At 42.7% G+C, this 121896-nt stretch overlaps 4 protein-coding genes across 5 annotated transcripts in view; 2 read left to right on the top strand and 2 right to left on the bottom strand.

Moving 5' to 3' along the window:
• The first annotated feature begins 4500 nt into the window (after positions 1–4500).
• Spc25 (SPC25 component of NDC80 kinetochore complex) lies at positions 4501–18456 on the top strand. Of its 2 annotated transcripts, none has more exons than XM_052182627.1 (7): positions 4501–4589; positions 5469–5621; positions 5726–5791; positions 9696–9842; positions 12203–12307; positions 15632–15730; positions 17814–18456. In XM_052182627.1, exons 2-7 carry the CDS (start codon positions 5483–5485, stop codon positions 17936–17938), a joined length of 681 nt encoding a protein of 226 aa, XP_052038587.1. In that variant the 5' UTR covers positions 4501–4589; positions 5469–5482; the 3' UTR covers positions 17939–18456. The 2 variants fall into 2 exon arrangements, with proteins under 2 accessions (XP_052038587.1, XP_052038586.1); XM_052182626.1 differs by having other exon boundaries at positions 4501–4629.
• A 3308-nt stretch (positions 18457–21764) lies between these two features.
• Nostrin (nitric oxide synthase trafficking) lies at positions 21765–84042 on the bottom strand. The gene is made up of 16 exons (XM_052182624.1): positions 83925–84042; positions 74190–74275; positions 62940–63023; positions 59981–60043; positions 59696–59777; positions 56586–56648; positions 54422–54520; positions 49483–49608; positions 41265–41363; positions 41048–41173; positions 33546–33654; positions 32116–32204; positions 30006–30131; positions 28654–28768; positions 27137–27226; positions 21765–23180 (listed from the first exon to the last, which is right to left on the bottom strand). The coding sequence occupies exons 1-16, from the start codon at positions 83949–83951 to the stop codon at positions 23044–23046; spliced, it is 1521 nt and encodes a 506-aa protein (XP_052038584.1). The 5' UTR covers positions 83952–84042; the 3' UTR covers positions 21765–23043.
• Positions 84043–101298: 17256 nt separating this feature from the next.
• Positions 101299–102139, top strand: LOC127684185 (transcription initiation factor TFIID subunit 12). Its single transcript, XM_052181153.1, has one exon. It carries the CDS (start codon positions 101448–101450, stop codon positions 101931–101933), a length of 486 nt encoding a protein of 161 aa, XP_052037113.1. The 5' UTR covers positions 101299–101447; the 3' UTR covers positions 101934–102139.
• An 8985-nt stretch (positions 102140–111124) lies between these two features.
• The window catches only part of Cers6 (ceramide synthase 6), a 248154-nt gene continuing 237382 nt past the window's right edge, over positions 111125–121896 (bottom strand). Inside the window, exons 9-10 of the mRNA XM_052182623.1 lie at positions 119991–120147; positions 111125–116673 (exon numbers count right to left, since the gene is read on the bottom strand). Of these exons, the coding sequence (XP_052038583.1) occupies positions 116521–116673; positions 119991–120147 (310 nt within the window). The 3' untranslated portion in view covers positions 111125–116520. The remainder of the gene's footprint in view (positions 116674–119990; positions 120148–121896) is intronic.

Genomic DNA, 121896 nt, shown 5'->3' with positions numbered 1-121896 from the left:
CAGAGTCTGTGTCTCAGAAGGCTTCAGTTCTGCAGATTATAGGATAATTAACTGAAGCAAAAAGGATCTCAGTGTCCTTTTCCCTTTAATACAATCTGCTAAATCTTATTATTCCATTATTGTTTGTTAAGTCTTTCTATGTCTTGGTTCAGTGCACTTTCTCATCGTGCTGGAACATTCTTTCTAAGGCATCATATTCCTTTGCTAAGATATGAGACTATCAGACTGGATGGCTAAAATGGTATTCATTTATTTTCTCTTAATCACAGGAAGTAGAAGTCTATGATGAGGGTGTCAACGTAGTTCTAGTTTCCTCTGTGACCCCTCGTTGGCCTATGGATGTCTGCTGCCTTCTCCGTGTGTCTTTACCTGGTGTCCCCTCTGAACCTGTTCCCATCATAGGCTTGTTCCTCCTTTCCTTTTCCATCTTTGTGTTTCTCTTATTTTCTTCCTACCTTTCTTCTCCCTTCTGTCTCACTTCCTTTCCGCACTAATTGTGGTTTAATTATCTGTCTGTCGCTGTTATTGTTATTTGAGACAGAGTCTCATGTGATCCAGGTTGGCCTTCGATCTCCAATTCTGGGATTGCAGGTATACCACCACATGTAGCGTTTTCTGGGTCTTCAAATTATCTTTATACTTTCTAGCCAAGGAGCAAAGGCATCTTTAAGACAGCCATGACAAAAAGGAATTGTCCAATACTGTATTTAGCAATTAGATAGCTCAGCAGCAACGAACACTAGCTGCCAGGCCTGGCAACCTGGATTCAAGCTCAGGAAACCATGTGGCAGAAGGGGAGGCATGATTCTCTCACTGTGACGTGCTTACCATCTACATATATACAAATGCAAAACTCTCCTACACAAAGCCAAGAGCATACAAAAATCTTCAGCTGAGGACCATTCCCTTGAGCAGCAGTCCATTCTCTTCTTGCTGTAGGATGCTTCTCTGTTTGACTTCTCTCTGCTTCCAACCACCAGAGTTCTGCTATGCCAGAAAAGCATTTGTGTGTGGGGGGGAAAACAATCTTTCTTAGTATGTTATTTGGGTCCTATCTTGGCCAAATCTTTTCAGTTACTAGGCAACCCTTCATCTGCAATTTATTTAGAGGTCACTGAGTTTCCCAAGATCACATGCAAAATGTTTGTCACCGTGCATTTCTTTGAAGGTCACTGCGTTAGAAGATTATCAATGGAAACCCTGACCCAAGCAAATTAAGTACAACGTGAAGTTCACTGGCGTCCCTAGTACTGTCCATGTGCTATCCCAGGATCCCTGCTTTCCCCGTTTCCTTGGAGATGGCTTCAGTACTCCTTTCTCCCAGCATGGCTGGCTGGTGGTAATGATCTCCTTACTCTTAATGACTGTGTGGGTGTGTTTTCTTCGCTAATGTAGCCATTTTCAAAACCCTGTACTGTTGCCCTGTTTAGGTGTTAGTCCTAGTAATTGATTACTTTCAGTTCTTTCCAGAATGTTCTCATTCTGTTTTATTTAGGCTTTCCCTGGGTTTTTAGTAACTCCTGCTTGTTTTAGAATACAACATGGAGGCCACAGGTCGGAATTCTTTCAGGATGTTTTGCCATAGCAAATATTTAAAAAAAACACAAGGTATAGATAGTCTTATTATAAAATGAGCTATTAGTTTCTGAGTTACAGCGCCTGCTACAGTTCAACACCACTTAGGCAGGTTCAGCTTTGGCTAGTACTGCTCATACCTTAGCAGCAAACAAAAACAGACCTCCTATGTCTTCATGACCGTGATCCTTCTAACAAACTTATCTGCCTTTTCTAAAATAAATCATAGTTGAGAACTCTCCGGTGTCACCTTTCACTATAAGTGGATTTATTTCAGACCCCAGCGTTTAAGCTCTAGTGAGTTTTAGGAAATAATTACTTTACCTCCATTCTGGCTCACGTCCCAGGAGCACTGGCACTCCGTAATGACACTACTATAAATTATCTTACCAGGGCTTTCAGGGACCCCTTCCATTAGTCTCATCATGAACTTGTCCCTGGAAATGAGCATGACCTACACATCCATATAAGCTGGTGCTTGGATCATAGGTTTCTCACTAGGAGAGTTGCCCATGGACTTGTGCTAGGCACTTTTTTCTTGGTGGAGCTAAGGTGGTATGTGGCTGAATTCACGTGACAGACAGCTGAGGGAACACTTACTGTGTGTCGCACAGTAGTTTGTCTCCAAGTTCAGTTTGCATCTTGGAGGCCATGCTAAAATGAAGAACCCAGGAACTTGTTTCCAGAGTCTTAGATTTAGTTGGAATCTAGCAAGGACTTCAAGATTACAGGTCTACTGAACTCTAAGACTGTAGGACTGTGAAAGGCAGCCTGGTTTCTGGTTGAGCTAAGGCTAGAAACCCTGGTGATCCTAAAGGGACGGAAGGTGTTTCTGCTCCTTTCCTGGATACCAGGATCCTGGCAAGAGGCCGCAGCCCTCCATAGATTTGTGGCCATCAGTCATATGAGTCAAAGCCCCAAGCCCCTCCACAGGAAGAGGATACAACCTGTGGTCATGTAGCCTCAAGGCAGTTCTCCTTTTTAATGAGGTACCTAAAGACCTGGAGGACTTAGCCAATAAACTCTCCTTCCCAGACACTCCTCCCTGCAAATGTATTTAACCTCAGGCCCACCCTGGGAGGGGGGGGGGGGTACGGTTTTACTCATCCACTTTCCACCATGACAATGAATGTCTTAAAACCATGGACTGTTTCTTTTCAACCGGATCCATCAAGGGAAGCAATGGAAAAGGCTTTTACCTAAAGAGTCACCATCTAATCACTAGTAGAAGGCCTCTCTGCTCTCTCAGCTAGGATCATGATCAAGCCAAGCGCAAGCCATCCGCTGACAAGCCAAGGAATCATCCCCGCAGGACCAGCCGGAGCACCCCCATTTCCTCTCTTGGTCCCAGGCTAGATCCAGCCCTCAGGGTGTAAGACCCCCAAAAACCGAGGGTGCCCTAGCACCCCACACCTCAGAAGGCGATACCCAAATCACTCTCGAGAAACGGTCTCGATGCAATAGCATGAGGATTTCTTTATTCCAGAATTCTGGGTTCCACAGCCATACACCTCGCAGGGATAGAGGACTGAGGACCACGAGTGCCAAATTGTGACAGCTTTTATAAGTTTAAGTCCTCAAATCACAAACCAATCATTTCTTAGCATGGAGAGCCCGCAAAATGCGAGCCAATTGATTTGTACCACTCCATAGTTTTTAGGCCAATCAGTTTAAATTATCGGAGCCCACGCTCAGTGGACCAATTAGTTTCCTATTTTCTTGAATGTCTATAGCTGCATGAACTCTTCCTGCATAGGGATAATGGCCTAAGCAATTTACAGAAGCAAGATAAGCTTAGCCCATTTCCAGTTACCTTATGGGGCCAGGATCAGGTGATATTCAAGGCCTTTCTGCTAGCTCTAAACAAAGGGCAGGCTCTGGAATGTGACCTTTTACCTAGTTTCTAACAACGCGAGATAGCATTTTAAACTTCTGACTTCTTGGGGTCATTAGAGTTAGGCTGTATTATTTTCTATCCTTTCAAGGGCCCCCACTCCATTCTCATCTCTTCTGAGACATCCAGCACCTTCTGGGTGTCCAAGAACCTGAGAATCAGACAGCCCCTGCTTCCTTACAGATCTCTTTAGAGGGCATATTCTCAATTCTCTTTCTTTCTCAGTTTTACAAAGAAGGATGTGGGCAGCAAGTCTGTTTCATCTGTGAAGTTTTCTTCTAACAAATCCTAGCTTAAAATCTTTACTATGTTTTAAAATTTTGTGTTTTTTTAAAATTATGTGTTTAATAATTTGGTGTCTCCTATCTGTCTATCTTCAGGGAGCATGGGTTGCTTTGGTAGTGTTCTGATCCCATTCAGTTTGAAGTTTTGCAAGATCCAGGAGCAGGTTTTTGCCAGTAGGTCTTAAAAATCATCATCGGAGGGACTGGCGACATGGCTCAAGGTTGCAGGACACCTGCTCCTCCAGCAGAGGAGAGGAGTGTGATTGCCAATGGCTTACAACTGTTCCAGGGGACCGATGTCCCTTTCTGTAAACACATATAAACATAAAAAAATTAAATGAGTAAAATACTCACGATAAAGCAATGTTAGAAAAGCTTGGGAAATTCAAACAGTAAGTTTGGTTAAATAGTTTGGTAACTTTCAGGATGTTTCTGCCGAGTCAATCATAACTGGAGTCTGTTCAGGAGGATTTTCTGTCATTTCCAAAATAAAATGGGTGTAAGAAAGAGGGGTGTAAACGTCACATAAGAATGCAGTTAAATTTCAGTTTTTACATTTTTCTTCATTCTGCAGCAAGCCCTTCTTGCTACTTCACTGCAAACCGAGTCCCAATCGGCTCAGCAAAGAACTACGAATCCCAGAATGCCCCGCTTCATAGTTGTCCGCGAGAATTCCGCATGCGGATATCAACCAATCCTTGCATGGAGAATCTGCTCTGCCAGCCAATCAGAAGGCGGAGTTGAAGGGCGGGTAGCAGGCGGTGGCGAGTTTGAAATTGAAAGACAGCGCGGCGGAGGAGCGCCTGAGGAGAGACGGGCTGGTTCTTTCTGGACAGGTCCTGTGAGGCGGAGACGGCGGCGTTCTAGGCCGCCCAGGTCGGGAGCCTTTTGAAGGGTTGTGGGGCTTCGCCGGTCGCTCGCGCGCTGTAAGGGAAGCCTGGGCCTGCCGGCTTGTGTCCGCGGAGCCTGGAATGCGGGTGTCCGCTGTTAGCCGCGGGGTTCGGGTTCCGGCGCTGGTCGGTCCCGCCCACCCTCCCCTCTTCCGCCCTGCTGAGGGAGGAGCGGGCCGAGCAGGCGGTCTGGGGTCCAGTGCACAAAGCCTGCAAGTCTGTCTGTGCCCCCAAATTCTTAGAGTCTCGGCCTCCCTGCTTCTCCTTTGGAGAAGCCGACTGACACCTGGGTCCTGTTAAAACTTGATTTAAAAGCTCCACGCAACCTGTTTTGATCCTATTCTTTCCACCTCCCGTCTTCATGCCTTCAGAACAGATTGATGCACATTCGCCACAGTTAATCCCAAATTATCTTGAATTATCTATCCTGTTGCTAACTACCAGACCGCTAATGGGTTATATTTTATCTTATTTTATGTTTTATTAGGTTCTGGCCCTAGGTTGACCAGTCTATCTTTGAACTCAGATACCTTCGCCTCTGCCTCCCTAGTGCTGGAATTAAAGGTGTTTAATCCACACCCTGTTGTTTCTATTTAGGAAAGGACTCTTGTATGTCAAGCTGCTCATGACTTTGGCCGAGGATGACCTTTACTTCAGATTCTCCTGCCCCCAGCTTCCAAATGTTGGGAATTAAAATCTGCCGTGATGCTAGCCAAGTTGCTCAGTTATTAACCATTCTGTAGCAAAGGCAACCTGTGGACATAAACTCGAAAGTATGACTTTTTGGTGTCAATAACAATTAAAATATTGTGTTCTGTTTTGCAGCGTCTTAAAACACAATGGGTGAAGACGAACTGGCACTCTTAGATAAAAGCATAAATGAATTTTGGGATAAGTTCAGAAACAGACTCGATGATAATCGTAGTCAAGTGGTGGGACTTAAAGATGCCTTCAAGGACTCCATTAGAGCGCTTTCAGGTACTGCCCGCCCTTAACTCTGCACTTGTGGATTTTGCTGGTCTTATTTATTTTCTACTGTTATTTCAGCAAGATTCAAACATCTCTTGTAATTTGTCTTTCAGAAAAGTTGTCTTTGAAATTAAAGGAAGAAGAAAGGATGGCTGCGACAATTCTGGAATATAAAAATCGTATGTGAAAAACTGTAGATTAGCTTCTAGATTGAATGTCTTTATTGTAAAATCTTAAGTAAGACAGTGTAGTAAGTGTTCATACATTCACACACATGTATAGACAGTCATCAAAATTCTGTTCCTGGGTCTGGAGAGATAGCTCAGTGCTTTAAGAGCACTGGCTGTTCTTCCAGAGGACCCAGGTTCAATTCTCAGCACCACATGGCAGTTCACAACGGTCTGTAACTCCTGTTCCAGGGGATCTGACACCCTCACACAGAGAGATACATGCAGTCAAAACACCAATGTACATAAAATAAAAATAAATTAGGTTTTTTGTTTTTGTTTGTTTTTGTTTTTGTTTTTGATTTGGTTTTTTCGAGACAGGGTTTCTCTGTGTAGCTCTGGCTGTCCTGGAACTCACTCTGTAGACCAGGCTGGCCTCGAACTCAGAAATCCACCTGCCTCTACCTCCCAGAGTGCTGGGATTACAGGTGCCACCACCGCCCGGCATAAATTAGTTTTAAAAAATTCTGTTTCTGTCACCAGCGTAAAGAAATGTTGAATATCTTTGCACTGTCTAGAACTATGAATATTGTTTTTAGTATTATTTTTGAACGCTATGTGAATGGCATCATTTTATATGTATCCTCTTTTTATTTAAGTAGTATATGTGTATGCCTATGTGTAAAGGGCAGCCTTTAATAAAAAAAGTTTGTTTTCACAATGGAAATTTCAGCCGAGGAACACGGAGTTCCTCAGGACTTTTGGGTCTGGTTAATAATCTAACAATCATATTTTACCACCATTCTTTCCCAGTCATTTCTATGGATGTCCAGATACTTAAGTCTGGATCTGTATCTTTTATTGAATTCTCACACTTAAGCTGTAAACCTGGAGCCAATGGGTTGAATTTACATAGAGACATTTGGTTTAGGGGAGCCATGTTTTAAACACTGTTAAACTGGAATGCCCTTGCAAAACACTTAGCATGCATGTATACATATGCACACGCATGCACACACACATATCACCATGATTGAACAGAAATAACAATTTACCCAAGTTCAGTGAGTATTTGATTGATCTTGCCCTAGATTAAGGAAACTGCATAAGGTCGAATTTGATAATTTCGTGGAGGTGGAAACAGGAACACAATAGTTAAAATATATTATATTACTACTCGTAGTAATGGAATGTGTGCCATATGGAAACAGACTCTGAGTTTGCCGAATATTTGGTAACTAGTTCCCTACTCTAAGCTGCTTGCACAATTTTGACTCAGGCCTCACAACGATAAGACGTCTAAGTTCTTGTAGTATTTTCTTTCTTTAATGAGAAGTCTTGCTTTGTTGGCTTGGATGGCTGAGGTAGGGCATCAGTTTCTCTTTTGCCCAGGCTGGCCTGGGGCTTGTGGTCCTTCTCAGTCCTGTCGCCTCCACTTCCTGAGATCTAGGAGTACAGGCACTACCACACTTTTCCTACCCTTGTTCACAAAAGAGTAAGACTTCTGTAACAGCATCTCAGTCTTGAATACATTTATGTGACTATGAGGTTAACGAGCATTTGCATCAAATGTGAATTATGTACGTTCAGTTTTGTAGCCTTTCTCTTTGTTTTGTTTTTTACTCAGATCTTCCAGCCTAATGGTTAATTTTGCAGCTCTAAATGCTGCTTTTCAAATTTTATAAGATTTCATTTTGTGTGTTAAGTATTTAGTAAGTATTTAGAATCCTAGCAGTGCTTAAGGAATAACCTCCCCCTGATGCTGTGTTCACATTCACTTGTCACTAACTCCCTAAGTGCACCACCAGTTGCTCCTGAGTTGTGCACCAGTTCTTCAGTGGTCAGGTGGACGAGGGGCAAGCGTAGCCGCTGGAAGTGCTCTGCTGCAGGGTAGCTCTTGTTGGGAAGTACTGACACCTTGTAGTATTTAGAAGAAAAATGAGTCCCCAGAATCCAACTCAGCTGTGTGTTTCAGGCAAATTGTAGTTTTCCCCTACAGAGCCTGCTTTCACACATGATATTTTGTATCTGTCATTCTAAAAATATAGGCCAATCTGTACATCTAGTTTAAGAAATAGTAGCAGAGCTATCCCAGGGGCACTTAGACTTGGAAGGCTGTGACAGGAACAACTCCTGAAGATCCTTGATGCAAGATAAGACATTTTTTACTGTTATTGGAGGTGTGATTTGATGGCATGGTAGTGTTTGGTGAGCATATGTGAGGGCCTGAGTTTACTCCTGCTGCCATAAAACACTCAGGAAGACCCAGCACTAAATATGTAATATTTTCCCAGTACCTATCATATCATACATTTTCCAATATTTTACTATCTTACATTCTACCATATTTGCTTGTAGTAGATTTTTTTTTAAATATGTTTAAAGATTTTACTTTGTTTTATATATTTATTTGTTGCATAGATCTACATGTAATATATATTAAGTGCTCTTTGTAGGTCAGAAGAGGGCATTGGATCCCCTGGAAATAGTTACAAATGGTTGTTTGCCTTTGGATAGGTGCTGAGTTTAAGAGCATCAGGTGCTCTTAATCCCTAAACTATATTTGTAAGTCCCTGCATTTTATTTATTCATTCATTCATTCATTCATTCATTCATTTATTTTTTAATTTCTTCAGGAGTTTTGTATAGGTGTGGTTTGGTCACATTCTTTCCCCACCTAGCTCTTCTCAGATCCACACTTCCTTCCCAGCCCCACTCACTTAAAACTGTCTTTAAAGCCTTCAAGACTTATGTGCTGCCGGAACATCCTTAAGTCTGTGGTCTTCCACTGGACTGTGGTCACCTTACGAGGGGCTAAGTTAACTTTTTATTTTGACTTCGGAGCTCATATACACAGGCTGTCTTAGACTTTCTCTGTAACTGTCTCTGTAGCAGAGGATGACCTTGTCTTCCTGTCCCTGCCTGTTGAATGTGGGGGCTACAAGTGTGCACCATCAGACCCAACTTATGGGGCACTAGGGCAAATCCAGGGCTTTCCACATGGTAGGCAAGAGCTCTACCACCTGAGTGACATCGCCAGTTCCATATATTAGTATTTTATTAAGCTTTATGATAACACTTTAAAAAGAGAGCCCTATTTTATTTTATTTGAGTGTGTGTGTGTGAGAGACCATGGTATATGTGAGAGGTTAAAAGATAATTTACAGGAATTGCTTCCTTTTTTACCCTGGGCGATTGAACTTAAATCATCAGGCGTGGCAGCAAGCACTTTTACCTACGGAGTCATCTCATTGGTCCTGTCACCATATTTTTGAATAAAATTAGCTTATATGGCTGTCAGTGAGTGGAGACATGGTGATGTCTGTGTTTCAGTTTCAGAATTATGCTAACTTTGTAAGATTTGACAATCTCATCACCATTTTCTTCTGTCTTTAATACATTCCAGAAAAGCTTACAACACATTAGAATTAGCTTTCTTCACGCACTGTGAAAAGCTGTCTTGTAGATTTGGGCTGTCTTCTGTGGGGGACTTGACTGAAGTACTTACTTGGAACGGCAGGAGTCATAATCTTCCAATTTTCTTTCTTTTCTTTTTTTTTCCAAGACAGGGTTTCTCTGTATAGCCCTGGCTGTCCTGGAACTCACTCTTCTTCCGATTTTCTGTTTGTTAATTTGGTTTTTTAATTTTAAAAGCTTTTTTTTTTTTTTAAAGACAACTAATGAAGCAGATTCTCTTTTAACATTTATGATTTTTGAGCCATTAGAATATGTTTATTAATCATAGAGGTCAAACAATTGTGAGTTTTAGGCCATTTTGGGTTTCCATAGGTTCTGTCTTCAAAACAAAACATAAAAGCAGTTTTATTAGTTTCTGGGGAGTTGGCAATTTTGTCCTTTTCTTAATTACATGTCGTATAATAGGGCATGTGCATTTAATGCTGTGTGTTTCTTACAGAGCTCTGTAAGCAGAATAAGCTTATTCAAGAAAAGAAAGATAATGTGTTAAAGATGATTGCTGAAATAAAAGGCAAAGAGCAAGAGTTGGAAGTGCTGACGGCAAATATCCAGGAGCTTAAGGAAGAGTATGCTAGGAAGAAGGAAAGTAAGTTCCTGACTCTTCACAGTTGGGATGGCATTTCAGAGGCATGCTGGTTCCTAGTGCACCTCTGGCCAGCTCTGCTCTTGGGAGTCGACTACACTCTAGGGCATGGAGACCAGCATCTCTAGGTATCACTAAGTCACCCAGGTGGGCTTACTTTTCTTTTTGTGGTTATTGTTTTGCAGAAAACGTTTTGTCCGATTTCAATTACAGTCATTAGTACTCTGGTTGTAACTAAAATTGGACAAAGCCTTTTAGTAGTCTCATGTAGCCTGGTGTGGTCTCAAGCTTATAACTAAGGATGCCTTTAAACTGGTCCTCCTGCTCTACCGTTGGGCACTGGGATTGTGGGCATGCATCACCATGTCGTATCTGTGTTGAAGAATCCTTTAAGGACTTAAAAACATTTGTTGACCATGACATGTGTGCCAGGCAGTGAATGCTCAGACTTAACTGGTAAAAGTACAGAGACTACATCCCTGCATTGCTCACCCCTAAAAGGGCCATCTGTCTCTCTCTCTCTCTCTCTCTCTCTCTCTCTCTCTCTCTCTCTCTCTCTCTCTCTCTCACACACACACACACACACACACACACACACACACTCACTCCTGCCAAGGTCCAGGATAGGAGTAATGGATGTAGGATGTAGAGAAGTAGGAATGCAGAGGAGTGCTGTGAAGCAGTTTCTTTGGGACATGACATGGCCTGTGTGCTCGTGAACTCTCAGCAGCTGTGCTTACCTAAGTAAGTTTGAGCCTCAGCATATGATAGGAAGAAGGGCCTGTGAGACCTCACTCCTCCAAGACTATTGGTAGAGGGATTTTAATCCAGCAGCGTTGCTACTCTGGCAAGGGATCACATCCAAAGACCCATTCCTGTGTGATCCCGCTGGAATGCAGACATAGTACACACCTTTAGTCCCTCTGGTTTATAGTCATGCCTTTGGTACAAACGGTGACAGTAAAGTTAGCTTATAGAAGGAAACAGCCATGTTTGAAAGTGAAGTCTAATGGAGGGGCAAAGTGAGGAGTCAGAGAAAGGATGCACCCAGCTCTCAGGAGAACAGACAGGAAAGAGAGGACTTAAGAGAACTCCCCCAGAGAGTCAGAAAGCAGGTAGTTTCACCAGGAGAGTTAAATCAGCAGTCAGTGCAGTGTGTGGTTGAGGCATTTCAATGAGGAGTCTGTAGTGGAGTTGAATTTGTGAGTTCATCAGTTCATTGCAGGCCAGCAGAGGCAGTTGAAGCCAGAAAATCAGGACAGATTGCCAGAGATTTTGAGACCAAGCTGAGCTGAGAGAAGCCAGTTTGAATCAGTCAGCTTGGAGAGGTGTTTTGAGCTAGAACAGCTGGGTTGAACCACCTAGCCCAAGCCAGAACTAGAAAGGGTGAGTTTCTTCATCAGTAAACCTCCAAGATGACAATTACATCTGGTGAATAAAAGATACTATTGACATTGTGGGGGGGTGGGGATGAATTTTACTATCTTCAGTGGTGTAGCTGCCGATAATAAGTTGCCTAGGCCCCAATAAACTTCCACGCTTGCTCCTACAGGAAACTTGGTAGGTTAAATTCAGAGTACACACAGAAGACATGGACGTGGGGGAGGGAGGGCACCTGTTGGGAAGAAGCAGAGGTTCAGCAGGAGAAACATGGGCTGAGACAGGGCAATGGAGGTAAAAAGAACGAAAGTGAGGATGAATGTGTGAGTGTGTGTGTGTGTGTGTGTGTGTGTGTGTGTGTGTTTGTTTGTGTAAAACGGATAAAAGACAATCTCTGGTTTAGAAAAACCCTTTCTGTAAAAACTTTGTTTCTTATAAAAATGTTCATACTCAAATGAATGCTTTATTTAGAAGGTAGACTTGAAAACAGCAGTTTGGTTAATGCTTTCTCTTATACAGTTAGTATCCAAGACCAAATTGTGAACGTATGCTTCTCATCTTATTAGTTAGGGTTGTTAGTTTTAAACCAGCATTTGTTAGCAGTTGTAAACCAGCATGAAATAAGGCTGATTGGTCTCTCATGGTAGCACTGATGTCTAGAGGAGGAAAGCATTCTTCCCATGAAGCAATGAGTGTATATATATGTCTAGCCAGCAAACAACAACAATAATTATATAAAGGAACTCTATTTCTAGCCTAGTTGTATGAATTTCTGCCCTGATTATCTGTATATTAAACATTTTTCTTTTTCATCTTGAACAGGATCCCCTTTTATTATTTGTTAAAGTTAGGAGCTGAATAAATATAAACAGATTGATATGCCTGGAATAATTTTTTAGTAGTTTTCAAGTTTCCTAAAATTAATTGAATAAGCTTTAAAGTGAGGATTATCCAAAATATTCAACACTGTTTTTAAATTGTAGCCATTTCCACTGCTAACAAAGCTAATGAAGAGAGAATGAAACAGCTGCAGAAATCAGCGGATTTGTATAGAGATCGCCTTGGACTAGAAATTAGAAAGATTCACGGTATGTTTATTGCTCTATCTGTTTATGTAGAAGATTAGAAAGGGGGTACCTAGAGAAGAGAAGACGCTAAGAGGTATTTTCAACTAAACTATCACATTAAGTTTTTAGAAAACAGGCCAGTGTCCCATCTTTTTAATCATCTAAATACAAGTATTACTGCTTTATCCAGTGTCTAATGAAAGTTTTGTCAACAAAATAAGACAAACAAACAAACATGTGATGCTTACTGTTCTTGGTTTTCAGTAGCGTTTGTATCATCCCCAGTTGCCTTCAGAGTAGCGATTTGTGAATGTTGGTATAATTACTAATTAATGTAGTATAACTTATTCCATCTTTTATCAATTGGATTGTATCTGTTTTCCTACTTTAAAAATACTGTATATAATTTCTCACTTGGGAGGATCCTTTCTCAGGGGGGTATTGCTAGGTTTAAAAGCACATGAATGTTTTTAAGGCTATTATCTATGTATATGCTGATTGGTTAGAAGGGATAGTGTTTTGGGGCTTCCCAAGGTCACGCTCAGGCTCTGTGAGTCACTGAGGAGACTCAGTGTTTGTGCTGGTCTTCCTTAATTCATAGGGAATATATTTTAAGGCATTCAGTGGATGCCTAAACCCGTTAATAAGGAATAGTATGTGCATTTTCCCTGCATGTGCATACTTACCATAGGTAAGTTTTTATATTTTATCTATTGTATTTTTAAACTCATTTATTGTGTGTTTGTGTGAGTGCATGTGTGCCTTGCACTCTTGTGGAGGGGAAAGAGGAGCTTGGGAGGATTGGTTCTTCCATCATGTGGGTTCTGGGGATTCAGTTCAGGTCATCAGGCTGAGTAGCAATCACCCTTACCTGCTGAGCCGTATCTTCATTGGCTGTGTTCGGTTGATATTGTGTGTTTATGATGGTGGGAAGGGTACAAGGTATGTGTGGAACTAAGTAGCATCCTTTATCACAAGCTGCTGAGTGTAAAGTGTTTCCTGATTAGTGAGCACTGCTTAAGCACATCAGTTGAGCAGAAGAGTGGGTGATCAGTAGAGAGTATCACAGCTGACGCAGACAGAAGGGAGACAGGGTGGTGTCTCTGCAGAACTGGTAGATCGCTTGGTGCCTGGGAAGCACCCGCACACTTTGATGGGGAAACTTAGGGTTCTTTGGAGAGCCAGTTATGCTGGATGGTGTTTTGCTGGGCAAAACATGGAGTGTGGGCACAGGTGAAAGACTAAGGCAGACTCGTGAAGGAGGACTTTCTGCTAAAGCAAACACGTGAAAGGACATGTGATAAAGGATTCTTTGCTAATGACACGCATGTTTTGATCCATCTTACAGTTAGTAGTTGAGTTGCATTTGTTGGGACTCGGCAGATGGGGGGAGCTGGGCAGACTGGGGCTGATTGGCTATACATAGGGAGGCAAGGCACGTGGAAGACACGTGTTGTTGGGAGGGACAGAGGGAGGCAATGGCTAGCTGGGCACCGAGCTGTGCAGAGCTTGTGTCTCCCGTCATCGCTGGTCATCGCTGATTTTCACTTCCCTGAGAGAGGCACAGCTGAGAACGTCTCCTGGTCCCTTCTGCTGACTCGAGCCAAGGCTGAGGCCTGGCTGTCTGCTAGGTCTTGTCACCTCAGCACTGTTGCTAATCTGACTACTGAACTGGATTGCTGATGGTGCTGCATGAGGTGTTTGTGAGTGGATTAAGCTGCCGCTGCTGACCTGTGAGCTAAACTGCCAATTTCCAGACAGCACAGACGGGAGTTGCTCCAAAGAACCTTTCTAAACAGATTTCACGTCCCCCATATCCTTTCTTGTCCACTACCTCTGGTGGGTGGTGGGCTATAGGAAGGTTAACGGTGGTACATGCCTTTAATCCCAGCACTCGGGACGCAGAGGCAGGCAGATTTTTGAGTTCAAGGCCAGCTTGGTCTACAGAGATTCCAGGACAGCCAGGGCTATACAGAGAAACCCTGTCTTAAAAAAAAACAAATAAAATAAAATAAATAAGTAAATAGAAAAAAATTAAAGTTACAGCACATAGGTACTCTTTGCCAACTGATAAATGAGAGGCGTGTTCTCTGCTCTTTTGCATACTGAGTGGAACAGAACATCCCCAAGGAAACCCTTGATTAGTATAATAACGAGTATACTACCAAAGCTGCTTGTGTGTGCACCCTTCCCAGTACTATTATCAGTCTGAAGTCCGGTATACCGACCTGTACTTCACTTTGAACTTTGATGCTAGCTAAGTCTTTCCTAAGTTTCTGACATTTCCTTTTACAATGATAAGAATTTTAAATATGATTGCTTAATTTTTTTATGCTATAAAAGAAACTAAAATGTGTATGAACTTGTGCTTTGTGGCAGCCAACTTGAATTCCTATCAGGTATTTATTTATTTGGGAGCATTTCATTGTTTGTTTTTTAATTTGGAAAATAAATTAACTAGAAGAATATAAAATAAATTAACAATATGGGTTTATTGTAGTAAAATACATATAATGTAAAACTAAGTTGCTTTAACCATTTTAAAGTGTATAATTTGTGATATTAATTATATCTACAATGTTGTGTGACTATCACCAACCACTGTAGATTTCTATATTTTATTACTCCAAACAAATTTTGTAATAACTCTCAATTTTCATGTTTTTTTTTCTTATCTCCCAGTAACCTTGAATTTATTTTTTTCTTTCTGTGAATGTATCTTTCCTGTTCTAGCTATTTTATATTTCGGAATCGTATAATATTTGTTCTTTTGCATCTTCACATATTTCCAAGGTTTGTCCATACTGTAGTTCTGTATGAGAGGTTCATTCCTTTTTATGTCTGGGCAATATTTATGTATTTGTGTATATGTACAATGTGTATGTAGACAATGTTGTATTCAACTGTTCATCCATGGAGGGGAGTATGTGGCACTCTATTGTTTTCACTGCATGCAGTGACCTGGTTAAATCTCTGCTTTTGTGTTTTTCATTTGGAGTTTTTAAGCCTTTCAAGCCTTAGTGGGTATTTAATTTACTAATATTTTCTTTTATTTTGTGAGTTGTCTTCATTTTCTTGGTACTATCATTTGAAGGAGGAAAAAGAGTTTAATGTCATTGATTTCCAAGTCATCTGTTTTTCCTTTATTGTCTGCTTTTAATAGTCTCACTTAAACTAACTTGTAAGTTCTGTGTTTGACCTTACAAACTGGTTAAAGTACAGAGCACATACTTATCAAAGATGGGCTGTGTGTGTGTGTGTGTGTGCACATGTGTGAAAGTATCTCCACTGAGCCTTGACTTCTGAGTATTCTCATATTAAATGGCTTTTAATCTCTCTCTTCAGGTGATAAGTTGCAGTTTATATTTACTAGTATTGACCCCAAGAATCCTGACAGCCCATATATGTTTTCCCTGAGCATAAATGAAGCTAAGGAATATGAAGGTAAGTATCCTGTCTCTTGTGTCTAAGATCAGTAGTCTCAACTGTCATTTGACTCATAAGGAAAATTGTGTTTGCACAGCTCTTTCCTTTTCAGTGTGTCTTCTTGAGGTAACAACCTCTAAAGGATGTGAGTGTAGTTTTGCCGAATAGATGTATTTGGAGCCCTACTCTCTCCCAGATGACACAGCATCATGAGGGCTAAAAACTCTGACACCAGAATTCTTTGTATTGCATGTGCAAATTTGATTACCCTTACAGAACTGTGAATGGTAATGTGAGTAGTTCATTGTTACTTTATGTAAAATAATCAACATGTAGTAATTTACTTTCTCCCAATTTTTTAAGCATTTCCTCCTGAAAAGTGCCACACATGCACAATGCAGGTTAGTTACTGACTGCAGCAGGTCAGAGAGCCTTTAATTTATAGGGAATGTATGTGATTGCTAGCAATGTGAACACTAAGCAAATGCAAGTATGTTTGTACTTTTTAAATCCTTCTACTCCTTTATATAAGTAAACTTTAATTTTTTGGCGTTCATAAAAATGATTCTCAAGTCACTACCCCTGTGGTTCCATTTTAAAGCATTTATAACATATATGCTATTTATATAGCATATAGATGCTCAGGATGCTGGCTGGCCCTCTAAGGGCCTGATAATTCACTGTCTTCCTATAGGATTCAGATTTTGAGGCTCTCTATCTACAAAATATTTGAGAATTTTCTCTTTAATAATTTGTGTTTCAATTAAATGAATACTAGATGTTAAAAAGCAAAGCCCTAAAACCTCTATTTTTTTAGTTTTCTCTAAATTGTAATTATTGGTACATTGTCTGTTTGTGATCGTTAATGTTAATTATCACCTTGACAAAAATCGAGAGTCACCCACATGCTGTGAGGAATTATCTTGACTGTGTTAATCGAGGTAGGAAGATCTTAAATTAACAGTGTATGGTGATGTTCCCTGGCTGTGTAAGTAGAGAGAGGGAGCTGAGTAGGAGCATGCGCTCATTGCTCTCTCTTTCCTGATCATGGGTGAAAGGTGACCAGCTGCTTAGTGCTCCTGCTGCCTTGACTTTCCCTCCAGGGTGTGTTGACCTTTGAACTACAAGCCAGAATAAGTCTCAGAGTATCATAGCAACAGAAAAGAAAACTTAAAGACACTCACAGTGTTTGATAGTTTATTAAAATAAAACTCACAGAATAAAATTTGATCCAAGTACTCTGCTATTTCTTTGTTGTGGTCATGTCTAAGCAATCTCTAAAGTCAGAAAGCTGATATAGTCAAGTTCCTCCTCCTGAATAGTGGAGATGATTGACAGTAGAAAGAGCTGGATCATTCTTTTGGCAACAACTCCCACTAAAGATTTGTTCTGTTGTACCAGCATGTGCAACTGACACAAGGACTGTAACTTGCGACCCTTGTCTCTTTGTGAGACATGGTACTGTGATTACCACTCTTGGAACAGTGACCACATTTTCCACAGACTTCCGTTGCACTTGTAAAATCTTGGATATTTCATCCCAAAGTCATAAGTTACTAAGAATTTGCATTGAGGCCAAGTATGGTGGTTCTTGCTTTCGATCCCAGAACTTAAGTGGTAGAAGCAGATGGATCTCTGAGTTTAAAGCTAGTCTGGTCTGTTGCAGGCCAGCCAGACCTACATAGTGAGACCATGTCTCAAAAAGAGTTGTCATTGAAAATTAAGCCTTTTCTCATATTGTGGCAAGAAATTAGACATCAACCCAAAGCTTTGCACAGAAAATGACTAATAGTTAAAAAAAAATGTACATAAGAAAGATGATAGAAATAACACATGTCACTCAGCTCTTGGTCCTTTGGATACCACATTTACATTTAAATCAGGATTGTAATACTTGCAATTTGAATATTTAGGAATTAAGCAAAGGAAAAGACTAAAAGATAAGTGTAAAATTCAAATGTATTAGTGTGTGTGTATGCTCAGAGCATTTCAGTAAAGTATAATTGCCATTCAGACCAGCTGAGAACCTAAGTGGAAACACTTCTACACACACACACACATACACATCCCCCCATTTAAATCATCTTTGTTTTTCTTCTAGTGTCCGACTGTTCGCCTCATCTTGAGTGCCTAGCAGAATTTCAAGAGAAAGTCAGGAAGACCAACAATTTTTCAGCCTTTCTCGCCAATGTTCGGAAAGCTTTTATAGCTAAGGTTCATAATTGATATAGGTCTGGTTTTTGTTATTGTATATATCCAAAAGGAATTCTCCTCTCTTGACCCTGTCATTTTTCTCTATTTCTGTGTGGTATTAAACTAGAATACATCATCAAACCATGCCTCTTTGATATAACATTTGTGAGCTGAAAACAGGTAAGCAGCAGCATAGTTAGAAAAACTTTGCCCTCTCCCAGTGTGCCTAAACATGGGACCTAAATTATAGAGGTGTCTAGCTCTATACCCACAAAGAAAGATAGAAGTTGGCCACTTACTATTTCAGACATGGCACCAGAGGAATTGACAAGCCTTGGTTCATTCATTTATTCCTGTAAATATATTCTTCATAATTCCCCATCTGTGGAAGTCAAAGGCAAATCTGCTGTCTGCCTTACATAAAATCCTACTGTTCTCTGCTGAAGATGCTGTGTAAACCTGACTAGGCCACTGTTTGGAGTTCTCTTCTGTTGGGGTTCTCCTGTACAGTGTGTACTGCCTGTGATAATAAACTTGCTTGGTTTCCTTCAGTCTTTATAACTGCCTCTTCAGTATGACTTTATGAGGGTTGAGGAGAAATAGTTTACTCTCTCACAGGGAGGAGCTGAGTCTTGCATGGCCGCTATGGAAGGGAAGGCATGGCACAGTTCCTGGCCCTGGAGCAGAATCAGCAGGGTATGGGCCTCCCTGAGTGTTGACAGTTGCTAGGCTTGAGGCTTGTTTATATAATAATGTACACAATTCACTTTATATTCCTCCTTCTGGAAATACTCTCCTTGCCAAGATTATGGGGAATGTCCTCTCGGTCAATGTTAATGGCCCCCATGATAAAATCAGCAACAAGACAGCCGGGAGTCCAGGAGGTGAGGTGTACCTTATGCCCCCAGCAAAATGGTAAATGTGGTGATTTTCAGTACAACCCTTAAGGCTGTGGGAAAGAACTCTAAAAACATGAGTTCAAAAATATATAAACAGGATTTCTTAACTATATAAATACAAGGATGCAATATGAATTATATGAGGGATTAGTGGACCTAAAAGAGCAAAGGCAGCTGCATTAATGTGCCAGCTTGTCAGAAAGAAAGGCAGGCAGACTCCTGAGTTCAAGGTCAGCCTGGGGCAGAGCAAGTTTAGGCATGGGGTGGTGGGAATGGTGATTTTGGATTGGGATCCCATCCAGCTAGCTTACTATATGAGCTATCTTGATGAGCTGTCTGGAGAGCCCACAGAACAGAACACAGAGGTGTCCACTTGTACACCATGATTGACTTCATGTCATTCTTTCGCCACTCCCAAACACCCCTTCCTCAGGTCTAACCCCTTTCCAAGCCAAGGCTGGTCTTTGACAGGCAGGTATTTCTGTAAATATTTTTTATTAAAACCCTAGGGGAAAATTGATAAGGTAAAACATGTCCTTTATAAAGTAAAACAAGAGTTGATGAGCTGATTCTTTGGGTAGGCGTGCCTGCCGCCATGCCTGAAGGCCCAGGTTTAATCTCTGTCACCCGCCCCGCTTGCTAGGAAGGACTGACTCCTAAATTTTCCATCCTCGCCAGGGCATGTGTGCCCGCGTGTGCACACAACTTACATTTTTAAGTGAAATGTAAATCCTTAAAACTAATTATGCTTTATAAGTTAAACACAGTGTACTGGCTAGTTTTGTGTGTCAACTTGACCCAGGCTGGAGTTATCACAGAGAAAGGAGCTTCAGTTGGGGAAGTGCCTCCATGAGATCCAGCTATGGGGCATGTTCTCAATTAGTGATCAAGTGGGGAGGCCCCTTGTGGGTGGTGCCATCCCTGGGCTGGTGCTCTTGGGTTCTATAAGAGAGCAGGCTGAGCAAGCCAGGGGAAGCAAGCCATAAGGAACATCCCTCCATGGCCTCTGCATCAGCTCCTGCTTCCTGACCTGCTTGAGTTCCAGTCCTGACTTCCTTTGGTGATGAACTGCAACGTGGAAGTGTAAGCTGAATAAACCCTTTCCTCCCCAGCTTGCTTCTTGGTCATGATGTTTGTGCAGGAATAGAAACCCTGACTAAGACACACAGTAAGTCCCTGAAACTGAAAGTCCCAGAAAAAGGGAGACTGAGAAACCCTTGCTATTTAAAAGCTGCTGTTTCTGAGCATAAAATGTGGTCAGTGAACAGTTGGCTTGGTCTCTGTTGCTTAGTGGTACAAAAAACTTCTGACATATGAAATATGTACATATATTTCACTGCTTATGTAATTAACAGCCTAGTTAATAGTTTAAGAGCATTAATGTTAAAAATGTGTATTCTATACAGCAGACTTCCATGTATTTTTAATTTTCACCTAATGTTCTCTTAATTTCATCCTAAATCTGAGAGGTCCACCCAGTCTGTCTGACTGGAAATTCTTGCCCTGCTAAAAAAACATGTTAAAACTGGTCTACTATAGCAAACTATGCTTGTATTTTATTTTACAGCTATAGTATTTCAATGGAGCAGGTAGAACCGGACTCCAACAAATGCCCCTTACGGTATTTCTTTGAAACTTAAACACCCTTTATCCGACAGATTCCAGAGTTTATATTCTATGAACCATGACATGGTTCTCAGATCTAGTTTAAAATGAGAAGCTGTGACTTTGAAGCTGGGCTCCCATCCTTCCTTGTTATGCATTGATGGGGGAAGCAGAGCCCAGAGGTATGGGGCCTGACAGGGGAGGGACCGTGGGAGAAGGACCTGAACTGGGTCCTCAGGGTCCCAGGACACTCCGCCCTTCCTCAGGTTGTCAGGAGGATGAGTTTTTAAAAAGCCAGAAGAAAGGGAGTATACAAAGGAAGGAAAAGACACTTTAAAGACCTACAAATCCCAGGTGCCAGTGCGTTTTTTAGCAACATTCCCAAACAAGAAAACCATTTGCGTTCTCAGAAAGCACTACTGATTTAAAAAGAAAGGTTCTTTTCTGAAAATTTTATCCCAAACCACCATTCTCATTACTTCCTATGTACAAAATAGTCTGAACCACAGTCAGTTGCTACATTTTTTTTTTTAATCCAAAGCTCAGTAGAGTGAAGTAGGATACGAAAGGATTATAATTCAAACTGCTTGTCACCCATCAGCCAACTTTCTTCACGTTAAAAGCTGTCACAAATGCTCCATTGAGGATTAAAACTTGAGGCAGTTTCTTCTCTTTATGGTATACTCCCTAAAGGAGGGCTAAGTATAGCCACTTGACAGGAAGGTGCAGGCAAGATCTTTTGAGTTCAAGGCCAACCTGGTCTACAAGGAGAGTTCCAGGATAGTAAGGACTACATGGAAAGAGCCTGTGTCCAAAAACAAAACAAAACAAAAAATAGTTCTAGCTAAATACAAGGGCATGAGGAAGGACTGACTGCAGGAAATGGATATGAAACGACATTAAGCTAATTGTTTCCAGGTTCTAACTCCGTTGTGGTTTTTGGTTTGTGTGGTATCCGGATAATAAGACATATTTGAGAGTGAACTGTAGAACTTAATGTGAAGCCTCCTGGATTCCATTCTGAAAGGCTATTCTAACTGTTGAGTGTATAAATTGTGTGTCTGTTTAAGTTTTGTGTGATGTTTTCATTTACTTGAAAGGGTTTTGAATAATAAAGTTTTTTTTTTTAAAAAAACAAGTGACAAAGAAGAATTTTGGCCTGCTCTCCTGGGTTTTAAGTTAATGTTTCATAGAACAAATTTTACTTAGATTCCTTGAGGCTTACTATCTGTAAGCAAATACTACTGTGTTAGTTATGTGCTAGATCATAGTGTAATAAAACTAACAATGTTTCCTAATTTGAGATTTTCCATTTTAAAAAATTGTGAAGTAAATAAAAAAGGAGGGCACAGAAAAACAATGTGAGGATTTTATTGAATGCAGATGGCTCTGAGGCCGTTCTGTTTGGCAGAGACCTGAAGTTGCACACGCACTGCCATCATCAGCACCATTTCTGTCAGTCCCCTGAGTGTGCTCTCCATTTTCTGCAAACTGCTACCGTACATCCATCATGCCCTGCCGCCCTGTGGGGAGTTTGCTTTCATTCTCAAGCTTCTCTTATGAAAGGGCACTTGAGGAAGCTGCTTGAATGCCCCATTTTGGCCTGTAATCCAAGACTTTGTGAGGCCGAGGCAGAAGTAGGTAGATCTCTACAGGTTCAAGGACTGCCTAGTTTGCATAGTGAGTTCCAGATAAGCCAAGGTTATATAGTGAGATCCTGTCTCAAAACACACACTCACACACACACACACACCAACAAAAGGTCCATTTTGATGGGGAATATTGGGCTCTGCTTCCTTACTCAAACTAGGTTCTTACTGGCATTAACGTTCCTTTCGGTAGGAAGCTGCTTAGGGTTTTCCTTCTGCAGCGACCCAGTTTTTCAGTTGACAAAAGAATTTTCCATACAGGAAAGGAGGCACAAATTTCACACACCACCATCTCCTCACCCTTCCTGTTTGTTTCCCCTCAGTTCTGAAGCCATCTCTGGGTTGCATTTGACCTTACTAGAGCTATTGGTGGTGGGCGGGGCCTAATGAGAAGTCACTGCCTCAAAAGGTCAAGGGCTCTGGTTGAAACCTCACTCTGCCCTGAGATCTTCTGCTGAGGTTCTAGGCTGGACGTCTTGTATCACAGCCCCTCTTTAATGCAGTGGGCTCTAACTTTGGGGCCTGGCTCCTCATCCTTTGTTCTGCTTTCTACCTTGTGAATCCTGTTTGCCTGTCGCTGTTAACTTTGACTTTGGTCTGTGTTTCTTATTTCCCAGGCTTTGCTTGACCGCTTAGAGGCCTGCTGCATTTATGCCACCCAAAGCTAGAGATAAAAAGGCACCTACATTTTACTTTCTTGTGTGCTTACATATTATGATATGACTTCAGGCAATCTGGATGACCATCTCTTTGTCACGGGTAGACCAATCTAGTCTAGGAACCCATAAACTTTGTCTCATTCAATTCAACTGACTTTTATTTAACTGTTTGAAGTTAATGACCCCATGTATGGAGCACTGTGAAATGCAGGTAGGTCTCTACCACCCACTACATAAGAAAAATTTTCAGAGGATAACTTTTTTTTTTTTTTTGCATCCCATTGTTGACAGATTGTGCAAGGCCCTTCTGAGTGTCCACTGTTGTTTTATGCCTGTGTCGCTGTGTTTCCGGCCCTTGGAGGTAGTTCCTCCACATAGGCAGCAGGAAAATGGCCCTTCTTCCCGTTTAAAGAGCCGAACCACCATCCTTCTTCTTTCTTCTCATGTATGGTCACGATGTCTCCTGTGGGGATGCACACCGAGTCAGACAGATGGCTCTGTGTAACTAGCACGCACGCCGAGTAAGAGTTTTTAAAGAGCAGTCTGTATCTGGGGAACTGCTTGGTAACATCACGTTCTGTACTTGATTCAGGTGAAGCAAAGTTTATTGAGCGCTTTGCGTGAAACAGTCACAGTACAGAGAATGCTAAAAAGGGTGAAATAATGAACTGCTGTATTATGCTAAGAGTGTGCATAAAAACAGAACCGATGTAGCCTTGCACAGCTGGCTCACTCTACAACAGATAGGTTGTCAGCAAACTCTTGTCCCTATCTTGAGGGTGGCCATGATAGTTTAGAACAGTTCATTAGAAGCGAGTCTTTACTAAGAGTTTTTCTTAAAAACTTGGTATCTCCCGGTGTCACATATGCATCCAGTCTGAACTTTTTTGGCCGTTTCACATAGAAATCCTGCCTCTATTCATTAATTTAGATAACTTTAATCAATTTGGTGATCATTTTAAGGAAATAATTAAAGCTGAATTCCTACTATAGTTTTTACCTAATTTTCTAATGCCTTTAAAAAAAAATGATTATGCCCTTGTGGCCCTGGGAGAGCTGGGCCTCGATCCATCAGAGTGGGAGAGGGTGAGCTGTCCCTCAGTGGCTGCAGCACTGGGGAGAGCCGGCCCTCACCTCTCCTGAGCAGCACAGTAGAGCTGACCCTGGCAGCAGCCAGGCCCAAGTCTGTGAGCACAGGAAAGCTGGCCCCACAACTTGTCTGCTGTGTGGTGGTGCATGAGGGAGAGATGACCCACTGCCTCCCTGCCCCTCACTGGCTGGAACACTCAGGAGAGTGGGCTTTGCACCTCACCTGGGCAGGTTTGCTGTGGGTGAGCAGGCCTCGAGGGCATGAGAACAGGAGAGCTGGCTTTGTCCCTGGCTGGCTGCAGCATTGGGTGTGTGAGCTAGCCTAGTCTGGGTAGTGCTGGAGAGCTCCCCCTGGTGGTCTGACTCAGCTACCACTCAGACCCAGATCCAGGGCTTTGAGTTGGTCTACCACGGCATCTACTCCATCTTTTGGTCTTGCAGATCCAAAGCTGCAGCATCTCCATGACACAGGACAACTATAGGATGTCTGAGAAGAATCCCAGTGAGGATCCAGTATTGATTGTGTAGAAGCCAGAGGCCTCACTAGATCAATGACTCATTGCAATGGACATTTGCAAGTAAACAAGTGTGGACAAAAGGGTACCCTGTGGTGCACTGTGACACACTGCAGCTTCCACAATTAGATTTTTTTTCTTTTGGTGGGGAGGTTGCAAGGGTGGAGGGAGGGTACAGAGGGACAGGATGAGGGGGTCATGATGTGAAATTCACAAAGAATCGCTAGAGAGACAGAGACAGATTTCTATGATCTTAGTAATGGAAAGCTTGATGGGTGACCCAGCAAGCCTTCTTTGGCTAAGCCTCAGGCTTGACAAAATTCTTTTTCTCTGGCTGCATTACTGTTTGTAGCTGTGTCCCCTTAAGGACTGTGTGTTGAAGGCTTAGATGGCAGAGGGTGGCGCCGGTAAGAAATGATTGTATTACAAGGATGCTGACGTCATTGATGCATTCCCGTGGAATGGCCTATTCAAAGACCCGTTTGCAGGAAGTCATTGCAAGGCTTGCTCTTGAAGGGCACCACTTGCCCCTAACCCCTGCCCCGCCCACCCCAGGCTTGCTGGCTACCAAGGATTGGACAGCTTTTCTCCATTGCTACAGCCTTCAGCTATAAAGTGTTCTGTCTCTCCACAGACTTGAAAGACAACTGAACAAACCTTAGGAACCAGGAGCCAAAATAACCATTTCTTCTCATAAGCTGTTTTGCTCAGGTAGTTTGTCTCACAGCATCCAAAAGCAGGACTAACAAGCTGCCTCCCATACATCCAAGTAGAAATGCTCGCTTCAGGATCCAGCGTCTGCCTGTCTGCCTCACCACAGTCCTGGCCAGCCTTTGCTTGCTCTTTCAGCTCAGCTTTGTTCTGAGGGCACAGGTAATGGTGGCTGTCCTCTGGTCTCAGCCATGGCTTCCTGTTTCTTCTCATGTGAGCTCAATCTGATTTTGTTCTCTCTCTCTCTCTCTCTCTCTCTCTCTCTCTCTCTCTCTCTCTCTTACTCTCGACAGTAGATTGTTTGATGAAATTTAAACAAATTCAGACAAATGGTTTGAAATTATATTGTCGGCCTTCTCCTAGCCTCTCATGCCATGTTTCCTTGGAAAGAACTACTTAGAATATAAAGCATAAGTGGTCTTTACAACCTACAGACAAACGAGCAAGATAACTGTTCAGTGAGGTAACTGTTTAATGTAAACCCTGAAAACTTGTACTCAGGACACCTAAGTCCCTGAGTAGTCTCTGAGAAATATATTTTTCACTCATAGAAAAGGAAAAGTGATAGCCCGGAGAACTCAAACTAGCCTTTGATAATTAGGCAGTCCCCTTGGAACAAGGGCAAGCTCGCTGGATTCTTGGTGCCTCATTATTCCCAGCTATCAAACAGGAATAAACAATATCTGCCTTCGAGTGCTCTGCAGATAGTCATTGAATGACAGGCTCCCCACACTGCCTGGCACACAGAAACAAGGAATGAGGCCAGGAGCGCGGTAGCGTTCACTTTTCATCCTAGTTCCTTGGAGGCAGAGGCAGGTGGATGTCTAAATTAAAGACTGGCCTGGTCTACAAAAAGTTCCAACACGGCCAGGTCTACACAGAGAAACCCTGCCTTGAGAAAGAATAAAAAATGTCCTGGTCACGGGTGATAAGCTTTCTCTAATAGCGCAATTCTTTTTTAATGGGAACATTTGTAGGTCTCTGAGCCTTAGCTTGTACATGGAACCAAAGATAGATGAAGAAAATGGAGGCTGGATGTTGCTACTTCGTTTCCAACCCAGTTCCCGGGTAAAAGAAAGCTTAACTCAATCAGTTAACAAAACAAGCTAAAAGCCTAGATTGGGCGACCTCCCACTACACTACTCTATTCCATCTATATTATCCCATATAACTTGCAGTGTCTCCAGGCCACCAGCTTCTCGCCCTCCGATGCCTCTCTCTGTTTCTGGTAGCTCCTTCCCCTCCTGTTTATTCCCATTGCTCCTCCCCAGGACTCTCAGCTCCTCCCACTTCCTCCTGCCCAATCATTGGCTCAAGCCTTTATTTGAAAAGTTAAGGTGGGGAGAGGGTTCACAAGGCAACTCCTCATCTGCAGCTCCTCTGAGGAGTGGAATTAGCATCAAAATACAAGCCCAGGGATATCCACAATAGCTGGATACTTGTACTTATTCAAGAATATTAGTTTATATATAACATATAACCCACCAGAAAACATTTCCCTGGGAACTATGTCTGACACAGAGGGATCTATCTGATCCTTTAGAGTGACTCTCAGTGCTTTTCTGAGATATTGGGGATAAACATCAATCTGGGCATCAATGGACTCAGATTCTAGAACTTTCTGTCATACTAAGGAAGTCATCACTTCACTTTTCTGCAAATCTACCATCCAAAAAACAAAAATATAGACCTATATCTCCAACAAATTCCCACTACTGGCATTCTACCCCAGTATAGCACTGTGGTTATAAGTTCTGGGTTCTAAGTTCAAACCCTGCTCTGTCCCTGCTCGTGATTTTAGTCAAAGTACATAACTTTTCTGTGTGTCAGCTATAAAACAGGAATAAATAATGTCCATCTCAGGGATCTGTGACTAATAGAATGATATGCTTACAACAGTGCCTGCCACATAGAAACATGAAATGACCATTAGCTGTCATTAGGTGAGCCTTAAGTTTGTACTCCTTATTTATCTCTGTGCTCTAAGAGTGACTGGAAACCTCAGCCAGCAACAACTTCATGCTGTCCTGATAAGACAGGAGTTTATTCACAGGAGGGATCTCAACATGAAAAAGAAATTAAAGTATTGGAGAACACATCTTACCTTTTTCCAAATTTAACTCATCATCTTGCCTGGCTTGGAAAGTATATAAGGCTTTGCAAAGATGGTGGCTGGCTTGGGACACACTACAGCCTAGAGTTTGGGGATAAATTACAGTTACCATGTTGATTTAGTAGGCAAAAATGAATGCAATCAGGATTTGTTGTTTAACAGTATGATGCACAGTTTAAATTTTCTCAAGATTTTTAAAATTTTACCATAATATCTATTTATTGGTTCAATGAATATCTATAATATACCCAACATGTATATAAATTATGCATATTATATAACCCAAACCCAGATTGTAACACAGAAAATAAAATTCTGGAGGAAAACTTCCCCTTGTACTGATTACAACTATGGTAATTTGAAACACTTTGCTTTCCATGGGAACAGAGTCTGTATCGTTACGTAACGTATCTAGTAGCTGCATTTTTCTTTTTAAAACACACCAGACTTGCTATTCAGGTAAAGCTAGGGAATATTCAGAGTGTATGCTTATCAGTATCCCTTGTTGCTTAGGGACCTGTTTCTCAGAAAATTCACCAGTGTTTTTTGAATAGATTATGTGGACCTCAGTGTCTTGGGTTTTACTACAACTCTTTCTAGCTCATTTCTAATTAAAACAAACCAAAACCGGGAGATATGAAATAAAGGTATATAGTTGAGGGACAATGACCTGTGTGTATATATGTGTGTATGTATGTACATTGTGGATTTGGTCTAATGCTGCATGTGTTATGTTAATTTGGCCCCCAAAATTGCATAAGAAACTGCAAGTCCACAGGGAAGACACTGAGGATCCTGCCCCTGGTTGGTTTTGATTGGTAAATAAAGTTACCCGCAGCCAGTGACTGGATAGGGAGGCAGAGGTGGGACTTGGGATGCCTAGGCAAGGGACTGAGGACAGGGGAGGAGGAAGGAGATAGCTGTCATGCCAGGAAAGGAGTAGAGGCCATGCCTGAGAGGTGCCACACAGAGAACATAGCTGTCGTGTAGGTGCTGGGGAGTTCAGCCCAAAAGGGCTGCAGGTCTGGGTCCAGGGCAGTCCTGATGGGATATATGTTTAGTAAGTAACAGTTGAAGAATATTAGAGGGGAGAGTGTTAGCCACGTGGAGATTTGGAAGTGGCCCAGCTGTTGAGCTGTTAAAGGTATATTAAAATATAAGGCTGAATGTGTGTGTGTCTTTCAATGGGGCGGGTAGTGGGACACTTTGAGTAGTTATTTGTGTTTAGCAGTGTGTGTGTGTGTGTGTGTGTGTGTGTGTGTGTGCATTTATAACTTCTCAAGCTATAAAATGATTTACCCAGCCTGCATTCTTTGCAATTCCTTCCTACCTTTATTTTTCTACATTTGGAAACAACAATGCAGATGCTAACAAACTCATTACTCCCAATCAAGAGGTAAAATTCTTTTTGATAAATGTAGATAAATGTAGCTTGGAAATTATATTTAAATGTAGAGATGTGATTATCCATAGGACACAGCCCGTATTTATCCCGGGCACTGGGTTACCTGACGGTGAAGAGCTTGGGTTGCTCTGCCCTCCCGCAGGTGTTTGGCACTCAGCTGTCTCTAATCTCTTCGTCAAAGAAGGCCGGGATATTTTCACATAAGTATGAGAGTGCTCCTGCTCAAATAGGTTTTTATAAAAAGAAATTAATTTTAAACAACTGTGTTATAAATATTCACAAGACATTGTTTTCTGTACACCATTTCCTTGGGGTTTATGTGTGCATTTTTTAATAGGGATGGCGCATAAATAATCAAAACATTTCTAAGACCTTCTGTGTTTAAGTTTTCTTGTTCCAAAGGCAAAATATTTTCAGAATGAGATGATTATTGTGTTGCATAGCCCATGTTTCCTATTTGGACCTATATGCCTGAGCCTAATAGAGACATTCGTAGCAATAGTTTTAGAAGTCCAAGTTTAATGGGCTCCTGTGATGGTTTGTAAATGCTCAGCCCAGGGAGTGACACTATTAGAAGGTGTGGCCCTCAGTGTGTCACTGTGGGCATGGGCTTTAAGACCCTCATCCTAGCTGCCTGGAAAAGGATATTCTGTTAGTAGCCTTCAGATGAAGATGTAGAACTCTCAGCTCCTCCTGCACCATGCCTGCCTGGATCCTGCCATGTTCTGACTGAACTTCTGAACCTGTAAGCCAGCCCCAAATAAATGTTGTCCTTAGAAGAGTTGCCTTGGTCATGGTATCTGTTCACAGCAGTAAAACCCTAACTAAGACAGGCCCCAATAAAATAATTGAGACCATTTTAGAGCTTATGACTCTCTTCAGAAAGAATATTGTCCCTTCATCACTGGATGCTTGCTTAAAGTCTCTCTTTCTGAACAGTTGTGAAACTAGCTACAAGCAATAAACGCCTACAGGCAATTTCCAGAGTGTAGCACTGCACAGATCCCTGTGTTTGTGGTGGGGTTTAAAATGTAGTCCTATTACTCACATTACATACTATGTTAGACTGTGCATATAGGGGTGCATTTCCACTGTGCTAAGATGAACCTGATGCGTAAGATCTTACAGTTTGTGTCTAAAAGAATACTCACATTTCAAGTTAGTTGACATTTCTACAGCAGCTTACTGTAAAGCTGAAGTTAAGGTATGGAGAGAGAGAGAGAAGAAATCTTAAGGCATTTTTTTTCCAGTTGAGTGATTTAGTCTCATTCCAAAAGATGTGTTCTGTTATGTTTAGCTTTTGTTGATCTCAAAAGGAATAAAAGCAAATTTATCTTAATAGCCACAGTAAGAACCTGGGGCTTAAACATGGCACTCATTTCTGCCTTGATGTTCTTTTAAGCCCTTCCGCTTCCCAAGCGCATTCCAACGCATCCCAACTGATCGCAATGTTACCTTTTCTCTCCACTTGAAAATGCAGTTGCTACAGGGATGGCAGGGCTTTGGCCTTTGTTCCAGGTCTGCCAACACTGACGACAGTTTGTAGGAGTTCGCTTGCAAAAGGTCTAGTTTCAAATTGTTCTGCGGACACATCATAGGGCCACGTGAGGACATTTAAGAGGCACAGCTGGGTGAACAGAGGCACCTCAGTCTATCTTTAAAGGGGAGGAGTTCTAGAAACGTACACTCAGCTCACACACACAGATACACAGGAGAAACACTGAACGGATAAGACCCTCAACGCATTGTAGAGGGAAAGTCGGGCTTTGTCTTACTTAGTCTTTGCTCTTGTAATTATGACAAAGAAAACTAGTTTGATAAGCTTGTGATGATTAACAACTTCAGACAATGTTCTCCCTCCAAGGAACAAGAAAGAAAATAAGTATTGACTGCAGAAGTTTCTCTCAGAGCCAGGAGGCAGTGTTTTAAAGAATCGAGTATATAAGCAATATTCACCAAGATGCATGGGTATTGTGCTTGCTTTCATTTAAAGAGGCACACCTTATATGACCCAGAAGAATTTAGTAACATTGCTCCTCACAACTGGAACAGATATTCATGTAGAGTCCCAGGGTATTCGAGAATAAAAACAAGGAGCGATGCTAAGTTCCTAGCCTCTTCCAGTTCTGGCTTTGACCTTGAACTTAATTCTTTTTGCCTATGTTCAATCAAATTATAGAATAAAGAAAGGAAGGGTGTAATTTAGTACCCCCTTCTTTCTATCCCTCTTTTCTCTTTCTCTGGCATAGTGTTCGTAACCCTCATGACTCAACTATAAAGTTAAATTCTGCATCAAGGGCCCCTAATCCTCAGCATAGTTCGCTACACCTTGGGGAAGGTTTACCTAAAATGAAAGCCAAACTCCCCAGCTCTGGGGCATTTGAAAGCACCAGAGAATGCACCTGGCTCTCTCTGGAACAGCATTCTTCCCAGCCTGTGCACATAGCTAGCATCAACTCTGAATGCATCTTTGCCTACAAATATGGCGCTTCAGGTCCAGGATCCAGTGCAACATGAAAGAATTGAAATGAAGCCAAGCTTCCCCTCCAAGAACTCTTCCCCGGACACTACAAAATCCATCAATACCACAGGTGTCCCTCTCCTCGGAGGCACACCTTGTCGAAGTTACCATGGCATTTGGCGTCCACCAGATGAAAACTTTGTGGATGCTCATAAACATCATATGTTCATAAATTAACATTTATGACTCAGGTTAGGTTTTTGAGCAAATGATGATAATACATTGTTGATTCTGACAATGACAAGCAAGCTCCACTCGCAGACAACCAAAGAAACTGGTTGGCTTTGGGTGGCTTTATTTTGGTAAATGCCATTTGTATTGAATTAGTTCATCGAACAGTTTGTGCCATCACAGAAAATGTCCCACAGTGCGTTTTGTGATTTCCTGTAAATTACCCCTACACATCATGGAAGACCTAAGACATGCTCAGAATCTTACACTAGCTTACATTGGGCAAAATCACATGTTTCATAATAGACTGAGGATGTTCCCTTGAAATTTACTGGACATTATACTGAACATGGAAAACAAAGTGGTTCTGTGGGTAAACATTCCCACCACCATAAATGGCAAATAGCCAAGCCGAATGAGATGCTGGTCACCTTTTGAGTTCCTTCTCTGAGCGCTGCTGTAGCATTTTCTGTTCAATGTATTTATCATTAGCTCTATGATTAAGTATCAATACTGCCATTTTGCACATAAGAACACTAACATCTCAGGTTTCTGTGACCAGCAAAGATAAATTATAAGAGCAGCTTCTGTGAATGGCTACCCGGTGATTTCGATCACTTGCCGGGATCAAAGTGCCCATGATTTCACTAAAGAATGCATCTATTTTGGAGCATTCTATTCAGAACAAAGTAAACAGGTCTAGGTGGTAGGAGTTGTCCACACCCCTCAAACGGCCAGAGGAGGAGCTGGCAGTCCCAGCTCTCCCACTCAACGGTTCTGAGTCAGGAGGAAGGAGCGGCAAACGGGATAAGTGAAAACCAAATCTCCTAAAAATAACTGTGTCATCACAAAACGCACCCTGCAAATATTTACCTCATCCATTAGGATCTCCATGTCTTTCTGGCTCTTGGCATCAGAAAAGGAGGAGCTACTGGCAAGTGCGTTAAGCTTCTGTTCCAGGCCTGGAAATGAAAGTGCATTCTAGGTGACCTTTCACCCAGACCCAGGTCAGAGCAGGGGACAGTCACCTTCAAGGAGAGCCTGAAGGCTAGCAGTGATACCCGTAGGGCTTCCTTAATGGCCGGGGGATCTTCTCTATGTAGAAGTCACAGGGTTCTTACTCAATGGATAAGATAAGAAAACATACAGTTCATTTATAGCTACCCTCAGCTGATGAAATTCGAGAACTGTTGGTGCTTATAGGATCTGGCTGGATTTTCCTAGATAAGATTTTGAGTTTCCTTTGGCCTGATTCAATGTTCTTTACATTGACATGATTGTACTAGCTTCTTCCTCGTTCTCTTTGCCTCTTCCATCTGAGTCCCATCAACATGAAATCCTGGGGTCCAGGCTCAGAAGCTGGATGCTGGATTACAAATGTGTGGTTGTTTTGTGGTCTGTCCTGCTTTGGAATCACTTCACATGCTAGTACCTCAATCCCCAGTATGCACCTTAACGTGAGTAACTGTCATGCCATTTCAAAACTTAGTAGAAAGTCAGAATTGAAAGCCCCAAACCATGTTACGATCACACAAATTGCCTCACATCATGCCAGTGACTTTGACAAACAATAAAATCGTACCTTTCTGAAGCACACCAATGAACTACTCATAGAGTTCTCACAAATGGACAAAAGCATCCTTTTACACTTTTTTGTTTTCTTGATTTTGATTTTTTTGAAATACTGGATTTTTTGGGGTATTACTGGAGCCCAGGCTGGCCTTCTGGTCACTGTGTAGCCCAGCCTGCATTCCAGGGCATGGCAGAGCCCACACATGACTCTTTAAGGTTTATTTTATTTTGATTTTTATTAATGGTGTGTGTGTGTGTGTGTGTGTGTGTGTGGTGTGTAAGACATGGGGACATATCAACCACAGAGCATATGTGGAGGTCACAGGATGCCCTGGTAGAGTGCCCCCGGTCCCCATCCACCACTTCAACTTTACATGTGTTCCAGGGATCATGTTATCTGGTTTTCAGGGCAAGTGCCCTTACTCACTGAGCCAGCCCACCAGCCCACACATGACTTTAATTTATATTTATTTCTTTTATTGAACACAACTTATATTTAATATGCAGTTCTCTGGAGAATCCCTGCCATATTCCACAAAAGCACACAAACCCCAACTCTAAGTAAAGCTCCTGAGTGTGACTTAATGCTCTCCCTTATCCAGCATCTAAGGACATTATCATAAGCCAGACATGCTACAAGTGAGACAGGAGGATGATCACACGTGTGCGGCCAGCCTGATCTGCTCACACTGTGTGGCCAGCTCCGGTTCTGTGGTATGAAAATCGCCCACCTTCTTTGTCTCTTGAGGCCTTTTCGATGTCTCTTTGCAGTCTCGACAATTTGGGTTTTATTAAAGACTTCCGTCGCTCTTTGTCCATTGGGTTCTTTGGATCTTCTTCCTTTAGAAGGAAAAAAAAAAGACATTTAATAACTTAAGGTGTACTGGCCTGTTTTGTGTGTGAACTTGGCACAAGCTGGAGTTATCACAGAGAAAGGAGCCTCTCTCAAGGAAACGCCTCCATGAGATCCAGCTGTAAGGCATTTATTTTCTCAATTAGTCATCAAAGTGTGAGGGCCCCTTGTGGGTGGTGCTGTCCCTGGGCTGGTAGTCCTGGGTTCTATAAGAGAGCAAGCCAGTAAGTAACATCCCTCCATGGCCTCTGCATCAGCTCCTGCCTCCAAGTTTCTGCCCTGTGTGAGTTCCTGTCTTGACTTCTTTTGTTGGTGAACTGCAATGTGGAAGTATAAGCTTGAATAAACCCTTTCCTCCCCAACTTGCTTCTTGGTCATGGTGTTTTGCACAGGAAACCCTGGCTAAGACATAAGGTAGAAGCGAGAGCCGCTGCTCCGAGTTGTTCTGAGACTCTCAGTCATTATCTTTGGCAGTTTTTAACTTTACCAGATCAGGCAGGATTGAAAAACGAAGGTAGACTTTGGCTCACACACATCATTCTCCCTGTTTTAGGCCTGATTGATAAGGAGACATCTCATTCACAATTTGTCAGAGCATGGGCGAGCATTTTATTTAGTAAAACAAATTATTCTTGGAGGAAAAGATTTTCTATAGTGATTTCAGGTTCTTCATAAATAAACTATTTGTAGGATGCTTCATGTTTCAGGACATAATTGATATTGATTCAAGCCCAAGGCTTTTACTCATCCACTGTAGGACCCTGTGCGAGCCTCAGGTTGGGGTTGCCTTGGGAGTGGAACAAATGTGCACTGAATGCCTTGATGGCTTGGCATCTACTACTAGAGCTCAACCTAATGCACAGCCCCAGCCTGTGCTCTACCCAATTAGCTCCCGAGGCGCAACATTAGGAGGACCAGCAATTCAAGGCCGCATGTGTGCAGCAATGGCACAGGCACCAAGACTGTAGACTTTATTCGGACTTCTCGGTCCAGTGAAGGGAGGACAAAAGTGCAAAGAAAGGAGGATGGGGCTTTGTGGGGGAGCAATAAGTAAAATTTGCTTGAGCAAAAAACTTGTGGAAGAACATATAGCCTGAGTGGATTAGAGTAGAAGTTAGGACTAAAGTTGCCAAGTTTATGCGGTTTTGTTTTGCTTTTTTTTTTTTTTTTTTTTTAATTTTGAGACTAGATCTCACTGTTTTGTTCAGTCTGTTGGGCTTGAACTTACAGCAATCCTCCTGCCTCAGCCTCTCAAGTGCTGGTAGTATAAACATAAGCCACAATACCTGGTGGCATATGAGTTCTCATTTGAATTTCTTCAGGGTTGGATGAAAAGTGAAAAAATCAAGCTGGTGGGTCAGAAGGAGGCTGAACCCATAGGGGCATGGAGGAACTGTTCAGAGAGTGGAAAAGCTAGAACCATGGGTACTGGGAGAGAGCCTGGCTTTTAGATAAGCCACAATGAAGAGGGGGTCACACAGGGTGCAAAGCGAGAATGCCACCCCCATACAAATATAACAGAGGGATTCGAGGGTTTTCTTTCTAGGGCATCCAGCATGTTTCCCTGTATCTATATTATATGCATGTCTTACTCTTTTTTTTTTAAATTTGTTGTTGTTTTTTGTTTTGTTTTGTTTTGTTTGAGACAGGGTTTCTCTGTGTAGCCCTGGCTGTCCTGGAACTCTCTCTGTAGATCAAGCTGGTCTCGAACTCAGAAATCCGCCTGCCTCTGCCTCCCAGAGTGCTGGGATTACAGGCGTGTGCCACCACACTCGGCTGCACGTTTTACTCTTAAGAGGTTGGCTTTGCTTTCCTTGTCCTACCTGTGACGTGGAGAGACATAAGAAGACCCAGGCCTAAACTGGCAGGTATTCCGTCCCTGAACACAAAAACAGTACCTTGACCCCAGATTCTCCACCACTCCTTCTCAGGGCTGCGGGGAGTAGAGGCTTCAGTGGGGTTCACACTGTTAGGTGAGAACAGACTAAACCAAGGACCCCCAATTCTCAGGCAGGAATTCAATCCTGGTGTGGCTCCTGCACTGGGTCTGTTGGGGACATCTAGTACTTAACTAGGCCTTGCCACTAATGCCACCTCCAAGCATTTCAATAGAATCCGAGTTAAATGTCCCAGAATAACCTTATTGTACCAATAACCATTAGGTGACAGTGGTGTTTTATAACTTCATTACATTTATTTATTTGCACCTGTTTGTGGAGGTCACAGGACACCGTGCAGGAGTTGGTTCTGCCCTTCTACCATGTGGCTCTTTGGAATGAAGATTATAGGCACTGCAGCAAGTGCCCTCACCATCTGAGCTGCCTTGCCAGGCCGCTAAGAACATTTTAATTATAATCGGTAAGAAATAGCAGGTGTGCTTCACTGTCCATCTGTCCATCTGTCCATCTGAGGCTCTTTAACAATGTTGGAAGAAGGGAATGAAATTGTTCATTTTCATCCCTATCTTTTCTACTTCCAGCCGATCAACTCCAGGACAGGGAATGTCTCTCATTCTGTCCTCCTTTTCCAAAAGTTGACTAGGAAACAGTCCTGAGAGAGGCACATAAAACTATAGTCCTTTGAACATGGACTTTACAGAATTTATGAATAGCTCCACACAGCTCACTGGTCCTCTCAGCTTACTCCCCTATCTCGCTTGCTCCTGTCTGAGTAAACATCACAGCACTCAATGAAAACCAGCCCAATACTTACTGCCCATGACTGAGAATTGAGGCTCTGGAATACTTAGCCTAAGGATATCGTGACAAGTCTACTCAGTCATTTGAGGCAGATTTAGCTATACAGTTGAATTCTAGTGCACTGAAGTTTCTTAAAAATCATAAATTCCCATGAGCATGTCAATTAAAGATGAACCATCCTAACTTCCTACATTGCAATAGAACCCTGGTTGAATTTCCCAGAATACTGTTATTTTACCAGCAAGTTGGGCGGTAGGGTCATTATTTTCATTACCCTTTTCAAGAAAACAGCACACACGATCCTTGCACCCCTGCTAGAAGGGAAAGAGGGTATTGTCCCCTTGACTTCCTGTTATTCCCTTTCTGCTTTGAGCACACATTGTTGCTAGTAGCACCCTTCACCTTTGCCAAGGTAGGAAAATGATGACAATTCAAATAACAAAGCAAAACTTGTGGGCTGGAGAGATGGCTCAGTGGTTAAGAGCACTGACTGCTCTTCCGAAGGTCCTGAGTTCAAATCCCAGCAACCACATGGTGGCTCACAACCATCTATAAGAGGATCTGATGTCCTCTTCTGGCCTGCAGATGTACATGCATTAAATAAATCGATCATGCATTAAATAATTAAAAAAAAAAGACAACTGGCTGCTTGTGTGGCTGGTGGAAGGGGTGAGAGGTGTCTTGTCTGGATTTAGAGTGAGTCCCCATCTCCTCCCCTCCCCCTCTATTTTCTGTACCAGTTCTTGCCTCCAGGTCAGTCAGCTGTCTGATTAATGCGGTAAGAGCATGGATAGACTGGCTGTGCTGATTAGAGATGGGGAAGATGGGGAAGAGAGCTTGGAAGTCTGAGTGAGTTTCAGTGGACAGCACAGGCAGCCTTTTTACAGCTTGTCCAATCATCAGCTCCTAGATAGAAACCGTGGAGCAAAATGTATCGTGCCCCACTACCATGTGCCCGGCCCTGTGCAAAGTCATGCCGCCAACCACTGAAGGGGCGGGGGGTGGGGTGGGGGGGTGGGGTGTAGGTTCCTGGGCCTGGAGTTCAAGCTCCTTGCTAGGCTGAGGTATGAAGGTCTCTTGAGTCCCGTAGCTTGAGAGGGGAGGGAGGGAGGGAGGGAGGGAGGGAGGGAGGGAGGGAGGGAGGCAGGGAGGCAGGGAAGAAGGGAGGGAGGGAGATTTGGTTTTGCTTTTTTGTGGTTGTTATTTTGTTTCGTTTTTTGATCAGCTAGCTCCTGGAACATCATAATTAAAATGACAAGCGCCTAGAGGCAAAGAATTTCTCTGAGTGTATGTGTAGCTCACATCTGTCATGCACACACCCAGGAGGCTGAGGCCAAGTAACAGACTCAAGATGGCTGGGCTCCGATTAGGGAAAGTGACCAGTTTCCAGCAATAAAGATCATCCTGTAGCAGGATTCCCCAAATGCCTGAAGAGTAGAGCTCAGGCTATTTTAAAGGGTTGGGATCTTTAAAAAATACTAAAGTCTCCCCCACCCAGGACTTAACATGTCTGTGCACCTTGTCCTCTGAGTAAGGGAGGGTTATATTTATTGCTTTCTAACAAACAGACCATGCTGAGCGGTCACTTCTGGGACTGGTTTACAGAGCTCTGTGCTTCAGCTGTCTGGCTTGTGGTCTCTTCGGTCACTCATCCACACGGGTTGCAAGGCAAGAAATGGACAGACTCATATCACAGAATTTAAATGTGCCTGTGTGTGTGTGTGTGTGTGTCTGTGTGTGTGTGTATCTGTGTGTGTGTGCCTATGTGTCAGTGTGTGTCTGGGTCTGTGTGCCTTTGCCTGTGTGTGCTCGAGTGCTTGTGCACATATAAGTGTTCAGATACAGAAAGTGGAGGCAGAAAGGAAACCATGGGAGGGCTGGAAGAAGGGGGAGAGTGGGAGAACAAGGGTGTGAGACCGAGAAAGGCAGCTTGGTTTCTGGTTGAGCACAGGCTTAAAATCCCAGTGACCCCTGCAAGGACGGTAGGCATTTTGCTATGCTCCCAGACACCAGGCTCCTGACAAGCAGCTGCAGCCCTCCATAGATTTGTGGCTATCAGTCATGTAAGGGCAATGCCCCAAGCCCCTCCACAGGTAGAGGATATGACCATAGGTCATGAAGCCTCAAGACAGATCTCCATGTTAATGAGGTACCTAAAGGCCTAGAGGCTTAGATAATAAACTCCCCTTCCCAGACACTCCTCCCTGCAAAAGGTATTTAACCTCAGGCCTTCCCTGAGAAAGTGGGGTATGGTTTTATTCATCTGCCCCCTCCATGACAATAAATGTCTTAAAACCATGGACTGTCTCTTTTCATTGGGATCTGCCCTGGGGAGCCATGGAGCAGGCTTTGGCCTAAAGAGTTGGCCTTCTAATCTCCCGCAGGGGGCCTCTCCGTGCTCCCAGCCACAGCCTCCACCAAGCCAAGCCACCAGCTCAACAAGCCAAGGGCTCTCCTCCCCTGGGGACCCAGCTGGAGCTCTCCCCTCTTTTCTCCTTCATCCAGGGCTCCCGGTGGCACCTGGGTGCTCAAGAACCTGAGAACCAGATGGCCCCGGCCTCCCTGCAGGCCCAGGGACCTGAGCAAGTTCCCGGGACCTCAGGCTTCGCTCCCCCACGCCTGGAACACTGTCCCCTGGCTTCCCATATCCCAACACCCAGCGCCAGCATAGGGTTAGCACAGTCAACTTCCCGTGTCCTGCCTCCCCGAGGGGCCCAAGCCCTGTGGCAGAGTGGACACGGGACACCCATTAGCCCTACATAAGGGGTTGTGTGTGACGTAAGCAGAAGGGAGACTATTTCAGGAAACGTGGGGGAATAGCAAGAGTAGGGAGGAAGAAGAAGGAAAGGCCATGGGGGAGAGGACAAATAAGAGAAAAATATAATGGCATATATATTGTGGTGCTATAATGAAATTACTTTATATGGAAAGAAATGACATTTCCTATTTTCAGCTCTTAGGGACCTGGACAGCCCTGCCAAGCCATCCAGTGAACTAGGAAATTAAGCCTTTCCTTGTAGAGCTTTGAAACATCTGAAGTCCTTTACCCTTGCCAAGTGAGGGATTAAGAGGCCCTGACCCATGTAAAATGTGAGACAGTAAATGTCTAAGCTAGTAAAATTGGAGTCAATTTACCATTTGTGCAGAAAAACAATACAATGGCCACTTATAGATCACTGAACACTCAATTTTACAAAAGCCTGTGTGATTTAAATATCACTCAAAGTTCATGAGGTGGTGGCACAGATCTTTAATTTCAGCACTTGGGAGGCAGAGGCAGGCAGATCTCTGAGTTCAAGGCCAGCCTTATCGTCAGATCAGGTTCTAAGACAGCCAGGTCTACACAGAGAAACCCTGTCTAGAAAAACAAACCAAAACAAAAAAAGAAACACTCCTCCCCCCCCACCCCCAACAAGCAGAACCACTGAGAAGGTGGGCTTTCAGGACATTAGACACAAGTGTGTCCCTCATGAATGGACTAATGTCATTGCCCTGGGAATGAGGTCTTAATTCAACCTTGCTCTCTCGCCCATGTGATGTCATTTTTCTGTCCTGGAATGCATCAAGGAAGACCCTGGACAGACTCAACCAGGACTTCCCAGCCCTGAACCATAAATCAGCTTCTAATCTCTGTCAGTTACAGTCCGCTGTATTCTGTTCCGTCAGCATGTGACACTGACTAAAGCAAAGACCCAGCAAGAGTCTAAAACGTGGCCAGCCTTTCTTCCCTCGAAGGGAATACCACTGCAGTTGTAACCCACAGATAATTCTTTATGATTATTTATACCACTATGGACAAAAATAACATCTTTATTTACAAAAATATAGTGTATTCCACCCAGGCAGTGATAGCACATGTCTGCAACCCCAGCCTTCGGGAGGTGGAAGCAGTAAGATTAAATATTCATAAGAGCAAGATACATAGATAAAGTGTAGAGCAGAGACTGAAGAAAAGGCCATCCAGAGACTGTCCCACCTGGGCATTCATCTCATATACAGTCACCAAACCCAGACACTATCATGGATGCCAAGAAATGCTTGTTGAAAGGAGCCTGATATGGCTGTCTCCTGAGAGGCCCTGACAGAGCCTTAAAAACACAGAGGCAGATGCTCATAGCCAACCATTGTACTGAGTGCAGGGTCCCCAATGGAGGAGTTAGAGAAAGGACAGAAGGGGCTGAAGGGGTTTGCAACCTCATAGAAAGAACAACAATATCAACCAACCAGAACCCCCAGAGCTCCCAGGGACTAAGCTATCAACCAAGGGGTACACCTGGTTCTAGCTGCATGTCAGGCATCAAGGGGAGGAGAGGTCCTTGGTCTTATGAAGGCTGGATATTTGCCCATTGTAGGGGAATCAAGGGTGGGGAGATGAGAGGGGGTAGGTGGAGGAACACCCTCATAGAAGTAGGGGAGGGAGGAATGGGATGGGGGCTACCTGGGAGGAGGGGAAAAATGGGGAAGGGGATAACATTTGAAATGTATTTACATTTAAAAAGTATATCCAACAAAAAAAGTGAAAAAAAAAAAAGAATTCAAAGGCCATCTGGGGTGGGAGTCTGGGGTGGGGGCCTGGGGACAGAGAGAAGACACTCTTTTCTTTATCATTGTTCTTAGCCTGACTTCTCAATACATGGCCAAGAAGTGAGGGTAAAGGCACTTCCTGCCCCTCCATACTTACAAAGTAGTCAGCCAGTAGAAGCTCCGACTTGTTTTCTACAGACAGGATTGCAGTCTCTTCCATTAGAGCCTGGATATCTTTTTCAACATCAACCTTGCTGATGGCACAGTGGATCTGGGTGTGGCACTGGAACACCGAGAAAGGCAGAGTGGCCTCAGAACTGATTCCCACCAACCTTACTGCTCACGCTAGAAACAGAACGGTCTCCACTACTCACTGTGGTCAGTGTTTGTCCAAAGAGAGAAATGTGTTGGCTGTATTGGTTTAAGTTATTGCATAGAAGTTGAATTCTTTCCTTCTCCAGCTCCAGCAAGCTCTGAAGAGAATAAACATGAGGGGACAATCAAGCATTTCTTATGCAAAGCTTGTCAGTCCTCCCACACAACCCACCTCGAGATAGCTTGAGCAAACTGTCCGGATTTGCCTTGGTATATTCAAACTGCAGTGCAGAGGGGGTTGGGGGGATGGGCAGGGGTATGGCTTACTATCCTAATGCCCCCGTTTAACTCACAGGTTTTCCTGTGATTCTTTACCCTCACACAGCATGAAGGCAGATGCCACAAGCTATTAGCTGTTCCAATATTTTTTTTTTTAAAAAGGGAGATGAAGAGAAAAGAAGGCATCAGACGCAGCTTTGATGTTTGAGAGGAGACTAAAGTAAAGCCCAGGAAGTGTTGGGCATCAGTGAGCTTAGCTCAACGCCCCCAGCTGAGCTGTTTGCACAGGTTTCCTGAGAGCAGAACATCCTGCGGCTTAGCTTGATTCCCTAACCACCAAGCCATCTCTCCGGCCTTCATAGCCTTTTATTTTATGTCTATAAGCTTTTATTGCTTGAAAGTTTCATACATGCCTGCAACATGCGTTGATCAAATGTGTCTGTTTCCCTCCCCTCCCATCTCTTCCCTCGTCTCCCTTCCACTTTTTCCTCCCAACTTCACATGCTCTGTTTTTAAACTGTAAGAGCCTCGGTGCAGGACAGTCTACTGAACATGAGTAGTCTCTCAGTCACTGCATCCCTGGAGAAAACTGACTCTCCCTCAAGCAGACGACATCAGCTGTCGTTGATAGTTCTTTCATTGGAATGGCACTTCGTGAGCCCTGCCCCATCCACGCTAGAATTTTGGCTGGCTTGATCTTGTGTCGCTCTTAGTACAGAGCCATCCCTGTTGTGAGTTTACATGTGCAGCAGTGCTGTCTTTCTTAGCCCGCTATTTGAATGCACACACTCATTCCCTCTGGCACTTGGAGATATCCTGGTCCCTTTCCCACAATGGTCCCTGAGCGCGTGCCATAGATGTCCCATGTCGGGCTGTACATTCCTCGATCTCATTCTCTGCACTGCGACCAGATTTGAGTTTCTGTTGTAGCTATCCTCTACAAAAGTAAGCTTCTCTGATGAGTAGTAAGAGATGAACTAATCGAGAGGGTGTAAAGACAAGAACTTCCGGGGCAAGTTGTGCTGTGCCCATTTAGTGAATATTAGGGTTTCTCTTAGGGCCTAGCCAGCTATGGAGTTTTGGCCTTGCTGACACTACCAAAAATGATAGTTCTGTCCAGCAGAGCAGGCTTTAACTTCAGTTAGAAACATTTGTTTACTCCCGTAACACCCATACCATTACTACGGCCAGTGGTCACATCAATTGTCAGGCTAATCTTTACTGTCATTTATAGCTCTCATTGCTGTATAAGATTGCTGGCTTATTTTCTCCCCTAGAACCTTTTTTTTAAAAATATTTATTTATTAATTATATGTAAGTACAATGTAACTGTAGCTGTCTTCAGACACACCAGAAGAGGGCGTCAGATCTCATTATGGATGGTTGTGAGTCACCATGTGGTTGCTGGGATTTGAACTCAGGACCTTCGGAAGAGCAGTTGGTGCTCTTAACTGCTGAGCCATCTCTCCAGCCGCCCTAGTACCTTTATGTAGAACATTACAGCACTATGAAAGATAACTAGTAGGGAATATTCTCTGATCTTTAAAAAAAAAACATTTATTTATGTTATTTTATGTGTTTGAGTGTTTTGCCTATACCTATGTGTTCATGCCCTATGTATACCTGATGCCTTAGGAATGCTTTAACGACTGAACCGTCTCTCCAGTCCCCATTTTCCAGTCTCCAAGGGACAATTTGATAAGAGTAGAATTTCTAGTTCTAATCACTTCTTAATGCGAGATCTGGAGCATCAGAGTCTATTGCTTAAAGGTAAGAAAACGGCCTCCAGATTTTATGTAGGATAACAAAAATTACAACGACTGGAGTATAACTTTTAGCTAGCAAGGGTGGATAAGGAAGTGAGGAGCACACAGTTGTTAGGTTTGTTAAGTTTACCCGGCAGCTTCGCTGGCTACCAGCCTTCTAGAGCAACGTTATCAGATTCTAGAGTAAGTTACCGGACTCTCGCCACTCATTTGCTGATTTATGGCTTTGGAATGGATAGAGAAGTTCAAAACTGAGGCCAGGTGAAACCCTTGGGGGAGATTTTTAGGCCGTGCTGGGACAGCGCAGGCTGCAGTAGTGATGCTCAGAGGACTATGCTCTGACAGAGACGGCAGGTGTCTAAGACAGTCTCCACAGCATGTGCTGTCTGGATAAGGTCAAGGCTCTGGGAAAATTGATGGGTACCATTATCACAAAGAAGAAGAATGGCTGGGCATCGAGGCTGTTGGTAAGCAGGTGGGACAGCAGAAATTCACAAGGTCACTGCTAACCTGACCCGCTCTCGTGTCCTCCTATATCCATGTGCTGGATTTAACTTGTTGCACATATCCTTCTGTGTTTGCAATCTGAACTTATGTGCGTAAGCATGCTAAGGTTCACATAATATACACAGCGTCCCTTTAAAGACACAGTTCACTGTTCTGAAGTGCATGCACACCACCGTGACACCCTTGCCGGTACAATGTCCACCGCACTTTTCATCTTGTAAAATGGACACTCTCCACCCATGAAGTAATAACTGCCTATCCCTCCTCCTTCTAGCCTTATCGGGTACCACTCAACTTTCTCACTCTCTGACCTTGACCAAGGTAGGTCTCAAGCAGGAAGAATCATCAAATGTATCCATAAAGTACATCCATGTCATAGACACGTCTTTAAGGCTGAACGATACTCCAGTGGATGATACGCTATAATCTGCTTACTGACGTAAGGTCATTTTGTTGTTTCTTTAAATGGCAGCAATCAAGGGATCAACGGTAACGACAAACATCTGTGCCAACACAAAGACATTTAGATTTTTATTTTTGTGCCCGCACCCTGACGTTTTGATGGGGAGCCTGCAGTCACACCTTCACAGCCTCCTGGTTAGATGGCTACAGCATTTTTGGGAAGTTAAGTGCCTCTGGGATAGTCAGTATTTCCTGAGACTTTCTCTAAAATCACAAGCATCAGCCAATAGAATGTCCTTTTGTCTACCAGATAAAGAATTAAAAGGCAAAATTAATAGCCTGTCAAATGTATTGATTCCTCTAAGGCAGAATTAAAATGCTGCATAACAAACACAGGTCACTGGTTTGTATCACCTCAAACAAGAAAAAAAGACCTTACCCTATTTTCTAAAAAATGAAGAAGTCAGCTATTTCATCTTAGCAAATGGAAGTGAAGGATGTGTGGGTCAGGAGTAAAAGTCAGGCTTAGAACACAGTGCACTCTGGGCAGCAGTTGCTTCTTTACATCGATAAGCACAGAACCACACTCATCAATCTCAGATTAGAATAACTGGTGTCTCTTCGTACAGATGAGAATGTTTAACAGCTTTAATTACATTTCAGGGAAATCATTAAAATGATTTGTGTTTGCTCATGAAAAGAGGCAGAAATAAATTCCACCGTGCAAAGGGGAAAATCCATATCTCATTTAATGAGTTATTGCTTTCTAGTGTAGTGTTTAAAAATAGTTGATAGAGACAAGACATTCTGGAGGGCCTCCAGCTGTTTGACAGCACAGGCGAGGGACGTATGGTCAGAGAGTTACCAAGGGATGGCAGATTTGGAGCCTGTCTGGGCTCAGAAAATTCATGCTCCTTATTCTTTCTCTCAGTTTCTGCTGCTCTAGCTTCAGGGTACTAAGCGAGGATCTCGGAGAGATTGCATTTTCATTTGAATTGCTTTCAAAACAGAAGATGTATTCTAGTATTTCCATAGCAGGGATTTCAAACTTCAGCATGTCTAGAGTTACCCGGACCCTTCCGAAAATCATGCAGGAGTTCTGAGACACTGTGTCTGGGGTGAATTTTCACAAGTACCCTAACGTTATGAGGCAGTGTCTTGAGCCACGTTCTAAAAAAAAAAAAAAGTATTCATTGTTCTTTCACTCCGAGATAACCAGCACAGAGCTGGCACATTCCAGTGCAGCAGTGCATGTCTTCACGAATTTCACATTCCTCGCTTGGAATTATAATTATAAATATACAAAAGACATAGCGGACACAGAAGCATGTGAGTCAGTGAGTTGTGGGGTAGACCAAGACACAGAAGGCAAGCTATTACCAAGTGAGAACATCACTGAGGGTCCATGTAGAACAAGGGGGACACTCCAGGGTCATCCTTTAGGTGGCTGGTGCTCAGGAAGATGCACAGAAGACACTTCAGAGGGAGTTAGGGTGCCGGGAGCTGTGACCCCACAGGGAGAGGAGGCCTCAGTGGCCCATAACACAGTGGGGGTTGGGCCACAAGTTAGAGAATCCTATCCTTCCGATTATGCCTTTTGGGATATTTAGCTCGTAAGTTCCAATTCTAATAAAACAACGAAAAAACTGAAGTTGAAAGGAACTCTTTTGGAGTGTAAATGAATGTGTATCTTGCTACCATAACATGACTTTGGGAGGAAAGAAGATAATTTCCACAATGTTGCAATTTAAAAAAAATACTGAAAGAGACTAGAGGGAGGGAGGAGGATTCCTTTGTTTTTCCGAAAGAGGGTCTCATCTTGCTAAATGATTCTGGCTGGCCTGGAATTTGCTGTATAGACCAAACTGGCTTTAAACTTGAGGCGATCATCCTGCTCTGCCTCTGCATTCAGAGTGCTAGGATTATGGGTATGGGAGGCTCTTAATGGCAGAAAAGGAAACAAATAAAGGATCTAGAGAGCTCATAAAACCCGGTGTTACAGTGTCCGCAATACCTAACCCGGCTGAAAACCAGTCTGAAGCCAGTTGTGACAAGATAGATCTGCTGCTGTCATCCACGGCTGTGACCTAGGTACAGGCTAAGGAAGATGGAGATGATAAGCGTACACATTTTTTCCTTGTAGCCCTTGAAGGGTGCCCAGACATCTGTCACCAGCCATCCATGGAAGCTAGCCTTGTGGGACGTCATAGCTCCACTGGGTGTTCTGGGAGCTGAGGAAGGCCAGTCCAGACTTCCAACGACAGAGATAGCATTCACATCCTTCATCATCTGTATCTGGGATCCTCTCAGCACAAAGAAGGGCGGGGCCAGGATCCTATATTCAGTGATGTAATAATCCAGGCAGTACAACACACTTACAACCTCAGCGTGTGAGAGGCTAATGCAGGAGGATTGCCATGATTGAAAGCCATCCTAGGCTACAGACTGAGACTGTGTCTCAAAAACAACCAAAGAAAACAAACCAAAAAGCTGATTGAGAGAGGGCTTCTTCTTGTGTCCCTGTTTTCTCTTTTCTTTGATAGGAGTTCCTATCTCGTCTCTAACTCCCCATCTGTCCCTCCCAGAAAGTGACTGAGCTTAAGAGACTACAGAGCCCTTCAGCCCTTCTTGGTTATGAGCTTCCCTCTCCCCATTCTTCCTGGTGTAGGTGTTGGTATTCTGTCTAAGCTCCACCCCACACTTACCTGGCAACAGTCAGGTAGGCCCCGCCCCATAGACCTGGCCCACTATAAAAGGGTCTATTTGCCCCTCCTCTCTCTCTCTCTCTCTCATAGCTCTTGCTTCTTGGCACTCTCATCTCTCTGCCCCTCTGGGGCTCTCCCCCCCCCTCTCCACGTGGTCATGGCCGGCCTCCACTTCTCTATTCTCTCTCTCTCTGCCTCTCTAACTCCCCTTCTCTGCCCTGAATAAACTCTATTCTATACATGCCTGTGTGCGTGTGGTCCCTCAGGGGGAAGAGGTGCTTGGGCAGGGGCCTGCCGCAGTGCCACACTCCCTTAACCCCCATTCTCTCTTTTTAAGCCCCCTTCATTGGTGCACTGGCCCTTCAGTAGGAGCCTGCTGAGTCTCAAACAATGTCGGACAAGTACCTTTGACTCTCCAGCCTCCCCTTTCTCAGCTATCAACTGGGAGTAAAATGATTACTTTCCTCATAAGGTTGTGAAATAGTATAATGAACGTGAATATACTTAGTTCAGTGCCTGATCCCACGGAACACCATGCATTTGATACAGGTTAGTCCCTAGGGTACTTGTTTGCTTTTGTTTGGTTAAGTTTTGTTTTGTTTCTTTGTTTTGTTTTGTTTTTTGAGACAGGGTTTCTCTGTGTAGTACTGGGTATTCTGGAACTCACCCTGTAGACCAGGTTGGCTTCAAATTTAGAGCTCCACCTACCTCTGCTTCCTGAGTATTGGGATCATTTTTCTCATATGGTAACTGTTTTAAACATTTTTTTTAATGTTTTAACTTAGAATACATAGATAAAATGAAACAAAAAATATTCATGTTTTTACCAACCAGAGTTGATAATTGTTTCCTATAGTTATGCTGGTTTTTTTGTCTGTTTGTTTGTCTTGTTAGCTTGATATTAGCTAGGGTCATCTAGGAAGAAGGAATCTTAATTAAGAAAACGCTTTCATTAAATTGGCCTAGAGGCAAGTCTGCAGGGGATTTTCTTAATTAATGATACAAATGGGAAGGCCCAACCCACTGTAGCTTGTTTCACTCTTGGGAATATAGTCTTGGGCTGTGTAAGAAAGGGCCCTAGAAAGGAAACCAGTAAGCGACATTCTTGTATGGTCTCTGCTTGAGTTCCTGCTTCCAGGTTCCTGCTTTGGCTTCCTCCGGTGATGGACTGTAACCCACAAGCCAAATAAACCCTTTCCTCCTTAAGTTGCCTTTGCCCATAGTGTTTTATTATAGCAGTAGGAACCTAACTAGGACAATGATCATGCTTGTGCTGATTTGAAAAGAGACACAGCAAAGCTCTTCATATGCATTTGAAGTAGTGGTTAACCCTGGGAAGTGGGTATCTTGCTTTATCAGGAGCCATTCAGAGGCCGAGTGGCTCCATATTTCAGTCCTGTGGTGTTTCATTTCCCTGGTTCAACACAGGTCTGGACACTAGGTATATAGTTACAAACACATGACACCTCAATATAGGCTAGGTATGAGTTGAAATTTTCTTGCATAGATGTATAAATGATTTTTTTGTAATACCATTGTTTTGAGGTTAATTCATATTTAAATATAGGTTGGGTTAATTTAAATTGGCCTACTTCATAAATCAGAGCGCATTGTAAGAGTATTCTACTGAAGATTGTTTACTATCTAATTATGAGCTATCCTGTAATGAACATTCTGTGCCTTACTCTTTAAGTACATGCTAAACCTTTCTTCAATATATATGTGTACAAGGGAACTTCTGTATTAAAGGCAAGAACACATTTCTGGTTTCCCAGATACTATTAACTTATTCTCATTAGAAGGGTTCAAGAATTCTTATTTTTAACATCCTTATTAATATCTAGATATTATCACTTCCTAATTTTGACACATGATTATCTTTTCATGTAGTGATTTTGATTTTCCATTTTGACTTGTACATTCATGACTTTTGTCTGTCTTTGTCAATTTGGCACAGTTCATTCTTTAAAAAAAATATTTTATTTCATTTTATTTTATGTGTATCCACACCTGTGCAGTAACTGCAGAGGCCAGAAGAGAGTGACAGAGTTACTGGACCTGGAACTGCAGATGGTCGTCAACTGACATGTGGTTGCTGGGAATTGAACCCCAGTCTTCTGGAAGAGGAGTCAGGGCTCTTAACCACAGAGCCATCTCTCCAGCTGCCAGAATTCATTCTTTGTGGGTCTGTATTCCTAACATCATGTCTAAGATTTTGAGTTTAGTACCCTACTCATTGTTGGATACTCGTTATCCAACAAAATGCCCAGTACAGAACACTCTATCACTGTACGAGTCAGTGATAGATTCCTTTCCGAATCACTAATACCTAAGCTTTAATTTATATTCTTCTTCTTCGATAGAAGTTTTGTTGAGCTCACTCTCCACTGAGATTTAGGAACAGAAAGTCCTGCTAATGATATACATGAGCTTTCATTGGTGACTATGTTCAGGGAGAAATGGAAACAATGTGAGGGAAAATGGTTTGTCTAGTGCCATGGTACCAGTGCATGTCATAGCCAAGGAAGAAAGCAGGTCTCTTGAATGAAGATCCGACCTTCACGGTCCAGGTCACACAGAACCCGTTGGAAGAAGAGGAATATGAACGCCTAACTTACCTTGTAGCAGTGTTCCAGGGTGCTTTCCCACTTCAGCCTGGTAGAATAGCCTGCGATGTTTTTCTGGTAGTAACTTTCATCTTCTTTTGTCAATTTTTCAGTTGATTTTTTCAGCTTGTTGAAGAGCTAAAGTAAAATACCAATGTCACATAGTTATTGCCACATTTACAGAAGTGCACTTGCCATTCCATGCTTTTGATCATATGTGGCTCAGGGACAAGTGTCTCACTTTAGCTCTTTATAAATAATAGTTACTTTATAGACGACAAAACCTGGGTCTTCTTTTTTTTTTTTCCCACAATGAACCTGGGTCTTCTTTGCTGTTGCATTTTTGTCTTTGTTTTAAGAAACTATTCCAGACACTCATGGCCCTCAATACACCTTCAGCTTGACATTTGAGGAAATTGCGTTGTCAAACATGAAGTGTTTTGCCTACATCTCTCACACCAAGAAGGCCAAGTGACTGAATTTGACAATTTACAGTGCAGGTCTGGGATCTTCAACTCAAAGTACAATCCATTGGCCCAGCCAGAAGTCTTATTCAATAAGCATTTAGGTTTCTCCATTCCTGTCCTTGTTGCCTCAAATAATTCTTAAAACCTATTTCTATAATAGGTTACCAAACTGTCTCCCATCTTAATGCTAGAGGTTGAGCTTTGGAGCGAGGCATGATGGATCAGAGATCTCATTTCAGCTTCAGGATGAGTTAGATCACCTTTATAAGGTACAGGATCGTTTTACATGATGGGGATGATGGCTCCCACTTCACTGAGTTCCTGGGAGGATTCAGTAAGGTAACACAGGTGAGATACGCGGTGCACCATCTACCTGGCACCTACTGCAACACTAAGCTTAATATCCATGCCCATGTTAGCTTCACGTTACGGCAGTCAGACACATGGTTTCCTTCCATTTCACTCTCCAGGGATCTGTCTCTCACAAAGAGTTCCAGCCAATGACATTTGCCATTCTGGTTGCAATGTCTCTGGGAAATCAAGGTTATGCAAACCTCTCTGGACCACCATGGCTCAAATGGCTATTGAAAACGTCCAGACAAGCGATTTCATTTCTGAGAAATGAAGATTTGGACCGCATGAATGATTCTCAACTTTAATATTCTTAGGTATGAACTAGAATGTGTAGAGTAGCAACTTCTAGGGCCCCCAGTAGAGACATTCGATCATTAGCCATCTTTGTGGTGAGTCTGTAGTAGGTCCTCATCTGACTCTCGTGCACATGGTCCTTGAACTGCACTTGAAGGACCCTCCTGATGCCAGCAGTCTGGCAGTTTCAAGGACAGAGATAGAAGATTTTATGAATGACCCTCTTTATGTTTAAGGACATCGTGACGAATGTTACAATAATAGTGAACGTTCATCCAAGGTGCTGAATATTAATACCATTCACTTTACTATTCCAGTCAATGCTCTGCTGTTCTGTGATGTATAACCTATGCGGGGCACATTCAGTTTTGCATTTCAGGTTTAATGAGCCACATCTATCTGTAGAAACATGAGCTTGTGCATTTTAACCCGATAATGAAATAATGCCCTGATATAGGAAAGAATTGATGACTCGGAGGACAGAAAGAAGAACCAGAAGCAATGGAGGAGCGGGAGGCAAGGTCAAGTCAGGAGGGTTTTAACCGGTCATATGAAGAGAGTAGGCCATATTCTGAAGGCACTAGAAAGACTTCAAAGGCTTTTCATGAAAGAATATGCTGCTGAAAGTCACCTGTGTGCAAGGGACAGTAAGAGCCAATGTTCAAGGCAAAGGACCCCATTCATTCATTGCAGCAAGCCAGGCAGTGAGTGTGGCCAGGGTGAATGGTGGACGGGAAAGGCCCATGTTAACAAGCCCACAAAGCATCTGGCTTAAGGGTTAGAGCTGAGCGGATGGGAAAAGAGTTATCTTAGGTAGAAAGATGATTTCTAGAGGTGCCAGGAGGCAGTTTAGTGACAAATATGGCCAGAGATATCAATTTAGGCATTGTCAGCATAGATATGAGAGTTGAAGCCTTGGGGATATATACTTTGAGAACCTATTATTTACTGAGTTCCCGATATTGAATCTCTTTTGCTGGACACTAGAGACACAACAGTGAATTAAACAGAGAGGCCCTGAGGAGAAATCCTCAGGTACAGCAATATATAAGGGCCAGGTGGGGAAAAAAAGATGACATCCGTAAAGGAGCCTAAGATGAAGATGTAGGAGGATCAAGAATGGGCTACTGACAATGTTAAAAGAAGAGAAGAGACTGTCTTCAGGGGGAGCTGAATGATGTACAGTGCTTCTCAGGAGTTTGCGGGGTGCCTGGAGAAATGACCATCGTGGTGGAGATGGGGCACAGATCAATACATCCTAGTGCCAGGAGAGAGGATGACAGAGTTGAATAGACAGGACCACAGGAAGCTGCTTCTGAATCTTCCTGTTCTCCCAAGACAGGGGGTGCGACGAGCACCCCTAAATCTGTATGTCCAATCCTAACTTCTCCACAGCATTGCATTAGGAAATGGGAGTCTTTGCGAAGTGGTCAGGACTCAAGCGGAGCCCTTATGAATGAGACCAGTGACGCGACGAAAGGAAGCCCAGAGCTCTCCTCTCTTTGCCATATGAGGTTATGAATAGATGTCTGCAGTCTTGGCCCTCATCAGAACCTTAGCACACAGGCTCCTGATCTCTAGATTGTAGAACTATAGCCATTCTAACTGTTCAGAAGTTCAGTAAGATATATGTGCTGGACAAGTGTCTGGACAGCTTCCTTAAACTAACTGTGTGATGTTTTTATTTGTGGGCTGGTCAAAGTCTTATGTATGTATGTATATATGTATGTATGTATGTATGTATGTATGTATGTATGTATGTATTTAAAGACTATGAATGAAATGTATGAAATACATTTTGTTAGAGCTGCACAGACTATGGTAACTTCTATGGCAGCTCTAACAAAGTAAGATGGACCTAGGAATTCAGAAGACTGATGGGAAGAACCCCTGTGGCATGGGAGGGGCTGTCTCAGTGAGACGCGACAAAGGGCATAATCAAAAGAGGGTCTGTGAGAGCCATGGCGGCATAGTCTCAGAACACAGAATGAACTAGGTACTACTGCTCCCTTGCTGCTATGCAGATAAAAATGAACAATGGGGAATGAAGCACGACAGTCCTCTGGGAGTGGGTGGGAAGGACTGGAGCAGAGAGAAGGCGGAGGAGGTTTAGCTAGCTTCCGGTGAGAACCAGGATGGCTAAGCAGGAAAACAGGAAGTACTGCTGAGATGCTAGCACAAAAGATGATGACGGGACCCTTCCTGCGTGCAGGAGAAATGGAAGCCAGCTCTGGCGTTCGGCTCTGGGACTTTAAAACAAAAACAAAACCACAGCTGCTAGTTTAAGCAGTTGTGTGTGTGTGTGTCTGTGATGTTAGCACAGGCAGAAGTCATGATTACAGGTCCGCTATAGGAAGGTGGGCGGAGGACACTGCAGAATTTCACCTCGCAGGGAAGCTGCTAATGAAGGAAGAAGAAACGCACAGCTTTTCTGTTGTTGGTATTGCTTGACATTTAGGTAGAATAGCTTCTAATGAGGGCTTAGCATGTACTGATGCTGAGAATTTTTACATAACGTGAATTAGCTACACCCCCTCCCCTATGACTGCTCATTATTTAACTTGTTCTGATCATTTTGAACTGGGAAGACTGACACGTGAAGAAGTAAGAACATTTGAAATCCTGCTAACAATGCATTTAAGTTATTCAACTAACAATTTCTTCAGCTTAGGGGATAGAGACGCTTGCAATGCCAATTTTCTTTTCCCTGTTAAGGATTTCTGAGCACCATGGTGCTGGCTGCTTTCCTTGAGGGAGACTTAAACTTGGAGAAAGTCTGAAGTGTTTTAGTTTCTGACTTGGGGCACACGGAACAAGATTTGGGCTAGACGAGGTACAGCCCAATGTTACTTGTGTTGATTTTTTTTTTTTTCTTTTCTTTTTTTCTCTCAAAGAGCACAGCTGTCAGGTTGACTCTTTTTTAGCCCATGAATCAATGCTGTGGCCCCCACACAGACAGTGATGGAGTCTGACATGGCGGGTGGGGGGTGGGGGGGTGGGGGGTGGGGGGGCAGGGGGGTGGGGGGGCCATCAGGGGCTCTGCAGCAGGAGGGAGCTGCTGTGTGGAGTCTCACAACGGCCTTCACTTCTAGCACCGTGGACCTTGTCACCCATTAGCATGTATCTGGGCTACATGTATTCTTTGGCTTTTTCTAAGTTAACAACAAGTACACTAACGACTTTCAAAGATTTCTGTCAGGAATGTGAGATTGTTTGCCCTAAAAAAGAAACCACAAACAAGAAACATCCATCCCAGTGGATATCCTCTTTAGCTCTTGGGGACAAACACATTATTGTTCAAAGGAAAAAGAAAAATCTAGGTGATGTAGGAAGATATGACGAGAACTTGATGTAAAATGTAATTACTATCTTCAAAGCTCAAATTGCTTTTAAGCAATGTAATGGTAGAAATGTCGATTTATATTTATTGTGATTAAGCTCATAACTCTCCCCAAGGGTGTATTTTGTTTGCATTCTTAATTAATGATTATTATTTCCTAGTTAATATGAACATACCATTTAAATAATTTTATCATTATCTCATCTTGTAAGCATTTTGACTTTTCATTTTATAATGTTCACAACATATTAGTATAATATGCAAAGTATCCCATAAACATATCTATGTATATTTACTTACTTGATATGGAGGTAAGGAGTCTCTGTCAAAACTGTGGATACCACAAGCCTAAGTGGCCATGTCAGTGATATTTTTCAAGAGTTTTATGTGGACCACATATCAACTTTGAAATCCCTTTTCATGGTTATCCTACAGATCCCTACAGAGGGAGGGGCGGCCACTTCTCTGTGCTCCCATGGCTGCCCTGAGAGCCCACCTTCTGCTTCTCCTTCTGTGTCACGGATTCCTTGGAGCTTTCTACAAGGTGAAAAAGTGCTTCGTGCTTCTTGGTACTCAGCATTAACTTTTTCTTAGCCTAGGGACAGAAACACACAAACAGGAAAAGAAGAAAGAGAGAAAGAGAGAAAGAAAGAATGATATTTAGAGAAACGCTCTTTTATTTCAAAATGAGGTTTGTTTGTGAATAAATGTGACTTGTTACTTCTCTGTTTCCATCCTTCACCTCAAAATATGCTCAAAATAGCACAGATGCAAGTATTTTGATAGGGAACCTCTGTGTATTTTGTCATGATATTGGGCACATACGAATGTTTGCCAGCTCACCGTGAGCTCACACTCCCCTGGCCTAGGCCCCCTGAGTGCTGCAGTCACAGGCACACACCACATGCCCAGCCTGAGAGTTCAGAATATAAACTGAAATGATGCAGGAGGGGTGGGGCTGTGTGTGTGTGTGTGTGTGTATGTGTGTGTGTGTGTCCAGGGCTCTGTCCTTGGCAATCAGAGGGAAGCCTACTGCCTCCCTCGGACCGTGAGAAGAAGCTGTATGAAGGAGTTCAAGGACAAGTCTGCTCACAGCCCCTCCTCTGTCTCAGGCAAGTGCCTGCTGACAAACACAGGTGAGCCACAAGTACTTGGTCCTTAGAATCTGAAACTTGGCCTCTGAAGCAGCTCGCACTTCCCCACTGACATGCGCAGCCTCTTCTTGTATTGTGATGAGGGGGAAATGATTGCAGCTCAAGAAGTCTATGCGATTGAATGACTTTGCCATTCTTCATAATACAATAAAATCATTTTATTAAAAAAAAACTTATCCGAAACTGGGGGATAATAGGAGGTAGATTTTGTTCTTTGAAGCAAATAGCTATAGAACCTAGTCTCTAGCTTTTGATCCATTGTATTGGCTTTCCTGTGAGAACTGAGTGTTTATAGATAATTGTTTTTTTTTTCAAGACAAACCTCTTTAAAAAAAAAAAAACCCTCAGAAGATCAAGAGCAAAATTAAAAACAAGTGATTGGATTTTTTTTTTTTTTGACTTTGAGCTATGTTCTCAATGTGACTCTTGTGAGCCTCTTTTTATCAGAACAGCTACCACAGGGTAGGAATTTGCCTTAAATTGTTCTCATCTTAGTCTCTGGAGTCTTCAACTTCAGCATGAGCTTAGAAACAAGCCTGAGGCCAGCTGCTTCTGAGAACATCTCTGGTTATTTGGTACAGGTGGCTGTTTACTTGCAAAGGATCACTTGAGTTATTAACATTTAGGAGATGAGAAAGGAAGCGTTCCACTCTTCGAGTGCAAATCCTCAAGGACGTAACTGGGTTTTCTTAGCAGATTCTGCAGCCTCTCACCATTTCATCTCAAAGCAACTCCTCCTGCACATGGTTATTCTAGAATAATCTTCCATACCTATGGGTCTCATCTGCTGTTTCTGTAGCTTAAGAACCAGTGATAGAATTCTCTAGCTTCACAGATCAAATCACAATCTCTCTAGAAGGACTCATGTGTTGTTTCCTGCGTTTGTTATCTAGCCAATTGAATTTGTAAGGAATTGAAAACTAGCAGCAGATCTTAGCGTAGTGTGTACAGAAGGTAAACTGTGTGTTGTCGTAGAATTAACACATGTATTCCCTTTGACGTCACCACACTCCTTACAGTGACCTCTCCATAGCAAGGTAGAGATCTCTAACAACCTTACACAAATGGGGAACCAAACTGGTGTTTGTTATTTTTCCTAAACTATGGACTTCACAGAGAGACGGCCAATATGCTGGAGCAGAGCAGTGACTCCAGAGTCCAAGAACTTCTAAGACTTCACGGTTTAACCATTAACCAGATTAAAAACTTTGGAAATCACCTTGACAGTGCAAAGTCACCTATGTCCTCAGTTGTGTGATGATGAATACACAAATATACAGCTCTCAGCACTTGAGTGCCATGTAAACATTAGCCTAAATAGTAACCATATTTTGAGTCATCCTCTTCATTGGATGAGTCGAATGACATCTATATAACAACTCAGGTGAGTTGTTTTCTCTTCAACAGGTGTATAGAAAAGCATTAGAACCCATAAATATATTTGCACAAAAGCAGAGTCCCATCCTAAAAATTGACTATATGTAAATGCTATTAGTGGATACTTGCCTTGATTTGCTGATTCCAGTTATTAATTACAAGATTCGCTGTCTTTTCCACTTCATTATCAAGCTATGGAAGAGAAAAACAGACAAAGTGTTTTTTTTTCTTGCTTAGGCTCTGCTATTGATTAAGTATCAATGAATCCCCAAATACATAGGTTGAAACCTATTTCTGCTGCATCATAGCGTTAAGAGGTGGGACTCTGGGAAGTGACTGGACCATGTGAATGGAGCCCTCATACATGGACCAGTGCCTGTGCTTGTTTGAATGAGAATGGCCCCCATAGATTCACATATGTGAATGACTAGTCCCTAAGTGATGGAATGTTTGAGGAGGTTTAGGTGATGTGGCCTTGTTGGAGGAGTGTCACCTGGAGTGAGCTTTAAGGTTTCAAAAGTCCAAGACATCCCCCAACCCCTTAGGATTAGGCTATAGCTCCCAACCTAATCTGCACCATGCCTGCTATTCATGCTTTCTGCCATGAGCATAATGGACTACTCTCTGAAACTGTCAGCAAGCCCCCAATTAAGTGCTTTTTTTTTTATAAGAGTTGCCTTGGTCACGGTGACTCTTCAGAGCAATAGAATGATGACTAAGACAATGAATGCCCTTATAAAAGACACCTCCAGGCCTCCTTCACTCCCCTACCATGCAAATGCATAACATGAAGATGGTCGCCTATGAAGAATAACCAGTTCCTCAGCAGAGACCTAATCTGCTACTGCTTTGATCCTGGGATCCCCAACCTCAAGAACCAAAAGGAATGAGTTTCAGTGATTTCTAAGCCACCAGCACTCTTCAAACTAACTCAGTTACAGCGAGTTACACTGTACTCATAGTGATGGCTTGCTAATTCTGGCACAATCACTCTCATGATTTATCTGAGCTTCAAAACCCTAGAATGGACATATTTGGGCTTGTCTCTATGTCAAGCGTCTCTTGACATGACTTGAAAAGTAGTGGTTTCTAATCTGTAACAATGAGAAAAGGCATATGTAGGAATATGCACCTTGCTGAGCAGGGCCATTCAACATCTATTCATGCTGCAAAACATTCACAGAGTGAGGATCAGAAACTTGATTTCCACCAGTCATTAGATATAGAGCACATGGCGTATTATAACAAACACAGAAAAGAAGTGGTTTTGCACACTATGCCAGTTTTGACTGTGTAGATGTAGCTGAGGTGCAGAGCAAATCTCCTAAGAAAAATAAGGTGATGGAGGAGCATCGTGACATCAGCTGCTTAACATGCTGTGACAAACCATCACAACACTGATTAGCGTGGTATTAAATGGAATTATCATATTGCCATCTGATATGTAATATATTTTGTAATTAATGAAACCTAGGTTTGCTTTGAGTTTTTAAATAGGTTCCTGGCAAAAGCAGATGATTAAACTGCTTTCAAATGATTTTTGTAACTTTCTATTACCTGAGCTCTAGGTAGGACATCCGTTCTGGTGGAACACATGAGTATATAGACAAACGTCAGCTCCACTTTCCAACTCCACTTAATGAGTTTATATGTCAACGACTTCCATTCCTCTTCCACCTGAGTTTTCCTAGCTCCCAAGTTCTTTTGATTTACAAATCTGAATTTGATTTACTCATCTGAAGCCCACTTCTAGTAAACTATCCTTTCCCCTTGCAAGGAGCAACCAGCCGCTAAGACTCAGGTACTTCTTGCTTGCACTTGGCCAAAACCACCCCATCAGAGCTCTGCACCATTCATTAATGGCTATGCACGTTGCCTGGAAGCATTGTCTAAAGTGGCTAACCACTGAGATACACTCAGAGGGCACAAGGTAGCGCACACAGGGAAACCGTCCTGGAAGGAAGACACATGCCCAGAGCAGAGGACGTGCTGTAATGAGGAGCACTGTTCTGGGTGGGCGTGCCTGATGCTTCCCTTTAATGTTACATCTATTAAGGTGCACTATTATCACCTTTAAGTAATCTCACACTGGCAAGAAGAAAAACATCTTTTGAGACAAGTTGTGCTTATGGGACCTGGGTGTAGGTCAGTGACAGAGTTAGAGCTAACAAAATCGTAAAGACCGTTTAAAATACTAAAAAGTGGAAATTAGCTTCTGATTTTATCATCTTGAAGTGATTCTTATTAACATTTTGGGATGGTTCTTCCAGTTTAGATTTTATTACTTATTAGAATTCTTTGATCTCACTTTTACAGTTGATATCATATGTTAAAAAAACCTTGTTTTTAATTATGTATATATGTGTGTATGTATATGTGCACAAGTTAGTATCGGTGCCTATAGAGGCCTCAAGAGGGCACTGGATGCCTGCTGTTGGAATTACAGATGGTTGTGAGCTACCCAATATGGGTGTTGGGATTAAATTTCCTGCTTCTATAAGAGCAGGCCCTGTTTGTAACCACTGAGCCATCTTTCTAAAATCCACTATATATGTATATTGTCTTCACTGTGGAGAATGTTGAACTTGAGGTCAGAAACAAGTTAGGCAAGCCTGCTGTCCCTGAGCCAGGTCCCCATCTCTCCTATAAACCTTTTAATGACTCTATTTTAGTCGATTGCTTAACTGCACCCTGACTTATTTTTTATGATAAAGTAGTTGCTACCTATTTATTATTTTTACTGTATTGCAAACATTGTCTTACAAACATTCTTTTTATTTTTTCTTTTCATTATACATTTCTGAGACCCACTATCACTATAGCCTTTTGTTCTGTGGGCCATAGACAGAAATCTTGCTAATGTGTTTATTTCTTTAGTCCTTTGAGGACGGTCTCAAGCTGGTTTTGAAAATGCTGTGTAATCAGGACTGATCTTAAACTCTCTATTCCCCTGCCCCCATAACCCAAGTGCTAAGATTTACAGTCATGCAGCACAGTTCCCAGCTTTGATTTTAAGAGAGGGTCTCAGTGTGTAGTCTGGGCTGGGTTGAAATTTACTAGCCTAGAATGCACAGAAATTCACCTTCTTCTGCCTCTGTTTGGTTTGTTTGTTCGGAATGTTTTATCACGCAGGGGTTTGAACCTAGGGCTTTGGGCATGTAAAGAAAGTGCATTTGCCACCGAGTTTTACCCAGCTCTAGAAATCTTGCTTTGAACAGAAAAGCAGAGCTCCAACTCACCGATTTTCTCTTCTTCTCTTGCATACTCAGGACGCGGTGTGTTGGCTTTATCGCTTCCAACTCAATTGCTTTGCCAAGTTTTCTGGAAATAGAAAATTGTCTTGGGTTTACATGTACTGTCCAAATTCATTTCTGGGGAGATGAATGAGTGGCAGGTTACCGTGTATCTATTCAGGGCAGGTTTGACGTGGAATATTGGCACCCACCCACTCTAGGTGTGTAACACCTCCCTTTGGGATGGGGGGTATAAGGGGCTGAGGGGGTGGTGTTACTAGAAGCACTCACTGATGGAGGTCTGCTGCAGACTTCATGCTCTCTGAGGCCCAGGTCCAAGCAGTGCTGAGACAGCTAGAGACAAAACAGGGTGGGCTGAAGGTGGGGTCATTCTCTGATGAGCTTGAGCAATCAAGCATTACACACCACAAGCTGCTCCACCCTCACACTCATCCCCTGGCGGGGGTTTCAATGTCTCCAGGAGATTAAATTCAGCCACACAATATTTATTTGTGACACAGACATTCTACTCACTGCTCTCCCTGGCACCCGTGCTGATTCTTTTTTTTTTTTTTTCATTTAGATTTTCATCTTCTATTTTTATGTCTGCAGAAAATCAGGGAAATAAAGTGGCCAAGCAAGGGAACAGGTATGTGTGTGTGTGTGTGTGTGTGTGTGTGTGCGTGCTAACTTTAGAAAACTCTCCCTGAAAATTTCTTCAGGTCCCCTTATAGATGAATAAAGCAAGTCTTTGAGGAAATAAGTGACTTCAGGATTTGAACCCAAGTCCCTGGCACAGGTGCCTACTGCTTTTGAGGTTGCAGCCCAAATCCTGCACCATGCTGACTTTTAGGACAGCCTCAGATCTTTCCTGGTCCTGTGTCTAATAAACACAAAGGTCACTGCCATGTTCTTGGAGGCCTATAGGGAAGCCAGGAAGCCTGATGTTATCTCCTCTGACAGCAGGAGTCAGCTCTAGGGAGTCCATAAGGAGTCCTCGGAAGTCAAGTCAGGACAGACTGCAGGGACAGAGCACTTGCCGATTTGAAGGGGGAGGAAGGGAGGAAGCTGCCTTCCTACCAGGAGTGGAAAGGATCCGAGGTGGGCCTCCAGTAGTCTAAGATGCAGACTTTCTCATTCCGGAGAATAAGAAAACCAGACCGAAGGCCAGGGTTTCTACAATCTAAAGCAGCACCAGAGAGTGCCTACTGTGTGTTTCCAGGGACAGGAAAATGCAGAAAAGACAAAACTAATCTACACTCATATGAAGGGCCTCAGGGATTGTTTGGTGCTGGTTAGGGCAGGGATGCGAAGAGGAAGAAACAAAATGGAGTGTGTTGAAAACGTCTGACTTTGGTGATGGTCAGGTACGTGGTGTACACATCAGTTAGACTGGACTCACCCCTACACTTAAAATAAGTGCTGCTGGGCATCGTGACTCACCCCTGTGAACCCAGCAACTGGGAGGTGGCAGCAGGAGGACCAGATTGTCTCGGGTTACACAAGGAATTTGAGATCAGCTTGGGCTACGCTGACTCTGCCAACAAATAAGTGCTTATTATTTCATGTAAATTAAACCAAATCTAATCGTTTTTATTAAGGATATGGGGGACACTTCACTATAGAGAAGCTCCCAGGTGATTGCCCACATGCTGGATAACCTGGCAGGAAATGCATCCTGCACGTGGGCCTCAGAGAGTCCAGAGCCCGGGTCTGAAAGCAGATATTCCCTCTGCAGGTTTTCTGTGTGATCCTGGAAGACTCACTCAGTTTCTCTGAGCCTCATTTAACTGACCTTGTAAAATATCAATGCATTGAGATAACTGTGAAAGTATCTGATATAGAGAAATAATCAATCAACTTTCATCATAAAATACCACATCAGTGCTGGCTCAGTGGCCATTCTGAACATGTTGGCTCTTTTAATGCTAGGGCTGCAATGGTGGGATTTAGGAGGCAACTGAATTATTAGAACCAAACTCATGGAGTTTCCCCCTCACCTAGTTCTATGCTAAGTGCATTAGTATTGTTTCTTTTAATTCAGTAACTGTAGGGAGTGAATTTTATTTCTGTTTTATTTTATTACATTTATTATTATTTAACTTTCCTTTAGGTAGGGTCTCAAACTATAGCCCAAACTGGCCTGCAATTCCCTATGCAACCTAAGCTGGCCTCAAACTCAGAGCAATTCTCCTGCCTTAGCAAATTTACCTCAGCGACACTGCAGTCAGCTTCCTTTCCATTTTAAAGAGACATTTAGGTAGAAGAAGGCCACTCATTTGGTAAATAGCAGGTCTAGAGTTTAAACTAGGCAGTCTAAGCAGAAGTCTGTCTAAACCCAGGCACAGCACCCAGCTGGTTCCTCTGTAGTCTAGCAAGACATTATTACCCTGATAAATAAAAATGGAGTAAGCACCAGAGCAGTTTCAAAGCAATTTGCTATCACAATGGTGCCCAAGCAGGAGTGGGAATTGTAGTTCCAGAAGCTTCTTTTCTCCTGTCTGTCCTCTCTCATCACCGTCACCACGAGGCACCCTGCAAGTGCAGAGTCCTATCTGCATGCATTATTACCTGAGAGGCATCATAGCGAGTTGTCAACAATGGACCATTTTTAATGTTGCGTTACTGGGAAGAATGCAAACCAGAAAGAAGCCTTTGTGCCTCACATGCTAAGGCTTCTCACAGGTCCCCTTCTTTTATCATTGAGAGTCTGTTCATCACCACACGACCCACAGATACATGCAAATACACAGATGAGAATGTCTGAACCTCGTACAGGAGGAGATGGAGGCACAGGAAGACTGAGATCCCGGTCAAAGGTCACAGAGTAGAGATAATACCAAATTCACACTTCCTGCCTTTAAGACCTTCTGGCTTAACACCGCTTCCTAGATGAAATAGCACTAGCAATCCAACTGTGGGCCCAGGAGTCATAAAGCCCCAAGAGGAGTCTAGCTGGGCAGCCTATTAACTGCATGGTTGGTGAGTTTTATTTCAATTGTTCAGCCTGGAGTTCTCATCTGTAAGGAGGGATAAATATGAGAGCTTTCAAGAATGGTTATGAGGATTAAACAGGAGCATCCACTAAGCATTTGAGGCAGTGCCTGGCCCCAAATAAATCCCCAAGATCCGGAAGCCATGCCTGGTGAGATTGTGCTGCCAAGTGTTGGGGAGAGAACTGTGAGCGAGCGTTTTTCACGTTTAATTTTTTTCTATGGGATTTTTGCCTTACCTTTGTAATGGTACTTACTTTTTCTTGGTGCTCTGTAGTGCTTTGCTGAGCTTGACCGCCAGTTTCTGAAGCCCTTTGGCGTAGCTAATCTCCAGGTTGGCCCTATGAGCAAAGGGCTTGTTGTTAAGTAGGATGTATTACAAGTAGTGTGTAATTGGAACACACATAGACAAAGACATACAGACACACAGACACACACAGACACACACAGACACATATACATATACTTAGACATGTACATATGCTCAGACACACATACACACACATGTGCTTGCACACACATGTGCACAGGCACTCTGACACTCATACAGAAGGTCAGGCTGAAAATGCAATGTCTTTAGGAGGAAGAGATGGTCTATTTACAGAAGGAATCTCTTGTCCTTAGGCAAACCATTCGAACATAAAAGAGGGTATTTCACAAAGAGAAAGTATACTATTTAATTTTTTTCCTCCAGTGCTATGGGTTGGATTGTACTTCCTTCAAAGAGGTTGTGTGCTGAATCCCAGTGTATTAGTTACTTTCATCACTGCAATAACAATACTGTTTTAGCTTATGGTTTGAGGGGACAGTCGACTGTGGTGGGGACATACTGTGGGGACCACACTGCATCTGCAGTCACGAAGCTGGAAGACCGACTGCTGGACTCCGTTCATGCTCTCCCTGTTATTTGGTCCAGAGCCCTAGCCCATGAGATTGTACATCATTCCTTGCTCTTCTGCCTCAGTTAACCCCAGAAAGCCCTCCGAAAGCACCTTCATAGTCATGCCCAGAGCTACATTGTCTGTGTGATTTTAGGTCCTGCCAAGTTGCTAATCAATATTGACCAGCACATGCAGGATATATGAATCTTCTTTAACTAGATTGTATGAAGATGATGATCAAGTTCAGATGAGGCCCAAACACAGTTTGATGTATCCTTATAAATAAATGGGAGAGCATTGGACACAGAGATAGGCATGTGCATGGGAAAAGAACCTATGAACATGAAATCAGGGATTGAAGGCAGATCTATAGGCCAAAGGTATTGCCAGCAAACTCCCAGTAGCTAGGAGGAGACACAAGACAGCATCCCCAAGTCTGTCCACAGAAGGAGTCAACAGGCTGACACCTTAATCTCATCAGACCGCTGGTCTCCTGAATAGGAAGCCTTGTTATTCAAGCCACTCAGAATGTGATGTTTTGCTAGGATATGCCTAGAAGACTGACCCAGCTAGTAAGGGACACAGTGGTCACTAATACCATCGGCTCTAAGCGCTAAATAGAAGCTGGGAATAAGATAAGTATGATTGAGTCAACCACGTAGTAGCTTCAGGTGATCCTGCAGCCTTAATTTCCTGAGTAGCAGACTATATGCACTTGTTCAGCTTAGGCAGTTATTATAGAAAGCTGCAGTGGTGGTCACCCATTACTTTCTATGCTGGACAAGATAGCAGGAAGCCACTGGGTCTTGGAGAGATCAAATCGCAATCTTCCTAAAAAATTTTTACCATGTCCTAGGTCCATCTGTGGCTCCAATGAGGTCTGCTCCTATTCCCCTCTCACATATCCCCTCTCTCCCTTCTTCCCCCCTCTGTTCTTTCTTTTAAAAAGATGACTTCTAGCCACTTTAATTGCTTTTTAAAAAAAATTTATTTATTATAAGTACATTGTAGCTGTCTTCAGACACTCCAGAAGAGGGCATCAGATCTCTTTACAGATGGTTGTGAGCCACCATGTTGTTGCTGGGATTTGAACTCAGGACCTTTGGAAGAGCAGTCAGTGCTCTTAACCTCTGAGCTATCTCTCTAGCCCTAAATTTCTTACAAAGTTAATTTTATTTGTTTGCACACGTGTGTGAAGCCAGCACAGTGCACACTCAGAGGTCAGAGAACACTCAGTGGAGCTGCTCTCCTTCCACTGCACAGAGCCCGGGAAACAAACTCAGGTCATCAAACTTAGTGGTCAGTGTTTTTACCCACTGTGCATCAAGATCATTAAATCTGATAAATGCACCCTTCTTGGCTTACAGTGTGGGCACAAAACAAGCAGTAGAATTTAATTATTTGAGGAAGAGGAGGAGGAAGAGGAGAAGGAAGAAGAAGAGGAGGAGGAGAGGATGGATGGATAGATGGATGGATCCAAAGGATCTTGAGCTTTCCAAAGGAAGATAGAAAGAAGAAAGTAGTCCTCCACGTCATTGTCTCTCTGTAAGGGCTTCTCCACCAAAGGATGCTGCTGACAGGAACAGGCTCTCCTCACAATTCAATTTCACTTCCAGAGTGTTCTCACAGGCTCTCTCTCCTAAGAATCCCAGAGGCTGAGTGAGAGAAAGACAACTACCACAAGGAAATATTGCTTTCCTTAACATTGGTAACTTCATTAGATTTATAGGGAAAAGAAGGTGGGGTTTTGGTGTTAAGAGCAGTCTCTCTGCTTGCTCTTAGATGATTTGGCGGTCTCTGAGTCTGGCCATCTCTGCTCCTGAGCACCTACTCACAGGCACTCTCTCTTCTTTCCCCCATCCCCTCTCCAACACGTTAGGTTGGCCTTGAACTTGAACACATAGCCCAGGGTAACTTCGCATTCCTGGTTCTGTCTCCATCTCCTGAGCACTGGGATTATAGGTATATACCAAGCTGCCTAACTTCCACAGGCTTTCTCTCAAGAAGGTAGAGACCGACCTAAGGAGATCCACTTGCCAAGTCAGAATTTTTTGCATGGATATCAGTGCCAGGGCAGACTTATACATTTCCAGATTAAAAGTCCTGTCATGTACACATGAAGATTATGGATTAAAACAATGTCCTCTGTGCAATGAAGTTCATCCTCTTTGTGACTGCAGATACTCGACCTGTGCTCTGTACACAAAATAGCAATGCTCAACTTTATTGGGCCCTTACACCATGCAAGCCACCACTGTCAGCATTTTACCTCTTTCCTTTAAAAAAAATTTATTACCTTTGTTCAGCGGGTGAGGAGTGGGAGGGGCAGGCTTGGGATGGAGAGGATGACAGGATGACAACAGCACAGGTTTGGAGGTCAGAGGATAATCTGACAGCATTGGGTCTGTCTTTTCACCATATGGGTCTGAGGAACTGACTCAGGTTGTGGGACTTAACAGCAAGCCCTTTACCCGCTGAGTCATCTCTCTGGCTCGTAGTTTATTTGTGTTGAACCTACAATGACTTGCATGAGGTGGACATGATTTGGCTTCTCAGGAGGGAACACCACACCCAGGGTTTAGTCGGCTGCTTTACCGAGGACACGTGAGAAGGAGGTGATAGAGCTGGCTTCCAAAGCCGGGCAGTCTAGCGGGAGGTCCTGCTGCTTAACCACACAGAGTCAGAGAAAAGTGTGTTTTAAAACTTGTAGCACTGCTCACTTCAACACTAATTGTGCTGATGTGAGTCACTGTGGAGTGTGTGTGTGTGTGTATGAATATGCGTGTGCGCGCGCAGGGATCCTGAAGGATATCTTTCAATCCTTTCAGGCAGGCTTCCTGCCAAATAGACTGGACCTTGGCATTTCCTTGAGGCAGCACACAGACTGGTCTCATGGCACTCTCTGGAAGGAAGCCACGTTATCACATTCCCCACTCAAAAAGCACCACATGTGCAACACGAATCCGGAGGCGCAGCACTAATCTCAAATTAAGTCATGGATTCCCCCCCTTGATAAATCGGGAGAGACAGGAAGCACATTGTGTTTGATATTGTCTCTCGTTATTTCCTTCCACTCTACAGACGATATTTCCAACACAAGTGAAGCTGTCTTGTCCAAGCAATGGCCTTTTCATGTGCATAGTTGATAAGACGCATCTATATACCTTCTGGTAAGTAACTTTAGCTCAGAATAGCCCAGTGAGTTTTAAAGATTCTGAGTGAGGGAAATGACACATTAACTTTCAACCCATTTACATTTTAGTTTCCTCTCAGCAAGCAAGGCAGGTCAATATATTTTTATTAGTAATAATGAAAACCAGCCAAGAAGTCAGAAAAAACCTAGTGTTTGACCTAGATCTTAAGCAGATTCCTTTGAAACAGAGAAGGCATATAAAATACGTGGTTTTTTATTTAGTATTTTTGAAGCAGCACAGGTTAGGCTGTAAGAAAAAAGTGGCTATGTTCATTTCAGAGGATCCTGCTTTAACAAATATATGCAGAATAATTGTTTAAAATCCTCTAGCTTCCTCCGTGTCTATGAAGAGTTAATTGCAAAGGAATGAAGATCTTCCTGAAGGAAGCAAGTGACCATGCCCTTGCTATGAATTAGGGATTTTAGTAATCTCAGTAATCTCTGTGCTTTCTTGCTGTCTGTCACCCCTCAGTGTGCACCAGAACCAGTTTCCAGTTAAGGTTGGGTATATGGATGTTTTCCATTCAAGCCTTATCTCTTTTCCTTTAGAAAGGTAGCCACAGCTTATTGTACATAAAAGGTACCAGAGGCTGTGTGCCCTGGAGCACACCCATAAATCCTGCACTATAGAGACAAGGACAAGAGAACCAAGAGTTCAAGGCCAGCTTGGTCTATATACTGAATTACAGGCTAGCCTGAGCTACACAAAGAGCCAGGTGCAGGCTCAAATAAATTCTACCTATTTCTCATAAGTTAGCAAAGATAGTTATGGAGGTAAAGTGGGAGAACTCAGAGAATGGTCAACTAAGACACAGTTGGGAGATGCAGGAAGAATAGCTGTGGATATTTTGTTTCATGCTGGAGTGACAGTAGGTATACAACAGGGTGCTTCTAAGACAGCTAGAAAGGAAGGTTTTAAAACCATATCATATACTTTCCCCACAATGAAATTGGGACGGTATATGATATGAGGCAAATGTTAATTATCCTTATTTATTACATGCTATATATATAATGTCAAATTATCATGTTGTACATATAAATATGTGCAGTTATTATGCTACAACATAAAAGTTAATAGGTAGGACCAGTGTCTTAGGGTTTTACTGCTGTGAACAGACACCATTACCAAGGCAACTCTTATAAGGACAACATGTAATTGGGGCTGGCTTACAGGTTCAGAGGTTCAGTCCATTATCATCAAGGCGGGAGCATGGCAATGTCTAGGCATAACACTGAAGGAGCTGAGAGTTCTACAGTTTGTTCCAAAGACAAACAGGAGAAGACTGGCTCCCATGTGACTAGGAGAGTCTCAAAGCCCACCCCCACAGTGACAGCCTTCTTTCAGCAAAGCCACACCTACTCCAACAAGGCCACACCTCCAAATACTGCTACTCCCCGGGCCAAGCATATTCAAACCACCACAGCCAGTTAGAACACTTGCTATTATGCACAAATCCCTGGGTTCAAGAACTCAGCACTCCTAAAAAACAACAACAACAACAACAACAACAACAAACAAGGCAGTTATTTGCAATTAGAATCAAGTCAAAACTCTGTCATGTTCTCCGACTAGCCATTTGACCATTATCAGTTGTCACAAGCCTGCTTCCTGAGAACAGTTTGTGAGATGGCAGATGCACAGATGGGAAGCTCCTTGGATATCCATGTTGGAGAGGCTCTTGGACTTGCTGCTCAGGCTGATACAGGATACACTCAATATAAGCAGTTAGAAGTCTCCAATCCTGAGTTTGTTCATTACCAAGCTCAGTGTGTCCACAGTGCACAGGAATGTGAAGACATACTGTGATTGGGGAAGTCAGGCCAAGTAGACAAGATGGGAAGTCTTCAGAGGGTCTAGATAGAAACCCAATTTTATTCTAGATGCAGTCATATTCGCACAACACAACTGTTCTGAGTAACTGGGAGAAGAAATGAGGGGGCAGCAGAGCCTGCCTGCCTCTTCTTCCTTCTTAACCCCAGAGTAGCTGCTTAGGGTTCCTCATGGACCCTGTCAGTCAGAGAGTTTAGAAGCTACTGGGCATCTTAACACTGGTGTCCCTTCTTATCAAAGTGGATCAATGCCTCCTGAGTATGTTAAGACTTGCCTAGCAGAGCCCCAAATTTGTCTGCCTATTTTGAGAGTGCCTTAGTACTGGGTAAAAATCAAATAACCAACTTTTGTGTATTCTGTATACCAATGACTTCAAGACCCATAAAGCTATGTACATGATACTTTAGCAACTAAGATTAGATACATCTAACACAGTACCCGATAAACAGATTATAATAGAGAAATGGTCTCTTCTGTGATTTTATTTTTCCAGCTTTTGTTCAATAATAATATAAATAATATAACATCCATATTAACAAATATGAAAAGGATGCCCTTAGAATTTGTCCAACGTGACCTTTGGAATTATAACTGCCTAAAGGTACAAACCAACTCACTCAAGGCTACATCCATTCACTCAGTGAGCTTTTATTAACACCTCTAGCTCTGTATCAGGCCCTGGCCACATAGAAAGAAAGACTCCCAAGGAGTTTGGCATTCGAGTCAGTTGGAATGATACTCGAAGAAAGAAAAACAAAGCAAGGCAGTAAGAGATATGTGCTAACCCACCACCCAGACTGGGAGGACACTTGAGACTACAGACCAGAGTAAAAGCCAGCCTTTTGTAATGAAACACTGAATATCGAAGAATAAATTTACCAGAACCAGTCAAAGAAGGTGAGGATGTACCCACCAGGTTACACAACAGCAGCCTGTGATAACATGATAACATCTCTGTGGGTGGTGGGATACTGTGGGAAGGTGTAAGCGATTCAGGAGGAAGGAGAGGGTAAGGAATGAGGGGAGCGAATGCAGGAGGCAAAGTCTCCATCTCAAGTTCTTTGTAAAACACTATGAGGTCTGACTTTCATCCTACAGGAATGGGTCTTAGACAGGATCAAAGTCACAATAGAAAATACTTTGGAGACAAAAGGCCACAAATACAAAAGCATTCACTCCTCTTCTAACACCAAAACACCCTGCTCAGCCAGCTGCCCTTGTGCATAGTACAAGCTCCAGGGTTTCAGGACAGTAAGCCAAGGTCCATCAGACCTCTAGTGCATGTAACCTGACCCTTGTGGTGATTAATTACAGCCCAATTCCTAACCGTTGGTGCCTCTCTAAATGGCCAGTCTCAGGTCGGACAAATGAGGCTGTAAAATTTACTACCTAACAAAACTGTGGGCTACCCATCTCCTATCTGATCGAATACAATCCCACATATATGATCCAGTAGACATGGCCAAGTAATTGTCCTCAACTGTCATAAAAGGTCCCCATTCTTTTCCAGCACCCACCTAAAATTTGCCTGATATGTTTCTGTCTGCTCTTGTATCAGTCATGGCCTAGGAAATGAGCTTACCCCCCACCCCACATTCATATTCCCTGTTCCGAGTTCCCAGCATAATAGACATGTTAGAGAGAAAGACAGGGCCTTGGCCCACCAGCAAGTTGAGAGAACTCTGCTTGGATTAGAAACAGGCAATCCTCTGAGAGGAGAAGGAGGCTGTGAGCATCTTGACACAAAGGATTGAGAGCAGATTTCATTTCTGCCTCCCTCCGTGCTGCTCAGTCAGGTGCTGTGGGAAAACATGGGACCTACACAGTTGCAAGACAGCCACCCAAGATGGAAGACACGTCAAGAAACAGAACAGATCTCCAGGTGGAAAGGGAGTTTACAGGAGAGATAAGGATGAGGATAGAAGAAATTGTGGGCACAGGCAATCTCTGGCTACAGGCCTTGGTCGGGTAAATTCAGGCACACCTGGGGTATCTAGTTATATAGTACAACCGTGTCACTAAAAAAATTTCATTGGGGCTGGAGAGATGGCTCAGCGGTTAAGAGCACTGACTGCTCTTCCCAAGGTCCTGAGTTCAAATCCCAGCAACCACATGGTGGCTCACAACTATCAGTAATGAGCTCCAATGCCCTCTTCTGGGGTGTCTGAAGACAGCTACAGTGTACTTACATATAATAAATAAATCTTTAAAAAAATTCATTGATCTTTTACGTATTTATTCATCCAATCTGCCAATATTTGCCAGCTGCCATGATTTCTGCCATTCTGCCGGCCACTGGGTTTGCCGTGTCACCTCCTGGTCCCTCACCCTCGTTTTGTATGACCACTATACACATCCCAAGAGTGCCTTTTCTAGTGTCTGAGGAGGCCTCCCCATCTGTATCGAATGCGAATACAATGTATTATTATTGATTTGTGTAAAATAAAACTACACATTTAGGAGGAGAATAGCCCTGGCCTTGATGCTGAAGGAAGACATTTATAGAGAGATGCTTGTATCCCTCTCTTTGGCCATCAGACTATTGGAACAATGGACCTCAAGAAATTAGAATTTCCCCTAGAGCCTTAGGCTGGAAAAGAGAAACAAGGCTGTGAGCCTGGTTCCAACCAGAAGAGGTGACTGTCTCCTTGCAATGGATTTTTTAGTTCAGACAATTCAGTTTGTAAGACCACTTTGCAGAATGGACTATAGCCCAGGCAGTGATGGGTCCGTGATGGGCAGAAATGCACCTTGACCAGTACTGCTTAGTTATGCATACCTCTTGCCCAGTACTTTAAGCTCAACTCCAAGTGGGTCACCTGGGAGGTGGTCTTGTAGGTTGCTGGGTGTTCGTGCACGTATTTGATCTTTCCAATGTGTTCTCTCTGAATAAATATCCTTTGTTTGCTTTTCATGGTTGCTTATTTTGCCACCTAGCACCCCCTCATGTGTGTGTGTGTGTGCATGTGTGTGTGTGTACTCAAGTGTGCCACAGTGTATGTGTAGGTCAGAGGACAACTTTCTAATATCAGTTCTTTCCTTCTGCCTTCTGGATTCTGGGCATGAAGCTCCACTCGTCAGGCTTGGCAGCAAGCATCTTTACCTGCTGAGTCACGTGACCAGCTCTAGTTTGGTGTTTTATTTGTTTTGCTTGAGATAAAACCTCACTATATATCCTGGGCTGGCTTCGACCTTGCAGTCTTCCTGCCTCAGTCTCTCAAGTGCTAGGATTGTAGGTAAGCACCACTGCATTAAACAAGAGCCGGCCTCTTGCGTTCTATGTGCTTAGGGAAGTGATTTCTGGAGTCACAGAATGAAGAGAGCAAGAGTGGGTGTGTACCAGGTGCACACACGGGTGCAATTGCGCATCCTTGTGGATTAGTTTTGTGGCGTCACTTCAAGCACAACAGTATAAGGCAGTGACCCTCAAATCACATCACTCTTGAGAGAGAGGCTTTGCCCAATTGGGGGATGAAATAGCATCTATCTTTGCTAACTCACTCATAAGGATGTAAAGTAAAAATACACTATAAGGAAAATATCCATATATTAATAAAGTGTTTATGTCCACAGAAAACCATTCTCTGGATATACAACCCTCAGTTTAACTGCAGAATCAAACAGCTGAGCAAGCCGGGGAATCTGGGCGGCTTAAGTAGGAGGGTCACTTCAAAGGAACATTTATCGGGAGCCAATATAATGTACTTCAGCAGTCGCATCTTGGTTGAGGGAAAACGATTTGGCTGCTCCAGGTTAGCTTCGGAAATGTCTGTCACACAAATGACTGGCCTCATTCAAGGTCAGCCTCTTATTAAAGCATTATATCCACTTTTTGCATTTATGCTATGCAGCTTTTAACTCAGAAATGTGCTCGCAATCTTACTGACCTCCAGCAACCTATAGACTTTCAGATTCTAAATCTTGTCCACGAGGAAGCAAAAACATGAAGGAAGATCTCTCTATTACCCAAGAGTTCCTTCCTCCTGGGTGTGTTTGCCCCTTGAGAATGTGGAATGGAAGCTTTCCCACATTAAGAGCGAGGATGCCTGTCCCTTCAGGAGAAACGCAGGTAAGAAGCCAAGGCTCTGGCTGCAGAAGGAAGTGAAGCAGCAGGTGAACAGGAAAACAAGCAGAGGACAGAGAAGCAGCATACACTTGGTCCTGCCAGCTCACCCTGGAGTCCACTCCAACTGTGGCCCCGTTTGTCCTCTGCCTTCCTAGCTGTCGACCTGGCACTAATTTTGAACTCTTAAGCACCAAATAACCGAGACCAGATGATTGCCATGTAGGATCATCTGCATGGTCAATCAGTATATAGATTCTTCCTGCTTTTCAGAGAGAAGAGACTTTTTATTTAAGAAAGAGTTGGGTTTATAGAATAGTTAACATGTCTCATTTAAAAATAATGCCCTTTGAGAGCTAATAAAAATGTTTTCTTATAAAGGAAACACTGTTCCAGACACCCTCACCCTTCTCTTTTCTCAGGAAACCAAGACAGTTTGATTGTCAGAATGGAAGCATCTCTCACATAAACTTTTCGTTTTTATTAACTTTGACAAACATGCATTTTTCTTTATAAAAAGCCTGTTTATAAAAGAGTTCTCCTGCTCATTGTTCTGACAAAGCTAAAGTTCTCCTTCGGTCTGTATTTGCTAATGAAGAATACTCTTAACTAATGATATCTTTTTTGTATGGCACATATGTAAATGTGTGTGTGCGGGTGCATGTATAGGTGTACATGCATGTACACACGTGTTGGCATGTGTTCTTGTGCACACATAGGCATGTGTGTATGTGGTACACACTCTGAGGACTGAATCATGGTCTCACATGTTATAGAAGCACTCTATCACAGAGCTACATTGCCAGCCCTACAATATTTTAAAGTTGAAACTATTTCCTTTCAAAAGAGCTATCTCTCTTAAAAGGCAGCTTTAGAATATTTATCATAGAAACATTTACTACAGAGCAAAGTCCTAAATGACCCCTTATAAGCCAACTCTTTTCTCGGGTTGATTAATTTTAAGCAGATTTTTCCCCTCCTATATTGCCTGAGCTAACTGTGCTCACTTTAGCACAGTGGACAGCTTTATTCATAGTCACACTTAGAATTAAGAGGGGATATTGAAAATGGTGGCTTCTCATCCATGGATCCATCTAGCCATTCGTCAGAAACTGATCAAAAAGAACAAAGACCAGGCTCTAGGAAGTTCTCATACAATCAGTAAGACATCGCTCCTGTCCTCGTAGTGGAGAGAAAACCATAAACTAACAACAGAGATCAGGGTGAAAGGCACAGTGAAGAGTGTATATATGTCAGACGTTAAGAGGGCTCCTGGAAGGGTGAGAAACTCAGCTGGAGAATGAGAGGCTTGGCTGAGCCTTCCTAAGCAGAAGTCCCTTGCGTGGTTTCTTGATTTTTATGGCCCCAGTTGATAAATGTGCCATAGAGGAGGATCGTTCTTCAACCCACTCTCTCAAGTACCAGACTATTACATTGTGTTCCGGAGTGCAGTGCAGCTGCAAATTGTTCCTTGGGTCGCATTGCTTGCTGCAGCTACGGAGGAAGAATTACTTGTTGCAAATGTGCATTTTGTACCTTTGCTGAAGGACGGATGTGATCTGCTTGCAGAAATTGTCTCCATTTTGAGCAAACTCCTTCAGGCTCTTGTATACTTTATTGTACTGGGGAAAAAAAAACAGGAAAATTATGAGCACCTCCACAGACAGTATTCATAATCCAGAATGCTACCGTAGTGAAGTCTGCCATCATAGAGGACTACATGACTGAGGGATACGCATGTCTTTGGATGACTTCTTAACTAAATATTAAGTCTCCTCTGACTGGATATAAAAAAAAAAATCCAGGGAAAATTTCCAAAAAACTGAAGCTGGCCTGTCTGTTTCTGTCTATCTTAGACACTTCTATTATTGTGAAGAAAGACCATGACTAATAAGGCAACTGAGGCAGGAGAACTTACTTAACTGAGAGCTTGCTTATGGCTTCAGGGGGAGAGGCAGGCATAGCTCTGGAGCTATAGCTAGCTGGGAGCTTACATCTGATTCACAATCAGGAGAGAAGGAGGGAGGAAGGAAGAGAGGGAGGGAAGAAAGGAGAGAGGAGGGAGGGAGGGAGGGAAGAAAGGAGGGAGAGAGGGAAGGAGTGAGGGAGGGAAGAAGGGAGGGAGAGAGGGAAGAAAGGAGAGAGGAAGGAGGGAGGGAGGGAAGGAGGGAGGGAAGGAAGGAGGGAGGGAAGGAGGGAGGGAGAAGAGAAGGGGGGTAGGGAGGGAAGGAAGGAGGGAGGGAGGAAGAAAAAGAGAAGGAGGGAAGGAGGGAGGGAAGGAGGGAAGAAGGGAAGGAAGGAGGGAGGGATAATGGGGTCTGATATGGGATTTTTGAAACCTCAAAGCTTACCCCAGCAATATACCTCCTCTTTCAATGCCAAATCTCCCAATCTTTTTTAAATATTAAATACTCCACCAATTGGGACTCAAACATTCAAATATGTAAGTCTGGGGGGCCTTTTCTCATTTAAGTCACCACACTGTCCTAGGTCAGATACAAATAATCGAATAGCAGTGACACTTGGAATTTGGTTTTCTGGCCCAGGAAGGCCAAAAGCAAACTCTACAGGATACCACATTATCATTCTTAAAAAATCCCACTGTTCTATGAACATGATAGACACACAGTACATATTGTCCAAAAAAAAAAAGTCTGAAATTGAAAACACTTAAAAATCCAAAACTTTTTAAGTTCTGATTTCATACCGTAAACAGAAATTTCACACTTGGTTTTAAATGAGTCTCAGTCAAAACACAGGCAAGCTAAAAATATTGTATGAGATCATCTCAATGCTTTGTATATGGAGCTATAGGAAATACAAGTGAATATCATGTTTAAACTTTTGTTCTATCCCCAAGATGTCTTATTATATATCCACAAAACTCCAAAATCTGAAGAAGAAAACAAAGAAGGAGGAAGAAAAGGAAGAGGAGGAGGAGGAGGAGGAGGAAGAAGAAGAAGAAGAAGAAGAAGAGGAAGAGGAAGAGGAAGAGGAAGAAGAAGAAGAAGAAGAAGAAGAAGAAGAAGAAGAAGAAGAAGAAGAAGAAGAAGAAGAAGAAGAAGAAGAAGAAGAAGAAGAAATGATGAAAGGAAGGAAAGAATAAAGGAAGGAAGAAAGGAAGAAGAAAGAAAAAAATCCAAATTTGGAACATTTCTGGTTTTAGGCATTTAGGGTAAGAAATACTTGTAACAAATACTTACTCTGTAGCACACAAGCAGCTGTATGGAAACTTCCAGAACACATTAAGAGTGCTGAGGTTGCAATAAACTTTATAAGCGGGTGTTGGCTACTGAAGCCTCATTGTAGGCTCCTGTGCCTGCAGGCACTGACCAGACATCTGCACATTTATGCGTGGGAGAGGGGGGAAGAGGGCAGGTTTGTGCATTAGAGCAGGAATACAGGCCAGGGTGAAGAGAGCCTAGAGAAGCTGCTGCCTGCTCTGTCTTGGCCACAAATGTCCATGCGAATGTGGCCCAGTGTAGCCACATTTATCTTCAATTTATCTAAGAGAGAGAGGGGGGTGGGGGGTGGAGGGTGGGGAGGAAGGAAAGGGGGAGAGGGGGAAAGAGATGTGAGAGGGAGGGGGAGGAGTAGGGGCAGAGGGAAGGGGGAGGGGAGGGGCAGAGGGAAGGGAAAAGGTAGGGGGAGGGGGGAGGGGGAGAGGGAGAGGGACAGGGAGAGCCCAACAATTCACAAATTAGAAATTCCCTCAGTGTAAACAAAGCCAATGTGAGTTGTGGGGAGGGTTCAGTTTGTGGAGAAAGATTCAGAGACCTTTCTCAGGTCTCTGCTAAGAGTCATAAAAACCTCACTCTTTGGATTTTAATATCTCATTCTCTGGACATGAGACTCTAAAGGTTTTATTCTTTCCCTTCCATACACACTGGGGAAATTTTGGTGCATAGAACATTGTGAGAAGCCCTACAGGAAAGACTTATTTATTCCTGGGTCTTAACTTCACTAATTCACTAAGTTCTTCCATGAGCCTTTGATTTTTCTTCCCTGTAGTATTAGAGCATCCCACACAACACCTCAGTGCCAGGATACAATGCACAGTCCTCAGCAGTACACAGACCCTGGAACGAAGCTAGTCTCAGTCTTGTAAGTGTGTAGCTGTGACTGAACACTGTGGTGAGTGTGTCAGAAATGGATGAATCCTTTCGGTGAAGATCACCTCTTTCTCTTGTTCTTTGTTTGTTTGTTCTTCTGTCTGTTTGCCTCCTGGACTTAGGAACAATAAACATTGCTATGATAGAGTCCGACACTGGATGCTGTGAACTGAGATCATCGATTTAAAAGAGATGAAGAGCCAGAGATGCTAGCAATATGAAAGCCGACATATAAGCCTCCAACTCTCTACTTTCAGACTTACAGTATGTGCAAAAGAAATAAAATGGTACTTAAATTTTGATGATATTAATATTTATTATTAATTATTAATTTTCTCTCTGTGTGTATTACATGTTTGTGAGTCCATACATGCACGGGGTACTCAGATGACATTTGGAAGCTCAGGCTACCAGGTTTGCACAAGCCTGGTAAGTATCTTGGTCTTCTAAGCCATTTGGCCAATCCTACAATGTTTTTTTATTTACAGACATCTTTATTTAGGGTTTCTAATTTGTAGCTTTTACATGTTTGTAACTCAGATGAAATCTCAGCTTTCTGTGAATTAGGGAACTTTTTTTCCCCCAAAATATCACAGTCATAAAGAAAACAATGACACATACTACATACTCTTAAATTATAGAGACATTAAACTTTTAATCTATTCTTCCTGGGCAATTATTTTTTTTTAATTTTCATAATTTCTTTGGCATTTCTTAGACATTTATTCTTTCCCTGTGAACATTTATCTAATTATGAGGTTTTGGAGGTTTTTCTTTTAACATCCCTGTCAGAATCCTATTCAAAACTGTATTATGTGTTTGTGTATAAAATAGAGGAAATTGGCTTTTTAAAATGGTATTTAGATTTCCCATTCAAGAGCACTATGAAGACCTTTTGTTTTCAGAAATCTGAAAGATTTGTTTAAATCTTAATTCATGCCAACAAAACTTTATGAAGTTCCCTATAGGAACTGGGGTCTTCCTATTTGATTTATTTAGAAATATTTTCTGGTATTAAGCTGCATTTCTTCCATCTGCTTAGAGCAAAACAGAAATAAAGGCTCAACAAGGAAACCAGGGTCCTTGGGCAGCTGGACCCTGCTGCCCTCTTACATAGTGAGGTATTCTGCTTTCAAGCAAGTATAAGGCTTTGGCGGAAGCTGAGAGACTTAAGAGGATGCAGGGTTTGGGGTGGTGGCTGAATATTCAGTGTGAACGAGGAGAAGAGCCCCCTCCCACCAGGAGAACTGGGAGTAGGAGGATGGATGGCCAAAATGAGCTTCCCTATGGACGGGATGCTTTAGACTACCTTCACCAGAGGACAGCCATCACACAACAGCCTTGGGGTGAGGATGGGGCACTGTGGAGAACCCAACAAGAACAGGAACCCGGAAGAATGTCTTCCTCAGGACTTAATCGGAAGATGTAGCTCTCTGGAAGTTTTTCTGTATGCTGGGCTGCGGGAGTTACTGCATTTTTCAATTTACTTGGCTTTTAAACTCTCTAAGACATCTTTTATGCTGTCTCCTTGGGACAAGCGTTGGGAGACCAGACAGACATTCTGAAAGTTTAAGAACTCAGTTGTCTTCGGTTTCAGTGGTGAAGCTATGGTAAAGCAGATATCTGTTACCTTATTTCTGAAAAATATATTTTCCTTAGATTTATTTATTGTATTATTTTAAAAGTGTGTTTTGCCTGCAAGTATGTGGATGTACCACATGCATGCCTGGTGACTGTGGAGATAGAGCAGGGTGTTAGATCTCCTGCAACTGGAGTTAGACAGTCGTGAGCACTATGAAGGTGTTTGGAGTCTAACCCAGGTCCTCTGGAATTATAGCTGTGTTCTTTATCTCTCTGAGCCATCTCCCTAGGCCCTAACTCATCATAAAGAAAGGGCCTTCTCAAGCAAAGCACAGTATGTGGCTTCTTTGACCCTTAAGCTGGCAGCTGTAGGTACAGGAGGTGAACTTTTGTTGTTGAATAAATAAATATACCCTATTTTTTCATAGAAAATTTTTGTATCGGAATGAAGTATTAAATGGGCAAAGTTGTTCCAGAAAGAGAAATGGCCAATGGTTCTGCCTACTCAGCCACTCTGGTCAGGTCACAGGTTGGCGGGATCCATTTCCTGAGTTCCACTGAGTGCAGGCAACATATCGGATTGTTCATTGTAATTTGATGATCAGATAAAGAGTATTCTGTTTATAACAACATGGGGTAGAATCTTTATCTTTGACCTCAGGTCCAATGTGCTGGAAACTCTCCAGCATCCCTGCTCCAGGCTGAGATTAAAGTGACATCCACAAATAAAAGAGATACTAAGATCTTTCTACATACTCAGCTTAATTCCTTGTTTATAATCAGTGCTCCTGGCCTTTTATCATTTATCATTTACTCAAACTTGAGCACACACACAAAATTTAAAAGTAGACTTACTAAATGTTAAAGCAGATCCTGCGACTACTATCTTGTCCTGTGTGTGTGTGTGTGTGTGTGTGTGTATGTGTATCTGTGTATGTGTATGAATGTGAGTGTATATGAATGTGTGTGTATGAATATGTATGTGACAGAGAAAATGAGAGAGAGACAGAGACAGACAGAGAGAGAGAGAGAGAGAGAAAGAGAGAAGGGAGAGAGAGATTAGAAAACCTCAGACTGTATCTGCTCTGAGGCAGTGACATTTTTCCGCCATGGTTTTGGCTTCTCTGCTCCTGTTTCACTTCCCCTTCCCACCCACTCCTGGTTTTTGAAGGGGACTTGGAACAGACTCTGTGGGACACAGAATGAAAAGCACTGAAGCCCAATCCCTTTCTTAGAGTTAAGGCTCAAAGAGCTAAATATGACCTCATTAGATTATGGACAGATTAGAAATGTCAGGTAATTAAATCAGCTAGATAATCCACTAGAGCCAAATGTTTTCATGTAGCTAATCAATATAACCAAACTAAACACACTCAGAGAGCTGAACCCTTTGTAAGTGATACAGATGGCTTCCTAATATCATCAAGAAGCAAGAAAGGATTCATCTGGTGAAAGTCATGTGGGAAGTAAGTTTGGGATGTCATTTCCTACTCATTGAGCATTCAGAAATCTCAGCCCTGCACCCCAGGAAGGAGCTTAATGCTAATTTTATATCTCCACATGAATTTATTTGAACATGTGCTTTCTCTTCTGGACCATTAATTGCTAAGATAACATATCACGGGTTTCTTTTTAAATGCCCTTTATGAATAATTAGTATGTCAGTAGCCAGAATGTTTAGGACATTTCTGAGACCTTAAAATTTTCATTCATGTGGAGCTGGAGAGATGGCTCAGCGGTTAAGAGTACTGGCTGTTCTTCCAGAGGTCCTGAGTTCAATTCTCAGCAACCACATGGTGGCTCACAACCATGTGTAATGGAATCTGATGCCCCCTTCTGGTGTGTCTGAAGACAGTGATAGTGTACTCACAAATATAAAATAAATAAATCATTAGAATTTTTTCCTTCATGTTTATAACTGTTCTACACAAGCCTGTCCCGTTCAACACTAGGGAACCGTTTTCAGTGTGTGCTGTAAGCAAATTCAGTTTAAATATTGCTATTACAAAGCAAAACAAGTAAACAACTCACTAAACAATGATGCAACGTTTAGTGATCAAGGCCATCAGTCTATGGGGTGACTAGACTGAACTGTAACATTATAGAACATTGTTGCTCAACTTGGTCGGGTTGCTCTTCCTGATTTAAAAAGATCAAATCTAATTGTTCTAGGAAAAAAAATGTTCTTACTCTGGGTGCTCCCATGTACTTTTCAAAAAGCATGTAACATTGACTATCACAGAGTTATAGAAGCTGAATAAGCCTCTTCATGTGGTACCCTTTCCATGTCATACCTGTGCTACTGATTCATGTGAATTCCCATTCACGGGGTGGGGAGGGGAGCGTTGATATTTCTAAGCATTATGCCTAAAATTAAGGGGTTACCTATGTTTATTAGATCTATTAGTATTTGAAGCTTTGTGGTAGGATTGCTTAATTTATAAGGAACAGAATCCCAGGGAAACAGTACAATCTGCTGTCTCCTCGCCTTATTTTACAACTGAGGACACAGAGGCCTAAGAAATGTAGGAAGGCATCTCACACGCCTCACTGGCACACCTCACTAGCACACACTGAAGATGCTGTGTAAAATACAGTATCCATGCCAGACTCCACCGGCCCCTTCCTTCTCCCAGTGCAGCTAAGGCTCTCAGGAGTCCTGGACCATAGCAACGGTGCCTTTGGCATCAGTGCCAGTCAACAGCTGGTGACCCAGGCTGAACCAGCAAGTAGCTTATAACTTTCTCTTGACTTGGCTCCTACATTTTTCTTGTATAGGAAGAAAGTAGTACTTTTTTTTTTTTTAAACACAGTTGAGTCACTTCCTCTGGGAAGAATTCGATGCTATCCACATCCTCATATATGGAATGGAGGAAGACTTCTGGTGGTATATTTTTAGGTGTCAATGATAAGCCCACAGGCCTTGAGGCTTGAAGCCAATTCTTTTTCTTTCCAAAACTAGAACTTAAAAAAAAAAAAAGATAAAGAAACAAGTTCTAGCACGCTCACCATTCTTTGAGAGCCCCATACAGTGTCTAGCACTCTTTAGCTTACTCCAGTGACTATCATTTGAAAGTAGACGTTGACCTGACTCCTGGAGGGTGAAGGATCCAGATAGAAGCCCATTCTCTCCCAGGAGCATGACCCAAAAGATAGCTTTACATTTCTTGTTCCAGGCCTGCTTTCATAGTATGGTAAAAATATATTTCACTATTTTTAGATGCATAAAACAAAATATCACAGGATTATAAAGAAAATGAACCACACATATATGTATATTTATAAAAATATTTGTGGGCTTTTGAAATCAGGCTGAATGTTTATATTAATATGTTAAATAAGTCTTAAGAATTATCAAAATATGTAAATAAGACTGAGAATAAACAATACTCTGAGACATCTATAAAAACACTGTTATAAAACAAAAATCTGTATTCTTCAGTGTTTACACAGTCTTAGACACTGTTAGTGGTATTGAGTACTCATACTTGAAGAAAAGTCTACATTTTCATTAGAAATAAGTATGAATACAGATTTCTGCTCCATTTTTTATTTGACCCACTGATATTGATACACAAATCCACTCATGGGGAACAAGTTAAGATTTATAGCTTAATTCAGATGCTTAATCATGTTTGAGGCCAAGCTAGGGCCTGATGGGACAGGACATCTGCCAGACAATGGAAGCTCTGGGTTCTCTTTAAAAAGTATTAAACTGAAAAACAAGTGGGAAGTGTTTTCTGAAGCATTCATCTGAAGTCCACGCCTCATCCCCCACCCCCTGCCTTTTTTCAGCACGTTCCTAAATTGTAGAGCATTGTTTCCCAAGTACAAGCTGGGATTATACCAGGAAGTCAACTTGAACACTTGATAAAGATGAAACAATTGCAAATAAATAAATATTCCGTGGCTTTAGAGAGTTTAGAAGTTCAGGCTGAAGGGATATCCGCCTCCTCTTGACTCCTGGATACTTTTGGTGGCGATGGGCCCGTAGACATGACCCCCAGTCATGGACAAGGACAAACACCCATGGGGGTGCTCAAAATAGGATACAGCACCATTTAGCACCCCAGAAGCAGAGCTTTGATGTGCCATGGACGTGAGGGTAGACTGTCTTGGGAGATGCCTGAAAGAAAACATTTGTCCCTGGTCCTGACCTGAAGTAAGCTTTGCTGTACACACACACACACACACACACACACACACATGCACAAAGAATGGTAGACTTTTAACTTTCTTTTCTCTTTTAAAAACCTAGTTGGTCCTGTCTCCTGTCTCCCTCTCTTTTGTCTATTGTACTATACTGGAACGGACTTTCTCTTTTAATAATCGTCAGTACCAACTTTTTGCCTCAACTTATCCGGGTGTCACCTCTACCAGGGAAAACATCACCGGTATCCATGTGAGATGGGCGAGGATTTTTAAATGTAATAGGGAGAAAATACAAAGAGAGGAAAAACAAATTTCTTTAAAAGGTTACCCATAACCACCCAATGCTGGGATGCCAATGTTAGGGGTGAGGTGGGGGTTCAATCTGTGTTTTCATTAAGGGTATCCTTTTTAGGCTTAATGGAGCTGGTGCTACACTATCTTATCAGTCTAGTAGTTAGGTGTTTGCCTCACTTCAGCCTTGGTATTCTTGAGCTAGGTCTGTACAATAGCAGTTGGAGTCCCATCTCTCCTTAGCCGGTGGTTTCCTCACCCTTTGAATAAACAACAGGAAAGCTGCAGTCCTCTGCTGATTATGGCTTCTTCACAGGTTTCTCTTATTTGCCTTTCCACAGGTTTGATTGTTTGTTTCAATAAAATATATGAATGATGGCTACAATTCCTGGCTTCTGAGGTCACCAAGTTTTTGGCTTTACAGTATTGCTTGCTGGGGTAAGACATTGAAAATCCTTGATTACTTTGGTTTCAAAACAAATTTACCTTCCCTTTATTTCCTTTGCATCTCGTCTCCTAGGTCAAATCTCTGCCACTAATAATGTATTAGTGACTTTGCTGTGTCTGGACTTTTGATCAATATTGTATTGGAAGAAAGATCTCAGGATAGGAGCAAGCAGGCTGGTGAACCATCCACCAGGCTGACACAGTGGGAATCTGTTCTTTGTCTGGAGGGCTTGGGATCACAACTCTCAAACTGATTCAAAAGCAGGAATGGAGTGAAGGAGGCAAATCCTTCTTCCCTGACTCAATCCCTGAGCCCAAATGCACTGCAGATGGTCTGTGAGCTTCCATATCTACTCTACACACGATGCTGATGATGTTGGCACCTCATCAAACAAGCTCTAATATTGCTTCACAAACAGCCCCGTCTGGATCTAAGTAGGATGCTATATACTCACCCAAATCTTTCCCCACCAATTTGAGAATGAAAGACAGCTATGACTGTCACATTTTCAAGAGTGCTCTATTTTTAAGCTTAACCAAAGAAAAAACCAGACTTTTGTTCCACAGCCAAAATCTAAACATGCCTGGTTTCTGATTGCCTCCAATTTCTGCAGTTAAAAATCCACTAATCTATAAATTTTCCCCAGCCTCGTACACACAGGCACACACACTACACCGGGCTACTCACCGAGCAGTCCGTCAGCGGGTCCCTCATGTTGAAATGCTGCCTGCTTTTTCTTTTACCTACGCTCGATCCAGCATGCTGGACGCTGCAATCAATCAGGTTGGGTGTGTTCTGGACTTCCGGGATTCAAAGGGCTTAGAGTACGTCAGTCCTTGTCAAACACACCAAGGAGGAAGTTCCAGTCCCTGGACTTTCATCCAGTTTGTTTCCTGAAAAAGCAAAGAACAGCTCTGGGTCAAAAGAGCCAGTGGGAGATGGTGAGAACCAGTTCAGTGAACTTTGAGGCCCTGAGGTGTAGCCTTGAGAGAAGGCTCAGAAGCTATGTAGAGTTCCCCATGATCCAGATGCCCAGAATGAAGATGGTAATTCACATTTTTTTTTCAGTTTGATGAATACAAGCCACGGCTTGTATTTTCTGTGTTTTATGCTGCTCTGACCTTTGGGATCTATGCAAGCTAGATAGGTGAAAAGTGACAGTCATAGCTGTCACTTCTCAAGTTGATGGGAGAAGGTGAGTGAGGCTGCAGCATTCCACCTTGGATCCAGATGGAACTGGTTTGCCTTGACTGACAACTGGACAGGATCTAGAGTCACGTAAGAGGCTCACCTCAGAGCATGTCCACGATGGGGTGTCTAGATTGAGTTAATTGAGGTGGAAAGACCTACCCTAAATGTAGGCAGCATCATCAGATAAGCCTGGATCCTGACCTTCAATACAAAGGAGAAAGTGAGTGTCGGACTAGCATGCATCTTTCTGGGACCTGTCTGCAGCTGCAGATGCAGCTGCCCTCAAGCTCTGCTGCCTTGCATTCTCTGCCGTGATTTACTATACTTCAAACTCTTTCCTTCTGCTCTTATCAGGTTCCTTGTTGCAGCAATGAGGACAGCACTAACAGAGTAGGTCTATCCCCAGTAATGACAAATTTCCTGTAGTCGGGGCTTTGATTTGTAAATCAACGGCCCCTACCCTCCTGCAATACCAAGCCTATATTTCTTCTACTCCAAGTCACTCAGAGCTAGTACCAGACAACCTTTAAAGACTGTTAACACTAAAGTATCCAAAGGACTGTCAGGAAGCAAGCCATTTATGAAATACCTCTCAGGGCCTAACTGAACCCAACCCTCACTCTCAGCCCAGCAGGATCAAGAGGCTAGGCTATTAATTTAAGCCTCTGATTGGCCATATTTTTTCATTGCTCAAAATGATGGGCAGAGCTGGCAATCAGTAACTTATTTTATTGTTGCGTTTTAAAATACCTTTCCCAGTTGTCAATCCCTTAGTTTCAAATTGCCTATGGACTTGTGACATGTATTTTCAAGACTTTCAAGAGCAGCATTGTTCTGACTTGTGACCTGTCTGAGAGTAGCTTTGTCCCCAAAGTCCCCTCAAGCACTTCAGGTCTCACAGCATCTTGGCTGCACCCACCCTGCCGATACAACCTCCACTCATCTGCCACTTGGGTCCAGACTCTCCTTGAAGCTCCTGTAAATAGTGTAGGAGAGAGAGCAAATGGTGGAAGAGGAGAGTTTACAAGAGTGGAGAGGTGACTCGCCAGCCTTAGTCACATATCAACAAGATTCTCCGCACTGGCTGAGCCATCGTCACTGGAAGTTACAGCACTGGGCAACTATCAGGAGACTGGGGTTGGGCAGGTTATGTCAGTATAAGGAAGAGATGCAGGGTTAAGAAACTCACATTCCCACTAAAGTCTGCTTTAGTTTCTGAGTTTCACATAAACATGACCGGAATCAGAGTTCCAGGATCTGGGGCAACTTGATGTCACTTAGTCTTCCTGTCTCATTTCTCCACCTGCTTTTTGTTTTCCTATTTTTTCTATTTCTATTTTTATTTTTCTATTTTTTTAAGTTGAGGATAGATTTTTTTCTCATGCAGTATGTTCTGATTACAGTCTCACCTCCCACAACTTTCAGATTCTCTCCACCTCCCTCTTCACCCAAATCCACACCCTTTCTCTCTCATTAGAAAACAAATGGGCTACTTATAAGGCTGGAGCCATGGCTCCCTCCATGTGTACTACTCTTTGGTTTGTGGTTTAGTCCCTGGGAGCTCTGGGGGTACTGGTTGGTACATATTGTTCCTCCTATGACACTGGAAACCCCTTCAGCTCTTTGGGTCCTTTCTCTATCTCCTTCATTGGGGACCCTGTGCTCAGTCCATTGGTTGTCCTTGTTGACCATCAATGAGAGGAGAGGCCATTTGTTCTGTGAAGACTCCATGCCCCAGTGTAGGGGAATGCCAGGTCAAAAAGTAGGGGTGTGGTTGGTGAGCAGGTAGAGGGGGAATGGGATAGAGGGTTTTCAGAGGGGTAATGAGGAAAGGGGATAACATTTGAAATGTAAATAAAGCAAATATCTAATAAAAAAGAAAACAAGTGGGTGTCTAAAAATAGTCACAAAATAAAATAAGATAAAATAAAACCAAACTGGAATAGGATTAAAAAAAAGAATCCTAAGAAAAAGAGCCAAAGAAAAGCAGTTCCTAAGACAGTCAAGACTTTATTTTATTTATTTATTTTTCTTTCTCTATACCGTACAGGTCCTTTGGGTATATATTATGGCTTCTGGTTTGGTGGTTTTTGTGGAATTCCCTGAGTATGCAAATGAGTGGGTCTCTGCTTTTTGTGTCTTTCTTGGGCTCTTTTCCTTCTGTTTATTTGTTTTGTTCTATTCCAGTATGTTAGTTTTGTTTTATCTTACTATATTTTAGTATTATGTCTTAGAAGTCTGTTCTCTAATGAGAGACAGAAAGGGAGTGGGTCCAGATGGTGAGGGACACAGGGAGGAGCTGGGAGAAATGGAGGGAGGGGAAACCATAACCAGGATATATTATGTGAGAAAAAAATATTTGTAATAAAAGGAAAAATGGCTCTTGGGGGCGGGGGGGGGGGGATAAGACTAGCTTGCTCTTGAAATTTCCATCAGGAATGTCACCACAAATTCTTGTGCTAGTTATGGTATGAGTGCAGATGATAGCGTGTACCTGCTTTCAACTTGAGAAACTGGCTAGATTTCCCTTATGCCTCTGGACATCTGCTAGAGAATAACATCTACACCATGTGCAGGGTCCTGCTCAGACTCTAGTAAGCTCAAACCCCAGTGTCCCTTTCAGCAGGCTGTCATGGCTGGGTCCAAATTGACAATTAGGGTTTGGCTATTTGTTCAATGTCTCAGAAGGATATTTGAGTTTGCAAAGAGGTCAGAGAGAGTACTGTATCCTTTATTTCTTGTTAGAGAAATGCTGTAGAACAACCAAAAAGCCAGCAGTTTCAAATGACACAGATTTATTTATTGACAAATTCTCATGTTAGGTTGTGGTTCTCAGGGGGAGCAGGGTCTTGACTCATTTCTGCAAGGTTAGGCAGTGCCCAACACAGCAACTTTCTCAAGGGTTGGGCTGGTGGCTGACTGTGGATGGCTGTGTGTGAGGCTGTCTTTCATTAACCAGAAGCCCAAGTCTGAAGTTCCAGGGTATATCAGAGGAGTACAGAGAGTTAGTGGAAGCTCAAGGGCTTCTGAAGACAGACTCACGACTGACCCTCCAGTCACATTGACTACACCAACGTGAGCAAAACCACCAAGGGGATCACCCAGATTCAAGGGCAGTGAACTGACACTCCCTCTGCAAAAGGACATAGACACAGAGCAGGCTGGGAATTGGATTGGGCTTGTCATTGAGTCTATCACAATGCCCGGTCAATATTTGTTCCTCAGTGACTTGAGAGATAAAGCAGAAAAACCCAGGAGGGAATGGCTGTTCTCCATCTTCCCGCCCCTTCTTGCATTCAGTGGGGTAGGACTCTGATCCCCAGCAAAGATTGGGAGTAGGAAGATAAATTAGAGAAACAATTTCACAACAGGAGGTGCTTGTGGCTTTGGGAGAGGGCTTTCCTCACATGCTGCCTCACATACTACACACAACCTGCCACACAGGCTACAGTAGAGAGTTTCCTGAGTTGGAGTAAGGGGCTGGGGGCTAGGGGTGGGGGCAGCGGTGCAGGGATCTTTCCTATCAGCTGGGGCTGAGATTGGCTGGTCACCTTGATTAGGAGGTCAGGGCAAGTCAACCTGAATAAGATGGACTTTGGAATAAATGGGTTTTTTTTTGAAGAGTCTCATGGAAATTTTTATATAGATATAATAATGGTAGGCATAAAAGTATTCCTAAGTTGATTGAAAGTGGAATTATAAACATTTTCTGATAAACCTGAAGATTTACATGGAAATATTTCTGATAAAATTGAAGAAATATATAGAAAAACATATTAAAATTGAAGATTATCATGGAAATTATATAGATAAAATGATAGGCATAAAAATAATTCTGAGTTGATTGAAAGTGGAATTATAAACATTTCTGATATACTTAAAGATTTACATGGAAAACATTTCTGATGAAATTGAAGAAATATATAGAAAAACATGTTAAAATTGAAGTTTATCATGGAAATTATACAGATAAAATGATAGGCATAAAAATAATTCTAAGTTGATTGAAAGTGGAATTATAAACATTTTCAGGTAAAATTAAAGATTTACATGGAAAATATTTCTGATAAAATTCACGAATATATAGACAAACACATTAAAATTGACTATTTCATGGAAAATTTTAAAGATAAAATGATAGATATAGAAAGCCTTTCTAAATTAATTGGAGGTAGAATTAAAAACATTTTGTGATAAAATCAGAGATTTACATTGAAAACATTCCTGATAAAATAGAAGAAATATATAGAAAAACATATTAAAATTGAGGATTATCAAGAAAAATAATGCAGGTAAAATGGTAGACATAAAAACATTACCAAATTAATTGAAAGAGGAATTACAAACATTTTCTGATAAAATTGAATATTTACATGAAAAATGTTTCTGTTAGTCTATGTCTTTTATTGGGGAATTGAGTCCATTGATGTTAAGAGATAAGAAGGAATAGTGATTGTTGCTTCCTGTTATTTTTGATGTTATTTTTATGTTTGTGTGGTTATCTTCTTTTGGGTTTGTTGGAAGATTACTTTCTTGCTTTTCCTAGGGTGTAGTTTCCCTCCTTGTATTGGCATTTTCTACCTATTATCCTTTGTAGGGCTGGATTTGTGGACAAATATTGTGCAAATTTGGTTTTATCACGGAATATCTTGGTTTCTCCATCTGTGGTGATTGAGAGTTTTGCAAGGTATATAGTATCCTGGTCTGGCATTTGTGTTCTCTTAGGGTCTGTATGAAATCTGCCCAGAATCTTCGAGCTTTCATCGTCTTTGGTGAGAAGTCTGGTGTAATTCTGATAGGTCTGCCTTTATAAGTTACTTCCCCCTTTCCACTTACTGCTTTTAATATTCTTTCTTTGTTTAGTGAATTTGATGCTTTGATTCTTATGTGCTGGGAGGACTTTCTGGTTTGGTTCAGTCTGTTTGGAATTATGAAGGCTTCTTGTATGTTCATAGGCATCTTTTTCTTTAGGTTAGGGACGTTTTCTTCTATAATTTTGTTGAAGATATTTACTAGTCCTTTAAGTTGTAAATCTTTGCTCTCTTCTATACCTATAATCCTTAGGTTTGGTCTTCTCATTGTGTCCTGGAGTTCCTGGATGTTTTGGGTTACCAGCTTTATGCATTTTGCATTTTCTTTGACTGTTGAGTCAATGTTTTCTATGGTATCTTCAGCACCTGAGATTCTTTCTTCTATCTCTTGTGTTGTTGTTGATGCTTGGCATCTGTAACTCCTGAATTCTTTTCAAGGTTTTCTATCTCCAGAGATGTCTCACTTTGTGATTTCTTTATTGTTTCTACTTCCACTTTTAGATCCTGAATGGTTTTGTTCAGTTCCTTCACTTGATTGTTTGTGTTTTCCTGTAATTCTTTAAGGGGTTTTTGTGTTACCTCTTTAAGGGCTTTTACCTGTTGACCGATGTTCTGTATTTCTTTAAGGGAGTTATTTAAATCCTTCTTGAAGCCCTCTATCAGCATCATGAGATACGATTTTAAATCCAACTCTTGCTTTTCTGATGTGTTGGGGTATCCCGGGACTTGCTGTGGTGGGAGAAGTGGGTTCTGATGTTGCCAAGTGACCTTGGTTTCTGTTGGTAGGGTTCTTGTGTTTGCCTTTCGCTATCTGGTTATCTTTGGTGCTAGTTGGTCTTGCTGTCTCTGGCTGGAGCTTGTTTCTCCTGTGGGCTTGTAAGTTTGTGTCCTTACTTCTGGGAGACCAACTCTCTTCTGTCAGGGTCTGTGCACAGAAGGCTGTGGAGTCTCCTGGCTTCCTGGTCCAAATGGTGGTGGGAAGACTTCCATCCCAGCTACTCCACCGATTGTATGCTCTGTGTGTGGAATAAATGTTAACAGACTTATTTGTAGCCACAAGTGATGAGAGCCACACAGCATTCCCCATGGAGAAGGCCTAATACTCTTTTTGGAAGAATTTCATGCCTTCATAACCTTGTATCCTTTTGACTTCTTTGCTCACATTTGTCTGTGGCTGGATGCTTTTGACCTGAATTCATGTCCTGGTTTCTTCCCAGTTTAGGCCGTCAGTATAACAAGCTTAGCTCTTCTTCCTTTCCCTGACTGTGCTCAGCATTCTTGTCTGCAGATAACAAACAAACAAACAAACAAACAAACAGCAAACAAACAAAAAACAAAAACCCATAATGGAAGCTACTGGAAGGGACCCCACTGTTATACTATGCGCTGTGTTCAAGGGGAGTTGACAACAGTTTGTACATTTATTAAGTACTCATGAACCAAATGTTGACTACTGGTGAGTTAGGAAAAAACAGGAGCCCAATTATAATGGAGGGAAAGGGCAATTCAAAACCATGTAGAAGTTTCCTCTAGAGCCAAAACATGTAATAAATTATGAGTGACCTAAACATTATCAATAGAGAACGGACAGATACCCAATGGTAAGAGGAATCAAATTATTGGGCTCACATGTGTCCCAGAAGGCTGGGACATGTTTTTTATGCAGCACATAAAAAGCTGCATGCGTCTGTGTATGTTGCAGGATATTTGATCACACTGTGAACCCTGAGATTGTGTTATTTACTGGAAAAACCTGTTTTAGTTGTGATGTGGCTGAGCCCTAGCACACACCTTTAATCCAAGAGCCTTCTATTGTTTGAAAACAGGATTAAATAAAGTCAACCATGGGTCAAGAGGCAGAAGAAGCAACCAGTTGACACGGGGTGAACATAGGGATAAAAACTATAAAGAGTAAGAAGTCAGGAGGATGGATAGACAGGCAGACAGGAAGTAGAAGGGAGGAGCATTTAGTTTTGGGAGAGGTGGGGTTGAGACAGCTTGGAGAAGGCAAACTTCTTTTTGAGATGTCATCTGAGGAGGAAGGTCAGCTGGGCACTTTCTCTGCCTTGCTGAGCTAGCAGGCTTTCACCCAGCATCTGACTCCTGAGTCTTTATTGGTAAAATCAAATGTTTGAGATTTTGTTAAAAATAATATGTGCGTGTGCCTATAACCCCAGAGCAGTGGGGTCAGATGGAGGAGAATGCATAAGGCTTCTTGTTAGCACAGTGCCAGGCTCAGTGAGAGACAACCTCATGGAGTCTTGTGGAAGGGATAGGATAAGACACCTGACACATTCCTCAGCTTCCTTCAGCGCTCACAGACACATGCCTTCCAACCTGTGCATAGCCCACACAGGCATGATTCGCACGCGCGCACACACACAAACAGACACACACAGACACACACACACACACAGACACACACACATGCATGCATGCACATGCACACACACGCGCACACACGCACATACACGCATGCATGCACACGCACACGCACAGGCACACACACACACACACACACACACACACACGCACACATGCATGCATATGCACAGGCACACACAGACACACACAGACACACACACATGCATGCACACGCACAGGCACACACACATGCATGCACGCGCGCGCGCGCACACACACACACATGCATTCATATGCACAGGCACACACAGACACACACAGAAACACACACACACACACACACACGCATGCATGCACACACACAGGCACACACAGACACACACACATGCATGCATGCGCATGCACAGGCACACACAGACACACACACACATGCATGCATGCGCATGCACAGGCACACACACAGGCACACACACGCACGCGTGTGCACACTCACGCACTCACACAAACATTTACACACAAACATACACAGAACACAATCACCTTTAAAATAATTATAACTCCTATTGGATGTAAATTTGTATTATTTATGATCCCTATAGTACACATAGGGGAACTGAGGCCTGTGACCACTGAGTGACTTCTTACTCAAGATCACACAGGAAGTGAGACTTAGATTTTTCTGCCTCTGGTGTGTCCATGTTGTGATCACCATGTTACACGGCCACTTACTCTCCCAGTACAAAGCGAGCACCCCATAGGTGTGATGTAGCTCTGCACACTTAGTGTGATCGTTTGAAAATGATTTGAACACAGAAACAAAGGGCATGACTCTGTGATTCTAGGTTGATCTTTATATAAGGGGAAAAATGATCTGGGTATATATCCAGAGAAAGATTACAGTATGTCTCAAAAGGTTTTGGATTATGAGACTCTTAACTTGCTAGATCACACATTTCTGGATAAATAAATATTTGAAATAACTAGGTATTGCTTTAGAAACAAAGTAAAAAGCAAAAACTTCAAAGTAGGATGACACTTATATTTGATCTTTTAACGATTTATTTTTGTGTGCGTGTGTGTACATGCTGGAGTGTATGTGTGTATCCACAGTGAGACTGGAAGCACTGTAAGGAGAGTTACAGGTAGTTGTAAGCTGCCTGATGTGGGCACTGGGAACTGAACCTCGGTCCCCTGCAAGAGCCCTTAACCATGGAGCCATCTCCCCAGCCCCTCGTTGGAGCTTGGAACAAGGGAAAGCTGGGAGGAAGGAGCTGTGACCTTGTGGGCCATCACTTCATACTTCAAGGTTTTGTGGCCGCTGTTCCATCTGCCTGGAGATCCCATTTCAGTTTCATTTCATTTGTACTTATCTCCACAGAGTCTAGTGTGAGTGACTGTCCCTGACAGCACTTACAAGTTCTAGGATTCAGTGCACGTCTCTCTTTCAATGTATTTATCCCATTGCCTTGGACTATGGGTTTGACAGTCTCCCTGCCACGCTGCAAATGAAATCTTTATATCCAAGCACCAGGGGCAAATTCTTAAAAGTAAAGGCTCCTGTTTAATTGAATTAAATGCCGAGAAAGTGATTGCATGGCTGGATCCTCTCCACCGACAAGCAGGGATGTTGCTTTTGAGTAGGGCTGTACCCTGAGCTATCCGGAAGCTGCGTTCAGAATCCTGGAAGATAAGTGTGACCTTCTAGGCAGGAACTCTAAAATAAGAAATAGCTAACTGCACTTGGGAGTTTCTGACATGGATTAAAAATGGCCTCGACAAGAGGAAATGGAGAAGGACTTCACTGGAATCCCCAGGGGCCACTTAGTGAACTTTCTTGGAAAATTGGGGAGGGAAAGAGACTCTGGACCAAGCTTAAAATCAAAGATTGGTGTAATGTTGGTTGAGAATAAGTTTTGGAAGGCTGGGGTCTAAGATGAACTGTATCCTGGAAACCTTACCAAGAACAGTCAGATGTTTGCTGCATTCATAGCAGGACACACGCACAGGGACAGCAGTGAGCCTTCATCCAGGCTGCTGCTAACCTGCTGTCACTGATGGCTGAACAGGAACAGCTGGCCAGGCTGCCGGAGCTCAGTGGCTGGGCAGACCAGCTGGCTTTGAGGGGACCACATCCCCAGAAGGCATTCTCCAAGAGGCCCGAGGGAACTGAGGGAGGCATGCCTTGACAACCTCTAAATTCTGGACGATACCAGTCTGGCCTGTTTGAGCTGCCACAGAAGCAGGACCTTCTTTGTAGCTATTAGAAAGACATGAGCATCACGAACAGAGGGTGCTGCGTATGACGTCATTTCCTCTGCTCACCCTTGTAGAGCAGCGTGGAAGCAGTCTTATTTTGATTAAATTTATTTTTATTTTTAGCTTCTACATGAGGAAGCGGTTAGTTTACTTAACGTCCTCATCTCTCCAAAATGGAAAGAGGTGTTTCTGAAGAAACATTCCTTGCCTGAATGCATTATACATTTTGAAACAAATAAAAATCCCAAATTAAAAAAAAAACCTGAACATTCACCCAACACTTGAAGGCTTGTGAGAGAAAAACAATAGTGATAACAAAACCTGAAAACCTTCTGTGCGATGAAGAAGCCCAAGTGAGTGCTTCACTGGGTAGCAGAGACCTTGGGGTCTTGGGGTTGCTCTGTATGGTCGCTGTAAAGTCAGCCTCATTTGTGGCACAGAAATGGATGTTCATTTGCTCTCTTTCTACTGCATTGTCAGCCTTACCTATCTGGGAGAAGAAGACATCAATTGAAGTATTGCCTCAGTCAGACTGGCCTCTGAGCGTGCCTGTGAAACATTGCATTGGTTGATGATTGACAGTAGAGGGTTCAGCCCACTTTGGGTAGCGCCATCTTGGTTGGGCAGGTGGTTCTGGGCTGTGGAATAAAGATGGCTGAATGCCAGCAGGCGAAACAAACTAAAAAGTGTAGTAAGAGGTGTTCCTTCATGGTTACTGCTTTAAGCTCCTGCGTCTAGTTCCTGCTGTGGCTTCTCTTTATGATGTCAAGTGTGAGATGAAATAACTTTGCCATTCATCACAGCAACAGAAGGAAAACTAGAACACACTGAGATTATAAACATCTGTATAAACTAAAGCTTATCACTTCATTTTTACAAACTAGCTGTGTATTCAGGGTGATAATTTTAAATATCCATTATGCATGCTCAAATTTTGATTAATTTTTAAAGTTCGGTTGTTGATTGGGGAAAATATGAAATCAGATCTATTAATTTGTGCAAAACAAATGAGAGTAGAGTTCCCTTTTCTCATGCAAGCCCTAGAAATGAAGACAAATGGTCAGCTCATTGACAGTGTTCATGCCACAGTGGCGACTGGCAAATGTGACTTCCAAAAGATGAGCACAAGCCACAGGGCACAATGTAGGTTTGTCCGTGTGACATTATACATTTATCTGATCACCGTTGTTAATGTTCGTGACTATTGCTTCCATTTTCCCAAGCTTCTGTCTGAGCAGCCCCATAAATCCCAATTAAGATGTATAATAGTGCTAGGCACATGAGCTCACACGAGTAATCGAAGCCAGCCCCCTGGAACTATCAGACCCCATTTAAAAACCACAAAAATGAAAATACAAAAAGTGCTATGGACTATGTAGTATGGGGCTGCTAGACTCCAAGGAAAAATTAAAAGGGATGAATTTTGGCACACGTGCACAAAGTGCCATGCACAGGATTTATATGTTCTTCTGCCTTGGTCCTTTCTCAACCTTATAAAGCATCGATTTATTTTTACTTTTTATAAGCCATTGCTGGATTCTTGAGATAGACTCTTTAAAAAAAAAAAGCCAAACAAACAAACACAGAAGCACTCTGAACTTAGAATGGTTATTTCTTGTGGTTCTCTCTGTAGCAGGGACCGAGGAGCTGGTGTGCCTGAGGTGGGGTGGGGGTGGGGCTGGAGATGGGATGGTTTATTTTTCACTATTTTCATTTGCACATTTGGTGTTCTATATGTTGTGCTCTCATTACCTGTCCAGAAACATATGTGGATTCTTTTTCAGACCATTGCACGCCCTGAGGTCTGAGGGCTCAGGATATTTGAAGCCTGTTTATTCAGAACTTGGGTGCAAACAGCACTCTGTATATTTGTCAAAAATATCCCCATTGTCTCCTCACTCAAGCTATTTAACCCCATCCTCTCACAAGCCTTCTGAGATGGTGTACTGAAAACCACTCTCTTTAGCTGGCCTCTCAACAGCATTTTGAAGGAGTCTTGACTCATCGGTTTGGGTTTGCTCATTCACTCATTCCGTGACCTCAAGGCACAGTTTTTGTTGAAGGCCTTATGGAAGAGACAAAGATGACAACATGCAATTTCCTTATTTCAAAAAGGAGGAGGCTTATATGGAGTTAAAGTAGATTATAGATGGGATCTTCCCAGGAATGTGACGGGAGTTCAGAGGAGGATCCTGGACAGCATGGCTGAGGGAGAGAGGAGGAGAAAGATGGAGAGCTGGTAAGAGGCAGTAGGTAGGCTTGCCCATGCTTGGAGAGCACATGTTAATAGTGTTTGCGTAATAGAATGTGTTGTGTAATCTCTAGAAAATTACAAGTCTGTCAAGAATGCCTTTGGTACACAGTTTCCAAGAGACCTTGGAGATATGGTGTACTGGCTCATTTTGTGTGTCAACTTGACACAAGCTGGAGTTATCACAGAGAAAGGAGCCTCCCTTGCAGCAATGCCTCCACGAGATTCAGCTGTAAGGGCATTTTCTCAATTAGTGATCAAGGGGGAGAAGGTCTAGCCCATTGTGGGTGGTGCCATCCCTGGGCTGGTAGTTTTAAGTTCTATAAGAAAGCAAGCTAAACAGGCCAGGGGAAGCAAGCCAGTAAGTAACATCCCTCCATAGCCTCTGGATCAGCTCATGCTTCCAAGATCCTGCCCTATGTGAGTTCCTGTCCTGAGTTCCTTTGGTGATGAACAGCAATGTGGAAGTGTAAGCTGAATAAACAAACCCTTTCTTCCCCAACTTGCTTCTCAATCATGATGATTTGTGCAGGAATACAAATTCCGACTAAGATATGTGGGTTGCTGTGTGAGGGTCTTTGAAGGATGTAACTTGTCCTGACTCCTTTGGTGTTAGCTCTGATGGTTGGCTGTTTGAAGTGAGTGGTTCAGTTCCACCATGCCCCCCTTTCAGGCTGCCTGTAACCAGCTCACCCCACATTGAGACCTTTGAACCCATAAGGCAAAACAAACACCCTAAAAATAGCAGTAGCAAACAAGCAAACAAAATCCCAACAAAAACAGAACAAATACCAACAAACCAAAGAGATGGCATTCTCATTTTACCATATAGCAATTGCTGCCTCCAAATATCTGTAACCATCTCTTGGGACATTAATAGAATTAAAAAGAACCCTTTTAATATATCGGCTAAAATAACTATAACGTGACAGGCAAATTGCAAATTCTGTACACATGTATGTTCTTTTTTTATCTGGAATAAATTGCTAATCAGATGCTCTGCTATTTTGTATGTATTTTTACGAGAGAAGGGTGTTCCCTGAGGCAGTCACTAACAGCTATCTACAGTGGGAAGTGAAAACGGATGCATTACCATTGGTTTTCCTGCTAATGCTCTCCATAGCAACAGAGGCCTGTTCAGTACCAAGCCCCGCATTCAGCTGTCCTGGACCTTTCGTTTCTTTCACCCTGGTACATTTCTCCAGTTTCAGTGGCTTTTGTGCCTTTGATTGATTTGAAGATTACCAGCTGGGGTTGTGACTTTAGCTCAGTAGTAGCATGCTTGCCTATCATGTGTGAGTCCTGAGTTTGATACTTAGCACACACATACATACATGCACACACGTGTGTACACACAGACATACATACACACATATGCTTGCACACTCACACACACATACATAAGATGGGAGAAGAAGACTGGAAGATTACCAGTTAATTATTTTACAAATCGTCTTTCAAATTGGATGTATCTTGTAGCTACTCATGGTTAGCAGATGCTGTACATGCTTGTCAGGAGAATCACAGAAGCAGTGCTCTGTTGACATTGCAGCCAATCAAATGACTCAGTGTCACTCCTGATGCTGGTTACCTGATTGGGAAGGTGCATCTTCACTATTAAGTTCCTGCTTTAACCTTTGCAGTCAATAAATATTTTTGTGAGATGTGCCTCGAAATTAGGCAACTACCTAGCTCTTCATCAAATTTTCAGTTAACTTAACTAATACTTTCATATTTTAGTCACCGCACCATTAACTATGTTTCATAAAACATTCTAAGCTCAGCTGGGGAGAGCCTCTTCAAGTTGGTTCTGTGTCCTAATAACATTTTCCTGTTGCTCTCTGAGTTCCTCCTTGTTTTCTGGTGCACAAGTTAGGACAACCCCAGCGGGTGCTTCCATAGGCCAGTTTGACTCAATTTCATCTTCCAGGATAAATGTTAGATTCCTCCCGAGGAAGGACAGAATGCAGGTGATGGACACGGGTTATGAAAGAAATGAAAGCAAATTACTTTCCTAGTTCTAATTCTGTCATGGATTTTCCATTTTGCAAGCATGGAAAAGTACATAAAAATGTTTGGTAGTGAATGGGGTAAAATCCGAGGTGAAGAGTCACAGCTGCAGAATGGCTATCCTTTAAAAAACCTTGTTTTAGACTATTCAATTTATTTTATATGTGAGTCTTCTACCTGCTCATATGTGCTGCATCATGTTCTTGGTGCCTACAGAGGTCAGAAGAGAGCATCGGATGCCCAACACTGGAGTTCTGGATGCTGTGAACCATGGTGTAGATGCTGGGTATCCAACCTCTGCCAAAGCAACGTGTGTTCTTAACTGTTGAGCCTTGCAGCCTGCAGCCTTGCAGAATGACTATTCTAACTGTATAGAAGTTCAAGGAAATATAGAGACTATGGGTTTGGTTAATTTTGGTGTGCAATGTTTATTTTGTTTACAAGTTTTTTAAATAATAAAGTTTTTTAAGAATAATGATTAATAATGGAATGCTGGTTTCTTTTAGTGGAGAATAGATTTATGAGAAGTTAAGTAACTATGTTGCTGGGTGCTGGGTTTGTTCAAGACTGAAGCTGCTGAAGACACAATGATTCCAGACCCTAAGGTGATTTTACACACACACACACACACACACACACACACACACACACACACACACACACTCCACATGTACATACATGCTTATTTTGACATTAATATATGAAAAGCCTACATTTCTAATTCGACTTACAATTTTAACTCAACATTACTAAGCTCATTTATTTCCCTCTATATGTATAGCTTCATTTCTGGAAGAACTTCAATTCCATTGGTCTTCCATTGTCTCTATTCTGACACTGAGACTCCGAACTCTGGCTCTAGACTACCTATCTGCAGGGACAGCCTCAGCCTCTTGCCAGGGCTCTGATAGCTTGTGAGTGCCCTCCCCTCACACTCGGTGAGTGGACAGCCCCTTCACTCAGAGCCCAGTTCTTCATGCTGTCCTGTCTTAGTTGGCCTCTGATCCCCCACATTGCATCTCCATGACTCCCTGTCCTGGCTTAGACAGAAACAGTGCCCTGGGCCTTGAGGTTTCAGACTGCACAGCTTAGGAAGAAGCAGAATTGGGTGGAAGAGAGGAAGAGGAAAAGGAAAGGTAGTGGCTCCTGTTAGCATCCTTTCAAAGCCCTCCTTTGTAGTGTTAGAGATTGACTGGGGGCCTTAAACATGCCAGGCAAATTCTCTTTCCCCAGTCCCTCTATCTCGATTATCAAATTTTCTTGGCTGCTCCTCTTATCATGGGACTTCCTAAAAGGTTCCGCTTTAGCAGGCAGCACAGAAGTGACTCAGACCTGGGACTGAATTATGCACAATCACCACCCTTTAAATAGAGTGCAAGAAGGCTCTTATCTTTCTATGTTTTGTCTTCTTCATCTGAAAAAAAAAAGTAGAAATCGTAGAGGAACCTAGTTTCACTCCCATAATTCCAACATTTCATGGATATTTATATGGGAAAAGATTGCCGTTACCTTTCACTAAATTTGTAAAAAAAAGCAACTCATTTCTTCCCCTCCCTAAGTCTACTTTTTCGAAGCTCCCACGTTCGGAAAGACATGTTATTTTGAAGCATTCGTCGTTGATCACCTGCTTCAACGGGCACTGTGGCTGATGATGAGAATCCAGGAGGATAAGGTGGAGACTTTGCTTTCAAGAGGCTCACAGTCAAGTGGGGAAGTGGCCTATAAACCTGTCCTGTTCTATCTTTCCATTTCTGTTGCGGGAAGTATTAACAAAGTGATCCCACCAACTCTCCTGCCCTGCCAGGCCGCAACACCATGTCCCTCAGGGTCCCACTCGGTGTGCTCTCACTGCTCTCACTGCTCTCACTGCTCCCACTGCTTTCACTGCTCCCACTGCTCCCACTGCTCTCACTGCTCCCACTCGGTGTGCTCTCACTGTTCTCACTGCTCCCACTGCTCTCACTGCTCTCACTGCTCTCACTGCTCTCACTGCTCCCACTCGGTGTGCTCTCACTGTTCTCACTGCTCTCACTGTTCTCACTGCTCTCACTGCTCTCACTGCTCTCACTGCTCTCACTGCTCTCACCTCTCTCACTGCTCTCACTGCTCTCACTGCTCCCACTGTTCTCACTGCTCTCACTGCTCCCACTGCTCTCACTGCTCTCACTGCTCTCACTGCTCCCACCTCTCTCACTGCTCTCACTGCTCTCACTGCTCCCACTAGGTGTGCTCTCACTGTTCTCACTGCTCTCACTGTTCTCACTGCTCTCACTGCTCTCACTGCTCTCACCTCTCTCACTGCTCTCACTGCTCTCACTGCTCCCACTGTTCTCACTGCTCTCACTGCTCCCACTGCTCTCACTGCTCTCACTGCTCTCACTGCTCTCACTGCTCCCACTCGGTGTGCTCTCACTGTTCTCACTGCTCTCACTGTTCTCACTGCTCTCACTGCTCTCACTGCTCTCACTGCTCCCACTGCTCTCACTGCTCTCACTGCTCTCACTGCTCCCACTGTTCTCACTGCTCTCACTGCTCCCACTGCTCTCACTGCTCTCACTGCTCTCACTGCTCTCACTGCTCCCACCTCTCTCACTGCTCTCACTGCTCTCACTGCTCTCACTGCTCTCACTGCTCCCACTGCTCTCACTGCTCTCACTGCTCTCACTGCTCCCACTCGGTGTGCTCTCACTGCCGAGTTATTTGCTCCCAGCCAGCTCCCACAGCATCCCAGCTGTGTTTTCTCTCTGCCATACATCCCTTTAATCAGGGGACCCACATTCCAGTAACCAAGTAAATCAAAACTCTTAAAGCTTAATTAGGCAATCAGATTTATGTGTAAATAATATCACAATCTATAAGATGCCAATACAATAATTTAAGAGCCAATTGATAAGGATAAAAGCTTTATACCAATATTTCTAACCTTATAACAACTTAACTATTTGTGGCTAGTAAATGCCACGCAGGTCCACGTCTGAAGTCATCTCAGTTCTCCTTTCTTCTCCTTCTGCAACCTCTGTCCTCCTAACTCCTCGCTCTGCCTTCCTTTCCCTGTCCAATCACAGGCCTTCCGCTGCTGTATTATGATTGGACATGGAAAATCCTGCAACACGTGTCTATGAAATGCTTCATATTCCATAAGATCAGAGGCTCAGATAAGAGTTATAGAAAAGAGCAGCGGCTGAGACGAAAGCTTCACTGGGGCAGTCTCCGCATATCATGGGGAGATAGACGCTGCTGCCTTTGATTGGCCTTGGTCCTCACAGCTCTAAAAAGAAGCAGGATCTTGATAAGCTCTATGAGCTGAAGTCTAAAGCACGGCAGATTATGAACCAGTTTGGCCCCTCAGCGCTAATCAACCTCTCCAGTTTCTCATCTATAAAACCAGAGCCAGCCAGCACCCCGCCACAAGGCTCCATGGCCAATAGCACCACGGTGGGGAAGATAGCAGGCACTCCCGGGACAGGTGGTCGTCTCAGCCCAGAAAACAACCAGGTATTGACCAAGAAGAAATTACAAGACCTAGTAAGAGAAGTGGATCCTAATGAGCAGCTGGATGAAGATGTGGAAGAGATGCTGCTACAGATCGCTGATGATTTTATTGAGAGTGTGGTGACAGCCGCCTGCCAGCTCGCTCGACACCGCAAGTCCAGCACACTGGAGGTGAAAGATGTCCAGCTACATTTAGAGCGCCAGTGGAACATGTGGATCCCTGGATTTGGCTCTGAGGAAATCCGACCCTACAAAAAAGCTTGTACCACAGAAGCTCACAAACAGAGAATGGCATTGATCCGGAAAACAACCAAGAAATAACACAGGGAACGGTCAGGGAATGGACGACATGTATGTGGAGATACTTGAGCTGAGACCTCAGCCATCTCATCCTTGGATTTTTTTTTAAATGCTTTACAGAGAAGCATATATTTTTTATTAACAGTGCAGCAATATCTATAATGACTGAGAAGATCTGCCAAAAGAATAAAGCCTCCTACCCCACCTTCTGGTCCCTTTTCCCTGCCGTCTAAAGAGAAGCAGCGTTACCTACCGGAGAAGATTTTGCCTGTGCTTTATTATATAAGTGATTGGCCGTAGGAAGAGCATTTTGGTCGTGTTGGGTGAGACAGTGTTAGCAGGTTTGTAGAGGGTTTGTCTCCTCCTTCCCCTGTCCCTGTACTTTGTAATGTCAGTGTTTATATGAATATGAACTTGATTTGCTTTTCCAGAATAAAGGAGTTATTAATTGAAAAAAAAAAAAAAAAAAAAAAAAAAAAAAGAAAAGAGCAGCTGGGAAAGGCCTTCCAGGCAGATCTAAGTATGAGAGCTGTGACTTGTGGCCCATTCCAAGACAGCAGGCTTGTCCACATTACAGAAGGAGCCTGTGGGGAGGGATAAGGACTGAGGTGCAGGGAAGGTAAGGTGACTGTCACCCAAGGGCCCCGGAGGATGCTGAGAAATTACTCTTAGCACTGCACCAATCCATTTGTGTCAAACCAGTGGTTCTCAGCCTCAGTGTTGTGACCCTTCAATACAGTCGCTCATATGCTGGTGACCCCCCAACCAGAAATTGATTTTTGTTGCTACTTCACAACTATAATTTTGCTACTGTTATGAACCAAAATGTAAATGTCTGTGTTTTACAATAGTCTTAGGTGATCCCTGTGATTGGGTCCTTTGGTCCCCCAAAAGGGTCATGACTGAACAGCTGTGTTAAACCCTTCTCAGTTCACTGGACTCATGTAAACACTATCCATTCCTCCTGGCTTTCCACTTGAAGCCTTTTTCTTACCTCATCCCAAAGTCATCTCTCTCCTGAACTTTCTATGTCAGTTTCTATCTTATACTATCTGTGATACAGGAATCATGGCATGTATTATATCCATGGATCGGTTACTGTTTTAAAAAAGTTATTTACTTTTATCATTTAGTTTGATCTGTGATGTAGAATAAGCAATATTTCTCTTAGTGTTATCTGGAGCTGCTAAAATAACTTCTGTTTGTGACCCTGTCCCCAGTTAGTCTGAGAACTTCTTCAACACAGACAGGGTTGCCTCGGGCTTCAGTAAGCCTACCATATCTCACACAGACCTGGTGTTCACTACATGTTGCAACTTATTTTCCAGAGATTTATTTATTATATTTTGTGTGTTTAAGTACACCATGTGCATTCTTAGTACTTACAGAGGCCAGAAAGTGGCACTGAATCCCCTTGTTGTGAGTCCCCATGCTGGGGTCCACACAGAGTCCTCTTCTAAAGCAGCAAGTGCTCTTAACCATGGAGTCCTCTTTCCAGCCCATAAATGTGGTTCTTTCTTTCTGAAACTGTAACCTTGCATAATATTGCATTCATTCCTTTCAGATGTGTGCCTGTGTTCTTGGGCTGAGTCATCGGAGGCCTCCAGGGTTAAGCTGAGGAAGGAGATACACATTTTGTGGATTGGAGTGATGCCCTAGATTTGGAGAATTGAGTTTAGTCCTCTGTATATAGAATTTCAACTGCCTGTAAAAAATTCTTTACAGTTCAAGCCATTTTAAATATAGATCTCATCAGATGCCAGTGAAAGTCAACTACGTTTGGTCTCTTCTTGAGCTTCATATGATCTGTGAATTGTATCTTGGGTATTCCGAGATCTTGGGTTAATATTCACTTATCAGTGAATGCATACCATGTGTGTTCTTTTGTGACTGGGTTACTTCAGTGTAGGGAAATACCAGGGCAGGAAGGTGGGAGTGGGTGGGTGGGTAGGGGAGCACTCCCATAGAGGCAGGGGGAGAGGAGATGGGACAGGGGGCTTCTGGAGGGGAGGCCTGGAAAGGGGATAACATTTGAAATGCAAATAAAGAAAATATCCAATAAAAGAAAAAAAAAGTCAACTACTTTACATATGAGACAACTTGTATTACCGAAGAACCAACAAAACCAAGAAATGTATCACAAAAATACACCCAACTGTGAGCAGTTTCCTCATGCCTTCTCATATTCATGTCTGGACATTTATTGCAGCACCATGCTTCCTTTGCTCGATGCATCTCTGGACTTATTCTTCACTTGATTTCTTACACATTTTTATTTATTTATGTATTTGTATATTTATTTGGACATTTTATTTACTTACATTTCAAATGTTATCCCCGTTCTAAGTTTCCCCTCTGGAAACCCCCCAACTCATCCTCCCTCCCCCTGCTTCTATGAGGGTGCTCCCCCCAACACCCACTCCCGCTTTCCCCACCTTGGCATTCCTGTACACTGGAATATCGAGCCTTCACAGGACCAAGGGCCTCTCCTCTCATTAATGCCCAACAAGACCTTCCTCGGCTATACCTCCCCATGTGGCTAAAGCCATGGGGTTGATCCATGTGTACTCTTTGGTTGGTGGTTTAGTTCCTGGGAACTCTGGGAGGTCTGGTTGGTTGATATTGCTATTTTTCCTATGGGGTTGCAAACCCCTTCAGCTCCTTCAATCCTTTCTCTATCTCTTCCATTCGGGACCCTGTGCTCAGTCCAATGGTAGGTTGCTCTGCCTCTGTATTTGTCAGGCTCTGGCAGAGCCTCTCAGGAGACAGCTATATCAGGCTCCTGTCAGCAAGCACTTTTTGGCATCCACAATAGTGTCTGGGTTTGGTGCCCTATTCACACAGCTTTCCAGGGACCATCCACAATGCACTCTAGAATTTAATTTTCCACATCTGGCCATTAGATGATCTGCTTTTCAAAGTCACTAGCAGTTCTGTGGCTTCTTTTAAACAAACCCGTGGAGCAGGAGACCTCAGTTGTAATCCCAGCTCTGCTACTTAATTAGTTGTGTGGCTCAGATAACTCCTCCTGTCACCCACCCCTCAGAGCCCCAGGCTCTCCTCCTTGCAGTTGAGATCCAGCACATCCAACTCCAGCTGCCCCACAAGCTTGGCTTGTTTGGACAATCACAGTAAAAAAAAAAAAAAAAGACATCCTGATATATTGGATTTCCTGAGGGTTCTCGTCAAGAATGGCTTCAGATATAGTTGAGTGATCTAAAGAATATTGACTACAAGAGGTAGAGATGAAAAAGTATAGGAGGGAAAACAAATCGAAAATCTGTAAGGAAAATTAAGGAGGTGGATATGAGAAAAAGCAAATGCTGTGGAATTCAAATTCATGAGAAATCCTGGCTTCAGAAGAATCAGTGTAGCCATTAAATGCCGTGTAATGAGCCTCGATGAACGTGCACAGCTCTGAAATCACTCAGCTCTAGGACCAGATCTTACTTCTATAGCTAGTTTTGGGGATGCTAGTTAACTTCAAGGCATGGTTTCTGCTTGTATTGTTGACTATGAATTTAATGCTAATGAACCAGAGATATTTTAATACTCATTAATCTTATCTGTTTTAACATTACATTTGTTTATCTGGTTGGTGAAGACAGGTAATCACTCTCATAGGAATCTCCCTAAGGACGTGTGTTTCCTAGGAATCTCCCTAAACACGTGTGTTTCCTAGGAATGATGGTTCAGTTTTCACAAGTCGGTGCTGATGGAACCCAGCTAGTATCAATAAGCAGACTCAGTCTTTTAGATGGAGATGGTTTATAACTAGAGGTATCTAATGCCTAACACACAGAGAAAAAAAAAACACCCTAAAGACAGCCTGAGTGATGTATTGGCCCTTCATCCCTCTCTGCATGATGCTGACCAAAGCAACTCATTTGCACGTAGCCAGCTGTTAGGGAAACCACAGACAGCAAGAATCGTCCTCTTTGGATGCTTCACTTGTCCAGAGAGGCTCTTTGGAAATTGCTCTCATCCATCAATTCACAGTCCACTAGGTGCCTTTGAACTGCACAGAGAGAGGTGCTAAGAACAATAATGAAAAAGAACTACCTGCACGCCGGAAGTCAGCTTGCCTCCTCTGCCTGAGCGCCAAGCCTTTATATTTTCTAGGGTTCACTTTCTTAAAGGGATCTGTAGTATTTTTCTGCCCCCAATCTCAATGTTCTGAAAGTCAGATATTCCATTTGTCATCCTCTACCGAGATTTGCTTTTCTTTGGATCTCTGGGAGTGCTGTTCTTTATTTCTGCCAATGGCCACGTGCTCATCACCCAGTGTAATCACTGACATCCACCATATATTTGTAGATGCACACCACGGCTACATAAGATCTTGAGGGCTTTTCTGATCGTGGCTATGAAGGACATCATTTAGCCTATGTTTTATTTTTAAAGATGACAACCAACCAAACCATGCTAGTCCTCAAATCTTTAAAGGTTTCCTATTATTAACTTCTTGCTCCACCCTTCTTATTGGATGTGCCCTATGTGATCTCTGCCCTCTTCCTCATCTCTGCATTAGCCTCCATGCATGTTGGCTTCCCTGCCATTCCTTGAGTGCACCAGCATATCCCTACCTTGGAGTATTGTGGCTCAGGCTTTATTGTTTCAACATCTTCTGCCTAAGTGTCAATTCCAGCTGTTGCTGTCATTGGGACCTTAGCTCAAATCTCTTGCCCATGATATGGCTGTGGTCATTTAGTCTGAAAATCCCAGGAAGTCACTAATGGAATCATCTGGTGTTTTAATAACTTTTCTTCTCTGAACTGTGAGAAAAGGTCTTGCACTACAGCCTAAATAAATCACCCCCAATTTATATTATGGCCCTCAGAATATGACACTATCGGGGCATATGGCTTTTTAAAGAGGTGATTGAGATAAAATAAGGGGAAATGTTGAATAGGAGTCAAGTATGAATAGTGTCCTTGTAAGAAGACTAAGGTCTAGGGAGATGGCTAATTGAGCAACAGGAATTGTTGAGCGAGGACTGAGTGAGGACCTGCGCCCAGCACCCATGTAACAGTTGGGTGTGGTGATGGGCTTGCCTGTGACCACAGCACTGTGTGGGACAGAGTCAGGAGGACCGCTGGGAATTTTGGCCACACCAGTCTAACTCCAGGTTCAGTGAGAGACTGCCCAAGTCGAGAGTGCTAGAACGGGACACCAGACATGTTGAAATTCTCTCACAATAAAAAGCCAAAGGATACAGAAGAGGGAGCAGCAGCCATGAAGACCACAGATGTTTACGACAGTTAAATCCTCGCTATGTCTCCATAAATGTCGGACATATGTCACACATGTCTCCAAGCTCACCAAATGCACAGCACCGAGAGAACCCCCTAGACCAATGATGGACTTGGGGTGTTAGGGCAGCAATTGTACATGAAGTGTGGGGCGCCTATGTGTGAGGCAGTGCATGAGTAGGCCAACGAGCACTAAAGGACATTTCTCTTCCTTCTGCCTCATTTTTCTACGAGCCAAGACCAATTTTTAAAATATATCCCATTGGAGAAAAGAAAAAAAATGTCTATTAAGTAAAAGCAAGGAGCATTTGTTACAAAATTCCAAAGACTCTGTGGGTGGACTTCACAATGAAGATGTGGTTTGTCATTACCGCTCTGACTTTTGGCCAAGATCAAGTGTAGAGACTTACTCTGTCACAATCTGGAGCCGTGAACTCTAAGATCAAGGTGTCACAGACCTTGATTTCTTCTGAAACCTCTCATGCCGTCTTTCTGATGCCCTTTTAACTGTGTCTTTGCCCGTGTGTGTGTGTGTGTGTGTGTGTGTGTGTGTATTTCATACATAATGTTTTGCTTAAGTTCATCCTTCATTCTCTCCCCCCCAACTCCTCTCGTATCCTCCCTGTCACCGCCACTGCCACTGCCACTGCCACTGCCACCACTGCCATTTCCTCCTAATTTCATGTGTTCTTTTTAAAACCACTGGGTCCACTTAATGCTGCCATGAGTGTGGTGCAGGGCCATCTTCTGGAGCACAGCCAGTCAATTAGGGGCCACATCTGAAGGAAACGTGACTCCCTCTACCCCAGTAGTCATCAGTCACCAAAGCCCCTTTCTTTTCTCTCCAGTTTTTCTTCCCCCCCCCCCCCCCAGGATGTCAGTTAATTTGAGATAACACAGTGTTTAAACTTTCAGACCGGCTATTTTCATCTAGTAAAATGGAGTTAAGTTACTTCCATAGCTTTTCATGGGCAGCTAGAAAAGCTCATTTTTTTTTTTTTTTTTTTTAGCACTGATTAATCCTCAGGATGTAGCAGAATTTACCTGTCCATCTATAAAAGGACATTCAGGCTGTTTCTGAGATTGACAGGTTGTGGATAAAGCTGCTATGAACATCTGTGAACAAGATTTTATGTGTCCACGTTTTTATCCTTTGAAGTCAACTCCAAAGGCAGTGACTGCTAGATTGTTCTGGAGAACATGTTGCTGTTGATTTTCCGAAACAGATTTTCTCTGTGTAACTCTGGCTATCTTGGAACTTACTCTGTAGACCGGGCTGTCTTCAAAAACTCAGCAATGTGCCTGCCTGTGCCTCCTGAGTGCTGGGATTAAAGGCATGCACTACCAATGTCCAGCCAAAACACGTTAATTTTCTATTAAACTATCAGCTGTCTTCCGAAGTGGTTGTAGCATCCTGCATCCCACTGTGTCTGAATGTGAGCGCTGTTACCATCACTGCTGGCACCTGGCATTGTCAATATTCTGGGCAACCCGACATGTATAGTGACAACCCTGCTGCTTTAATGTTTTCTCCTGCTGAGAGTTTATGTGTAGCTCCTTGTTACTTCATCTGCTTGTTTTTCCTTCCTAGATTGTAAGTTCCCTGAAAGGAAACTGTCTATCTCAATAATTCTGTCTCCATTCTCAGTTACAAACCCAGGCATCCTGTATTTTTGAATGGGTGAAGGACACAGCCTTTGCCTCTCAGGTCATCTAATGGCCATTTCTCATTTTTAAAGAAAACCTTGGTCATGGATGTTGGAACTTAAAACTTCTTGCTGCATTTTCAGGCCACTGTTTTAGCTCAGCAGCTCTGATTTTTCTGTGTGCTCTTTCTGTAGTTCCTCTTAGCTGGCTTCTAACTGCTCCTTTAACAGCCATTTTAAATCATCCAGAAGCCTTTTAGCTTCTATACCCCCTACCTGAGTGAGCAGAGTTCCAGCCCACAGAACACCCATCTAGATGTAGTAGAGTCAACATGCTCTCCCCTCTATCATCTTTCTGTTCTTTTCTCCTAACAGATGGAGTTTTCACTGCCGATGGCTCATGACTTACCGCTCTCTTCACAATGGGTATATTTCCTTTTGGCACAGAATGATCTTTCTGCCGCATGTATTATGCTCTGTGATGGACCAAGTTCTAGACGAAGTCTTGGAGGTCCTGGCATGGTGCTGCCCCAGAGCTTTGCTTTACTGGGTACAGCACGGTACTCAGTCCTGCAGTATACCTCTGCTGAGCCAGCATGGCGACTTTCTGGTTGAATCTAGCCAATGGATAGCAGACACACAGGTGCACTTGGTCACCAACCAGGTTTGTAGTCCTCACAGCATGGCCTTTCCTCTATATATTCAACTCCCCCCATCCCCCAAACTGGCATCTGTTACTAGCACAGGAGAGAAAATGTCTTTCCATACTTGCTAGAGAAGTATGACATTGATTTGATCTGGTAATCCAGCTTGCACCTCTAAAAATAGTCCTTTCATTGGCTCTTGGACTAACTTAACCACCTGACAGTGATTTCTGGCTTTCACTTATATAAACTTAATGGAATTTAAATTTTTTCAATGCTTGAGGAATGATGTAATCTGTGAAAAGTATTCTGGCACCACTGAGACAAACATATTGGAGATAAGTACTTGAAAGGAGGAAGAACTTATTTTGGCTCACGGTCTCGGGGGCTCTGTCTGTGTTTGTTGAGTTCCATGAACCTGGGCAGAGCATCATGGTGGTAGGACCACCTTGACTTCATGTCAAGAAGCGAGCAAAGAGGAAGGGACTGGGACTAGGCATGATTTTGACAAGCTTGCTCTGAGATCGAGAGCTACTCCTTCATTTGTGTCCCACCCACCAAGATGGCACCACCACACAAGAACCAAGCTTTTAACATATAAACCTGAGGGGGACATTTCATATCCAAACTCTAATGCCTGTTTTTTCCCCTGGTTTTTCATGCTTTAGTCTTTGGGGATAATGAAAACTGTAGATGCCAAGACTCCAACAACCCAATGACTGCTTCTGAGGAGCCATCTGTATTCTAGGAGGTTCTGGTGTCTGGTTCAGGCCTCTGCTTTGTCTTCATGACCTCGTGGAGTGTTGTTGCCACTGCTGCCACACTCCTGGTTGAAGCAAGGACAAGACTGGTAAAAAGAGAATCAGAGGCAGAAACATATGCCTGGGTTGGATGTGGTTGTCTTAGCAAGAAGGGGTTGGGAAACCAAGTTGCATTTTGGCCACTAGGAGACATGCTCTTAAGTATCAGATTGGCCTCTTTAGAACTGGAAAAGTTCATATGAATGTATTTTGTCATTTATGTTTCTGTGTTTCAGAGAAATTCTGCTGACTTCAGTAGAGTTACTGAGTTAATCAGATTACTGTTCAAAATGACCTCAATACTGCTAAGATTTTTTTTAAAGTGGGTTTTAAAAAATTGTAGTGGTGTCTAGGTGCACTCTGGTGCTCTTAGATGCCTTCGGTGATACTACATGATGTAAGCACACATGGGAAGGGTAGCATGCGTGAGTAAGGCAAAATCTCTCAGCAAATGCAAAAAAGGAAAAAGGCCCAGTGATGTAGCACCCAGACCTCAAGACAGTGATGCCAGACAAGTTGTTCTAAGGCGCAGTTTCCCCATTATGCCTTAGAGATTAGCTATTGATGGCTCCTTCACAATTTGGGAAAAATCAACATCATCTGATCTATTTAGGTTGCTTTCTTTAGAAATCATGTTTCCAGAATGGGAGTGTTATGTGAGATTTAACACAGAAGGTTTTGCACCCTAAATTTTAAGGAGACACTCTAGCATATCACAAGATGATGTAACAGTATTTCTCAGTGGTCACAATGACTTGGAGAATCGTAAGAATGACTGGATGGCTGAGCTCTGACACAGTCCCACCCAGAGATGCTGGGTGTGTTCCCAACTCAGATGGTCAGTGCTTACAGTAAAGGACACTCATGCTGTACTCTTAATGTTTATCTTTATTATGAAAGTGTTTCCAAAGTAAAATGATCCTCATAATAACAATTACTTCCAAAGATCAAGAACAAGTAATTATATTCCCATATAAAAATCAGCAAAACACAGTGACAGAACATGGAGTGATTCTTACTGGCTAATGGCACACCATTCCACTTCTGACAGATGCTCACGCACTGAACTATCTTTAGAAAACAAATGAGGTTCTGTCACTTATCCTAGTCCCCGGGGAAAGCTGGAAAAGAGAAACAAATCCCCAAATTAACCGCCATCCCTTTCTATGACAGCTAAAGGCCATGAAGGTAAATGACTAGGACTTGGGCACAGGAGTGATGAGAACGGTGTGCACAGGGGAATTAAGCTGGAGTGTGGTCCACATTTATGTTAATTAAGCTTCGAGGGAACATTCCAGAATCATAACGTAACCATTCCAGAGCTTTGTAGCTTTGTAGCTAACACTAAAAAAAACCAAAACAAATAAAAACAAAAACAAAAACCAAAAGCTTTCACATTAAGGACAGTTTTACAGTTTCTGACATTTACGGTAGGTAAAGAGAATAAAAATATGAATGAAATCAAATTTCTTCACTGAGCACAGAAACTATGGTGCCTGATGCTGCACCATGGTCCCCAGAGGACACACAGTCCAGGAAGCCAAGTATTTGCGGACCTGCGTTACGGAAACAGGTGTGCACGGGCAGAGCCTCTCCCACCTCCTGAAAATGGGACCAGACAGAAGAAGGGATGGAGAGAGCTGATCTAACAGTCATTAGTAACCGGAAAGCAGAAAAATGTTAGCATTTGGCTTTCTTTAGCCTGTAAGGGCTCTGAGTGAATAAGACGAAGGAGACCAGCTCCAGGCTGACAGGGCCCTCTCATCACTTCCCAGCAATCGCCAGAGTACCCGAGTCTATGCAGATGCCATAAGTCACCCCACGGTCCAAGCTTTTTCAATTTCTCAGCATTGGTGGGGTCTCAATGCACCCGTCTGCCAATGCAGTCCTGTCAAAGGCTTTGGGTTACATCAAGTCACAAAAGCCTTCATTACCTATGGTGACAATGCCCTTCAATATGATTTTCTTCATTAAAGTGGCTGCCTTTGAGTATTGGTTACAGGAGTTTCAAGAGCTTTGGCTAGGGCTCCCTCACATCTGTTTGGAGCCCCATAGGCGAACTACAGGGCCCTCCTTTTAGCCCGTTAGTTCATGGAACTAAAATGTGATTGGTAGAGTATTGCTAATTAGCCCACAGCATTTGGAGAACAGCACAATTTTACCTCCGGAGGAGTTGCTGATCCTTCGGAAGAACATATTTAAGGAAAAAGTCTTGTTTCACTTTGAGAGCTTTATGATCGTTCCTGATAGGGAGAGCTTACTTGAAGGCAACTGCAGCAGTTAGAGCCCTCTGCATTTCTTTCTTGCTACACAAGAGCTGTGTGATCATCTTGCTACACAAGAGCTGTGTGATCACTTTCTGGTCAGGCTGACACTAGTCTTCTTTGATATTTTTCTCATTTGGGTGTTAGAAACACTTCAGGGCTAAGTGACTTATTGACTAAGCAGAAATAAGCCAAAGACAAGAAAAGTGACAGGCAGGTAGGAGCCTTAATACCACAAACACTACATAAAGTGCCAACACTTAACTTTTTACTTCCAAAGGTGTTGAGGCCTCTCTGGGTATAATGACATCATCTCCCGTACTGATAAATGGTCCTCATCCATACCTTTGGGGTAATTCTGCACACTATTTTTCTTTTTCAAATTAAGGAAAATACTCAAATATCCAAGCAACTTTGGCATTAATTTACCCCAAAATGATTAGTAATATAAGCTGGGTTGGAGATAACCGAAGGCACCCATTCATTCTCTCGGAAGAGTTGGTCAGCAAAGACACAGGAGAATGCCCAATGTCCTTTGTAACAACGAAGTCTCATTTTTCCTTAGCCCAAAGAACAATGAGATTTAAATGCAAGGTGGAAGATTCAGACCTTTCTATCTAAAATGAAAGAGAGGCATTAAGCTTGCTCAAAAAGCTCAGGCATATGTCACGTCACAATAGGGATACATTTGTGTCACTCTGCGACCATCAATGAGTGTACTGACACACAAGCAGACAGTACTGCCTCTGTACCTAGGCTATGTCATCACCTTTTGGGACCATGGTAGCACCACAGTGCTTTTGTCAAGTGTATGACTCAGATAAGACTTTACCAGTTTGAGACTCACCTATCATATGGGCTAAAGATGACTGGTCTTGCTTGGTCCCTGCCTTTGCTGCCTTGTTCATCAGTGTTTGATGTCAATGGCACAATCTAATGACAGTTTGGGATATGCCCTGTCTGGCAGTCCAGCAGACATCAGAACCATGGGGTTAGTGGCAATTATTTGCATTTTACAATAAACACTTGAATGGCCCACAATACTGATCCTGCAGTTGCTCTTCTGCTCTCGACAGCCACAGGACTGAACTGTGATGGTGAACTGGGTGTGTCTTCTGTACGGCAGCAGATGCTTAGGGCTGGGGTTCTATCTCAGAGAGCTCTGTGACTGAGAGGCCAAAAGGGTTTTGCTACTCTCAGCTGGTATGAAACAAAACTAAGGAGAAAGAAAGTTGGTAGAGTTCATGGTTGAATGTATTTTCTTTTGAAGGACAGGGATATGAATGACCATGATGAATCAGTAATAACTTAGTTTTATCACTTTTTGGAAAAACATACATATGCACACATAAATCAGACATGGCTATATCAATTATTGACTCAAGGCCAAATTCTACTTGATTTCCTACTTTCCCCCCTCACTAAATCTAGGTAAGCTATGAAAGTTACTTTTTCTAGAGTCCTTTCTACACACACTTTGGTACCCTGGGGAATTTGGATGCAACCAGGAAGAGGGAGACATCACCACAAGCTACGCTAATTCCAAGAACACCACTCAGAACTAACCTAAAGCTGGATTTACAAATTAGACTTCTGAGAGCTATGGCCTGGCATATGTGGATAATATTCCTCAGACAGTGCCTGTTCTCAGTCTTATCCGTCCATTTATGGGAGAACATTAGACAGAGATATTAATATTCTATTCCAGAAAAAGCCTACAAACCCCATCCCAATTAGCCAAACACAATTATTTTCTCACCAAGGTAAAATGAAACAAAAATCAGCAGACACATTAGAGACCAAGCCAAGCTAATGGCATTAGTCAGAAAGCGTGTCCCTCGTCTTCCACAGTATTTCCATGGAAAAGTTGGTTTAGATCCCCCTTTGGTATGGACAGGATCAACTTACTTCATTCTATATACGTGTTCTGAATTCACAGATTGATCTTAAAATTCTTCTGTGCTAAAAAGTGTCACATGGTTCATATATAAGTACACAGTGGTTGTCACACCCATCTCACCCTGGGAGGATGTGCCCAGACATTAACTGGTGATGGGTAGGCTCCTCAGCTTAGCTGATGACAAAATTTCACCATCTCAACACTGCTACTGATTTTCATCCATTTGCATTTGAGCAAATGCTCTGATTATTTACTTACAGTACCTCTGGTGTCTTATCACTGGTCTTACAAACTCACTTTCAAGTTTCACTCCTAGATATATAACTGTTTTGATTAATAGATCAACAAGGCTCAACACACACAGTTAGTTGTACTGTCTTCTGTGGTAACCACTAGACATGTGTCCAAGCTTTTAAAATTATTGTCTGGACCATACCAGAAAATACTGTTTTGTAATTTGGTGGTGAAAGATTTAATATTGCAGCGAGAGTTCTTTGGGAGTCCACTTAACTGTTAACTCATAGGCTTCAAAGTATGGGTATGCAGATTTAGTTTAAAAGAACAAAATGGAGTGTGGGTGGCTCTGAGCAGGACTGTCAAGCTACTGGCTACTCAGTGCTGAATGGTTTGGAGTCCTGTTTTAGGCGATGTTTGTCTCATGAGTACTTGTAATCCCATTCAGTTCCCTTTTTACTGAAGATGAGATGGGATCAAATCCTTGGCTCATCTGTGTGGTTTCTGTAGCCACACAAAAGTGACACTGGCTGTGGGGGGTGGGGTGAGGGGTGGGGGTGGGAGGTGAGGTGGGTGAGGGCTCATGACTTACTCTTTGGTAATTTTCCCCACAGCTGTCACTGCTATTCTCCAGTAGAATTTTTACTGTTTTTCTGGAAATAGCTCCACTTGAGGAGAAATTCATAGGAGCCCCCACGAGTCAGAGCACTAAGAACAGACTTGTCCTGTGGGGTGGATGCTTCTAGCAACAAGAAAGTCATTATGGGATGCATTTGAGGAGGAAGGCAAAGGGTTAAAAGTCTTTCTCCCATTCAATTTATTTTGCTCAGCAAAATACAAAGTCTAATACTAGATAGGGCTTTCTCTTGAAAGCTGGTTGCAATAAAGTGCTTTGCAGGGAAGGAAGTCTTTGCCAACTCCCACAAGACTTTTTCTTTTCCTGCCTCAGAATATTCTTGGCTTCCTCTTTTTTTATATGTCAGGACAGAAGAGTGGGTTAATACAGCAGAAGTCATGGCAAGACCTGGTTGAAGTCAGTGGCTATCCTTATGAGATTTCCAGAACTCAGTATGTGGGTCCCTTTGTATCTGGGAAATTAAACAAATGGCATTGTTTCATACTCAGAACACTGACTTTACTGGAGGGCAAAATAACTTTGTTACCAACATGGTCAACTCTGGACCACCTACCCAGAAAAGAAATCTCATGTTTGTGCACAAGAGACAAACTCTATCCCAAGGCAGTGTCCTATAAAATTCAAAAGTTACCCCCCAACCCCAGCCATCCTCTTTCATTTGAACTGCTAAGTGATCACAAAGATTGGCAATGAAAACACCTGGTTCATCCTGTTTAGACTCACGTGGGACAATGGTCACCAACTATACAGGCAATTATAAAATTGGTGTAGAACAGAAAGAAAGCCAACCTACTGGGAACTGTGTGAGGATCTTGCATGGGACTGGGGATAAAGTAGGCTGATGCTCATGGCACACTGGACTACAGTGTGGTAAAGGGGTACACGCAGATGGGACAGCTTTACTGTCAATCATGAGCCCAGAGAATAAAGGGAGTGAGGGAATCCTTGTCGTCCACAGATTTACAAACAAATAAAAAAATAAATAATATCCTAAGACAAATGCAAATACTGTTCCCTGTGTCAGTTACATACAGCATGCCTACATAGAAAGAATGGATTTCTTCATTCACAGACAGGACACGTGGCAGTACACTATTCAGAATGCTCCAAGAATCCTAATTTTTTTTTGTCTCTGGTGATGAAATATCATAAAAGGAACTGCATTTGCAACTTATTAAATACTTCCAGGAACAAACAGTTCCCTTTGTTCAGAACTTATAGTTTTGGGTAATTAATCATCCAGGGAACAAGGACCAGTGAGGAGGTACCCATTGGTACCACTGGTTCCGTTGGTGGTTGTCGAAGAGTGTGGTTTCTTCCCTGGAGGCTCTGAGTTCTCATCCTCTGAGCTAGATTCAATGTCGCTCCGGTCATCCTTGGACACCTGCAGAATTCAAGAATGGGAGTGTCACCAGCTTCCTAGGACCAGCAGGGTTGGGCATGCCCAGCAGCACATAAAACCTCACATGAAGATGAACTTATTCACATGTTACAGAAAACACATCGGATAAGAACACTGTTATGGTAGCAGGGTCCCTTCTTCACTGGAGGAATACTTTGTATGACAAAGTAGGTTCTGAAGAACGTAACTGAGTTCAGGCATCACAGAGCCTGAAGGATATCCTCCATCAGGGACAATGTCTAGACCATGAATCCCACCCTTACCCACAGTGATGGTGGTATCTGTACCATGAGGATGGCCCTTTAGGAACTGCACACACACAAACATGTCAATTGATTCACTAATGACCACATTCTAATGGCTAATTATTTAAGGTGAACTCAATTACCATACTAGTAGAGATATTCACACATTAGCTCAAGCCATTAAAGCAAATCTTTGCTCCCTGGGATTGTAATTGATCATTCTATATTTAATTCACTTTTCTTTTCTTTCTTTCTTTCTTTCTTTTTTTTTTTTTTGCTAAAATTACATTGAAATTTTGTTTTAGATGATATAATAACAAATGGCACCAGGGGACATTCTGATGAATCTCTAGATGAGATAGATAGCTTTCAATATTTGCCAGGAAGAAATTTACTGGTCAGATTGTCAAAAATTATTAAGTGTGAATTTCTTCAATCTTCCACTCAGTTTCATTAAGTAATGCAAACAGGGAAATAAGACACTAGGCTATACATCTGCATGCTAACATAAAGTGTGAAAAAAATCCTATAGAGTGGTAAGTACTTTATTGATTTTAAAACTGAAATAATTTGAATCCTTTTCTATGTAACGCTCAATTATAGCCAGCATTTTAACCTGGAGGGCCTTAAGATCTTCAAGTAACTTACTTAATTAGTCAATTTTTATTTTGATACCAGGTCTCACTATGTAGCCCAGACTTGCAAAAAACCTGCCTTAGCCTCCTGAGTCCTGGGATTATAGGTATGCACCAACACGATCAGCTTCATCTGACTAATTAAGTTGGATGGCCAGAGGATCCTGTTGATCAGGCTTTATAAAGTCTTGTCTTCAGTGATTCTCTAGGGGCAGGGCTGAGAGACTGTCTCAGTTTCTCAATGGTGTTTCTGAATTACTGAGGGCTTCTCAAATCAGATCCTCTCTGCGCAACTAACACATCAACTCAAGAGTCTTGGAGTCTACTATGTGAAGCCATTAGGGAGCAAGGACATAATCATTTGTAGGTGTGTAGAGATGGGGGACAGAAAAATCTGAAAACTATTGTTCCAATCTAACCAGCGGTGAGCTAATATCACACAGCTGAGTTACCCCAAAGCCCTCGGGGGCGAGAATGAACTCATATTGACAATGTCACTCAAAACCAAAACAGAATAACAACACACGTAGATACTGAAGCAACATATGACTGGAGAATAAGAGTATTTCAACTTAAAAGGTATGAGCCATAAAGAATTATTATGTAAAGGTCCATTATATTTATAAGTCTATTAGTTTCAAATTAAGGTGCTAGTATAGGACTCCAGATGCAGAGAGTATTAATTTGCATGCCTAGTAAGTTTATTCTAAATTACACTTGGAAAAACCCACCATTACGATACTGTCAAAGAAAAGGGAATTTAGAATGTCACAAAAAAACCCACAGGCAAAGTCCACAGACAGGAGTAACCTTGCTGGGTTGGGTTTGAGCATCAGTGGCAGAGGAGAAACCCTGAAGCCAAGGATGGGGGATGCAATTAGTGATCATCCCTTCATAAAGATGACAGAATCACAGTTAGAGGTAAGAGGACAGGTCTGGTGGAAATTAGAACGTCATAAATAAAAAAATAATCTAATCTACTGCACCCCCCATCTTTAGTTATTGTCATACTCCAGGACTATATGCATGCTGATTTAATTTATGTCCGAATGAGGAGAAGAAACATTTCAAAAGAAACATGAGTTCAGGCTGGGCATGGTGGTACGTCGTGCCTTTCACCTGAGCATGCAGGAGGCACACAGGTGAATTTGAGGCTGGCCTGGTCTATAGATTCAGTTCCAGGATAGCCACAGCTATACAGAGAGACCCTGTCTTAAAAGATTAAAAAAAAGAAAGAAATACGGGTTTATTTAGAAGAATAAGAAGTCATAGGGAAAATGAACTTTATCTCCTATGAAATTAATTTGTCAAAATACTCCGGATTTATATAAGTGGTGATGCTGAGAGTCAGCTTTACAGATCAAGCCAAGTTGCTCAGATGTCTCCTGTGGAAGGGGCCGATTTTGTGGACGTCACTGAGGTCAGAGGGTCACGTGCCACTCTCTGTTTTCTGCAGATCAGGACATCTGTAGCCCAGGTCTCCTTTCTGCACTGCATGGACCAACTAGTTTAGTTTCTCTCACTTCACCTTGATCTGTTTCAGTCTCTTAGTCAACGTGTTAGGTACCAACCGAGAAAAACAATTCTCTTCCTGTTGACTCCGCAAGATCCATATACTCCCGCAAAAGGGCAGTGACAAAACTCTCCCTGATAACTTTGCAGATCCTGGAACTTACAAGTGCCACCAAGCCCCCCCCAGCAGTCAATAGGTTAGACGGCAGAAAATGGCTGGAACAAAGCACCTGAACTACCCTCTAGCAGGCAAGTGTCACCCCAGAAGAAAGAGAGAAGACGAGAGACTTACATGTAAAGGGTTCCACTTCCCAGCCTTCCAGGACGGCAGGAGGAAGAGAACAAAGAAATGGAGTAAGAAAACAGCGTGGAGAAAGATCTGGAAATGTTACTGCTCGAGACAAAGCGGCTGAGGCTCTGGGAGATGTGCTTACGTCAGCCTCTCAATTCCATTTTAAAACAGAGGCTTCAGTAAGTTTTGTTGGAAAGTCACAGATGTATTTATTCTTTCCTTTGAGAGAAAGAACTACTTCAATGTATACATGACACCTAGCAATCCTTCTAATTAAAGGAAATATGTTATTAAAATAAATTTAAATTTCTGTTCTGTATAAATAATCAGAGAAGTTTAAAGAGACAGAGAGAAAAAAAATCCACAATAAACAATAATGCCATCATTAAATACAAAATTGTAAATACAGGTCAGTGGGCATCATCATCAACAAAGCCAACAGAGAAACTTTTTAAAAAGAGAAGTAGTGGGAAGAAAATAATTCAGTTTGTGTTTCAAGGTGGTTTGGGAAGAAATAGCACCAATTCTGATGAAATCAGAAACAAGTGATTTCAGAGGAGCCAAAAATACCCTGACATTTCTGGGACGTACCAGAGAGAGTAGGTTTTAGCTTACCTTGCCTTTTGAAACAGTTTTGCAAGCTATTTTTACAATCAGGTAAGACCAGAAGCAGTTCATCCCTTGTAGTAACAAAAGCATCAGGTTAAAAACCCACCAGGAAGGGTAGGGTCCCACGATCTCCCAACTTTCAAATAATGTGGTGTTCAACACCCTGAGGAAGAGAAGAAGAAAGCCATTACTGAACACAGCGTCTTATTTTGTTCTCAAAGGTGTCCTACTGATTTTGAGGGTACACAAGGTCAATAGTCTCCCCCAACTGTCTCCTTTCTTCCTGGGGGACAGCCTGAAAGTTACACAGGTCCTGAGGAGTCATCGATTGCTACAGTGCTCTGACTGTTCCATATCAGGAAGTGTCTTTTAACCCATTCACTGTTTAAAAACCTGTCACATTTTCAAGTGTGCACTTCAATGGCATTATGTAAATTCATGTTATTGTGTAATAACCACCTCCACCCACCTTCAGATTTCTTGTAAAGACTGTGGACCCATTAAACAGAAGCTCCCTCCCCTCTCTGTCGAAGCAATTTCTATTCTATTTTCTGCCTCCGTACGCAGAGCTTCTATGGTCTGTTTGTGGAATCATAAAAGAGTGGGTTATTGGTTCCTCCAAAGCACAATATCCTTTAGGTTTATCCATTTTGCATCAAATATGAGGAGTTCTTTCCTGAAGTATTTGCACACACCACACTGTTTACATATCTGTCCACCATAAGCACTGGCCTGCATCCATCTTTTGGCTCTGATAAATATTGCTGCTAAGAGTCTGGGCCCACAAACGTCTGTTCTAGCATACGCCTTTCGGCTCTCCACCAAAGTCCAACCTAGAAGTGAAATCCCTGGCCAGTGTCCCCTTCACTGTCCCCATTCGTGGCTTCCTCTATGAAGTCCATTCATCTTCTGGATTTGATTCTCTAACAACTCATTAAGAAGGACTGCATTGTCTTTCAAGTTGACTTTGGCTTTCTGTAGTGAGAAGACCACCACCCAATATTATACTTCAAGGAAAAGAAAAAGTGTATCATTAAACACATTCGTTCAGTGAAGACCACACGCCTCGCACAGCAGGGATTAGAAAATGCATGGGAGCCAGGCTTTTACCTGCATGGGGTCCCATTAGAGGGCTCTTAATTTTCTAATTGCTCCCCTGGAAAAGAACCGACAATTGAAAGACAGCCTTTGAAAGTGATGCCTTGATATGGGTAGTTGAAAGATCTGTTTCTAACAAAAATTATTAGGGTATAATGAACGAGTGAATGTATTTAGTTTTAAAAGTGTGTTGGAATATGTCCGTGAGTTAGGAGAGTACACAAACCAAGCAAGTGCCTCTACAACTGTCAGAAGCAGCAGGTGGCCATGAGAAACAGGTGCGTGAAGTCTGGTTCTCCTTTCGGCCTGTGGAGTCCTTGGAGATTGACTTGTCATCCGGACAGTCACTGTCACAGAGTCACATGATACCCTTCTGCCCACAGAATTTGTGAATAGCCCTTCCTCTTCTCAGTTGTCCCAGGGCTGCGTTTCCATCACCCACAAGGGCAGCAGCGTTTTTGCTTGGGACCAATCAGATTGTACGGGCAAGGCTACGCCTGGCACACGCCAAGTGGCTAAGAGGTTAGACTGTGCTTGAGTCCATTTATACAAGGACAGAAGGAAAAGATAGAGAACTTTTTTTAAAAATTAAATTTAATTTAATTTTTATTGTTGAAATGTTGATTGAACTCAGAGGATTGATCATCATAAACAGTCATCCATTAAACCTAATCTACAAGCCATTTAAAATAATATTTTATATTTAAAATAAAATTTTAATAATTTTTAAATATTATTATATTAGAATTTTTTATTAGATATTTTCTGTATTTACACGTCAAATGTTATCCTCTTTCCTCGTTTCTCCTCCGAA

The sequence above is a fragment of the Apodemus sylvaticus genome, chromosome 5 (assembly GCF_947179515.1).
Source record: "Apodemus sylvaticus chromosome 5, mApoSyl1.1, whole genome shotgun sequence".
NCBI classification, from domain to species: domain Eukaryota; kingdom Metazoa; phylum Chordata; class Mammalia; order Rodentia; family Muridae; genus Apodemus; species Apodemus sylvaticus.
The sequence above is the reverse complement of the archived record's forward strand: the minus strand, read 5'-3'. Positions and strand labels throughout refer to the sequence as shown.

Excerpts from the sequence above, each read along its gene's own strand:
- Spc25 (XM_052182627.1), top strand. The coding sequence starts at position 5,483 with ATGGGTGAAGACGAACTGGCACTCTTAGATAAAAGCATAAATGAATTT. Across the intron at positions 12,308-15,631 it reads AGAAATTAGAAAGATTCACG|GTGATAAGTTGCAGTTTATA; the intron begins GTATGTTTATTG and ends CTCTCTCTTCAG. Across the intron at positions 15,731-17,813 it reads TGAAGCTAAGGAATATGAAG|TGTCCGACTGTTCGCCTCAT; the intron begins GTAAGTATCCTG and ends TTTTTCTTCTAG.
- Nostrin (XM_052182624.1), bottom strand. The coding sequence starts at position 83,951 with ATGAGGGACCCGCTGACGGACTGCTCG. Across the intron at positions 54,521-56,585 it reads ACTGGAATCAGCAAATCAAG|GCTAAGAAAAAGTTAATGCT; the intron begins GCAAGTATCCAC and ends TTCTGTCCCTAG. Across the intron at positions 28,769-30,005 it reads TTTTCAAGTGGAGAGAAAAG|GAGCACTCTCATACTTATGT; the intron begins GTAACATTGCGA and ends CTATTTGAGCAG.
- LOC127684185 (XM_052181153.1), top strand. The coding sequence starts at position 101,448 with ATGAACCAGTTTGGCCCCTCAGCGCTAATCAACCTCTCCAGTTTCTCA.